The sequence below is a fragment of the Patagioenas fasciata genome, chromosome 17 (genome assembly GCF_037038585.1).
Source record: "Patagioenas fasciata isolate bPatFas1 chromosome 17, bPatFas1.hap1, whole genome shotgun sequence".
Taxonomy (NCBI): Eukaryota; Metazoa; Chordata; class Aves; order Columbiformes; family Columbidae; genus Patagioenas; species Patagioenas fasciata.
Window position 1 is genome coordinate 9,352,541 of NC_092536.1, and position 144,179 is coordinate 9,496,719.

At 41.8% G+C, this 144,179-nt stretch overlaps 4 protein-coding genes across 7 annotated transcripts in view; 1 reads left to right on the top strand and 3 right to left on the bottom strand.

Annotated features, from left to right (window-relative positions):
- Positions 1-291: 291 nt before the first annotated feature.
- Positions 292-95,598, bottom strand: BCR (BCR activator of RhoGEF and GTPase). 2 transcript variants are annotated; one of them, XM_065851198.2, is made up of 23 exons: positions 93,432-95,598; positions 47,570-47,754; positions 37,450-37,554; positions 36,748-36,933; positions 33,021-33,128; positions 31,231-31,291; positions 30,338-30,390; positions 29,907-30,047; positions 20,718-20,839; positions 19,929-20,097; positions 19,617-19,736; positions 18,610-18,685; positions 18,126-18,230; positions 17,228-17,302; positions 15,951-16,048; positions 15,146-15,277; positions 7,619-7,678; positions 7,365-7,474; positions 6,404-6,543; positions 4,792-4,926; positions 4,091-4,196; positions 2,928-3,090; positions 292-2,177 (listed from the first exon to the last, which is right to left on the bottom strand). In XM_065851198.2, the coding sequence occupies exons 1-23, from the start codon at positions 94,942-94,944 to the stop codon at positions 2,088-2,090; spliced, it is 4,053 nt and encodes a 1,350-aa protein (XP_065707270.1). In that variant the 5' UTR covers positions 94,945-95,598; the 3' UTR covers positions 292-2,087. The 2 variants fall into 2 exon arrangements, with proteins under 2 accessions (XP_065707270.1, XP_071672261.1); XM_071816160.1 differs by lacking the exon at positions 93,432-95,598 and adding an exon at positions 72,970-73,058.
- A 2,925-nt stretch (positions 95,599-98,523) lies between these two features.
- RAB36 (RAB36, member RAS oncogene family) lies at positions 98,524-115,492 on the bottom strand. 2 transcript variants are annotated; one of them, XM_065851530.2, is made up of 13 exons: positions 115,309-115,492; positions 114,370-114,476; positions 112,722-112,872; positions 111,909-111,996; positions 110,890-110,978; positions 108,839-108,904; positions 107,766-107,867; positions 106,802-106,866; positions 106,179-106,230; positions 104,697-104,778; positions 102,965-103,055; positions 102,317-102,436; positions 98,524-101,577 (listed from the first exon to the last, which is right to left on the bottom strand). In XM_065851530.2, exons 4-13 carry the CDS (start codon positions 111,987-111,989, stop codon positions 101,513-101,515), a joined length of 813 nt encoding a protein of 270 aa, XP_065707602.1. In that variant the 5' UTR covers positions 111,990-111,996; positions 112,722-112,872; positions 114,370-114,476; positions 115,309-115,492; the 3' UTR covers positions 98,524-101,512. The 2 variants fall into 2 exon arrangements, with proteins under 2 accessions (XP_065707602.1, XP_071672113.1); XM_071816012.1 differs by having other exon boundaries at positions 112,722-114,476.
- A 211-nt stretch (positions 115,493-115,703) lies between these two features.
- The window catches only part of RSPH14 (radial spoke head 14 homolog), a 71,942-nt gene continuing 43,466 nt past the window's right edge, over positions 115,704-144,179 (top strand). The window contains exons 1-3 of the mRNA XM_065851268.2: positions 115,704-116,525; positions 117,538-117,640; positions 117,838-117,956. Coding sequence (XP_065707340.2) covers positions 116,327-116,525; positions 117,538-117,640; positions 117,838-117,956 — 421 coding nt within the window. The 5' untranslated portion in view covers positions 115,704-116,326. The remainder of the gene's footprint in view (positions 116,526-117,537; positions 117,641-117,837; positions 117,957-144,179) is intronic.
- The window catches only part of GNAZ (G protein subunit alpha z), a 44,149-nt gene continuing 24,603 nt past the window's right edge, over positions 124,634-144,179 (bottom strand). For both annotated transcript variants that reach the window (XM_065851780.2, XM_065851781.2), the window contains one exon: positions 124,634-126,705. In XM_065851780.2, the coding sequence (XP_065707852.1) occupies positions 126,361-126,705 (345 nt within the window). In that variant the 3' untranslated portion in view covers positions 124,634-126,360. The remainder of the gene's footprint in view (positions 126,706-144,179) is intronic.

A 144,179-nucleotide genomic window follows, 5' to 3' on the forward strand; every position in this document is an offset into this window, starting at 1 on the left:
ACTATAAAACACTTTTTCTGTCTTAAGGGTTCAGAAGTTGGAATGTAGTGGAAATACACACAAGAGAGAAGGAATTTCTAGTTGTACATTACATTACAAAGAGGTTTGCTCCCCAACCTAAGGAGGGAGGGATACTAAGCAATATTAAATTCCTATAAGAATCCTTACAAAGCATGCAAAATATTGATATACTCACAAAATTTATATTTGTTCCTTTTTGAATTTGCAACTTCACAGTACAATGATTTCTAATATTATGCAGCAGTCATAATTACAGTGACTACAAAATCATTTCCCTTTACTTTTTTTCCCATTTGTTTGAAAGGCTTTGTTGTGTTTTTTTTTCATTGAGAGGTTGCAGATCACCCATCAGAAAATGTGAAATTCAGCATAACAGGGGTTGCTTTCTTTGTCGTGTTTCCCCTCAAATGATGGTGACAACTCTACCAGTCTTCCCAAATCTGTCCCTCCCCCTCTCCCCATGCCGATCCCTTCCCTTGTCTTCAGTCTGTACTGTTCTTCTCGCCAGGATGATGATGGACGGATGCCACTAAATGGATGCTGCATAACTGGCTAGGAAGTAAAGGGGGCTGGAACACTTTATGAAAATGGAATCACACCCACGCCCCTGAGATGTTTGGCACAACTGCTTCAGAGCCAGAACACGCTGCTCTGGATACCAGCAAGCAGGTTTTCTATACTTTGAATTCCCTGGACAAACCCCCTGCCCTTTCCGCCCGTGTAACCCGGCTGGCTGCAGCTGGCCTGGGCAGGGAAGCACCAAGCAGGATGTGGCTCGGCCTTTAGTTCTGCTGTAGGTAGTTCCATAGAAACGTCTTCACTGCTCTTATTTAACAGAGGGCTGGAATTTCTTGAGAACACACAATGCATGCTACTTGCTAGATTGTCCATAAAATACATTCTGACACATATTATCCAAGTATTCATATCTATCAGAAAAAGACTCCGTAGAAGCCATTTACAAAGCCTCCAAAAATTCAAGTATCAAAAAAAAGGTGTTCTGATAAAAGTCTGGAGTAAGCAGCCAGCCAAACTGATAGACATTATTTTTGCAGTGATAACTTCTTTTCTTTGGAGTGCTGGGAATTAACTGTCTTCCAAATTAATTTTCATTAAGTGTGGTGGGGTCTAAGGAATTTAGCAATCCTGCCTAGGTAATATTGCCCCACTTTTATATTCAAACAATGGAATCAGAAACAGAATCGCTGACTCTAATCCTTCCTGCCTCTCTTTGATTTTCTATATTTATTTATTTATAGCGTAACATCATTGGGTCTGGCTCCCTTAAAGCCCCCCAAATAAAACAAAGCCAAACCATCAGAAGTGCAACACAGGCAAGAGTAGGGCATCTCCTTCCCTCGAGCTGGATAAACATTTGCAAGAGAAGGGGTGGGTGAGAGAAAAAACAAAACAAACAACAAACCACCAAACTCCAAACAAACCGACAGTTCTAGTTGTATGCAAAACTGTTTCATTTCTTTAGAACCCTGTTCAAATCAAGACTTCCATTTCTGAGGAGGGAATCCTTAGATCCCAGACCTTTCCCTTCTCTCCTCTTGCAAAGCAATGCTATTTTTGTGGCCTAGAACAGTACTTTAGAAACAGCAGTTATTAAAGACACAGTTGTGATATATCCTTTAACTCCCCCTCACCCAAAAAGGGGTATCCTGTGAAGTGATCCAGTAGAAATCTTGAAGTTTCTTTACGATAAATCCATAAAATGAGGAATACCTTCTGTCACATTCCCAACAAGAATAACAATCCCAACAAGAATAACAGCCACACTCTGTGGTGCATTTGTTGAAGTGTCTATTGCTCCTTCTAGTGGAGATTCTGCACAGCTCCACCTCCACATCAGTTCTGGTCCTACCAAGCAAGAGCAGAGATCTTTCTCCTTTCTCTTCAGGTGGTCTCTGGTTAACAAACAGCAGAAGCACTGAGGGTCATAATCCCCAGGACAAGAACAGGCCAGTAATGTCTGAAGAAACACCAGTTGTCTTTTTTCCTCAGGTGTGGCAGATTTCTGCCAAGAGCAGTTTTTTGAGTCCTGTTGGTATCGCAGGCACCTACACCTCTGTGGAGAAGAGAATGCTTTGCCTCTTGCTGTCTGGGGTAGGGATAGTCTCTAGCTGCAGGAAATACAGAAGAACTTGAACCTGGAAAGAGAAAGGAAAAGGTAACAATGAAGCTCTGATAACTCGTTCTCATCCTGCCTATTGGAGAGTTGGCAGACATGCCCACAGCTCTCTCCACAGGAAGGATCTTGAAGTTGTGTATTTGTTTTAATACAGTGTATAATAGCAGGAATATTAAAACGTGCAGTGCTCCAGAGATGCTCTCTTCAGGTTCCAGGGTATAGCAGTGATGCTGGAGTTCAACTGCGCTGAAAAAATCTGATCTATAATTTGCCATTACTCAGTCAAGAATGTACCAACCAGCGTTATCACCTAACACAGCCTTATGGTCAAATTCTCTGCATCGCCTCCAGAAGGCATCAGTGGCCCAAGAAATCTGAATTTAGCAAAGCATTTTGTTGGACATCAGTGAAGGTGGCTTAAGTGTTGAGGAGCATCACAGAAAACACTAATGGTTCTCTTATCCCAGGCTGGCAATATGGCGCTGTGAGACAGCCCTCAAAACATCTTGCTATGCGCAAACATGAAACATGCAGGATTGCGCGCGTACTGACATCTTCTCATGAAAAGCTGTGTTAGTACAGACGCAAACTGAACTGCCTGAAGATAAACAGTTCTACAAACAGTCTAAAGTATCTGTGGAAGGGTGAAAGTTGTTTATGTTTCTCAAGTCATGAAAACACAGAAGGATGGCTGAACCAGCCTTGCTAGGGGACTGCAGCATCCCAGATGCTCTCTTCAAAAGATTCAACAGCACATTCAGGATTTTACCTGGGACATGACTTCCAGTGACCAACTATCGGTCATTGTGATGGGCTGGGTTGGGTTAGCAGGGATTTTACTGTCCTTCTCTGAAGGTCTGAGCAGTGTTGGTCCAAAAACAGTTGCGAGATTATGCAGGGACATCTTGTTAATGCTTTCCCTCTCTGCAACCCTAGGAGAAGAAACAATGATCTTTATAAATATCTGTGTTTGGAAGCATCCTTAAGTAAGAAACCATATTTATTCATTTTGTAAAAAGTTTTAGATACATTCAATCAACCACTCTCTCCATACACGCCTAAATGAGCTTGTTATATAAGCAACACCTTGATCTGACAAAACCACAGTCTCCAGGTGCTCTACAGACATGGCTTAGACTTGGGAAAGGGACTGCTGCTGACTGTCTGGACAGGCGGAGGTGGGACAGGAATAAAGAAATGTGTTTCATCCCAGTTTCATAAATGAGAAACTGAGACACACGTTTACCCAAGGGCAGAAAAGTCTGCAGCAGAAACACCAGTAAATCTCAGATTTCCTGGATTTTAATCCTCAGTCACAAGATTATCTTTCATCTCACCAGTGACAGTCTCTGGTATGGAGAAACTATGTATGTAAATTAACACACTGTGCATATATTAAGCTTATTGCATTAATATCAAACACACGGAAATACTTTTTCAGTTACAACCATGTTTACAAAGACATAGACAAGATCAGAAAGACTAGTCTAAGCAAGGAACTGACAACTCCAGTTAGCAGAATTGCAAAGCTGGAATTTAAAGAAAATATATAATGTTAGTTTGTAGACACCTTTTGAGACAGGACACCAGTCCTTAAACATGGCCAAAGCTTCACAATCTATGGTAAAACCTTTCCCGATCTTTGTATCCAGATGCAAGTGCAGTTTCGCAGTGATACTGCAGCAGGAATTTGCATTGGCACTAGATAAGCCCTGAGACTTTTGTTTTTCCTTTCCTTCAGTTCTAATCCTTTTGGTATGAGTGGGAATGGAATTCGGGATTTAGTGCCTCACTAAGTGAGTATGAGACAACAGTTATCTGATGGACATTCACAGCAAATCCTTCTTCGTCTGTGTGATTCAGCAGAATTCAAGGAAAAAGCTCCTCTTTTCAAAACACATCCAATCCATGTCTAAAGGATGCACATATTACCTTTTTAAATGGTCCAAAAGGAAAAGGAATGTCACAAGGTTGGGTTCTGGAAGCGATAACAATAGGTTCAACATACAGCTTTCCTTTGCAACAGGATCTGAAAGTGCTACAAGACAGAAAATAACAAGACATCACCATAGGCAGTGAATGAGAATTTGACTGACTGCATAATTCCCCAAACCAACAAATACAGATGGTTCTGAACAGACTGTAATTCCATCATAGGTTGGAGGATCAGAGTTTCACATCAATACCCCACAGCATCTCTTTCCTTTATTTCATAGATATATATGTCCTTTTCTCTCAAGCAGTTCAAGTGCTTTCACACCTTCAACCATTGATGTTTTTCCCCTGCACAGTGTATCCTCCCCACCCCGCAAAGAGGCCTTCCCTGCACGACTGACGGGGCAAACAGCAGGCACAGCCCACACAAGTAGGTTGTCTTGTGTTCTTAACCTGTCCTTCAGAAACCTGGACATTTTTGGCTTACAAAAAGGCATGTTCATTGCCCGTAGTAAAGCTCAGAGGAAGAATATGTCATTCCAGGGCTCATTTCTGAGCTCCACTTCCCTAGCAGCTTGTTCCAGGCTTCTGTCCAACATTATAAATATGTTATTTGTATTGCTTTAGGAGCAGCCTCCTGCAGAACAGCATCTTTAACCCAGACCTGGTTATCAATGGTTACTTCTGCTACTACCTACCAATGCCCTCAGCAAAGTTGGGGTACAGCTCATCTGTAAAGAGGGGTTCAGGCAGCTCTCGGAAGTACAGCTTCAAGGTGCCCGCGATGGCGTTGACATCCATCTCGCTCATCATCACTGACACGTCTTTATTGTCTGAGAGAGGGAAGAGGGGAAGCCGGGTAAGGAAGCTGCTGGCCTTGCATTCATTCTTTTTCTTGTTTTGGCTCTTTGTTTATCCTTTGACCAAATAGCTCAGAGTTTTCCTGTTTACATTTCCCCAGATTAAATGAGCCACCTCCTGACAACTGAAAAGTGCTGCACAAATGACTGCAAACAGTTTGTAGCTTTAAATCAAGTGGAAGCAACCTCACTACCCAGGGTTAGTTATGCTGTGCCAACAACCTCAGCCAGATCTGGCACAAGCCCTGTTTGACTGTATTTATCTGCATTTCAACTTCTGTTAGTGACAACAATTGTTATTCTAATTCCCTGCCTCTAACAGCTGAGAATAAGAGGCTGAGGCTGTCTAACTCCCCACTGAATGCAGCTAAAGTACACAGGCAATTCAGGGCTCACATTTCAGTGTTGTTACTATTGAGAAAAACAAAACCACCCCCTTTTCCTACAACAAACAGACCAACTGGCAGAGCCAGTGCTGGTTTCATGATGTTTAGCATAAAACAGCATTTAACGGAAAGGAGAAAAGTTGTTTTTTAAAACACCCTTACTGGCACCGGTGAAGATTCACAAATCAATTTGTTTGGTAACTTGGGGGAATGAAAATAAAATACAAGGAGGAAGAAATTTCACAAAATAAGTGAGTAAAAAGTGCACGGAGGGTGAATTTGGGCAGCTGGCACAGACCTGGTGACTGCCTGCATCAAAAGAGAGCTCAAGTGTGGCTTGAACAGTTCTTGGACCATCATGTGGAGCTGGAAGTAGGGCAGAATTTCACTTCGTGCACCTCAGCAATTTGGAGGTGTTTCATCTGCCTGATCTTGGATGCCTTTTGGGACATCCATGCCATTCTTTTAAATGCAGAACCAGTAAGGAGCCCTTTTCTGCTCAAGATCAAAGAAAGCTTTACAAAGCTGCTCAAAATTATCTAATTTTATAATCTGCACACAGAGTTAAGACGAGAACTCAGGAGCCCTGACCACCCAACTGGAGTTTTGTAAAAACCTTTTCTGGCCAACCTTAGAAATTTTTTTTTTTTTGCTGGCTTCCTTTTATAAAACATTCTCGATTTCAAGGACTCTATTAATTCAGAGACCTCACAACAGCGAGGAAATTATGGCTTCTGATTGCTGCTGTTTCCCCCGAGGAAGGTGTCTGCCACTTGCAAAGATCTGGCAAGGCAGGTAAACCCACCATTTCCTGACTGCTCGGAAGAACAACAAATACATAATTTGCTATAAGGATCCATCCTGTTGTGTATCTTGGGTTATATCTGCAGCTAAAGAATATTAATGAAACATGCAGCCTGGGTTAAAATGATTCTCCTTGTGAGAGAATCTCTAACTCTTAGTGCTTCTTGAGGAACATGAGGTTAAAAATAGCATAGCCACCTGACAGGGAGCTCCTGCAGGTTCTCCCAGTGCAAAAGAAAACATCAGACACAATTACTTACTGACATCAAAGGCAGCTTTCAAAGCCTGGATATCGGTTGCAACCCCAGAGACACGGTAGATGCCCACCTCCTCCATGCCACGCCGCTCTATCTCCTCCACGCACTGGCGCACTATGTAAGGCACCTTCGATCTCTCTCTCCTTGAAAAAGCCAGACAGAAAAGTTCAGTACAGCCCGTGCCCACAGTGCTTGTTGCCCCAGCCGGGCTGGTTAAAATCACCCCATCATTTTGCTGTGCAAACCTCTTGTGGAGAATGGGGTGGTAGGAAGCCTGAGCAGGCAGTTGAGACTGAGCTACAAAATTCCTTTAAAAACCAGAGAGGCTTTTCTGAGTGTCTCAGCCTGGCCCTGGCTGTGCTGCTGCTGCCCTGAGCACTTGGGCTTCTGGCTGGGTCTCAGTGCCCTCACAGTCTGCGACTTTGTGCAGGTAATCAGTGGATTCCCAAACAGAACTTGGAAACATGGCAACACCATTGCTTTCCAAATAATGCAATTCCATAGGGAGGAAATAACACAATTCCCAAACTATATAACGGAACAAACAGGTTTCTTCTGGCAAAGGATTCATGACAAAAGATCAGGGGTTAAAATAATGCTACAGGATCCAAAGAATTTGGATGTTTCCGATTATGGAAAGGAAACATCACTGCTGAGTGGCTCTGGAAATTTGTGACCAAGTCAGCTAATTACAGAGTGAAGGGGCAAGGGGGATTTCCGGACCTCAGAAGAGTGTTCTGCTGTAGGTAAATACCCTGGCTTTCAAAGCCTGTGTGCATGCTGGTTTTTCTCCTACAAGAAAATGAAGCTTGGAGAATGTACAGCAGCCACAGCCATCTACACTGCTACCCAAGGGCAGCAGACGGGACTGACAGATCCCTCAGTGTGGTAAAGCCCGGGCAGCACCCTCTGGCCAGTTGACTTTGTGAAAAACAACAAGGAGAGATGTGACCCATGAGCTTACTTAGTGACAATAGCGATCTTGACCCCAAACACCCCAGTCTGTTTCCGGGACGGCATCCTTTTCAGGCTAAACTCCCGACTGGTAAACTTCACCGACAGCTTCACTTCAACCTGAATAAAATACAAAGGAGGACAGCTGTTACTTTTCTAACATTTGGCATTGTTTTGTTTTGTTTTAGTGCTGCAATGAATAGCAAAGAAATAAAGCACAAATGAGGCACACAAGCAGTGCTAACTTCTGGCTTCCGTACTTACTCCATTCATTGAGATGACTGTGCGTTGCCAATCTTTGTCCTGCAAAGCTTGTGGGTCCAGCTGAAAAACACAGAAGTTACCCAGGAGTTAGGAACAGATTTCAGAGAAATCAGCTAGCCTGAAAGGCTTCTGCGAGGGAGCAGAGCACTACCACTTCCAACATGGTATTTCTTTTCCATAGGAAAACACACACTCCAAGGTTTCCCTGGTTTCAGGTAGGGGCACACTCAGACTTTGTGTGGTTCTCTAAGCAGGGCTGATGAGGACTCACACACGTGGAAAATCCAGCAATAAATGTGCAGTGTCTGCTCAACAACAAAGGCAACCTCAGTGACCAAAATCAATGTTTAACAGCCAACAACCTCAGCTTTCACAGAGACTGCATTCATTGCTGGAGCACAAGGGGCATGTTAACAGACAAATTTGTCCTGTCTCACAGGGCTAGGAGTCAGAAAAGGGGAGGAGAGATTTCTAAAATGACTGATTTGAAACAGAGGAAGCTGTCTCCCTCTGCAGTTTTCTGAGACAGGTGAGGCTGGATGAGTGTGAAATTACTGCACTGAAATAAAAAGTCAGGCTGGAGTGCTTCATAGCTCTTGGCTATGACGCCAATAGCTTCCAAGGAGGACTACGTTCTGCTTAATTCAAAAGACATAATGACCTTAACAGTGAAATCAAGGCAGAGAAATAAGAAGTGATCCATACAGAGACAGATAACTTTAAACTAACCAAACCTCTCTCAGGATCTGACAGAGGAGAAATGGAGGAAATTAGCCCAGAAATCATGGAAAGTTGTCCTACTTCAACCTGCCTATTCCTTTTCTATTTCAGCTTGAGGATGGAGGCAAGAAGAACACCTGGCCATGCTCTTGCAGGAATTCATTAAGCAGCAACGAGTTCTGACACAAAGCTCTGATCTCCCATTTTCAGCTTTGTTTGATCTCTTTCAGTTGTGAAGCTGGGGAGCTCTGACTGAAGTGCTCAAACATCACCCAGCCACTCCAGTACTGCCCGGGAGAGCCCAAACACACTTGATCCCCTAGATAGTGGCACTCGGCTTGAGCTAGACTGGCGAAAGCGAGAAAAGCCCTGTCTGCACGAGGGCTGCACTCGGCAATCAGAACCTGCCAAGGCAAGCAGACTTCAGCGCCCCTGCAATGGCTTTGCAGCACTTGGCTCGTGAACACCGAGACACAGCAAGGCTGGAAGCGGCAGCCGCACCGGACTCTGTTTTGAGTTGACTGTCCTCAGCAAACCAAAAGACAGTCAGTAACTAGAGCCACTTGTGCAGCACAGCTCCCAGCCCTCACAGAACCCTGTGCAAAAGCAGAGCTCTCTCATGGGCAGAGGTAAACGTTGAAACTACGGCAGCTGTTGTATATTCTGGGAAATTTCAGATGCAACCGTGCTCACACTCTCTTTCAGATCATCCACAAACTAGCCCAATGCTGCTGACAGCTACAGAGCCACGTCCCCCCTGCCCTTCCCCACTCCCTGTTTGCTCACACTGCAGAGACCCCAAGAAGCAACAGCGAAGCAAATCAGGCCAACCTTATCTCTGCGCACTCTGTTACGGACGTGAGCCCACAGTGGGATGCTGCCAGCACACACGTGCTTTCCTGTCGAATTGGACCGGCTCCTGTAGGTGCAACTCTGGCAGAAATTCCTGAAGACCCCTTGTAAGGAATAGTCAGTAACCAGTAGCTCCCACATTTTGGGACTGCACAAAGGTCCAGGAGGCCAATGGGCAGCAGTGCTTAGCTCCAGTGCTTCAGCAAACCCAAATAACAGACCGCTTGCCAAGAGGGTTTGCTTATAACTCTGGTGGAACAGATCCGCCCCCGCCTGCGCGGCTGGCCAAGGTCCCCACAAGTTTGCCAGAATCAAGGCCATTCTTCCCTGCGTTTCCGTGCTGGAAGTTTGGTTTCTTTTAACAACTGCATTCTTTCCCAGAATCAAGAGGAAACCATTTCTGAAGTGTCTGGTTTCCTATCATGAACAACCATGCTCAGTGCTCCTGACAGCTTGATCTCCAGCTACCTCAATAGTCATCTCGTTAAGCTGCCAAAATGGCCCTGCTGATAGACACAGACACAGCGGATCCTACAGCTCCGAAGCAGTTTTCCATATGCTTTTAGAACAGAGTCGCTGAGATGGTATTATTTATAGCAGGGAGAGACTGCTTAAGACTACAGGGGAAAGAGGGTTTTGAATATTTGCCAAAAAAGGTAAAGTCCAACAGGGTCCAGTTACAGTTTATTTAAGCTAACAGGTATTACTGGTTATGCCTCAGTGATGACCAGGGACTCCCACCACTGTACACAATAAAAGCAAGGAAGTAGCTGTGCAAAAGTACGAGCCAAAGTCCACTGTGTCTCAGGAGTGAATATCATTTGGCTGCAAAGGACTGGCAAAAGCAGCGGCTCACAGGGACTGCTCCTTGCTGGGTAACTTCTGGAGCTGAGCCGAGACTGCAAGTGCACCTGCTACCACCTCTTGCTCTCCAGTCTCTGAACTCTTGCAGGGCTGGCGGGATACTGCACCTCCAACCCGCTCTTCTGCTGGAGAACAGCTTATATTGAGCGGAGACAGCTGGGGAGGACAAGGACCAGGGAGTGGGTCTGGCTGACCTGAGCCAACGCTGCATAAATCACTGGCAATAACAACAGCAATTAAAAAAAAAAAAAAAAAACCAAATAAATCACTCCAAGGTGCTTTTTAAATAACAAAGTGAAATGATGGAAGCTAATAAAAGAGCAAAGCTTGAATAAGCTCTCAGCAACACTGAGACAGGAAGATCAGGTCTAACAGTCTGATAAAGTCACAGCAGGAAAAAAGAGTCAACAGGAAATTAAGAACGTTGTTTAGACTTGGAGCAAGCTTTCAGTGCTGGGCCCTACAGATGACTGACCTGAGACCAGTGAGAGCAACACAGGGCAAGGGCAGCTGGAGCACACGGGTTATGGAGCAGACTGGAGACAAAGAGTGAGTGCATGTGATGCTCCAGCACAGAGAGGGCCTGGGACAAATGGGTCATGCTGTCTTGTGGCCTGATTTGGAGATCAATGACCTGGAAGAAGGAGCACTGAGTAGGAAAAGGCGCTGTACAGACAGCACGCCAAAGGAGGCTGCTCCAAGTGAGCGAGCACATAGCGCTGCCTTCGCCAGCTCAAGCAGGGGGAGGCACTGTGAAATGTCTGCTTCTGCATTAATTTGACAATGAAATTTACTGCACCTCTAAACATTTCCTTCAAAGAGGTGCTTGGTTAGAGTGACAAAAGGACCTGTCTCATCTCCACTGAAACTGTGACAAACTGTGTTGTTTCCATGAGCTATGCAAATAGGACAGACCTGCTAAAACCCTCCAAGACTCTATCTCATGGGCTTGTTTGCACAGTCCCCACCAGAAGTGTACACTGCACAGAAAAAACACGAACAAACCAGTTTGTCTTTACTCCCCCAGCACCTCCAGTCCCCTTGTGGCCTGTTGGTTGGCATTTGCAGTGACAAGCTACGGCGCCAAATTCACTGATGAATCAAACAAATGCCTCTCTCTATCCTGCACAAAACACAATAGAACAACGCAGCTCAGCACCACAGGGATTTCTGAGAGCAAGTCTCTGGTCCTCGTGGCAGCCCAGCACTGAATTAAGACAGACAATTAGTGCAGAGCAGTCAGTAGAGCCTGAGTGTGCAGAACACAGAGTGGTGGGGAGCTGGGAAGAAGGTGAACTGGGGATGCTGGTCAATGGCAAATGCGAGCCAGGCACTAAGGGTGTCTGTGCTCTGCCTTAGGAAACCACCACAGAGAATTTGATGATTTCCCCACCCCCCCAGAAAAGATACAGAAAGAGGAAAAACTGAAGAAGCATCAGTGGAAATGAAATGCCTGGGAGCAAGGACTGGAGCAACCTTAAGGTCAGTGTGTTTTATGCTATTTATTCACATCACTTTATTAAATCTCCCCAGCAACTTTACACTTCATCAATTTTTAATTGTAACTGATGTGACATACATGTTGTCAGTCTCACTGCTGCTGGAAACTCCCAGCCCAGCCATAGCCCCGTTCTTCTCAAAGCTCCCCACTGACATGTTAATCTTTCCCACCACCACCCTTCAGACACGACCCATTGCTTTCTTCATTTCCACCCTGTTTCCATTGCTGGGATGCTGTTCTGCATGAGCAAACTGTTTAAATGAACTCAAGTGTGTACAAGGTTTTCTGAGTTGACACTTTAGAGGTCCAACATGTGACAATCTGTTTTACATGGAAAACAACGTAGCTGTCTGAAATAGCCATGTGCACTGCTATGAGACACCCCAGATAATTAAGCAGATAAGAGTGATTATTTTGCATGGTAACAGAGGAACAGTGTTGCGCTGCTACCACAGAACGACTGATCTAAGGTCATATCCTCTCTGATTTTCCAGCACTGCTGGAAAGGAGAAGGAAATTATTTGCCTGAGCTGATCATGGAGAAAAATAAATAACACAGGAAACAGCATTTCTAGGAGGCACCAACCGGAGGAGATGGATCACGGGATGGAGTATCAGTTTACTCATGCAGTCTGGTCCCAAGGCAGAAGCCAGTTTTGCTGACAGATGTACCCACTTAGATACAGAGTCTCAGGGCCAAAAAAAGCCTGCTACACTCAAAGCATGGGGACGTGCCTGCCACATGAAGTGCAAAGGATGCAAGGTAACAACAGAAACAACAAAAAACTAATTCAAAATGAGAGGAGCTGATGCTTACAGCTGAACTAAGCCCTCTGTTTCCTTCACTAAGATGATGTCCATTTCCTCCTTCCCAAGCCCTCCCATAATTTCAGTTTCACCCTGTACCCAGGAATGGCACCTTCTCCCTGTATTGGTCGTGTCCCCAGCCATGTGTGCCACCAAGTTAAACACATCAGTGCTGCCATTCCCAGAAGGTCTGATGAGAACTTCACTTCCACATTTACAGGAGGTTCTCCCATAGTAAAACCTCGTGGGTTTATTTTTCAGGGATAAAACTTGCAGGTTGACAGGCAACAAAGCTCTTGCATGTGGCTATAGAAACAGGTAAATAAAATATTCCATAGGAAAAGAAAATATGAGCAATGGGAGCTATTAAAATTGCTGCCCATTCCTGGAAGCTTCTGTCCACATGGACCAATTTCCAGTCTTCCTTCCTCCAGTGCCCTTACGTAACGGAGAGATTTAATAAATATTTCACAGCCAAAACAGCCCTGGTCTCCTCGATGCATTGTCTTCAGCAGCGCAGCTCAGAGAATTTGGTGAGTCAGAAAGCCCAGTAATGGGAAGCTGCAGATTTACAATAATACATGGCTTAACAATACGTTGTGATTTAGCCAACACAGAAGCGTCCCTGTTTGTATCAGCAGGAGGATGCAGACGCGACTCCTTGTTCCCAGAATTTTTAACTAAAGAGAATTTAGGAAAAAAAAATCCAAAAACCTCATCCAACTTCACAGACGTTGCCTTTACATGACAGACTTTGGCTGAATAATGACAAAGGAACAAGCCCCAGAGATGCTAGCAACTCTAAAGTAAACAAAATTTAATGTAAAAGCACCTGGGAAAATCCTGAAAGAAAACAACTACAAATCCGGTGACTGGGAAAGATGCTGACAGCATTAACACAGCCAACCTTCAGCCACACGTTGCTATTTGATTTTATTGTTGTATTATTATAACTTCTTAATAGAGAAATGGTGTTGGCTTTAAAAATAAAACAAAGTAAAAATCTTTACTAATTCTTATCAACTCTCTTATGACTTCTCTTTGCAGTTATTCAATATGGTTAAATAGTTGTGTGATGGGACAGAAATCACTGACAATTAAGAGGATGTCCTGAAAACCTTTGCATTTGCCTTTTACAAAATAACAGGATGCAACTTTTGCCCATCAATCAAGAACTTTGGTTTCTGGTTGGTGGTTGGGTTTTTTTTGCTTTCCACTGTTTAGGTTTCTCTAAAAGAATCAAGATGCAATTAATTTCAAGTGTCACCAAAGAGTATTTCTGCTTGTTAACTGAAGTATAAAATGTTTTAACAGAACATACAAATTCTGTGCATAAAAATGTGGGGAAAAGAGTTTAAACTTTAAAATATTTTATTATTTTTTTAAAATCATTCTATGTAAAATATTTGAAGAATTTAGAGGGTTAGAGATTTCAGGGTTCTCCATTATGAGCACACAAATCTCCAGGGCATTTCAGGGCTGAAAAGTTACTCTTTTGTAGTTGCTCAGCTCCATGGAAAATCAGCTTTTATTGGCAGAAAGGACACAAAGCTTTCTGGTTAGCCTGAGAGACACATGTAGGAGGCACCCTGTACTGGCAGTTATTGATTTGTACACAAGTTTTCTTTCAAACACCCACCATGTGTTCGGCAACAAAAGCTTTCCCTGAAAACGGCGTGGCAGCCTCAGGGCTGCAGGGAGGGAGGGAGAGGAACAGGCTAATGAAACTCGTTTAGACAGTGAACCCTTCCCAAGTAAAGGTGAGAGACGATCCTGCAGGCTGCCCTCAATCAGAGCTGTTCCCAAAACCCCTCAATGGCCTTGGCCTGTCTGACCATCACTCAAATGGTGGAGAAAGCTGTCATCTGTGGAGTGATGAAGAGTCAAATGTAAATGGAGGAGAACTCCTCCTATTTTTCAGCACGCCAGACATAAAGAGGTATCTGGGCAGGGCCTCTGATCTGTACAACAGCCAGTCCAACACACAAAATGTGAACTCAGAGCAAGCATTGAAACACCCTCCTAAAGCTGTGCACAGACAGTGCAACAAACAGGAAGAAGAGGGGGAACATATGTTCTCCATGTCATGCTCCACCGACTGCCTGATCTCTCCTGCATGGAGCTTTAGCTCTTTATCACACAGCAGCTCCCCAAGAGCAGCATCCGGTTGCAATCATCTCATCACCTCTGCTGTTGTGTTATAAATTTGCCACATAGACAAAGTGTCCCATGCTGAGTCTCAGCAGTGGAAATCTCTCTCGGATGCAGCCTGCTGTCATGGACACTACACTCTGGACATGGCAGTTATCAGGACAATAAGCCTGTCCTCCAAGACCTTGCTATCACATCAATCAACTTCCAGCATGTACAGACATAGCATTTCTTCCACATGATTTACAGAGGGGACAGTATATTCATTGCTTCCTCTTTTGTCACAAATGGAGCACCCTCAACAGTGCCCAAGGCTCAGTGACAATGCAGTTCCTACATACTGTGCTGGGAGTTTTGAAGTTAATATGCAAATCAGGGATCAAAACAAAAGTTTTCATGAAATAGCATCTTTTCTGTAAGGGTGCTGAAACAGGCCTAGGGGACAAGGCAAGAGGGAAGGAGCTGCTGACTTCCCGGCTGTGAATCACACTGTATGCCTCACTGTCTGGAGAAAAATCCCCAGTGCTGAGACAATCAGAACACAGAAAAAACCTTCCTGGTACACTCCAGGATTTGAAAGTCCTGTTAGTTTTGCAGTAAGGGTAGCAGGAATAAGTTAAGCGCAGTCTCACCTGCATCTGTCCTTTCCCCATTATGCGATCCGTGCTCTCTCCATCCTCTTTGGTGAGCTTGGTTTTGTTGTAGCACTTTTCATAGCACAGAATCCGCAGAGTCTGTGAGCCTTCCAGCTCAATCTCAAACTCCTGCAGGGCACCAGGGAAGGAAAGACCAATGAACACATCACAGCAGGACACTAGTTGCTTAATAATCAACACAGTCTCCTTAAAACTCATCAGGAGGGAGCACTTAAGGACTGACCAAAACCTCCTCCCCTTAAGGGACTTGGTCTAGAATCATACTGGAATTGAATTTTGTATATATAAGGTGGTCAAACCAGAAACTAAAATGGCTGACTCCTTAGTCAGGTTTCACTGAGTTTCAGCAAAGAATCAAAGACACTATCTCGCCCACCTTCCTTGTATTTAATTTTGCTCCCCAGCAGGCTTGAGTTGGCTGTAAACAGGCAAAATGTCTTTTAGCTGATTCTTCCCCCTCACAACAAATAAACATGTCCTCCTTCAATGTATTTTCACTTGTGTCTTTAAAAAAATAATCAAACATGCATCTGTTTAAATGATGAAATACTGGGCAAGACTCATTTTTACCAAAATGTTTGTTTAACTGTAGCTAATCCAAGAGAAAATCTTCTGCAAGCCCTGACAGCCAAATAAACCTGGCATGAAAGTGTTTGCTGAGAGGCAGCATATGCAGCACAAGTGCTGAGCATGCAGCACTTCTTCCATTTGTAGGTTTTTGCCCATTGTGCATTGACGTTTGGCACATGGAACAAGTCAAATGAAGAAAAATCCAACCTACCTCATTCCAGTTGGGCTCTGTGGTGTCTCTGTAAACTCTAGTTTTAGCTTTGTTCACGAAATACCCAAATGAATCCACCTCTAATGTGCAGTACAAATCTGAGGAGACAGAGAGAGAAACTTATTACAGATTTAAAGGATCTCCTAACTTGTATTAATCACTTTCAGCGTGTGTCTTCATTTGTATCTTCTCTGTATTAGTACCACTAACACTATCCAGCACAAATCTCATCATACGGACCAGCAGAGTTGCCTTTATGAAGCTGAAGCCGCAGCACAGCTGTATAAATGACCTCAACACAGACAGGCTCCTCACCTCTATCAAGAGTCAGCTGTACACTATTATCCAATATTTCCCAAATCAATCTACAATGAACAAAAGGTGTACACCAGTGAGAAATGAAACTTCTCCAGGTAGATACTGGACCCCACCCACACATCAGAACCCATTTCCCTGAGAACAGCATCAGTATAATATCCCTGATAGTAGGTTAGAGGCCAGTCATCAAAGACTCATTACCTTCACAAAGTGGTTAATTATGTGGTATCAGGTGCTTTTGAAGAGCTACCAAGGAGCCCCTACTGGTAAGCTGTGTTGTAAGCGATGTCAGCCAGTACCTGGGCGGCCAGCGGCTCAGCAGCAGAGGGCTAACAGCAAGCACATCCAGCCCGCTCGCTCTTTTCCTCCCGAGACCGCACACGCAGCTCAGATAAGAACAGGATCACCAGCTGCATGGCTGGGTAAGCTATGCAGCTTCTCCTGGGTTATCCTCACCAATGGCTGAGAAGCATGTTTACTTCTACAGGTGTCCTCTTCATGCTATTTTTCCACCTTTTTTCGATCATTCTGTCAAATCACTTCCCTGATTTTTAACACCTCTTTCTTCACACCAAAAATTTCAGATGTCAGCAAATGCTGCTTCTTTCATTGCAGAACAAAATCCTGAGTTCTTTCAACTGTATAAGTGCTGACTTGCATTTAAAACTGTTGGGTGATTAGCAAACACTGCTTAAAAGAATACCAACAGACTAGGACTAAAAATAATGATGCATGCTTGATCCTGATGTATTTATGAGAGTTACTAGTAGCATTTAAAAATTACATTTCTCTAAATTTATACCAATGCCCCAATTTCAATTTCAGTTGCCCAAATCACCTCTCCTCCTCACCATCATCCCAGATGCTGCAATCCTAAAGCAGTTCATGCCCAGCTGTCACAGCACCTGAATTATCTAACCCCTATCAAAACCTTGGTGTGATCCAGAACTGCAACTCACTTGAACTTTGCTTGAATCCTGTGGCAGAGTGGACAATGACGTTCAGGAATCCATAGAGACCTGGGGATTCATCATCTGTACAAAAGACCAAAGGAAATTCATTATGTTCACAAAGGAGCCAAAGTGAAAGACTGAGTGAGGAGATAGATATTACACAGGTTAATGACCAGAGCGTAAACTGTCCCGAACAAGGTCAGCAGGAGCATGTAATCTCGCCATTTCAGCAAGAGAGGAGACTCTTCTGGGTTCAGTGTTGGTTTCACCTGTAACACCTTCTGGCAATGTGTAGCTTTTACAATGTTATTTCTAGGGTCAGCAAGAGAGCATGGCAGAAATTCAAAGGAGAAGTAGTAAAATACGGAGGCTAATTCTATACCAGCATATTAAATAGCAACTTGGGATAGTCTCTGACATAATTTTGGCCAACTAGTGTTCTTCCAGGGGATTCCCAGGCATAGTTCAGAGTTGTCCCAGGCTAGGACTCCAACAGGTACTCCAATCCCTGGCATAACAGCTGCATTTACAGACCATCTAAGAGTCAATGAATGTATATTGGGGGAGGATGTCCAGGAATATTTTATTAATTTAGATGTAGCCATATAATTCGAAGCTTTTTTTTTCAATTGTTGCACCAAATAACATTGGGATAAACACTTGCTTTTGTTCCTGTTGCTCTCTTTTTGCATACTATCATATACTTCAACTAAACTACACAAGTCAGGTACATCTGGTCTCAGCTTTTGTTTTACAGCAACTCTCAGTTTGTAACTCATTACCAAGTTGAAGACTGTAGCAAGAAAAAACAGCAGGAGCAGTTCTAGGTGAAATGTGGAAAGGGAGGCAGAGGTAGGTTTCCATTGCAGTTGCACCATGTAAAAGCATAAACGAAAGGTCTCACCTTCCTTATTGATAGTGAGGGGAATGTTGTGGACTGTCTGCAGCTTCACACAGGAGTTTGTCAGCATCTGGAGCTCCACTGATGTGAGAGAGAAGCTTTTAAAACCTGACAAGGAGATTCAGAGAGGGAAGAATTAAAATTAAAAGCAGTGGCTGGATGCATGCTCCCTCATTCTGGGCACACGTGGGACAGATCCCAGGGCAATGCTCAGCGACAGTACCGTGGTGCTCAGGTCTGTACTGCTGATGCAGCCCAGCTCTGTTGAGGGCATATTTATTTACTCTTTGGAGCAAAAAGTCTCAGGATGGTTCACAGGAAACAAGGAGGGGGCTCTTATTTTCTTGCAAAGCTAAAAAACACCCATGCCAAAAAAATAAATTAGTTTCTTTGGACAGATAAAAACCCCACACCTCCTGTTCTCTGGCCTCCTGCTCTCTAGTAAATTCATAGTATTTGTACCAATGGCCACCTGAGGGATACTCACATTTCTTCTGCTGTTCCCGGATGTTTTCCCTCCACTCTGCCCTTTCATAGTCTGATGAAATGAGGAATGTGTAACTCTGCCCAGGAAACCACAAGAAAATAGGGTGTGTGTTAGTCTGACTGACCAGTGAGGGCAGGCCCACTTGCCTCCCACCCTCCTCAGTGCAAATTGTTGGATATACCATCCTTCTTGTACTGCTGCCGGTTGCCCGACATCACAGGTCTGTCAGTGACAGGCAGGACTCTGGCAATGGGCTTTCTCAGCAACGTGCCAGCGGTCCAGTGCAGACTCCTGCAGCCAGAGCTTTCACAGAGCTCCACCTTGCAAACAGCAGCTTGGCAGCATGAGGTCCCATGGCAGCTCCATGCTACTCCTCACAGCACTGGCACCAGGAAACCCAAAAGCCTCTCCCACAGGCCTAGACACTGATGCAAGCTGAGGAAGCAGTGACCAGCTTGTGAATTTTCATGGAGTAGTAACAGGATCTTGTGAGAATCCTTTGCCATGTGCATGGAAAGGCCACAGTGACAAGTTACATCACTGCCAGAGCAGGGGACATCCCTGGCACATTGAGCATGCCACAGTGCTAAAGGAGATTGTTCACAACCATTCAGCATCCCTAGTGACAAGTACAGCCTGCAGTCCCAAGGAGACAGCCCTGAGGGTGCTTGAACTTGAGGGGAATCTAGAAGACAGCTGCTGCAGAGCTTTATCATGGGTGACGACAACCGCTGCTATTGCTCTGCCAGGGCAGGTGCTGACATAGGGGATTAATCTCTAATGCTATTTTTTAAATGCCAATGTTGCATACAAATTAGTCATAGTCTTACAAGATGTCATCATGACCTTTGGTGTAGCAAGGGATAGCTGTCTACTGCTTGGAAAGTGCTTCCAGGCCAAGCGGTAGAGGGCATGAAGACCTCCCTGTACAACAGTGCATACAAACGCACGCACCCTTCCCTTGATGTCCATTTTGTGTACTGAGGGAGACCAGAAGCGCCACTCACCTTGCCATTGCGATTGTGTACCCGGAAGGCCATGTTGGGAGACATCAGCAGCAGGAGGGATTCCTGCTCTGAGAGCTTCTTTTTCAATCTCTCAATGACCTTGCTGCCCTTATTGGCCCTCTGAAGGGTTGGGGAGAGAGGACACAGAGAACACATGTTATTTTCCAATGTCTGTCCCCATTTGCACTGACGGACATTTTAAGACCCACAGTCCCTTCCCTCTGTGCAGCTCTGGGGACGCTGCTTCTGTCAGCACCTCATCTCCACAGAGACCGAGTCTGTACTTGGCATGGAATGCTCAAGCCACTTCACCTTTTCACGCTGGATGTCATTCTTGATCTGGGATATCTTGATCTTCATGGCATCCAGCTCCTCATCAGGTACCAGCGGGATATTGGGCACTGCCTCAGACTCATCCACCATTTGGAAACTGAGGTCAGTGAGTGGGATGTACCATTTGCAGTCATATTGCTGGCTTTTTCTGGAAGACAGAAGGTCCAAACTTTTTACTATTATCAGTGTTTTGCTTGAGAAGAGCAAGAAGATATGAGAGGTCTCCCCAAGCAGAACAATTACCAAATGAAGAGAAGCCCTGTTCGAGGCAGGTATGTTGCTGAAGGTTCCTCCCCCTTATTGGTGAAAAATGTCAACAAAACTGTTTGTATAGCTGCACTCTAGGGTGAACATAGTCTGTTTATTGTACATTTTCTATTTTTCTGCAAAACTGTTAACTGGCTGTAGCTGCAAGGCCAAAATTTATAACCTTTCTAACAAAAGAAAGTGAAGAAGGTCACATATTAAAAGAAAGCAGGGGTAGAAAAAGGAACAGCATTTGTGCAGAATACCACCAGCTACAGCACATCCTGTCTTCCTAGGAAGGCTTAGGGCAGGAGGAGTTAATCTTTCCTGAGGGATCAGGACTTGGCCAAGGTCTCATATAACAGACAGTACTACCTTGCTGATCATTCCTCGTCTAACTACATCTTGTGCATTACAGTTACCCAGGTGTCATGTAGTCATAGTCAACTAAAATTACTGGTTGAACCCAGGATTCTGCTGAAGCTGAGGTGCCAACCACATAGTCCAGAAGTAAAACCTCACCCTCCAATCTGCTTCTTGAGCTTGGCACACAGGAACAGATCAGTAAAAAGAAAGACATGACGTAGCTTGCGAGCCCCCTCAACCAGCTCCACCATGAAACTGTCCTTCAGCAGCTGCCGATGCTGGTGAAAAAACAAACAAAAAGTGTTTTAGTTAGTGCAATATGAACCCCAGATTTGGCACTGGGGCAACACATTCCTTAGACATGACTCCCACCAGAGCCAAGTCAGTAAATTGGTCTAATTCAGAAAAAAAAAAAAGAAAAAAGGCTATTAAACACCCCTTGCTGTAAGATCTGCTCCCTGCTGCTGCCCTCTCTCCTAGCAGCAGCAATGGCCATGCGTCTCCTTTATTATCAGGTTCAGGTCAGACTTCAGGCTTCTCTCCATCACCTGTTCCTGAGCCCAAGATGCAGTTTATTGTGAGTCACTGCCCAGCTTCTGTGTACCTAAGGGCCAGAATCACTGACAGCAAATCATTGCCCGGCAGGCCAGCAGAGAGCAGCAAACACCACTTTTCTCAGGAGTCACCCTGCCACCGAATTCAGCTTAATTAAGCTACTCCAGCAGGCAGAAAGAGGACTGAACACCTCCTCTTCCCATTCACAACAGTAGTCTGTCAACATTAAAGAAGCAGCAATGGCATTCAGCTGTTATTACAGGTGCTGTTAAGGGATAATTCCTGAAAAATATGTGTATCTAGCAAACTTCTCAGTAGTCCCTTATCAGCCTGTGTTTAAATAGGACCATCTGGATATTGCCCCCACCCCATGCCTATTTAAATCTCTTTTACATATCATATAAACATTTTCCAAAACTAGAAGATGCAAAGAAGCTGCACAACCCTGATGCTTTTATTCCTGTTTCCAGTTCCAGGGAGCTTTACAACCTCGTTGGAAGGCAGAAGCATCGCTTTCCTAATTCCCTTATGAGGACTCCATAGTTGAAAGCCAAAAAGGCTGGAGCATTGTCTTGGACACAGATGGCTGTGTGCCATTTCTGGTGACCAAGCCAGGAGCTTCAAGTCCTGTTCTATGCTCAGGCCTTCTGCTCTGATGGCAGGATCAACAGGACTGAGCGCACATCTGGCATAGATATCTCCCACTGATTCTCAAACAGAAGTCAGAGGTATTCAACTTGGGGCAAATTTTATTCCACCCATATGTACAGCTGGCAGCGCTACCTTGCTTCATAGCCAGTACAAGCATGAACCATCAGCTTCTTCACACAGGTGTGCTAAGGGACTTTTCTCCGACCCATACTATTCCCTTGCTCTTCCAGGTGAGAAGATGTTCCCCTGACACCAATGAGTGACACGTTACACGTACCATATTTGCCCAGACAGCACCATGGCTGGGGATCGGGAAGATCTGCTCACACTGACCAGTACTAACCAACACCTCCTCCTGCTGTCTCACTGCCACCCTTCTGCAGGCCCTTGGTCGGGACTTGTCAGCACAACCCACTCCTGACCTGCGGTATCTCTGCAATCCCCAGGCTGGGAAACACGTACAGGAAAATTGTTTGTTTCCAAGAGGCAGCTGTGCTCAGCTACACAGCAGTATACAACAGGAAAGCAGTTAACCTGAGCAAGGTCAGGACATCCAAACCAAACCTGATGCCTCAGTTTCTCGTGTTACACTCCATGGGTTCCATTTGCTGCGTGACTTAACAAGCCCTGAACACATTTACTGCAGAGGGTGTGGGAGTGCAAACCCCCCTGCTGCCTCTCCTTCCGCCTATCGCTCTTCCCATCTTGGCTCTCTTAAAATGAAAACAAACCACATCAGTCCTCAGCCCAGCAGGCATCATGGCAAGGAACACATGGCAGAGAAATGCCCTTGCAGACATAATTCTTGTTTTCACAGTCTGTCCTACAGCACCCTAAACTTCCTGACGTGGACTAAGAGTCTGCGTTTTCCTGTCCGCAGCCGCACTAGCAGCACAGCTAGCTGTTAAAGCACACAGAGCCATGTCAGCATCTCAACTTGGTGCTGCCTTCCATTACAGAAAGGTCCTGGAAACCTGTGAGCAGCAGCAGCAGAAGCTGTACCTTTCCCATAAAGCCAGGAAGCAACGCTGCTCCCCAGCAGACTGTAGCACCATCTCTGGGCAGGAGTTTATAGAGATCTTGTATCCAGCAGTGATTCAGGCTCAGAAAGGCCTGTACATATGTTAATGTTTATTTTTAGGTGGGTGTGATCCTCCTGGCTTCTCCTCAGTGGTTTTGGAGAGAGCGCCTGCCTGCATTAATGTTTCTGCTGCTGATGCGCACTTGTGCATGCCTCCCCCTCCTGCCTGGCGAACAAAACCCAGGTAGGAAACCAGAAATGTTGAGCTTTAAAAATAAATAAATAAGGAGGAGGAGGTATGTTGTCAGTAGCAAAAACACTCTCCACAGCTGCAAAGAATCTCATTTGGGAGCAATAATGAAGCAGGGAAAGATATCTTCTGAGCAAGCCAAAACACTGATCTCAGGTTTCTAGATCTGATGCATATTAATTACGCTGCAAATCAGCTCAGCTGCTCTGGGGTAATAAGAATAACTGCTTGATGCCAGCTCAACCTCTACTCATTGTTCGTAGGTGTAAAGATGTTCTCACAGCTCACTCATCTCTGCTACCAAGCAGGATGCAACACTGTCCCTTCCCTACCTGGCAGGGACACAGCACAGTCCTGACCTGGCCTTCTGTCCCACTCTGCCAGGCACTGGCTGTGTGTGAGACTAGCAAAGACCCCAGCCCAGCACCCCACCAGAGTTCCTAGCTGAAAAATACCCCAGGCCAGTCCAGAGCACAGACTAGGTACCCTGTCCTGGGAAGATGTCCCTGATGGCAGAGACAGGTCAACAACATGGCCAGCAATGTTTCTTCACAGGTAATGGAAGGCACAGGCCCATGAGAGCTGTTGGAGTACTGTGAAGAGCTAATGCTCAGCCCTAGATCATCTAGTTCCATCATCTAGACCAGAGCATTTTGAAGACACACGTGTCCTCGAGGGAATGGGAAGCTCTTACAGAGGCAGCAGTGACTGGAAACGTTTATGTCAGGCCTCCACAAAATTAGAAAATAAGAGCCCATCAATAATCCCTGCAGCAAGGCTACAGACCCCCCCACCCTACATGGCCTTTCTGGTCCAACCAGGTCACCCCTTCTCCTGCCCTCTGAAGTTGTACCTAACCTGCCACTGCACAGTCCTTGGCGGTCACCATCTAAGCAAACTTCCCCCAAGCAGCCAGGCTCTCTGCACCACATCTCCCCAAAACCCAAGCAGAAAGCTCAGCCATACGATGCCAAAACAGTGGTGTAATTCAACAGACTTCCTACTTCCAATCTAATAGCCTTCATAATTCCCATCTCAGACTGAGGTACCACTCATTTGCTCTGGGTTTATTTTGGTTAGCAATCCTGGGTACAAAATATCCTGACTGACATGAGGCACAGTGCTACCACAAGGCAGCAAAAAGTCTTTGGCAGCATGATCCCCCAGAAAGAGAGCTGGGTGGGAAGAAGACAAGGCTGCATTTCCTAAGCTTGACTGGAACAGAACTAAAGAGGTGAAAGGGATGTGTTCCAGTCAGCCACTCAGAGGAAAACACTGAGCTTCCCAGATCTTTCATTCTTCATATTTTCTCACTCGTTAACTAGTTGGGAAGGTCTCTCTTCAGCAAGCAGCAGGGGTAAACTGCCACAAAAGCAACCAAGTATCTGGGGAGGAGAGGACGGGAGAAAACATTTGTGGACCAAGTCAGGAAATCTCTCCTCACAGGGGTGTGGAACCTGATACTAGATCTAACTACCAGCTTCTCTTGGAAAACAGGACTTTCATTAAGGCTGGGCACAACAGGCATGCCCCAGGCTGCTCAGCATCAGTGGAGCAGAGAAGCGCTTCCAGCACAGGGTCACAGCCTTCGTTGCAAATGATTCATCTTGCTGGGAGGGTTCAGCAGGTCAGAGGGAAACAATAAAAGGATTTCCCAACTGGCTTACCAGATCCCTGCCAAACCACGCAGTGAGAGCGCAGGGCACCTTCCCGGACCTCCCAACGTGAGTCAGCCCATCCTACCGCACGCTGGGGGAGCCAGCAGCCCCCTCAGACAGGACTCCCATGCCACCTCAGCTCCATGGGCCTTCTCTAGTGGCAGTACAGTGGCAGAATGACCCTCTCTCTTCTACAGAGAGCCCCAAGACTGTCAGGTGTCCAGCACAAGAGCTCAGCTCAGCTAAAGAAAGATGTTCCAGAAGGCCTGGGGGAAAACTTCCTATTTCATATCATAATGGAGTGAATTAGGATCATCTTTAATTTCTCAAACAGGGCCTGGGCTGACTGTTACCTTTAGTGGCTCTTGCAAAGCTCCCATGCTGGTACAGTATAAGTCCCACGTCTCCTTTCCAGGTTCTGCTTTCTTTTGCAAGTTTCCACCTGCTGCTTCTCCCAACCACCTCAGTGCTCTAGACAACAGAGCTCTCCATGGACATCTTCCAGTGCTTGGATATTCTCTTTGCCTGGCGCTATCTTCCCCTTACTTCTGCCAGTGAGTATCTCCCCCTCCTCTGCTACCAACCTCACAACCACCTGTATGCTCATCTATTCATCCTCCAGTGTTTTCGTGCTGTTTGCATATGCTAAATCCTGCTGCTGTCACGTAGTGTTTAACTCCAGGAAGTGTGGCAGAAGACCAGCTTGTCTGAGACACATTACAAAAAAAAAAAAACAACTGAATTTAAAAATCTACTCATTGAGAACCACAGCTGTACAAAAGGCCATCTCCTCACTTGTGTGCCGAGGAAAGAGCTCATCCGATGTGGCGACAGCAGCGGCCTGCAGCATGCGTGGGTGAGAGCCCCAGGAAGGGCTGGAACATGTGTGATACAGGAGGAGGAGGGTAAAAGCAGGAGATGGGTATTGGCATATGTCAGTGAGGAAGAGGTGGTTTGGCTTTTTGCAGAGCGTAGGAAGAAAATGATTCCTCGTGTGTGTGTGTGTGTGTGTGTGTGTGTGTGCGCGTGTTGCAAGACCAGCATTGCAGAATAAAGGGATGTTCTGCCTAGGGAGCTAAACTGGCTGCTCTTTGAGCATTTTAATAGCATTTCTTCTTGCCTTCCAAAGCTTCTGTCACCAGGAGCTCTCAGACTCCAGCTGTAGGACAGAGTGTGAAGCATCCAAGAACATTTTTGATTGCTCTATTGCCAACATCTGCCCAAGGCCTCCAGAAGCAGTAAGCACCAAGCCTCAAGCTGTGCATGGCTGCCTGTGTCTAAGCTTAGCTCCCAGCTTTTCAAAGGCTTTAGCTTGCACTTCTGCTCCTTTGTAAATGCCCTTAGTCCTTTCCCTTCCCTAGCACACTTGGTCTGTACCAAGTTAAACAGGAGCCTAAGGCAATGATACCCAGTCCCCTGACTGCGGTATAAAACCACATTTAGAAGCATGGCAGAGCAGCTTGCCAAGCAGCCTCTTCTCTCCAGGGCAAGGGAAATGGTGCCCAGTAGCCTAAGCTGATCTAACTTGTGACCTAGTAGGCTTGCTCCCAGAAGGAACTGTCAGCCCTCTTGTGTCTGGAGTGGTGCTGATGAGACCAGACTCTAAGCCAACTCAGTCAGCACAGTGATCAAAACTCAAAAACGCTTTATTTTCAGGCAGCTCCATTCCTCCATGCCGCTGTGGGATCACACAAATACCAGCATGAACACTTTAGAGAGGGTGGGACTGCACAGCCGGGGGCAAGGCAGAACAGCACTCAGGTTTGTCTGAACTGCCCTGAAACAACACCCTGCAAAGAATATCAGTGGTTCTTCTCTTGACTGCTGCTCATCTATCTCCCACATGAACTCTGCAATTTTTTGCGGTTTCTTTAATTCCTGCTTTACAAGAATGGGCTGAATTTGCTGCAAACACAAGCCTTTACCTCTGGCTGGGAAGTATGGCACAAGCTTTATAGTTATTTGCATCCAGGCTTGGCTGAGAAAAAACATGCAGTCCCTATAGCTTCTCTGTTAACAAGACTAGAAAAGTTATTACTCCCTTCCTTCTAGCACATAATAGCAGCACATCCTTCACCTCAAAGCATTCATTTTCCTGCTTCCCCACGAGACCACGCCCAGTAAAACCTAAAACCTTAAGCCAAGAGAATAGTGGTGAAGAAGGATCAGCAGTGAGAAGATAAGATGCCTGCTCCACGGTCCTAAGGGGTGGAAGATTCTCCTCCACTCACATTCTGAGTCAGAAGGTACAGTGCTACTAAGATCCTCTTTCCCCCTCCCATGCATTTTTTGGTTATTTAGAGGGTTGGCAAAGTGGATACCTGCAGATAATCTACCAAAAACATCTAAAAAAGTAAAAACACAAAAGTAGAAAGATGGAAAGAAAAGGAAGGAGCAAGAGAATGCAGCAGATCAGGCTTAATGGAAACAGACCAGAAAGTCCAGCTAAGCCCTCCTGACTCCCCTGTGTTGCCAGCCTAGGGCTGGTGCTCTCCTGGCTCCCCTGTACAACAGCCCTCAGCAAACCTCAGAGCAGAGAAGAGCAGCTACAGTCAGCCTGGCAGGCAGCAAGGATCAAGCTATGTCTTCATAGGTTTAACCCACCAGTACTGCTTTCCCTGTTGCAGTCCTTTCTGTTCCTCTGGTGAATGGTTTTACTCCCTTTGCTCCTACCTCCTTGCACTACCTGAAATACTCATTCCGCCCAGCAAATTAAACCAGGTCCACACATCACAGAAAATTTGCAGTTTACATGCATAATTCTAGAATTAGGAAAAAGCCTACTGAGCCAAACAGAACCAAGGGGGTGGTGTGCAGGAAGGACAATGCTCCCGGAGCAGGGAATCACCTTTAGCAAAAAGGAGGAATACTGAGCTGATGAGCCCGTATTCTCTCCTGACCTGCACTCCTCTCCTTAGCAGCCTGTCACTAGGGAGATTAACAACTGGCTGCTTTCCCCAGTTCAAAGCAATCCTGAAAAGAGGAGCTGAAGCACGAGGCTGGCAAAGGAGATTTGACTCCTCCCCACGACACACTCAAAGGCAAAAAATATTGCACATAAAAGGCAAGGACTGGGAAAAAAAGATAACTGAGATCAGCACCTAAGCAATACATGAGGGGAAAGGGCTGTTTTCCCTCCTTCCTTTCCACCAAGGAAATTTCAATGGGAGGAAGACAAATAATGAAAAAAGCCATCAAAGGAAGCTGGTGATTCATTAAAATAAAAAAGGCATTTTGCATTGAGAGCAGTCAATTAAGAGATGCAAACTGCACACTGTCCTGCCACCCTAGGGGAAGCACAAGCAAGGCGAGTGGGAGGAAAGGATAAGTAGAAAAGGAAAGATTTACAAGCATAAACAAAACCCAGCTATGACCCCAAGCTGAGTAGCTTGTAGGATGGAACAGCCATCACTAACCCACACGGAGTGGCTGGGAGCAGACTTGTGCCTCTGGATTACTATGCAGAGAGTGAACATACCTACTCTCTAGACACAGAGCAGTGTCAACTGAGGCATTAGCACATTGAAAAAAGTGGGATATTGCTGCCAAATGACTAAAGAAAGGATCTACCGTCAGATTTCCAGAGTGGAAAACAAACTCTGCAAAGCATCAGAAGCAAGTTCTTTTTTTCCCTGGGCTCAGTGCAAGCTGTGTGCAGTGAGGGAGAGCATAAAGGGTTCCCAGTCCTCTTCAGCACGACCACAGCCCTGTCCCTGGGATATATCCCCTCCTCTCCCTCCCCATATCATACATGGAGTCACTACAGAACCAGTGGAAGTGTGAACAGGTCTGCTGAGCCCAATCCTGACAAGCCTCCTCTTCCTGCTTTTTAAGATGTGACAAATAAACCACTCCAAATGGGGGTCATCAGGATTCATCCTCCTGAGTCTGCCCCTCTGCCTGGGTCTGGTACCTCATTAGGATTCTGCGTGACAACTTTCAAAGCCTGCATCCCTCATTGAGATGCTGACAGACAACCGGAGAACACAAAATGCTCCCTTCCCTGCAAGGGGGCATTTTAGCCTGCGCTTTCTGCCACAACTCAATCAGCATCCACTTTAATGAGGCCATATATCGCTGAGGCCCTGGTGACTGATGTCTGAGCTTCTACCTCAGCCTCCAATTGCTCAGCCCCTCCTTTTCTCAGCTGCAGATTTCCTCAGTTGACAAAATGACACAATGAGCAAGACCTGCAGGACAAAGTGCACCAAATTCCCAGTACTGCGGCTTCTAGCAAATCTTCCATCAGCTGAAAATCAGTTTAACAGCTAAAAGCAAGTATGTTTAGCTAACAGGATTTGGGAATACATCACGAAAGCTCACAGTATCTTAACAATCTCCTAGGCTTTGTAAGAGATGTTTTTGTACAGGGTAATTTGGGTCACTTTTGATCAGCCAGTGTCTCTGGCATGCTGCCACAGTTCCTCTTACACATATACCACCTGAGCTGTGCCTCTCTTTTGTCCAGTCTCCTCCATCCTTCTCTCTTAATTCTTCTGTCAGCCTGGGCCTTCCCTCACCAGGAAGGACTGAATTGCTTTCTAATGAAATTATGAGGCAGATGAATCAAGCCCATTCAAGCATGCAGGACATTACCATTGCGTAGTTCTACGCCCTCCTTGCACAACATTGCACACACGTAAAGGGACTACAACTTTCTGGGTGTAGTCCAGTTTCTAGCAGAGCTAAGATAAGTTATATTAAACTCTTAAGAGTCAATCACCTCCCTTGGCTTTCTCAACACATTCCATTTGTTTTGCTTCCTAGTCCTATTTACAACACTCTTCTTTAGAGATGAGGATGCAAAAAGTAAGTTTTATGGTGAGAACGAAGATTCTGAAAAACAGCTTTTCCTAATCTTTTATAATTTCTGATGTTTCCTCACCTTTTTCTCCTCCCAGGCTTCCTGTTCAGTTTCAGTTTGCAAGTAAAATACAAAGCCATTTAGTGCATAGCAATATGCCTCATAGAAATTATGTATGACAAATCACTATAACAATGTTAAATACAAAACTCCAATTACACCTTTACTCTGGGTTTCCAAACTTTTCCAAGCAGAAAACAGAGCAGAGTTGTATGACATCCTTTAGAGAACAAGGATGCTGCATGAACTGGATCTTAGCAAACAACGAATTAACAGCATAACTTCCTAGTTAAAGGGTACGACCGGTATTTAGAAACTGAGAAATAATGAAAGCAGGAAGACTCACCTCCCCCTTCTTCACAGTCATGGACTGCCGACGAGGAGTGATCTCCTCATTGATGCTGGACAGGAAGTTCTGCGAGATCCGCAGAGCATCCTGCAGGAGTGGATGATCTGGGTGGCTCACTGGAGTGTGTTTGAGCAAATCCTGACACCAGGAGACAAAACAAAGAACAGAACCATGAGCAGCACTGGAAAGCAGAAGGGTCTGAGGGCCCCTAACTAGAGCTGTAGGACAAGATACTCCAGCCTCTTCTTATAGATTAGACTAGGGCTTTATCTCTAGAGAAAGAGGATACTACTCTGCATTTCTTGGTTAACACCACTGAAGCAGGGTCCTACCTATGGACACCTGTCCTGGAGCTCCATGGAAAACCTGAAGGGTAAAGAAAATAGGAAAGGGGCCTAGAGTTTGAAAAGCACCCTTCAGACACTTACATGCAGGACAAGCGTGCTGCGAGTCACTCGATCCACTGGCTTGTACAATAGAGCTGTGGAAAAAAAAAAAAGCAACAGGAAGATAAGGAAGAGGCACCTTAATACAGCCCCTGCAGAGCAACTTGTCCAATGCAACTGCATGTACAGGCACAGGTTTATTAACCAATGAGCTACTGGAAAATTCCCTTCTCTAAGGTTAATGTGCTGCACAGCCAACAAAACACCCATGAACACCCAGAGGAAGTACAGACACTCCACAGCAAACAGATGCCGACTTGTGAGCATGCCCTGCCACAGTGGACGAGGAGCACGCAAGGTCCTACAGAACAAGTGCGCACAGCATGGCGCCCTGCTCGGAATCGGGCCTTGCACTCTTGAAGTTGCCATGGAGGTCCCTGAAAGGTCGGCAGTGCACCCCTTCTTCAGCATGAGGTGCTGAATGCTTCCAAATCCCGGTAACAGGCCAAAAGAGAAAGGGGATTGGCTTTTTTATTAGTGAGTATGGAAGCTTCTTATAACACGGGTTGTCTTCTACTTGTGTTTATAGAGACAAGCACCATGGAACCTGATCTTGACCAGGCTCTATACAAGCTACCGCAGGGCAAAACCTACATAACAATAACTGCTAGGATTGCATTTGTGCTATCACCGGGCAGCAGGCGTTCTCTTAAAATCACAGCAGTCCTTTGGTTGGCCTGTTTTTTCCCATGCATGCATGCAGCTTACTATGCACAAGCTCTGCTATTTAGCTAAAGGGAACTGATTTCTCAGGTAGAGCCAGCAGAGACTCTATAACCTTCCAGCATTTACAAAGGAAAAAGGAGAGTGGAGGTTTGGCAACAGCCACCCCACAGTCCTAAAAAACCACAGTCTCCTCTGCATGGATCACTCACTTTCCAAGGAATTTTTCGTCGTCTGATCTTTAGATTCCTTTGTGCTTCTAGCCTTTAGATTCTATAAGAAAAAGAAAACCCACATAGCAGACAGTCAAACACATTGAAATATCACATGGAAATGTAAGAGACTATCTGCTCCTCCAAGGGAGGGCCTAAGTGTAAATGGAGGACAGTCCTATCACAGTTCAAGTCAGTAAAGCAAAAATATGCTTTTTTTTTCTTGGTAAATCCATCACTTCCATGTCATACATCTCAAAGATAAAGCAATTTTCTTAGGAGTGCATGTCAATTGAGATGTAGTAAAGCAGGGAACCTACTACAGCAACACAGGGATGGTGGTGTTTTTAAGTCATCTGCAGGAGAAAGGCATGTCCATAAGAATGAAGCCATTGTCACAGCACATGTGCACCACCAATAAATAAAGTACAGCACTGGGATTTAATGCCCCCTGGTTATACTTCCTTATACCTGTACTCAGAGCTGGGTGACCTTGGACAAGTCAGCAATCTTTCACGGCAGAAAAGGAACAATACCTGTGACTCGACTCTTTGCACATGGACTGTGAGGCTATATGCATTAATGTGCTGAGCTTGGAAATCCTCACCCAGACACAAAGTCAAAATTACCATCATTCCCAAACCAGTAGATACTAGCATGATTTCAGAATAATCCTCCAGAAAACAGCAAAACCAAGGGGTAGCAATCGCAGAGAGCCCAGGACCCTGGGGCCTTGATCTCTGTCTTCTAGCAACTAGCATAATACTAACTTTACATATTGGTATTAATAAATTGGAAAGTCCATGGAATGCATTTTAGTACTTATAGGAAAGTAAGCACTGGGGAAGCTACTTTGCTAATGAGTTGACACCACTAGAGCACAGAAGTGATCAGGCAAAGGACCAGATCCTGAGGGAAAATCGTCAGAAAACGGAGAGAAAACATTTGTATAGCAGATCCCAAAAGGCAAGCCTTGCTTCACTCATTTCACAGAGGGAACATGTTTTTACTTCTTTGCCATAAAAATACAAAGGAACATGTAATATTCAAAGTGCTCAGGAGTTATTTTCAGAGCAATAAACACCCCCAGTGTTTTTCAGCTCAGATTATTTATCTTTTTCTTTTTAAGGACACACATATGAAGTTCATGTTTTCTTGGCTACTGAGTTCTTCAAGATATAATCACCACAATACAAAGAGTCAATGAGACCATGCACTACAGGCGAAGCTGGTGGCCTGGGAAGCCTGAAAAAGTATTAAAAATGCTTTGACACAAAGTACTACTCTTAAAGACAGGAAATCAGAGTAGCCCTGTAGATAATATTATAGATTACGCTTGACACACTTGCCTTTTTAAATGGAGAGCTACCCTCTCCCCTCCATGCCACTGAAGCGTGCAATTCCACTGACAACCATAATGCGAGCTGTTAAGGATGGCTTTTTACACCACAGCCAGCATCATCATTAGCAAGAGAAATATTTGAGAAGCTCGAATACAGCCTTTCCCTTCTAGAAATGCATGAAGGTGGCACAGAGCTGAAGTTCAAAGCAATGCCAGTTTTTAAAAGATTCCCAGGGTAAGGACAGCACAAAGACTGTTTGTGCGATAACTTCAGTTAGCCCAAAGTATAAATCACTGCAAGAACAAGAGCTGAAGCAGTGAATCTGTGGGAGCTCCCAATTCCTCCAGAAGTCAGGGCTGCAAAGATACTTAGAGGATAGACAGGAGTGACATCGCAGGGTGTTAGTCAGAACCAGACAGCTCGTGTGTCTGAATACCGTGACATTACCTCAGAGATTTCAGCAAACTGAGCATTGGCTTGGCAGCATTTCTCTGCTGTCTCCATAGCAACTTCATAGTTATCCACAAAGGCCCGGTACACTCCCAGCTGGCTGGCCTGCAGGAAGCAAAACAAAACAAAATAAATGCTGGGGAAGAAGACAGTTTGGGATGGCCAGTGTCAGTATCTAACAATCAGGTCATGTTCCTTCACGCCAAAGAATCACAAGGAATGCTGAGCAGGCCCAGAAAGACATCTCTGACCTGCCAGCTCTGGTTAACCAGTGCAGGCGCTCCCATACACTCAGTTCTATCTCTGCTGAACAAGTTGTGAAGGATGTAAAGGCTGTGAGAATGACACATCCTTATTACTGCCATTTATTTTTCCCTTCTGAACTGCCAGATTGATAGCTATTAATATTTTAGCTCACTGATGTAACTGGAGCTGTTGGCTATTTGCCACAAATTATGAATCAGACAGGAATGATTCAGCACAAATGTGACCCCAGTAAGATACTTGTTGACTTTTCATAATGGACACACTAAATCAAACCCAGATATTAACCTGTATCTGCATTACTGAACATCACTATAAGGACAGCAGAGTACTTAAAATACAGAAGAGAGATCTGGAGCACAATCTGTTCGGAGGGCAGTGACTGCAGCACTAGGTGACAGAAACTGGCAGTTTTTGCAGCAGAAGGAATATGCAATTGGTGCAGATGAAGGCCTTGGAGTGCAGTAATAAGCCATTATTATTTCTGAGTCCTAGCACTGACCCTATTTGCTGACATAGGAATTGCAGCCATATTCATGCCAGAGATTGTAAGATCCAGCTCAGGAAACCCTGGGTAGCTTCCAAGCTTGTCTGAATTGCAAAGCTGGTTCTGTGTTGCAGAGCTGCATGAGTGGTGCTGTAAACACCTCGGCTGCTTGAACATGCTTGCAAGTGCATGGTCAGCAGTGAGCCAGCTGCTGGAGTGCTGTAAAATGCCCCACTAAAGGGAAGTTTGTTACCAGAAGAGCCTGAACTTACCTTATTATTTGTGCAACTTCCCTGACACTTCTGCCCAGAAATGCAACAGGCAGAACAGTTAACTTTCCCACAGACAGTGCTCTTTTCCTCTCCTGCTCTCTCATAATCATTGTGTTCCCCATTCTCTATGGAGTTTTGCGCAAGAGATGATGGAAGAGAAAAACCCATTATCAGGAGAACACTCCCTGCACAAATTTATGTAGCTAATGGAGGCTAAGAAACAGCGAGCTATTTCCTAGGGCACACTTTACTGAAAGATTAGGAATCAGTCTCAATCCTCATACAAAATAACAGTTATGACTGAAGCTGAAGGAAACTGTGCTCACGCCAGGGATGATCTGGCCCCAGCAACGTGGAAAGAACAAAATCTGTATTTGCCACTAGGGCACAGTTTTGTGAAGAAGCTGCTGTCAGAGCTACTGATCATTTGCAGGGCTTATGACATTCAGGTTTAGATGATGCCAGCTAACGTGGCAGAGCTTTAAAGTTTCTCCATTCCTGCATGGCTCTTTCATTTCCTGCTACTTCTCAGCAGTCTTTCTAAGCTTTCATTTTTGTCCTCTAAACATGCTTTCACAAAAACATCTTTTTCATTAAAAGCTGAGCTTCCAGTCAAAGCTCACATAGTTTTCATGCTGGTTTGAGCTCTCTTTTTCAATTAAAAAGAACACACTGAAAATCAAACAAGCTTTAGTAGAAATAACTGGCTTTTGGTTAAGATATTTTCCATTCCTGAAAACTATCAGTGATGATATTTGCTAAGTATTTCTTCATTTCTAAAAACAGCTTGAAAGTGTTTCCTTTCTTGTTATAAAAAATATATGCAAAATATTCCCCAAAAATGAGAAGCACATTTCACTCCCACATGCCTGGTGTCTCTTTTTTTCTTTTCCTTAGTTTCAGCAGGAAAAAGGTGGAATAACAGCCACTGATGTTGTAAATGGGTTGTGCTTTGTGCCAGACAGCATAAGATTCTAAAACTCCTTGCATGCACTATCTGTAACTTCAATCTACGGTGCTTTGTTTTGTATGATATTAAAGAAAATTAATATCCTCAGGGACCTCAGGATAATAACAAGGATTCCAGTGTTTATCATCAGATTGCATGACATGACCACAAGTTTGCTCCAAAAGATTTGATGTACATCCTGTATAGATGTCTTGCAATGCCTGACGTTCTTGCCATGTCTCTCATCTAGCTGCTTCCCACAGCCTGCCAAGAATTATTAGCTTTATCTCCTCCAGCAGAGAGTTCACAATTCCCACTGATACTGTACCAAACCACCAGAAACTCAAACTCCTAAGCTAGCTCACAGCTTCCTGCACAAGGGCAATTTGTTCCTTTGCTTCCAACACTAATCCAACAAAATCAGCAGTTCTGTTATAAACACACAAAAGTCTGGGGAACACAAAAACAGCATGCCCGAAGGGCTTCACTCCTGGACCTGTGATCACCACCAGCAAGAAATGGTCTTAACCAAAGGCCTAAGCAGCCATACAATGAGTCAAAGCTTGCTCAATAACCAGCACTGGTAAAGAATACATCCTGGTCGTCTTCAATTAGTGCTGTCTTCATTGCTGCACTACACTTTCCATACAGTTTGTGAAACTTCCACTTTCAGCAGCCTTCTGTATCTTTGCTTCCGCAACCAGCAGCAGGTGGTTTTGTCTTAAACCAGTTGCTCAAGTTCCATACCATGAACTACTCACCAAGACACCAACTTGACCCCTCCTGGCTAAAACATGCTGGCAGTGAAAAGCAGATTCCCATATTTTGATCTTGAGCTGCTGGTGTGCACGGAAAACACCATCTTCCAGGCACATCTCCCCCTGCTCCACATGGGATGGGGCTGGCGCTGGGCTACACAGCTGCTAACAATTGAGTGACCTTGGTAAAGTGCACTCCCCATCCAATAAACCCCTCACTGGAATGTCACTCCTACCCCAAGAATCAGAGGCACCTCAGGAATGCAGAGATTCTTTTCTTTTCTAAAAAGGAAAAAACAGCTTCTTTAATCCTTTGCTCTCTGCACATGCTAGGGGAGAGGCTAAAGGGGCCAAAGGAACCTCGTAGAATGCAAGCAATTTGTCATCTGGCTCAGAAACTCAGCAATTTTAACTCAGCCTCGGGAATATGCTGTAAATGTCCTTGTCCTGTTCTGCACTCAGATTATTTTGTGGAGGTTGCTTGGAAGGTTCTCAGCAGCTGGTTGACTGCATTAGCATAGCAGCAAGGGGAATGTCAATGCCAGGATAGTGGTAGAAAAGCAAAGCCAAAGGTGATAACTGTACATCAGAGAAAATCGGTGCAAGATAGAGCAAAGCACCACAGAGAGAAGGAAGTATGTGTGAGGTAGTTCAGCAGTAATGAGAACTACTTAGATGTCAGTGTTAAAAAGTACCATTTTAATATTGCCATTCTCCCATCTTCCTCTAAAGCAAGGAAGACACCTCAGAGATTTTACATTTCTGTGAAATTTCATTTGAATTAGTAGCATAGCTTGCTTGAGTCTTTAATTAAAGGCTATGAAACAGCCACTTTTGCTGTAGGCCCTTCACTGCAGTGATGCAAAGCCAGAAGCCTCTGATCTAGCCCAGCTATGGGCTTTCATCCCTTCAGTCTAGTCACCAAAGGAAACCGTACCAGCACCTGTGAGACGAATGAGAGGTACAGAAGCTCTGGTGATGGTAGCTGACTCACCAGCTTTTGGAAGAGGTCCCCTACACGTTGCTGGTGACTCCACTGCTGCACTCGGGGAAAGAGCCCATCATAGAATTCTTTGTGGATCTCGTAGAGCTCAGGCACTTTGAAGAATATTGTCTCAATCTGCTGACTAGTCAGCACAGGCTGAGAGGTGGTGGCAGCTGCTTTCAAAGGCTTCATAGGCTGAAATGAGGAATGAAGGAAATCGTTATCATGCAAACCAAGTACATTCACACTTGCCACATTACAACACATCCCTCCAGAGAGTCATTTTTCATCCTATTAATATGTGATATTTGCATTCACACAACTCCTGAAAAGCAGACATTAACAAATTCTCTCATGGGCATCAGCCACCTCTGGTAGGTAGATTTTCCCAGGATATTAATGGTGTGATTAAAATCCCTTTGCACTCCATTTCCTTAATCTCTGTCCAACCGTAGAGCAACGTGTCTAATAATTAGCACAGGATACTGAAAGACAAGGCTTCTGGATACTACCACACTAACAACTCCCTGGTTGTGCCATATCCAGTCCTTTGTTTAAGCCTGTCACTCTCCACTGGAGGAGTAACAGGTACTCCTTTGCACCCAGGAACTTTTAAGTCACGGTATGTGAAGTTCTGGGAAACTTTAGGTGGACACAGCAGTGAAAATTCAAGTACCGTTGTCTGAAATGGCATCTGCCACCAGCGCTTACCAGCAGCAGAGCCTCCAAGTGGCTCAGGTAGGTTTCCTCACTGGCCAGGATTCCTGACAGGACCCATTTTCTCATCTCCAGGCCTTTCTCCAGGTCTGGCTCACTCTACAAAGAAGTTGTTAAGGAGAAAAGTGAAAGAAAAAACAAAGGGAAAAAAAAGGAGGGGGCAAGAAAAAAAAACAAGAATGAGGATGGAGAGCACAAGGTATCATTCAGCTGACTGTAGAATACTCAGGGTTTTTTTGCTTACTTTTAGACTGAAAAAGCAACCAAACAAAAAATCCACTTGTGCTCAGTGTTCTCATTCTAGAAACACGTAAACATAAAACACTAAAGAAATTTTTTATTTACCAGCAACTGATGTCACTCTGACTATTTGCAGGTGTTCGCTTTAGTCATCCCACTTTGGTGCCTAAATTAGGTACCCAGACTTCTTCACAAAATTCAAAACACAGAACTTAAAACTTCAGAATTGATCCTCCTAAACAAACCTTAGGGACCCTTGGTCGTGTGCAGTTCGCTCCCTCCTCCTACAAGAGTTCTCTATGATCTTACCCCATGTTTCTCTAGCAAACAGAATCACTTCCCCTGCATCTACACAGATGTGCATGAATATACAGCAGTTTCAGCCTGACGTTGGCAAGATGGCTGTTCCTTCTCCCACTCTCTACTGTTCACTGAATTATTTTTCAGTGCCAGCTCGCACAATGTCTATTTTTAGTTAGAGGATGGAATAATCAGCACCGCTTGGAACGCACATGCTGATTTTCTTATTGGGATTCCATGAAGGAGTTCTTATCAAAACAGTTGAAGAAAGACAGAAAAAAAAATACATTTATGAGAAAATGTACATATCAAGGGAAGACTAACATCAAGTGTTAAGAGCAGCAGTAATCCCCTCTGTTGAATTTCAATTACCCTTCCTCTCAAAACTGTTACCCGAAAAATATTTAACTTGATAAAGTGAAATTGAATATTTCCATAAACTCTGAAAAAAATGTGGCCAAACAATGAATGTTCTAAATAATGAGAAACACCCTCCTTTTACAGAATCTTATTTCCAGTTCTTTTTATGTCTGTCACTCACAGAAATGGCTTTTTACAATTCTTGCAACCTTTTCATATTGTTAAATGTCTCTAAGAATAAAGTCAGCAGTTGGATCTGAAAGGGTAGATACTTTCCAAGGGCTTTGTGTAGGTTATTCAGGAGTCCATTCTCCTCCTCTTAATATCCAAAGGAATCTTCACCTATTGATTTCAGCAGCAGGAGGGTCAGGAAACATAGCAGTATGCTCCACTCTATTGGCTGAACAGAAAGCCCTTTTACAGCTGTCAAAAAAAGCTACATTTACTTTAGGATCTTATGCTTTGAACCCTGCAGATGTATATATATGAGGTTCATTATGGAGAGAAGGTATCTTGGCTATAGGTAAGCTTACAGTAACTATCACATTCTGAATGTGCCTTTCAGCCCACGCACCACACAAAGAAAGAAACGAATCCTCACGCTCCCAAATATTTCTGGATTCAGCCTCACCAATAACCACCCTGATTTTTGAATGCCTTCATTAAATTCACATGCTATTTTTTAGGCTAACAGACTTTGCAGCAACTACTTCAGAAAAATTTTGTGAGGTGTCAAATACCGCCATCACCTCTTAAAGCGGCAGACAGAAGCTGTTCTAAGGAAATGAGTAAAATTTACAGGCACATCAGGTGCCACGTGGAAAGAAGAAGTTGTCTTTGCAGCCCACCCTTCAGTGAGGTTCAGTAAGAACCACAGTGCCTTTTAAAATCTTGAGAGGGCATCTCAAAGCAGCAAGGAATTTGGAATTCAGCAGCCATGTTCAGAAGATTTCAGAAAAACACCAGCAACAAACTACATGGTAAAATGAATGTTGCAACAGATTCTGTGCACCTACAGAGCAGCCGCGTGATTGCCTGTTACAGCTCAAGCAGAAATGTGCAACATTATGACCATTCCTTATGATTTCTGTACCAGTAGTGCCTTGATGTTTGCCTCATGGCCGATTTTCTAAGGCACGGTACATACATATAATCAAGACAGACAGCCCCGAGGTGTTCAACAAAGATTGCCTTCATCTGAAGGGGCAGCGATGTAGCTGTCTGCGTGAAGCTCCCAGCAGCCCTGATGCAAGAAAAACACAATTCTTCTTGGTTTCCAAAGATTTCTTAAAACACTCACTAAAGAAAAATACAGCTCTACAAAGACGCATTGAGAAAACCTAACAGTGCTCCAAAGTCCCCACTGCTGGGGATGAGGTAACTGGTCAATATTGACACAGTGCTATAATTATCTTTAGCAGGTTCTCTTGGAGGAGCTGAGGATTTAAAAACCAGCTGGGTACGTTTGTAACATCTGTAAAGAGCAGCACACAATGACAAGTTATTTAAATGATTCAAACTTCCCCATCACGACAGTGGCACAACAGTTTTCCTTAGAGCACTGAGAACAGTTTCCCTCTTCACAAATAAAAGCCTTAAGTTACAAGCCAGTTCTTGCTGGGCACCGTCAGCTGACAGAAGCAGCCTTTTCTGCCTGAATGTTAATTTCCTCTCTTTAAAAGAGATGTGCTTTCAGAGAGACAAACATCTCCCAGGACACACCAGAGGCCTTCCGTCCTGGCCATTACCACAAGGTCACTTTGTAAAGTCCATGGTATTGTCCTAACCCTTTTTAACAGGAGCATTTTCAAAACTACAGCCTCAGATGCAACCAGACAGGGCAGGGCCTGGCTGCTTTAAGGTACAGTACAGCAGTTGCTGAAGAAACCCATACGGGAGTTTATCCAATGATCACACAGCACATTACAAGGTTTCCAACGCAGTGCCTCAAATTTACATACAGATTTCTCATATGTCAAAAGACAATCTCCTGCTGCTCTTGCTGCATCAGGGATCAATACGGCACTGTGGTGCTGCTGACTGCATTGTGCTGCCACTCCTGCTTCCTCCTGAGAGCCGGTGCCCTGACAAGAGTTTCCTGCTGAGAGAGGCCTTTTCTGACAATGTCATCTGGGGCCGCACTGAGCCACAGCTCTTGCTGCTAGATGAACATCTGGGAAACAGCCCTGTGCTTCTTCAGCCTCAGGGTGCTTTTTAAGTCACACGTGTTATGAAACTTACTCCGGGACTGAGAAATTCATGGGGAGCTGGTGCCAACATCAGGAAAAAGAGGAGCAAGTTTATTGTTTGGTATTACAAAATCCCTCACTTACAGAATTGGGAATGGGCTCACCTGCTCAACCAAAACAAAAGAGAGCAATTAGCAGGCAGAGATACTGGGAGACTGTCCTTCCCCTCTCCCCTTACAGCACATCGAGATGTGAGGCACTCAGTGCCAAGGGCACTTTCTGCTTTGACATATCTGGCAACAAGGGAAACAAAGAGCAACGCTGTGACCACAATAGCCTCACTGACTGCCCTGCTTCTGCACTCCAGGCAGAAGGGCAGTTAAGAGAGGGAACATCCTGGGTGTAAGTATCCAGCTCCCCACCAGTTCAGGGAGACCTGCCAAGGCTGAGGGCTACTTTCCCTTAGCCTGGTGAGAAATAAGCAGTCAGAAATCTTTGAGCTGCTTGTGGCAAGGGAAGGAGCTGGTACCACGTCTACCAGCACACATTAGCTAGGGAAAAATACACCTATTAACCGAAGTGCAGATGGGAAGCTCCCAGCAGGATGTGGGAGCAGCCTGTATTGGCAAACTCCAGCCACGCAGCAGGGAGTGCCAGGTGGTCAGCAGTCCGCCCCACGCCTCCTACCCAGCTCGGTTAGCCCGTTTTTCACTTGTACAAGCCTGACCAGTATTTCATGTTCTGACTGTCCCTACCTCTGACACCAGCATCTATTTCTAGCCTTTCTCCACTGCCCTTCCATCTTCTGGCTACCTCTCTACCCACACATTTCAGAATAAATCTATCTGACAAGACTATGACGGGGCAGCAGCCTGAGCATTCCTGTCTATCTGCCATGGGAGCTGTGAGGATGCAACACCCAGCCAGTTCTGAACAAGCATGAAATTAGTGCTCCGCTCCCATTCCTCATGAACTACATTAGGAAAAAAAAAAAATGAAGGTGGCAAATGTTTCACAGGTACCCCATGCCTATAAGGTTCCAGTGTTTTCTTCTCAACTGGGTGGTGCTTCTTGCCATTCCAAAGACTTAAAAACCAAAAGACTGAGTCACAGTCCTAACTGCAGTCTTTGCATCCTGAACCAAGGCTAGTCTGAGCGGTTAGAAGCTGTGACATTAGACAGCATGCATACCCTGGCCCTGAGCCATGGATGTTTTGAACGTGTTTACAGCTTATCAGCCTAAGTACTTTAGTTTACTAACCAGGCTGGCATTGCATGTTATATTGAATTACTGCAAGCCTGAGATTCACCAGCTTCAAGGATTAGACATATTCAGCTCTTCCTGACTATTTAAAGAAGCCAGGGCTTTCCTGTTGTTGTTTGAATTATCAGCAATAATTGTTTTCTTGCAAATGTTAGAAGAACACAGATTAAGAATCAAGAAACCACAACACATAAGATTTTGCAAAGCAGTTGCTGTTGGCGCAGCTCTGTAAAGAGAATCAGTGATTCAAAGTGGGCGTATAAAAGGCACTTTAACTCTCAGACCTTCCTTTGGTACAGTGTGTTCATATGCTGCGCAATGAATGTGTTCAAAGGAGAGGCTTCTCGTAAGGACAGCTCAGAATTTCATAGAGAAGCTGACAGCCTACAAAAGAGAAACACTATTCATATCCATTTTTAAAGTGTAAATATCTTTGAAAGCTTCTGCTAAACAGGCTGGAGGTGTCTCATTGTCTTGGTGATATTAAACAGGGCAAATTCTGCAATCAAGCCAATCATGCTTCATGCAGGGAGGGGAAGGCACAGGGAGAGGAGCCAACATTATTTATAACGTCAGCCTTGGTGTGCCAGCTCTCCTCAGAAAGGGCTGCACATCCAGGCAGAGCCCTTAAGCAGCAGAGTTGGAGAAGAAAAAGGAAAAGTTGCATTCGTTGGGGGTGGCGAGGGGAAAGTGACAATAAAACAAAGCAAACAAACAAACCCAAATACTGAGAGGAAGAAAGGAAAAGAATTTGGAAATGCTGGAGAGGGAAGGACGAGATAGCAAAAGTAGTACCAAGCAGAGCAGTAATCTCATTTATTGATGTAGCTCTGGAGGTCAACTTTTCTGGATCCCCTTGGGACCAAGCTAGTAGAAAAGTCCACAACCTGCTCTGCCACAGCCTGCTTTCCACACCGCCAGCAGACAGTGGTAACAAAAGAACTTGGTCTGAGGACTGGCAATGGCTGCCAGTGCTGTGCAACCATGGACTGCACAGCAGAAAAGGGAAGAAAAATTCAAACTGGATATCTCTAAGTACCATCCAGCTTCCCCTCCAAAGAGAACAGAAGGTAGGAGATAGTTGCTCAGCTTCAGCACTCTTGCATCCCTGGGCATGATACACACAAGAATTGCAGAGCTCTACTTCAGGAAAAAACTCATTCTCGAGAAGTGACTCTCCGCGTTTCCTGGGGGAGGTGGACCCAGCCTTGCCTTTCCCTCAGCTGCCCTGCACCCACCCCCGCAGACACCCCTCTCCCCATCTTTGAGCCTGGCTTTGTTGTCCAGCAGATCTTGAAAAGCCTTTCTTATTTCTATACTCTTCCCATCACTGTAATCTCTCCCCACGTGAGCAGCAGCAATAGGATCACGATGACAGAAGCTTCCCATCCCCTCTGAGACTCTTTAGCCTCCAAGCTGCCAGCTACTCACTCCAAAACCCTTGGTAATAACTCTTGTAGTGAAGGGTATCAGTCACTAACTTTTCTGGCTGACCCAACACTTCCCTGTGCTCCAAGAATAGCGTAGCAAGCTCTGCCTCTGTCCTCCTCTAACCCTACTCAGGTATCTTCTCCACTTTTCACCCGAGCTGCCTGGGGAAGACAGACACGTTCTCTCTCTTTCTGGGAGTGAATTATCACTATCCATTACAAATACTGCCTGACGCCTTCTGAAGCTACTAGCATTGTCTTATTTGGCAAACATTTAAGCTGATATTTTCCAAGACGGGTTTCCAGAATTTGTGGAAAGTTCAATCACAACAGTTCAACTGTTACAGAAAGTAAGGTTCAGGAAAACTAAATCACTTCTCAAGTTAGATAAACAAACAACTTACGCATAAGTGGAACCTATTACTCCTTTTTTGTCTTTGTCTCGTAGTAGGCTTGCTTCAGAGCAACCGTCAAAGTTTGGCAAAAGCATTGGCTTTATGCCAGGACACGCATCAGCAGCTCAGCACAAGATTGTGGAAGAGCCAGAAGAGGGGGTACAACCAAGCTTGCTCAATGCAAACATTTGGTAAGGCCTCCTTACCACAAGAGTGAGAAGTCAGGCGATGCTGAGATCCACACTACAAATGCCCATGTTGATTATGTCCTCTCTGGGTCACAGGAAAAACTAATACTGAGTGCACCTCTTGTCACCCACATAGCTGGTGGAATATGAATACCTAAGAGTGGCTGAAGTGGTACAGTTTGAAGCCAGACCAATGAGCATCATTCTGTTTGCTTATATGCTGCAGGTGGTAGGGATGCTTGAAAAACGGATCCCAAACGACAAGGTGCAGAACACCACAAACCTTTTGGAAGTCAGCTGTGGCCCTCACTTCCTGGAACACAGAAGAGGAGGTGCTGGAAGTTGCTTACCCTACATGCTGAGAAACAACATGAAGCTCCCTGGCAGGTAGCCCAGGAGATATCCCTTCCTTCTCCTTTAGAAACAGACACTGCTTTTGCCACTCTGCACTTTCCCTGTGGTGGCTGGATAGAGCAGGTGGAATGCTGATGCACTATCCAAGCAAAGGCTATAGCTGTTCTAAGGAGATGGAAGGGCTTAGTCAAACATTTGGCAGAAAAATACAAAGCCCTGAGCAAGCCCACAAAATAAGTCAAAGCAAAATGCCATCAATAAACGTCCAGATAGCAACAACTCAGTCTCCTAAAGGAAGGCTGGTCTCTTGGATAAGGCAGATGAACATCACAGCAGAATGCTGCTGTGACTATGTGATGCTAAGCAAATTACTTAGGAAAAACAAATAATTGTTTCCAATGTTTTCCATTTTCTGGCGTGCCTGATTGGACTGCTGTTAACTTCTGGTTGCAAGTGAAATTGAAGGGATTTTACTTTAAATGTGAGGAAAACCATACTGAAAGTTAGAACCTGGTTTGCAGAACATCATGCATCTCACTTTAAGCACCTAGAATTAGCATATGCTTTTCCTATAATCTATCTGCCTTGATTACCTGTGGTTAGTGAACATACCATCCTCTTATCTCACAGGAAGATTACAAGGATAATTAAGACTTGAGTAGCATTCCAACTGTAGTTGGAGTTAATGGTCACGCCGAAAGGAAATGAGCAGTTTTGTACTTGGAGCAGTTTGCACAGTGTCCTGTAAATCAGGTGTACATACAGCTCTACAGCTAAAATATTGAATCCAGTATCATTCACTGTATACACTGAACAATGCAGGAGCTCCATAGACAAAATAGGACATGATTGCATAATTGGAAGTTATCATAAAGATTCAAGACAACGCTACAGGCATAAGGCAAGGCGGGATAACCGCAGTCCTTTCTTCTGAATGACTTCACAATCTTAATAATCTGTCAAAGTGCTGTATATAGCACACGTGTTGTGCTGTTACGTACAATTAACTGTTGATTTCTAGAATCTGCTCATAAAGATAATCTAAACTTTTCAAAAGTAATTGCAGGCACCTAAGAAAGAAGTGAAAGGGCAAGGAGACAACTATAAAAGCAAACACATGTAAACAGAAAATGTTTTCTGCTAATTAAGTGTAGTAAAAAAGAAAATAGAAAAGACATACATCCTGCTTTTTCTGGTCCAACACATTTTATGTGCTTGGCTTAGCACTTAATTTTGTTACTGATGTCTTTTCCACTACAGCTGAAAACATAACTACAGTGAACACCATCTAACAAATTGAGATGACAGAAAGTTTAACTTGTTGGGAAATACTGCAACCATATAAAAATCGGTCTCTTCTTCCTTGTCACGGACCATCTTTCATGAGTGGCATCGTTATTTGTGGACTCATTACAGACAGGATCAATTGAAGCGGTTAAGGTTCACGATTAAAAGTCTAATCTGTATCAGGATACCTCTGCCTTTTGGAAGCCATAAAACATCTTTTTGTAGTCAGAGAGAAGAAAGCAGCCATTTATCTTAAAAATTATTTTTAAGAAGGCGGTCTTCTAGCATTATTAAGGTAACTTTGAAATTAACTACTGTTAAATGATTAGGAGGTAATATTTAAACAAATAAAGAACAAGATTAAATATTAGACAGTGTGCATTCCAGGCCTCCAGTCACAGGCACAAAGACAACTGGCTCTTTGAAGATAACTCTCAGCCATATGTAGTCACATAGCATTTTCCATTCATTCTGAGAAACATAACCTGCAAATCAAGCTAATATTAAAATGTTCTTGGACCTTTTGAATTTACTAATGATCATTTCTGCATTCAAAAGCCTCTTACAGATCACAAGAATTCTCATCTTGAGAAATAAAAAAGCATCTCAGAATTAACAGACTAAAGCATAAGCAGCTAACTAGATGTCATACTTCACAGACAAATAAAATAGAGCAAACATCAACAACTTGTTAATGCTTTAAGAGATCTTGACAATGCATTTTTATAAACAAGAAGAAAAAGAACACTGTCTCAAGTAGGCTGCTTTACCTAACATTCATCTAGAAAAAGTAAGAAAACATATCACATGGCACTAACCAATAGAGAGTGACAGAAGGATGTATAAAATGAATGCTAAGTTGCAATCGTTTATGGAACTTGTCAGACTCTTGAAATCATTTTGATGCAAGATAAATAAAACTGATAAAGGTGATGATGTTCATTTACATGTATACTGATACCTATAAAACATCCATCCCTCTCTAGGACAGAACAATATAAAGCAAACACATAAGTTAAACCACTTAAATGACAGATTTTCAAGTGTCATTTACAATGTGGGAATTCAAGATTGTTTGGCTACATTTTCTTAGAAATACAGTAGGAAGGAAGTGACAGTTGTCTTTGTGCTATTAAGCATTTTTATGAATGACTTGGGGAAACCAAAAGCTTACAGATGACAAAGATATTCAGGGAAACAGCAACTTGGAACTGAAGTGCTCTACAATCTAGGAAGGGAAAAGATAAAGAGAAACAAAGGCTGAAAGTCACACAGATAATACAAACTGAAACCAAGACATTTTTGACTGCGAAAACAGCAGAATCAATAGTTATTTACCAGGGCAAGCAGCAGACTCTCTACCAAGACTATTGCAAAAACGAAAATAGAAATTTCCCTTAAGTTCCAAGCTGTGGCCATGCTACTCAACCTGAAGCAAAAATAAAGCAAGATAGCCTGAAAGTCCAAATCAAACCACAGGTCAGGCTGAGTGGTCCCTTATGAGCTTTTTATCATAGCTGATTATACAAATAGCTATTTAGGGAATAGTCAAATTCATTATAAGAAGTGGCCATCTCCCACCCAAAGTAACCGTACTTCAGAGCTGGCATTTTTAAATCCTCTTATTGCATTTTCACAGGGTGAAGGAAACAGATCTTATTATATATTCTAGATGCTTTATAAAAAACTTTAACCTACCTGAAAATAACTCTTATTTTCCTTGGGAAAAGCAACAACAACCCACATGCACAGATGTATGAACATCATAATGTAGCATGTTTTGTTCCAGAGTCTTTTTTCCAAAACATCTGTTATTTAGAGACCCTCTCAACAGCAATTAATCACCAGTTCTCTCCACTCAAATTCACAAAGGGTGAAAAACTGAAGCTTAAAAGACACAACACTCACCCCTGAAGTTTAAGCTTAGCATCAGCTAGAAGCATCAATTTAGCTTTAAATACATAAGATCAATCAGACACTGTTATATTATGTCACGTAATCTGTCCTATGGTGCTGGTAATAACTGTCTTTCTCCCTGTTAAACCAGTCTACCCCCTTACAAACCCACAAAGCTGTGCTGACTCCAAAAAGGCAGGAAAGGACTCACTGATTTTGTAGATTCCAGAGACCCTGAAGAGAGAGTGTCCCGGCTGCCTCGACTCTTGGAACTGAGATGGGGTGAGGATGATGGCGAGTCATCAATATAGGGCATCATATCATGATGTCGCCTCTGTTCTTCAGCACGGTCTGCATCATACGCATAGCTAGGTGGTGTGCCACTGAATGAAGCATCTGTAAAACACAGGAGAAACATCTGTTTGGTCAGAGTCAAGCTGGACAGAAGACAGGCTGGTCAGCCAAGGCACTGCCTGCCTCCCAGCTATCATGATCACTTATCAATAAACCCAGAGTCAGTGATAGTTAAATATAGATCAAGTGGAGGTGTAAATTTAATTAAACTCATGTTGTCACCAAATGTTCACTCACTCTAAGTCCTAAAAGGTAAAGTTCTTTCTAATATCTAACATTGATGTTCATTTAATTACAGCTCCTTCCCTCAAGTTTTCTTTCAAAAGCATTAGCATCAAAATAAATCTTTTTGCAGGCTCCATGAAAGTTACGCAGTCTTGGTTTAGGAATGAAGTGGGTTAGGGTAACAGACCCTGTTTTTTCTGTAGAACAAGAACAGATGATGCCCCTGCCAGTTTAGCAACCATAGATAATACACACAGCTCAGGGGAGAACCATAACTCTTTCCAGATCTCTCAGGAACAAGAGGACTAGGAGAGAAAGGTCAAGTGAACCGGCCTGCTGCCAAAAGAAAATCCTAAGAGATCTTCTATTGGCTGCCCCTCCTCCTCAATTTTGAGACTAACTCCTTAAACAAATGAATAAACCACCACCTTGTTCCCTCCTACCCCTGCGCCCCCACAAAACCCAACCAAAAAGGGATGGTGGCATGAAGAGTCAAATTAACCGTTATTGCATGAGGTATTGGTAAACTTCTGCAGGAAAGATGACTAGTAAAATAGGTTCTGGTATCTCTAGTAGCTGTGTACAGAGACTGTTTCTGCAAAAAACCTATATTATGAACGCACACTGAGCAGCTCCCTCTAGCATAGCTTAAAAGGTCTTTTACCTCTCTGCACAAATCATTATACACAGAGGACCAAAATTTGCCTTCTGTACAGTGGCACCACATCACACACATCTTGCCTGGGAGAACCTGGAGACAACTTCACATACAAGTTACACAGGCCTGTGAAGCACTCTCCCCTAACACTGCCCAGAAGTGTCCTGTGAGAACAGTAATAGCTGCGCTTGGGCCACTCAACACAAAATCAGAAAGTTCCTCCTCCTCTTTCAGTTACAAGTCACAAAATACCACTGTCTCCCAAAACTGAAAAATAGTCACAGGGAGATAAGCTAGATCCACTTCTACAGTAGCAGGTGATCCTTAAGGAAGACAAAGCCACCAAAAATTAAGAAAAAGAGCTTTTTTGTCCTACAAGTTTAAAACTATTCACACTTCAATTCACACCTGAACACAAGTAGAACTGTTTTTCACTTGTTTTCACAAATAGCCAGGTTCTGTGAAAATAATAATAAGCAGCAGCTGCCAGGCATACTAATAATCCTCTTATACATCACTAAGGCAGGGTGGAGGAGTAACATTTTAGAGCCCATTTTCCTCCCTCACAGTAAACTCAGTTAAAGCATGACTCATTCCAGTAAAGGATGTGAACTTTGTGTGGAACAGAATAAAACTTGATCCATTTGGCTTATTCAGGAGGGAGAGCTGGTCTAGGGAATTTACGCAAACAATATACTGAAAATCCAACAATAAACTCACTGTAGAAGTGAGCCGCAGTCCTGGTTCATACCAAATACCACCCAGCTAAATAACAGCTGTATATGAGGCCTTTAGGCTGCTGAAGGACCATGGCAATATTACTTTAACAAGCTCGATCAGTTAAGTCACCCACCTGCTCACGGTATTACCTTGTGCTCAACCTCCCAAAGTTCCTCAAACGGCTCATTAGATTCTGCAAGACCACAAGAATGGAGGGGGGGAAAAAAAAGGGTAGTACATGTCCTCTGCAAGGGACTTTTGTCCGGATGTTTTTTCTAGAGCTCCCCAACCGCTCAGAAGACATCCTACTGCATTGATTAGGGAGAAGGAGGCTTGAAAGGGAGTTGCTGAAATAAGGGTGCTCAGTCACAAATGAAAGAGATTTTCAGGTATCCCCAAGTTGGATTATGTCTACAACACCTGCAAGCCAAACAAATCTCATGCTGGAGTTTTCCAAAGCTTTTTGGCTATAAGAATGGAGAAGACACCAGCATTGCACTACCCCATCTTGCACTACCCAAACAGGCAAAGAAACACTGAAAAGAAGAAGTAAGAATACCCTCTCCGCACACAAGATGGATGCTCAGAAGGTTAAGGGACTGTTTTAACTCCAGAATCCAGAATTATAAATAGGAAGAAGGATGGGTGTCTCCTTGCATCTCTGCACTATTATGCCATAAACAAACAAACAAACCTAAGACCTTATAACTCCAGTGGAGGAGTGCAGATATCTGTTTTCCATTCAGCTGTCCCTTGTACAACTCTCTAACCCAAGAAACCTGCAAGGTATTGCTGCCAATTCAATACTTGCGTTATCCAAGGAAGAACATCAGTACTGGGCGCTTACACAGGCTTCATGCCCTTGATCAAGTAAGAGTTCTTTTTCCTTCAGAAGTTTCTTCAAACTTCTCTTATCCAAACCAGTTTCTCCTGCACACATGTAGTAACAAGACCATGTTACTGTGCAGAAATTAACGCAGGAATATTTCTTTCACTCTCAATGCTCACATTCAAAGTTTATATTTTGCTCCACTTCTGTTAATGAGGGAGTGAATGCAGACTGATATATTAGCAGGAAGGCTTGCAGTGAATCACAGTATCTGCACTTTTCACACTTTCTCCAGCTAAAAACCAAGCTGCACACTTCTACCTTCCGTAACATGTTCTGTCTCCTACTGCACAGGGAAACCTTTATCTGAACCTGTAGGAAAGGGCAGGTGGAGGACTTGGGCTCAGAAGAGGAGGTTTATTCCCAGCTTTGCAACAAGATTCAGTCTACCTTTGAATCACTTTGTCTTCCCTATTCAGAAAAATGAAAATAACACATCTCACCAAGGCATGAATTTATCAGTGTCACAGCCTGCCATGAGAACTGTGCACAGAAATCTCCACACAGAATTTCAAACTTTATTTCTGTATCCTCCAGGGATACTTCACACATTAAAAAGCTTAGAGGTAGTTCTAATCCCTCTTCTTTCTATCATTGCTGCATAAAGCACTGAAATCCACCTACTGAGATTTTAATTATCTTGAAGGCAGAAGGACTTTCTTGCTTTTATTCTACCATTTTTCCAACAGAAGCAAAGTATCACTGTAGCTAGATCCATTACGCAAGTCTTAACGCTAATAGCAGAGGTCGGCTTGTATCTCTGTGATTAAAGAGACCACTGTTGCTAGGGAAACTAAGTTATTCAGATCTAAACCCAGCACAACGCTGCACAGGCTGTTCAGGCTCTACCTGGGCACAAAAAAATGAGAGTAAGGAGATGAGAGCCAGGAGTTCACCTGCTCAGACACTTCCAGCTGCTCTGGGTGCTCCTCTTGTAGATGGCAAGTGGAGACAGCAGCTGGGCCCAAGCAAGGGCACTTGGTTTCTTAGCCAGTGACTCAGGCAGGGTGGGCATTAAGAGGGTTCTTATTCTCCTTTTAGCGCCATCCAGTAAGTGATCAGAAACTGAGCTGTCAAAGCCAGAGAAAGATTAAACATGGGAACAACAGACAATTGCTGACAAGGGACAACTAAGGAGAAAGGGTATGCACATGAGGACAATGGGCTCAAATATGTTGAATTGAGAGAGCACCAGAGAGGGTTAGTAGGGACACTACCTCATATGTGTCATGCTCCTCTCAGCTCACCAGCAGCATCCCTATCTCCTTCTCTTCAGGTAACCTGCAAGAGTCCCATCCCATAGAGAAGAGCAGCAGCTATGACTTACAGAAACAAGCCTCTCAGCACTCGGAGTAGCTATTTCTACCACTGGCACTCTGACATTCTCCTACAGTTCCCCTCTCCTGCACTAGCATGATCTTCAGGTGCAATGAACTACCTGGGGCTACATAAACTCAAACAATTAACACATTCTGCTAAAAAACTCAATCATTTACTTACATCTTTCGTTCTGACAGCAATGGCCTCCCTGGCCTTGCTGTTCTCCAGCTTTTATGAGTCTGTTCTACCACTCCTCTCCTCAGTTACTGCTTCCATCCTCTCACCTTTCTGAACTCTATCCCCTTTTATTTTTTTTTTTTCCCAAAAACTTAATATTCCTTTTCTTAATTTTCCTGTTCTTCCCCTCTTCTAAACTGCTCCTCTCCCTCACTGCCTTAAATGTCACCTGGTTGGGGGGTTAGAAAGAATCTAACACATTTACAGTTAGTCACAAATTCACTGGCACTCAGAGACAGCACAGCAACACTGTTCCCTTGTCCTGTTGCCTACACCCTTCCTGCTGAGTGCCACACTCATTCTTTGGGAATATGAAATCAAGTCATAGACCTAACTTGAAAGCAGCAAGGGAAAAAGAAATTAACTTCTAAGAAAAAAAGAAAGATTAGCTGCATCTAATCCAGGGCCACACAATGATTCAAATGCATGTGTCATACTTTCACAGCATCACAACATCCATCGCTGCTTGAGAGCTTTAACAGCAGTGTGCAGAGAGACTTCCAAGCTAGCTGTGCTCCAGGTAATCCTGCTGAAAGAGCACAGAAGCCACAGCAGCTCAGACCTGCCTGCCTAAGTAAATACCTTGAATCCTGGAGGAGGAGGGGGAGTTGCAGCTCATACCAAAGCCCCACATCACTGTGGCTTCATTGTAAGTGGTACCAAGGCTAGCACAACTTTGCAATGTCTATACTCACTCCAAAAACATTCCCACAGTTGCAGAGCAGAATAGAGCTAAGGCAGTTTGCATCCTCTGACTCTATGTTTCTATGCCAGGGAATGTGTGAGGCCATGGTTTGACAATGCAACTTGGCAGCAATAGCAGTTTAAGGTTTCCCCCACCAAGTCATAAACCACTGCATGGCCCTTTCCCCTCTTATCCCCTTTGTTTTGCAACCCCACAGACATCTATGGTCCAGATAAAGAACTCAGCCAGCTCAAAGAAAAATACCTTTGACTCTTCCCTTCTAAGCTGGATCAGTGCTCTGATCTAGTTTGTGGCACATATATCCAAACCAAAAGGATACATGCATGGTAGTTCTGGGGCAGGTATACTGGAAAGCTGGTACTCTAGCTGAAGACATCGTATTAGCAGAACACTGCTCCAGTTTCCTTTAGGCTGAAGCTTAGTCAGTTCCCAGGTTTTACATGTGGCTGTTTGGGGATAAGTTACCAGAATGCCACACTTTTTCTTTTTTTTTTTTGTAACCTTTAACTTACTAATATGTCTTACTGACCTCAGCTCGAATTTTTACATGCTACTGTTTGCTTGGTGATAAACAATACAGAAACATGGCATTTTATTTCCTAGTGTTGGCCAGGCTGCTTGGAGAAGGATCAGGGACTGGGGCCCAGTGCTGAGCACACGTAGAAGTGCATCAGTGCGGATGGGCTGTGAATGCGGTTGCCTAGGAAATACATCAGGACTTACTAAAAAAATAGAAGAGTTGAACTACGGAAAACTAAGCATCTTGCTTGTTTCCTTGATACCTTCTGAATCATCCCCAAACCAAGGAAACAGTACACTCAATACTCTGTACGCTTTTGCACAAAACTGAGATCTACAAACAATAATTATGCTGTCCACACCTATATCAGAAGTGTGTCCCAGAAAGATCTAGGTACCAAAGGAAAAAAATTAGACATGTTTGCCATGTTACATCCCTATGGCTTTATTCTTCTCAGACTGATAAAGAAAAGGCTCTGCTACAATGCTGAACAGATTCAAAACAATCTCTCTCCTGGATGCTTTGTATCTGTATGTAAAGACAGTACATCTACATGTAAAGATGTGTAGTAAAACCTGAAGCCCCTGCTCAATACAAAGCCAATTCACTTAGCAACAAAAAAAATCCCATTAGTTTGCAAATTCATTCTTTGCTATTAGATGAGCCTGAAAACAGAAAGGCAAAGAGCAACAAAAGCTAGCTCCAAGCCTGCCTATGGCCTCAAGCTGTATTTCTCCATTAAGCGCATGAAGAGAATCCAACTATCGGTGCTGATAGACTCCTACAAGGCACTACATCATTCGCCCTACAAGAATGTCCACAGAAGATGATCTTGCTTATCACCACTGAACAAGCTGTTTGTGAACACGGGCTGCAGAAGCAGAATTGCAGTGAAATACGCAACACAGCCCACCCGCAGGAAACGCCCATCAGCACACAAAACCAAGGCAGAGTTAAACAAGTGGTTTTGGACAATGCAGCCAAGCTGCAGTTTCGCTTCTGCAGGCAGACACGAAGTGGGCTCTGAAAGCATGCTGTGTGTTGACACTGCGCAAAGAAACTCTCTTTAGGGAATTAGAGAAAAGGGGAACAGTACCCCAGCAAAGGAAGTTTCTAAATACATAGCTGGACACTGGAATGACCACTACAGCTTGTACAGCAACCAAAAAAGGAGTTATGCTAATCCAAAACTTCAGAAGATTTTCTGAAATCACCATATCCATTTCAGGTTTGCATCTTCCCCCCTCCCATTGTAATAGGTCATCTTTCTGCGGCATGTTAAAAGGCTGCACAAAAAGGTATCTGTCACATGTAAATCTTACCCAGTGATTACTTTTCTTTTATGGGTGAGGGTGTGTATGTGTGCATGTAGAGACTAAGAACTGCATCTTACTTTTGAGACAGAAGACTAAGAAAGTACCTTGCCTATGGAAACAGCAAGACAGCTGATGGTTCTCTCCACCCTCCACCCCCTGGGGGGATCTCAGGCCATAGACATTAACCAGCCTCCGAGAAACTTCTGTCTCTACCACAGCTGAGCTTTATCCTTGTAACAGGCAGCGCCCTTAAGTCTTTGGATAAATTAACTGCAGTCCACTTTTAATCTTTTAGGTGTGTCAAACTCAGATCATTAAACACCTAAAAAAGATTCAGAGTTCTTTAATCTGCCCATATATTCCATGAAGATTTCATGCAGAGACTAGAGGACAGGTCAGATCTGTTTGCAGCAGTCTGTTACTGAGACATGCTGTTGCCTTTTGCTCTGATTGGCATTTTCCTGGGGAGAGTTTAACATTCATACAGATCAAATACCCATGCAGACTGAAATTCCATAAACCAGCCATGATGTGAAAGCTGGCACTACTGAGATCATTCTCCACCTCAGGTAGTCTAAAGCATCCTCACACAGGACAAAGAACTGCTCACCAAGGCTACTGTGAGCGTCATTATCGTGAGAGAAAAATTCAGGAAGCTAACCTGATCATCCAGGAGAGCCCAGCTTTTACCAGGCAACACTGCACTGTAGCATGCACATTCCAAAGATTTCCCTTCTGCCAACCAGCACAACCTCCCTGCTGCTCATCTCTGCTTCAGACAACTCCGGCTTAGCAGCCCTGGAGTGCTAGATGCCAAGGAGCGTAGCCCAAGCTGTCATGCACACATGACATTCAGCCAGGCTTTGACACAGTGCGTGCCACAGAGGTCGGCAAGGGAAGAGAAGCAGAGGTGTAAATTCCCATCTCTGTCAGACATCTGGCACTTGGATCGGTTTCAACCAAACTGAAATACTGGGAGGGAAGCACAACCATTGCACACCACAAACTCAACAGAGGAGTCCAGCTGATGATAACAGTTTGATTAAGAGGAAGACAGGTTACATGGTTAGAAGATGTGGCCTTTCCAACACAGGTATCTCCACACAATTATTAAATTTTAGGATATATTACAAGCATGCTGTATGTAACTAATATTAGAAAAGTTACCTGTAGTTACTGCAGAAGGCAAGATTTGAACATTTCTCTATGCTGGCTGATCATGCCTAAGTCCTACTGGCTGCTACACGCCCTCCAAGGCACTTCAAAGGTTTAATTGCCATCACTTAGAGCCCTAAACATCAGTGAGTAAAGCACATGCATATATGAATGAGGTATGTTCTCGTTATGACTGGCTGCAAATATGCTGGCAACAGGTAAAGGCAGAGAAATTCCAGTCAGGACTGAATTGCACAGGTACCATTCACTCAAGGAAGAGTGTGATAATACTTAACTCACAGGTCCCAAACCAGTGAAACCCCTATTGCCCTTCTTTTTTTTCTTTTTTTTTTTCTTTATTGTTTCTCCTAAATGTTTACCACTAAGTCATATGGCACATCCCATAACATGGATAAATACCTCTCAGACTTGTGCCTTGGAGGGAGCAGAAAGTGACTCCATCCAGGGTCTATGTCTTTAGATTCCTCTCCTGTTCTATGTTTTCCCAGGCAGGATGGAAAGGTTTAAATTTTCAGTTCATGTTGGCAGTCAGGCCACTGGATGTTCTTGGCAAAGTAAATCCTGGAGCAAACTGGAACGTCTTTCCAGCTTTCTTTTCCATTCCTTACTCAGGATTGTTCACCAAGTTTAGCTGTTCTCATTCACTGCAAGTCTAACAGGCAGAAAGTAAATTTTAGGCCTGGTTGTTCAGAATTAAAGACATTTTTCAGTACAAAAAACCACAGACAGGTAGATACATCCATAAGTACATGCGGCTTTGCACCAAAGGCACCACAAGCTTTAGCACTGACTGGATCGGAGGTCCAAGCTGACTGAAATACAGAAAAGATTTCCATGAAAAATAAGGTTAAAAAAACCTAAACAAACAACAATGAACCACACACAGCCATCAGGAGAAAATCCTACAAGTCAGACTATTTCTCAGCAAAAGCAGGGGCTGCATTAGGAGAGGTAAAGTTGTAGGATTTAAGCAATTTCCACTATCTTTGTAGGTTCCTGCCCGTGTCTCCCCCACTGTCCTGTAACAGACATGTTTGCAGGGAGCACAAACCACAGCAGGAGCTGGCTAAGCTAAAAATAACCAGCAAAAGTGTTATTTTATGAGCCAGAGCAGCTCCCTGTTCCATTTCACTGATCTTCTCCACACAATGCATCAGCATAACTGAGCACAGAGGTGGGATGGAACAAATGTGACTGTTCAGGTCAGCCCCACTGCTGTGCTCAAACTACAGCCTTGGTTTCATTTCTAAAAAGAAATCTAGTAACAAAGCCTAAAAGGAAAATGCATGTGCTAACTACATCGAGGTGGCTGCTTCTCACATACCTAATATGGCTCTATCATTTGTCAGGTGAGTGGATGAAAATTCCACCCATGACCAGCATGCTATTTACTATTCAAAAAATGTTTGGCAACAGGAATCTCCAGAGGGGTAGGAGAGATTAGAAAATTAATAGAAACAAAATGGACCAGTTGCCACAGCATGATCTGTTAACTAAAAACCCCACGCTGTATATATTCCATTTCCTGTATTTAACTAGAGCAGACCCAAAGTCCTGCCACGCAGAGAGGAAAGCGCCTGTTAAAACAAGAGTTTAACTGAACTGACAGTCTGTGAGAAGGGAAGGGAGGACCAGCCCCAGGTAGCAGGGGGTGTTAAAGTCTATTAAAAAAAGAACAGTAAATGTTTCTAAATCTTCAACCTCTTTCAGGATGAGTTGCTTTGGCCTTTTTTTAAACATTGTTTTGCTTTCTCACTAGCACTGACAGGACATTCAGAAGCCAATAAAGCTAGCCACCATTTTCCTGTTTACACTGTTAATCTAGCCATTGACATCTTACTTGTTACACTGCAAAAAAATAAGCTATTGATTTACCATCTTGGCCTGGAACAAGCAAGCCAAGCTAAATGCCTTGCTAGGCAGATGGCTCTGCCTACACCACTAACAACCTTTTCTGAACACAGCTGCTGCCCGAGCTCAGTGTCTTCCTGTCATCTGGCTGGAGAAGCAAAAACAAGTTTTGTGTCATTCATAACCATGGCAAGGTAGTTACAGAAACTTTTTTTTTTCTTAATTAAAGATGTGGAAGAACACAGCTCCTTACCAGCATTAATAAACACCATCTACTCCCCATCTCTTTTTCCTTGAAACTACTAGATAAGATGAAGGTAGTTGAGGTCACATGTCAAGGTTTGTTCTGGGCCAGTAAGTTCTCGCCTCACATGCCATCCTACCTTTCCTCCCAAACTCATGCTTCTTTTGCAGAATCTGCTTTTAGAAGTGGCATCCTCCCTTAATTATTTTGATTGTGAAGAATAAATTTAGAAAAACATGATTCAAGAACAAGTTGCACATTGGTGTCAGCCAGAGCTCTCAGGGAAGCTGAAGAGCAGGTAAGAGGCAAGATCTCTGTCTGAGCTCATGGTGTGCTCCCTCAGACAGCGACAATGCTGGTTTACACTGCAGTATCACTGACTGATTCATTGCTGGACAAATTTTATTAAAATATGGAATAAGAGGGAGCTTATTCTGGTAACACAGATGTGTTGCAAAACCATTGCATTAAGGCCTGCCATCCCACAGCATGAATAAGCCAACAAGTGATTTTGAAGCTATGCCAAGGGAAAGCACTAAAATGCCAATGAAATTCATGCACAGGAAAAAAGGACCACACCAGCCCCAACTAAGATGCAGCAACCTATGTAGGTGATGGTGTCCCCTAAAAGCTTTCTTCTGTAACCAAACCCGTATATACAGAGCTCCTGCTCTGACAGTAGCTCTCAAAGCAAAAGATTAGAGGTCCGCATGCTCAGAGAGTCACAAAGTAGTTTCAAACATAACTTTGCACCAAGGCCAAGAACTGTGCTCTTGTGGCTCCCTAATGCTTCCAGAAAAGCTGTGGATATGCAGAGGCACACAAAGCCAGGCAGGGGTGGAGCCCGGCTGCCCGTGCAGACATGTGTGACTGCCACACACACACGTCAAGGGCACTCAGAGGCTGTAATTCAGATCAGCTGGTGCAGGAGAAGGGGGCAAAGCAGAAGGAATTAATTGTAAAAGCAGCTCTCTGCTCTAGGCCCTAGAGAAGCCTTTGCGTTACTGCTGCACTGCACATGGTGTCGCTAAGGACGGTCAACAGTGAGGACTCGTACCCATCAAGTCACAAAATTAACACATTTTCAGGTGGGGTGTGTCCCCACACCTCACTTTCCTGCACAAGGCTTTCGCTAGTGGGGAAGGAAGCTTCTTAGGGAAACACTCTGGACACAAAGTGTCAAGAAACACAAAATGTAGATGCTAAAGTGTGCGTACATACACATATACATACACACACATCCCCACAACAGATGATTGATTAGTTGTCCCAGCTATCTGGGAACAGGATTTGGCAGTGCCAAAATAAAGGCTGAACCTAAGGAATCCACACCAGACTCCTACTGAGCAGTCCACACAGCACGGTAAGAGTTTAAAAGATTAATCAGGACAGCATGGACACTCACACAGAGCAGACACAGCCGGTGATGGTGCTGTTAACACTCTCATTTCCAAATTCCATGGCTTAATAAAAGCAGGTAAAGAGAGAGTCTGAGCAGCTCGTCCAGAGCGTAACACAAGGCAGAAACAGATCTAGAGAATAATTTTATTCCAGAGGAGCTAGTTCATAGCAAGAAAACTTTAAAAGCAATATAGCAGCAAAAGAAACACTTTCTCCTTGTGGCTTTAGAGTTACTTTCTGCTTTTATTTCCAGTGGCATCCCCCTCCCAAGAGCCAGGCAGCCATTCCCCAAGATGAAGCACTGAAATTCCAGGACTGATAATCACAGTGGTATGATACCAGTACTGAAGGCCTGCTTCTGATTTCAAGTCTGGAAAAAAAAAAATAATCAATTATTTACCAGAATTACGACCTACTTAGCAGATAATAGCCTCGATCTTCTCCCTCCCTCCTTACAAGCAACATTTTGCTAGAGAACAAAGCATTTAAAAGGCAAGTAAGTGAAGTAGCTGCCTTGCATGAGCTATCAACAGCAGCACAGCTGGATCAGCTGCGTGAGCAGCCCTGGGAAGCCCCCAGCAGGCAGGTGGTGATCGGAACCGGCTGCCCTCGTGTCAGGGACCACTGAGCCGCTCATCCCTTTGGTCACTGCAGCATTCAAGCTGGGGGCTTAAAAGCATCTTGTGCTCAGCCAAAGCAATGAGCAGGCCAGAATGCCTGCGACTGGCATCTGAACAGTGGCCGTGGAAACCCTGGCTCTAAGATACCGTGCATGAATTCACACTGAAATGTGTATTTTCACAAGAAAAATAATCTACAAGTTCAAGAACCACTAAGAGGAGCCCTAAGGAAGACCACTTAGAGCTACAAAGAGAAAAACCTCACATTTTTGAGACAACCCCCAAAATCTTCAAGCCAGACACAGCTTCCAAAAGCCCCTTCTGTGCAGCAAGAGAGAACAAAACTTTGTGTCCAAATGCATTATAAGTACACATACAGTCTCAGCATCTTGACCAGTCACCTCAGGAAAAAATAGAGACCTGAATAATTCTTTGTCGTCATTCAGTTAAAGTTAACAGAGATGGGGAAATACAAATTCACATCAAATTGTGTTGCACTGGAAGCTGGTTTCACCCCACTTACCCACAAAGAACAGATTTAGGAATGGTGTCAACCTAAACTCCTTATGTAGTCCGGAGGTATGTCCGGAAGCATACAAAAATCTGAGACGGGATAAACTGCTTACTGCAAGGGGATCAATCGCTTGACGACGGAAGAAATCCTCACAGTTACGCTCCCCCCATCTGAGGGTAAGAATCCAGGCCATGGGTTTTGACTTGACTGGACCATTTTGGAAGGGAAAAAGATTAGCCAGGCACAGATGCTTACTCTCAACTGCGTAAACTGTACGTACAGCTAAGCTTTGTACCAGTAGAAGAGCACACACCCAGAAGGATGGCTCTGCCTCTCCATACAGCACAGCTGTGCGCTGCTGGCTGCTCTAAAGCTTAGCAGCCTCATATCTTCCTTCCTTTTATGGGAAATGTATTTATTTTAATGTCTTGTTCTTCATATCACGTTGTAGGCAGTCAATTTTTTTGAGTAAAAACTTCAGAGAAAACCCTAAGCTGCTTCACATAGAATAAACGTACAAAACAGAAGCAAGTAAAACACAACGGGAAGAATAACAGAACATTTGCACATCAGCACTATATTTAGATACTGCTTTACTAGGACTTTTACAGAAACTTGGAAGACGTGTTGAGTTGATGCTTGGTCCAGCCCTAAAAAGCTTCAAGCAATTTGACACAGCCCTGAAATAGAAGTTCTGACGTTTCAGACTACAAGCTGCACAGAGCAGATACTGTTTAACAGTACAGTAACTGTTTTCTACAAAACCTCTGCACGCCACTGTTTCCTGGATTAATGCTTCACTTTAATTTTCAGCAGTATTTTTAAACAACAACTACACTGTCTGACAGACTCGTGCACTTCGATAGGCTTGAGATAACTGAAAAATTAATGGGACAAGACAAGATTCCTGTCAATATTACTACAGCAGAAAGACAGAAATGCTACTTGTGAGGTGCAACATGGGACAGCTATCTGATGTGCCAAGCGGGATATGCACTCGCATAAAGCGGAAAGCTGGTTCCTGCCCCAAGAGTTGGATTGACCAGAATGGAAGACAGACCAAAACCACCCCTCAACCTGGGATTTTACTTCCTCAAGAGTGGTGCATGCCAGTACAGATTTAACATAGTTCATAAAATACACCCACCCAGCACTGTGGGCATATATATATTACTACAAACCTGTATGTGGCAACAGACATCCTTTTTAGAACATCACTATCACAAAACAAGAACAATCACCTTCAAGAGGCTCCTTTTCTCACACAAAGACTCATTTGTCCTCCTAAAACCCCAAATATTAAAAACAGAGAAGAAGGAAGGTATCTTGGGAAGGTGAATTAAAAGGCGAGTACTGGTACAGGACATAGGGTTGAATTTTTAGGACCACACTGGTACCTCATCAGCCCAAGTAATTAATGAAAATACAACTTTGACCCAAGCTACTTGAGCACATTTTAGCCTAGATCCTTGGCCAAGAAGCTTTCAATCAAGAATGTAGACAATTAAAACGGCAGGTGTTAAAGATGCCACAGAGAATGACATCAAGTAGTAATGGAAGAAATACAGTTCACACAGAAGAGATGACAAATATCCTCAGGCACTTTCCTCCTCTCAATTCACAACCGTTTGAGTTGTTAGTTTCACTTCAGCAACTTGGGGCTTGTGGACCGCAAGTGGCAACACACAAAGGAGCTACAGGAAGTGAAACTTGCCTCTTCTGTTCTAAAATAAAAAAGGGCTGGAGCTCAGTACCAACTGATCATTTTATAAAGGGCAAGTTGCCTTTTAACAGCAGCCTAGAGGAGATGAAAAATGATGGAATAACCTCACTTCTGTTTATAGGTTTGTTTTTAACAGATGGGAATGACAGAAGAGAAACTAAACAAACATCACTCATTCGTTTTGCATATGATTCCTGAATGTAACAGGCAAGAAAACACGTGAAGTTTCATAAGCACCTGCACTGATGTTCCATGTGTATTAGCGAGTCTTAACACAAACCTTTCATTAAACTGAAGGCTGAATTCTGTCAGCAAGGTGAGAACTTCCTAGATGAAGCCAGTGTACCCTTGTGCCTACCAACTACCTCTCAAAGATTCAAGTACTCAGTCCTCAATTTTATGTCAAGCAGATGGGGTCTCTTGCCTTTGATTAAACCCCCCTCTTCAACAGGAGCAGGAGGATCCACACTCTGTCCAACTCTAGTGCAAGATTAGGTACATCTTCTCACTTGCCTACGATTAGGACCTGATGTTGACAAATGGGAGGGGACAAGAAGGGAAAAAAAAGCCACTGATTCTTGTCAGAGGGTGGCAGTACAATGGCTTGGACATCACACAAACTGGATGTTAACCAAAGGACTTGGCTGTTCGACCTCAGCCACTATGGTTATTCTCTGCAAGTCCCCATGGGACCTTACAACTGCCAGGTCCCTCTTCCAAAGCCTGGAGATTTAATCATAAACCAAACCTGGAGTTAACTTTGAGTCATGCATAGCAGCTGTTCTGCCTCAAAGAGGCACAAAGGGTCACAGGAGCAAAGGCAGTGAGAGTCTCAGGACCTGAAGTGCTCATACAAGGGACTATTTTAATAGAGTACCACAAAGTATTCCTGCTGCTATTGAGTCTTAGTTATGAGGACTTGAGCCTACCATGTGAGCCTCCTTCCACAGCTGCTTCCCTCCCTCCAGGAAGGATGGGCACTGATGGACAGGTTCCTAGCAAAGGGCAGCCACTATTCCTTTTGTCTATCTGCCTCTTGGAAACCAAGTTCCCCATGGGACCTGGCAAAAAGCCAAGGGTGAAATGCAAAATTTACTAACAGCAGAATCTGCAGCACAGCAGTCTCGCAGCGCATGCTTTTCTAAAGGGATTACTGGCTATCAGCCACTCTCAGAAGGGGCTCTTTCCATGAGGTTGGCACTTCTCCCAGCAGTGTTGGGGGATGACACAGACACTAGGTAACAGAGGCATAACAACCCAGCATGCACTCGCTAGGGATGAACACCCTTGGAGAATCAGGGAAAAGCAGTTACTGCAACAGGGGGTCTTGCTGGATGACAGTATTAACTCTACAGCAACTAGCAGTGCACCAAATGGTGCTTAACCCCAGAGCACCCCTTAAACACAGGAGCTTAGGTCCCCCTCCTCCACACCAAGGCAGGCAAATTGGCACAAGAGGAACCAGTGTTTACCAGAAACCATCACATCTTGGCATCTCATGAACTAGTCTCACAAGGACATCACTGATGGATGCTATTTCTCACCAGGTGCATATAAACAACCAGCAGATACTAGTGGTACATGGGAGCGCAGGCAATCATACTGTGCCTTATATAGGGAATGCAGAGAGATATGCGTTAGCAGGCATTAAGAAAGCTTGTGCATTCAAAAGACAGGTGTTTAAAATGCACTTCTCAGCAAAAACTTGGATGACCATATTGCAAAATGAGCTCCCCTCTGGATATGCAATTTCTTATTCAAGCCCAGACTCACCTTTCAGGCATATAAATAGTCCAGAATTAAAATGTCCCTCTCAGCAGAAGAATTTTCTCTCTAATCTGCCTGCTAGATACAACAGGCTTGCCTCTCCCTCTTGCTTCTCTCTGACCAGAATGTAAAACTCCTTCTTGCCTGGTATCTTCCAAGAACCTCAGACTTCTCTTGCTTAGAACACAATCTGCCAAGAAGCCAAGGTTGGAGAAGTTTTTGTATGTGAATATTCCCATTTCACTGTCACATGCATTTTCATAAAGGAAGAAGAATGCTACACCCTATAGATGTACAGATGCCAGGACACGGGGCCTGCAACACCACAGGTTGTCCTATGCAGCTTCCTAAGAAATTTTGTAGAGGACACATCCAGTAAGGATTCTCAACTTTATGGAATTGTTAATAACCCACTTTTCCTATTGAATGATGTCCATACATTACTGAGATCCTAAGAATGCGACAGCGTGGGTCATGTACGCAGCCCTGCACATCTGGACGCCTGCAAACAACGGGAGGCCAAGGCTGCCTCGTGCCAGGAAGTTTTAGGCACCATGCAATCAGCTCAGCTAGTTTTGTGGTTTAGTACCTAGCCTCAAACCACCACATTCCCATTTTGAACCTACTAAAAAAAGCATAACTAATAGGCCGAAATGCTGTGTATAAAACATAAATTTAAGGGAAGCAAGAAGGCGGTGGGGGAAAGAAGCCATGAATAGAAGCCTTTATGCCAGAAGTTATTCCTTAGCTAGTTTTGGGGTATTTTAAATCTCCCCCTCTCCACTGCCCACGGTTATTGAGTTCAGTAAAAGAGGAGGGAACAACCTTGGATAAGCCACTCCTGCTTAGTTTCTTTAAATGCTTATAGGTTCCCATTCAGTTCCACCACATGTAACTGAAAACTAGCATAATCCACTACTGTGGTTACTTATTTTATATATTTAACAATTTACAACAACAGGTCTAGTCAAACCTATTTCCCTGTTCCTAGTGCTAGTCTTTCCCTCTGTTCTCATGCTGGATATTATACACAACAGTATCCAGTGCCAAAAACTCTTCCAATCTTTAACCAGCTGAGCCCATGAGAGTGGTCCAACGCAGCAAGGCCCTCAATCACAGATGAAAAGAGCTTGCAGGTGGAAAAATAAGTGGTATTTCTTGGGATGTCATTACTTGCAAGAAACCGAGCACAGACATCCTGCAGCACTGTCCAGAACAAATGGAAGAAAAGATTGAAGAAAAGGTTTGAAATAGAAGATATAAAAAAGCAGCTGCTTTAAACAGAAACCCATCAAACAACATTTTTTTGCATAAGCAGACAATCCCAATAATTTCCGAGCGCTCCTTCAGTATTCCATCCAAAGGGTCAGGAATTCCTAGCTACAGAGAATTTTACTGCATTAGAGGAATTGAAACGTTTTTTCCTCCTTACATAGGCACACATCTAACGCTGGCTGCATAATAGGTTATACATGCACACGCATTAATGCCTCTCCTGCCAGTAGTTAATGGAAGATCCCAGAAACTAAGAATCGTATCAAAATTCTACCACAAAGGACAAAATTAACTTACAGGGAAACAGGTTTGCACTGAGTGAGCTAGAGCTGCAAAATAGGAGGAATAAAGCTTAATTTAGGCAAGCATCTCTCTGCAAGGGTAAGAACAAAAATTTAAACTGAGGAGAAAAAGAAGAGGAGAAAAGCTGGTGACAGACAGAGAATTCAATGCAAAGAGACAGGATGGCAAAGAGAAGGTGGCTTCTCGGAGCATGACAGCTGGAGAAAGGAAGTCCTGGCACGCATGAAATCCAGGGCAGAATGCACTTTCCACGCCTCCAGGACTGCTGGAAATTAGGAGCATTCCAGTAACTTAAATTCAATTGCTGAAAACATTACAGCTTTCTAAATGCAATCAGACTCCTCCGGAAAGTGGCAAAACCTATCACTGCTTCCAGTATTACTTGGGCAGTTCATTATTCATGAGAAGTGGCACAAACAACTTGTACTTCTCTGTATCTTGCATATGTACAAAGTCTGACTGAAAAAAAATAATCAGAGTCAGTGGTTCAGAGCAATCACTGGAAAAGTGTCCAGGAAACTCTTTTGCAAGGTTTGACAGTGTGGCACCGTGGTTACTAAGACAACACAAGGCACAAAAATTGTGCTGTATATCTAATCCCTTTATGTTTAACCATTTGGGACAGCAATTCCTTTCATGTAATAGGGATGAGCCCAAGTATTTTAGAAATGTGGCAGTTTGTCCAATGACCAAGTTTTTCCATTACTTTTTATCTTTCTGAAATGTACAGACATGCTAAATCTATTATTTTATTCATTACTATCAGGACATGGGACAGAAAGACAACAGATAAGGAGACCAGCATATTTTGTTCAGCAAGTGTACAGTTATTAAGACTCTAGGAAGAACCAGATTCATATCCAGCAATGCCTTGACTTCATCCACTCTTAAACTGAGAAAATATCTACTTATGCTTGGAACTTTAACATAGAAGTTAAAAAATAAAAAAAGGGAGATCTTTGGGCAAAAGTGAAGTTAATGTTACCTGCAATAGCTAACTCCTCTTAGGCTAGCCGCTTGCCAGAATGTACATACTCAACAAATCAATTTTCATAGCGGGGAGCGTTTGGTGAGTTAAGATAGCCTACATAGCTAAGGACCAGATTATTCAGTTAGAAAGAAGGGAAATTCCAAAGCATCGTTCAGGAACAGCCTTCTGAGACAAGGAAAATTGGACACCTCTAAGTCACTATAGAAACAAGTAAAACACACTGCAACACACAACAGCAGAATTTCAGAATTACATAAATCCAAGATCCCCAAAATCTTACCTATTTCCCCATCATCACTAAGCTGTAATGCGCTATTTTACAATCAAGCTCTTTTGGATGCCATGCTTTACTCCTGTTTTCCTTTTCCTATTACCAATCCTTTTATCAAAGCTTCTGCAAGGGCATGGAGAAAAAACTGCAGTCATAAATTCATAATGCTTATAGTTTTTACCCCTGTGCACTCCCTCGTGGATGCCTGTCCCAGCAGACAGTCTACAGACAAGCTTATACAGTAATTGACTTGGCATCTTCTTCGACGCTTACGCATGATTATTTTGAGAGCTTACAGGTAGGAAGGTCATTGTATGAGGGCATCCCTCTCTCACACACCCTCCACTTGTCTTAAAAATCATACTCTGAAATACAACATCACATCCACTGTCAAGGTACTGCAACATGAGGAAGCTTAACAAAGACAAAGATTAAGCCAGGTCCTGTAGGTCCCACCACCATCCCTCCGCTCACACACACAGGCTGTACAAGGACAATCTGGAGTCTCACTGTCTACACTGAGGTGAAACCTGCTATGCATGCTTCTACAGAATGACATTTCAATAAATAAAAATAAATCTGTAGGATGATGCTCTTTGACCTCCAGCACAAATGACCAGACTGCTGGTTCAGCCTGAGCGGTTTCTGCTGCTCCAGCAGCTCAGCATTTGCAGCGGGAAGGCAGCTGGGTCACTGCCCTACCTCAGCAGACCACAAATATAGCTTCAGCCACTTGACACCAATCCCAATTATTTGGTGTCTTTTTTTGTTGTCTCCAATCAATCATGCCCTTTAAGTCAAATTCTGGTTTTTCCTGTTGTTAAGAACTGGGATTCACTGCTTCAGCCTGGCTTCCTCTAGGCCACATGGGGAGGATAGATAAGCCCTCCCTTTCAGTCAGTGCTGACCACAGATAAGCACAGGGGCTTTATTATTTTCCACCTGGTCTCTACCAGCAGAACACAAGCAAGGATAATCTGAACACTTGACAGGCTGAAGAGTGGAAGATGCAAATGCTCTTCAGCAAGTCTCAGCTTACTAACAGGGCATGTTATTTTAGGCTCAAGAAGTAACCAAATCTTATAATTCCGCAGGAAAGAAACTAGTTCTCCCTAGCAAAACTGAGGGCAAATAGCTGATGTGCATCACCATTCTTTGGAGAGCAACACATACTGGCAAAGCTTTTTAAACCAGCCATAGCCACACTAATTCTCTTTAACACAAAGGAATTTGAAGGCCACATTCTGACAGATGAGAAAGCTTTGCCACCTCATCCTTTGCAGGGAGGCATTGGTAGCAACACTTCAAACTGTCAGAGTGGGCACCGAGTAAAAAAGAAGAGGTGAGGATTTAAAAATATACTGTAGTTCTAGCACTTCAACAAATGCCAGGAAATTACAAAGTCCTGCCTCTTATTTCGTCCCAAAATACAATGGTATGATTTAAGAATGGTGTGTGAAAAGTTATTTGGTGCACCTTAACTGCATATGTTGTTGTCCACATGCAAAGAAACTGCACAGCAACATAAAGTCTTGATTTGTTATCATCTCAAGCTATATTGGAACAGATGCACTTTTAAAATTTGCGTTTGTTTTATATCTTGTACCCATGTCACCCTGCAGATCATGCTACAGAAAAACTTGCCCCTGGAATAAAAAGAGACAGCATTTTGAGAAATACACAAAGAGATTAACTGAATTCCTAAACCCATTTCTGCAACTGTGCTCATTTATGCTCATGCGCTGCATTCTCCAATGCTTTAAGTTGTTGACACATTCCTGAAGGCAGCTATCAGCATGGCAACTGCCATTATTAAACTGGAGTTCCATCTTTAGACTTCAGATGAAATAAGGTCTCAGAAATGAGATACAAGGAAACAAGCCTGTACTATCAAACATTTGGAAATTCTTCGTCAAACAGCTGAGACAATGTTTCCGCACTGGAAGAATGTGCTCTGTTCATCAAAATGCTGCCTAGTACTTCATGTACATTTTCTCTACACTACCACTTCCAAGCTGCTTTTTCCTCTTAAATGAAATCCTATGAGGATGCTAGTCGCACTGATCTTCAGCAGATAATCTACATTTCAGAGACATTCCTAATCTGGAATCCCAAGGTGATCCCAACACGTAATGCACTGAAATATTTACTGCAGGCTTCAAAATTCACAAGTCTGGTCTCTCCCTCTCTCAGAAACTGTTCTTTTTTCACAATGAAAAGTTTGAGATATTTGTGAGCCTGGACAAAGAAATACAGAAGAGATTGTTACTAAAAAAATATTATTGTAATTAATTCAAGAAAATTCTTTTTACTGAAGCCAGTGGGGCTATATGTCAGAACATACAGTTAGAAGAAACACTAAAAACAGTAGAAGAAACGATAAAAAGTCAAATACTCCAGTGCTTTGGAGCACGTGCTCCTTAATAGACAAGAAAGTCATTTGCAAAATAATCCAATTTAAAACACAACAAAACCAGTCCTCCAGAAACACCAACAACGAGATGCTCTCAGTACGTACAAGCAGGCACAGCGAGGGTCTGCAGATCATTTGACCTGGTTTGATTCTTTATAATGTTTCTGTAAAATAAGGTGCTTATAAGCAAATCCAAATATTTTGTTTCATCAGTGCCCCCTGAACAGTGTGCTACAAGGCTGCCTGTCAAATTAGAAAAAAATAAAAGATACTGTATTTTACTTAATATGGAATGAAGGAACACTTGTAATTAAAATAAGCAGGAAAATACCTCTCAGTGAGGAAAAGGGAGTAACCCTGGGGCAAGTCATTGAAAACTGGTTCAGATTTGACAAGTTACACAGTGTGCTCGGGGGCTGTTCAAGCAGTACACTGCGGGCAGCATACACAGATAAGGAAGACCACACTGCACACAAAGCAATGGATAACCTACACCATGCAATTAAATATTTAGGGAAATGAGGGCCCACATAAAGCTTTGTGGGAGCCCTTGCCTCCTTCCACTGACTAGGGAAGAGAAGGTTTGCATTAGCCTTTGCACAGCCTGCCCTGAGTAAGGATAACTTTTGCCTTCACAAAATCATTTGCAGTAGTTGTGGCAGAGGAAGATGTGATGCTCCAGGTGACCCAACTGCTCCACACGAGTCTTGCACACTTAGCAAGTAGGAAAAAGCTATGTGGTCCCAAAGACTCACAGGATTAGAGCTCTTATGCTTGACTAAACAAACAGATTTACCTTACATGCATATGGACAATACTGGATGCCAAAACATCAGCATGTCAATAAATCAGATTGTTTATCTTTTCCTGAAACAAGAGTTTCAAAGGAACTCACACGATATGCACCACACGAAAGTGAGGCGAAAACAACTTACTACTGAACCACAAAATATTCTACATATTGTGATGCAGAAAAAAACCCACACACACTCTGTAAGACATTTTAAACACTTGATAACATATGCACAGCAAACTGTAACATCAGAACTACATCTTTTATAGCATATGTAAAGGAGTGAATCTATCTTGTTTTCAGAACATTATAAAACCAGATTTCCCAGAGAAGGAGCCTCTCAACGTTGCTACAGTAGAGCAAGATCAGACTGCAACAGCTACCCATAAGAACACAGATAAGGACATCATGCATGCACAAAAATGCTATCAGCCACTAACTTGTATATGCATTTGTCTGCAATTATAGCTTATTACAGCTGCAGTCATAACACAGTTATTCAACAAATTCTGAAAACATCAGCCTCCTGGAGAGTACTAAGTAGTTTTTCACCACCAGAAGAACCAGCTGCCTGACAATTACTGCAATGATAAAAACCTCTTTCCCTCTACATCACCTTACAGTGACAACAAGGGCACCAAGCTGAAGGGACAATGAACAAGCCACGAGTCTGTTTAAGTAGACATCTATAGAGTGGGAGGGCAGCAAAGAGATGGCTCTCAAAACGATTACCCCAGAGGCAACACAGACCAAAAAGGATGAACGCCAGCTCAAATGAAGAACCCTGTGTGACGACAGATCCATGCATATTCACAGCTCACAAATCGCTACAGGGAAAAAAGTGACAACATTACATGCTTTGTATGCTGCTTGTCTGACGTGTGGAAATACAAAATTCCCTGGGTATTTCTACAGCCTTAGTTCCAAGCACAGCAGAACTGCATTCCCAGAGGACTGGACACCAAAAGGCAGGAAGGAGCAGCTCCTGGCAGGAGAGGTCACAGCTCACCAGTCCAGCTGGCCCGGGCAGCAGGAACATCACTGCTGTACCAGCACAGTCCGGCCGCTTGCTCAGAGACAAATCATATTACTGAGGCCTTCTCAAAGTCAATTCCTTTAATAAATCATCCTTGTCTCATACCAGTTTTCAGCTCCAGGATGAAGCCTGACCTTGATTAGGCTGTAAGATTTGACCAACAAAAAAAATGCTACCGAAAAGTAAATCAAAAGATGCAGATTTTCCATCAAGCTATTCCCTTCCATTTCATTTATAAATGCAGCTTTGCAGCTAAAAGAGGACACAGTCTCCCATGAAAATGGTATCCCTAATTAGCCATCATCACAAGGGAACATACTGATTTAGTTGTGACAATTCAGATTTAAAACATTAAACATTAACATTTAAAACAGAGCAAGAGTTGATTTCTGTTACATTCACATGCACAAATCAACACACAAACAGGATTTCAGAACTGGTATTACAAGGCTTTTCTAAATCACCAAGTTTCACACCTACAATGCTTCAAATATGCCAGACAGAACTTTTTTCTCTTTCAGGATTTCATAGGTGTACGTGACATATTTAGATTTTTGAGGTTAGAGCACATTCTCAGATACTTCAACTCACGCGGGAAAACCACACAAATTCATTGGCACTTTCTGGCCAGTATTTCAGCAGTTAACGAATTCTGAATGGAAAGCGTGCTGGGGCTTGAACTCTGGGTGTGGTTACCACTCAGCTGAAGGAAAGAAGCCAATGCAAGAACCACCTCATGTTTTACAAGGGAGATAGAACAACATTACATTAAAACCAGAAGACTGTGGTAACAGATATTAACTGTCATCCTGAGTGGCACTGACTTCAGATGCACAAAAGTGACAGAATTGACTGTGCACCTGAGAACAGGCAGCCATCTGACTGCTCCTGTTGATCAGTAATTTCTCTGCAGATGATGCATGAAGCTTATCAACAAAATCATAATAAAATAAAATTTTGGGTTTATTTCATCTTCAGAGCTTTCAATGAATGTCTATCCAAACAGAAATTTTCTCAAGCTTCATAAATCCAAACTATACTCTCGTAATAACAGTGACAGTTTTCTTCTTAAAACACAAGCAGAAAATTCTGTGACGCTTAATGCTATCCTTAGTTCACCCCTGTGTAACTGGAGATAGCACACTCTGCAGTGCGGAAATACAACGTCTATAGACAAAAAGTCGTTCTATTATTAAAGATGATTTGCTCTTTTACCTCAGCCTTTACACAAAGAACTTCTTGGCATCTCTATCACAGTCAAAAATAGTATTCTCTCTTCCATACTCCTCTCTACTTCTTTTCACTACCCTCCAGCCTTCCCTATCTACACAAATAACGGAAGAACAAAGTTTGCTGGTACACTTTAATTTACAACAGATTCCAAACTGATCCAAGTGGCTGTTAATCAAAGCTGAACTTGCAGCCTCCAAGTCATTTTCTGTCTTGGAAGAAATAGAGTTTCTTGTGTAGAAGAATTTGCAGTGGTGTTGTTCAGAATGCGTAATTAAAAATACATATATTTCTATGGTAGGTTTCTCATGAAAGGCTCAGAAGTACCTTCACAAATCCTTTGAAGGTGAAGAATATTTACAAGTGACAGAGTACCACTGGGACAACGCACAGATCTTCTGAAAAGCAAACCAGACCCCAAAAGCCTCCCCACCTGCACAACCTTGACAAAGGCACCTGTACTCTAAAAAGCAATCTACAGTTCTCTCACAAACAGATCTGCATAGCTGGCAGATGAAACACCATCTTGCTACATTGGGCAGAAAAGGGCTGGAGATACAAATGCTCCGTAATGTGCATGTTGCAGGTGGAACCCTTCCTGTTGCTCCTCACTGCAGCAGATAAAAATTCAGGAATTCCCCCCATTTTCCAATAAAACAGCACCAGGGTGTTCACTCCCATCAACTCCCTTCCCTCCCCAGCACCTGGAGCAGAGCATAAGCTCCTAAAGCACTGCTGAGCCATCAGCTGTGCCCAAGAAGGGAGCAGACAGACCTCTTTTGTGTCTCTCCCCTTTGGCAGCTGCAGGGGAGAGCTGTGGGGGCTGGGAGGAGGGTGTTCTCCCCTAACATGCCCAGGGGAGAGCACCAGCAAGCATGGAAAAAAAGGACTCAAGAAAATGGGGGAGACACTGGGACAAGCACACAGATGCCCATGTATTGACGCCCTTTCCTTTCAGCTTGCAGTTATTTATTCTGAGGGCTAATTTTTAACGTTGGGGAAATTTAAAGTCCACCTAAGGCAGGAGAATTTAAAAAATAAGAAAAATGAAGCCTTACCTTCCTGCAGCCTTTCTAGGATTAGAAGAGGAGAAAAGCCTGTCTGACAAAGCATCTTAGTTAGCCACGGTAACTCACAGCTTCCACCAGCCAGCCTTTGGCAAGGTCCAGGTGACTAAGGACTAGAACAACCCAGAAGTGCCACCCAGCGCTACACGAGCGGTGACATGCTGCCGGAGAACCTCTGTCCTGCCCCACAGCCAGCACGCAGATACCAACCCGGGGCGTGCAACAAGCTCCATAGCACAGGCAACAGATGCACCAGAACAAGTGGCAAGTGAAAAAGCCACAGAAGGGGTGCAGCAGCTGAACAGGTGAAAACTCTCAGCAGATCCCAGCTGGAACCAAATGCAGCAAGCTAGGGGGGTGGTGGCAGCAGCAAGTGAATCTAAGCAGCAGGAAAAGCTGCAGTTTTCCTCAGAGCCAAGTCCTCCAATTTCAGACCTTAGAATGTAAGGGAAAATCGTAAGCAAAGCTAGCATAGTAATTGTGGGAGGGACAACAGGAGAATCAATATAACGTGTTCAGGTGACATTTACAATGTGTGGTCCCTTTTTGTAATTTATCTGCACCTTCCTCTCGTTCTCTCTGGTCCTCTGGTTAAACAATCACTGCCCCTCTAAAACTCAAGCAAACAGTGAAACTCAAATGTAGACATACCACACTCCTCTCAGGCTCTGGTCCATCCTGCAATTTTAAATCTAAGTCACACTTTACAGCACAATTCCATTAATTAGCACCAGCTCAGCTTTGACGGCACCTTCTGGTTTTTTTTAATGCTGTCAGCTGGTCTACCAGCTGTTTTCTGCATGTACCCTTGCAAATTTAAGAGGCAGGCAGCAGAAGTTTGAGCACTAAACTCTTGGATTAACAGGGGTTAGATAGGGCAAACACATAAGCAGCAGCAGTCTGAAGAAGAACAGAAGCAGAGCTGCACAGAGGCCAGAACTGAAGAGCCACCCAAATGGTGTTTCTCAAACTCTTACACTGTTTACAAACATATAAGTAATGGCTGACATAGGCTGAAACTCCCTGAAAGTATACACAGGTAAATTTCTCTGACGCTGACTTAATTACAGTTAAATAAACACTGCTATATATCCTTATTCCACTAACAGAAGTCATAAGAAAACGGGAAATAAACAGGGAAGTAATCCAATTTTTCACCTACCCTTCTTGTATCACTTTATCAAGCCCATACTCTGCAGCATTCAAGTCACTGTTACATTCCATACAACTACCAACCACCAGACTTCATGCTTGCAGGCATGAGGCCACTTCTTCCACGAACACGGGCTTCACTTTGGAACAAAAGGCTCAAAGTATAACTTATTTTCTCCCTCTAGCTATAACAGAGAATATATTACAGAGCAGCTGGAGGTCCTTTATCCATACAAATTGGGAAAAAAAAAAAAAAGCCACATCCAGCGTGGTTCAGGAAAGGTGTCCAAACCAAAAGTGAGTGGAACAAGCAAAGCCACAAGAGCTCTGTGGTGCTGCTGGCCATCCCCAATAAGAGCTGCTGTGGGGCGGAGCTCAGACACACCCACAGCCACATCTGGATGGATTTGGTCTTCCTTTGCGTTAAGTAAAGCTCAAACCAATTTACAAAGGAAACCATCACCTTCCACAAGATGATAGAAGTGCAGAGAGGCAAAGCACACTCCCCCTCAACAGTCCCACTTTCTTCCATTGTATCGTGCCATACTAACGGGATCCCATTCAATTCAGGCTTTCTTGTGTTACAGTGCAACAGGTCTCTGTTCTGTCAGAAGACAAATTGTGTTTAACTGACCCCAGTAACATGATCAGCGGGAGCTGAAGTGGGCAGGACTGAAGCATGCTTTAGAAGAACCTTCTTTACCAGTTCTAGTTAAGCACACCTCACTGCTCCAACAGCTACTCATCTAGTATTATGGTAACCTTGGCCCTTCAAGCTTGCCACCCAGCAACACGATGCCTCCTAAAACGTTCAACAGGCAGAGAGTCTTTCGTTGTGTCTTATAACTCTTTCTGTCCACTCTCCAGCAAACCGTAACTCCGCTGATGTGCGACAAAACTGTGAGTCTCTCATCCCCTTTTATGTAGTAGCAATCAATGAGCAGGGCCCAGAGGCAGCAAAGTGAGAAAAGTAGTGTGAGGCAAAACAGCTCCTGCTGAGCAGCCCCACTGCTCTAAATGGCTCTCTCCCTATGCAGATACAGCTGATGCAGTCACCTCCCCTCCACCCTGTCTGCTCTCAAAGGACTGAATGACAATACAGAAGCAATGCCTGCTTCTCACAGCCAGAGAAAACTGAGGGCCTCTGCAGCCTGTAAACTGTGTGAATCTAGATGACATCCCATCCAAAACTCACACTGTAGTCAAGGCAAGTTCAGGGCCTCTGCAGCCTATTAACAGTGTGCAAATATAGATTATATCCCATCCAAAACTCACACTGTAGTCAAGGCAAGTTCTAAACCTTCTTTTAAATAAGAAACAAAGACAAAACAAACAACAAAACCAACACGGGACAGACGACACAGCTCCCCTAATTTAGGCCTTCCTCTCCCTGCCCAGAGTTCACGACAACCCCCTGGTAACCTCAGAGAATAGCAGCTCCTTCTCCTTGACAAGCCACTAGCTGCTCTGTGAGGCTGCCCCATGAAAGCAGGGGTTCCTTTATTTACAGTTTCTTCCCTCCCTTTCCCACCAGTTATTTTTGAGGGATTATGTTTCCTGTTTTCACTGCTCTGCCTCCATTTGTCATTCATCACAGCCATTAAAGTAGGAGGGAAGCACATGGGAGCCGACCAACACAAAGCAAACCCTTACGGTTCAGCAAGCAAGGGATTAAATGTCACCTCTTCACCCCCCTCAACCTCACCTCTCTCTCGCACACCCTCCAAGATGTTATGCAAATATGGCTTATCCTCCAGCATATACCCAGACTCTGACAGCTTTGACAGCTCAGACATTGCAGGATGGATCAGACAGGCAACGTATTCATCCTGGTTTGTGACAGCTATGTACCCTCCCCCTGGCTGGTCCATTTTGGATCACACACAACTTGTTCTGGAAAACCCCTGCCTGTATCTTGTAGCTAGAAATGGTGCTACAGCAGTTTTTAGAGATGAAAGCAGAGCAATATAATCCAGATACTCTTTCTAGTTATGCTGTGGTGCCCAATTTTCAGAAAAACAAAGTCAAAAAGGGGGAGAAAAAAAAAAAAAAAAAAAAAAAGAGTCCTGACAACAATTTAGAAGCATGCAATCCACAGGAACTACTGCCCTTTCCTTAAGCATTTTCTTGTACATTCCCTGGCAGCAGTCTCACAAACCTTCCTGATGAAGGTTGTACTTACTGAGTAACTCGGATGCAGCATAACTGCAACTCTTCTGCAACTCCTAGAAGTACAGTGACACCTGGGGACAATACGTACATGGGATACCAAAGGTTAACAAAACAACTGGCTTTGAGTAGATAAAGGACAGTTTTACTGGTTTAACACCTTTTCAGGTATCTCAAGCTATTTGCTCTCCCTTCATACATTCTTCTTTACTACAGCCTGACTCCCATCAGTCACCTGAGACTCTCAAGCACATGTACTATCTATGAATGAGCAACAATAACCATTTTAGCATAAGTGGAGCTAGAAGCATCCCCGGCGAAGTCCATTAGCCCCCACCAACAGTGCACAGGCTCCTATTCACATGATGCACAGCTTCCCCAAGGCTGCTGCTCCAGTTGCAAGCTTCCCACCATCCTCCCTCCCAGTCACATTCAGCGCTGCCTCAAGGGTGACAATGTATTGTACAGGCAGCAGATGATGGCTGGGGGATGGAGGAAAGACTAAAAAGCAAAACGTTGAGACAGGGACACAAAGACTCAGAAATAAAATGCATTCTGTTTTTGAAGACAGCTGAGGGTATAGTTCAATTATGTAGCTAAGCTAGTTTAACAAGCAAGTGTGGGTTCTTACAGCAGCAAATCATACGCAGAAAGGATTCTTACCCAGGTATCAGAAAGCAATTAGGGCTTAATTATGCTCAGGATAGAGAGATCAACACCAAAGAGGAAAATAATCACATGTGAAACTGAACCAGGGATGGCATGTACAGACAGATCAGGAGACTGGAATGGTAAAGGCACTGAGAAGGGAGAAAAACATCAGCACACAAAAAAATAATTAAAACAATAATCTGTCACCAAAGAGGGAAGTCAGCAGTCAGCATCTGAGATGATTGCAGCTGCTGCTGAGGAAGATACATTTCTGGTCCCAGGCACAGGGCAGAAGTAATCTTAACTTTATGGGACTGCAAAAATGAACATATCTCAGTGGTCAAGAAAAGAGCAACTAACATCATAGCAAAGGATCAGGAGACAGACAAGGCTCAATATCTGACAGCTCAGATTGTGCAGCTGGACTAAAGGGAGAATAACTCTGAAGATAAAAGCAATTTCCCAGTGCAGAAATCAAGTGCTCCCTTCCACTGCATTAGGAAGGGCAGGAATCCTACCAACAGTAGCTCAAAATAGGAGTCTAGTCCTCTCCAACAAACTGTGGCACTGTGGGGGTCTATCACACCGATGCCTGTGCAGAGTGCACTCTGATGATTAAAGGCCTGTGCTGAGGAATGGCTGGTGCATACACAGGAGGGCTTAACAGCACAGGGTTACCCACAAGAGCGTCAAGAGAGCTGTGTAGGTGCTGTTCCACTCCGATGCTACATTCCCTGAGGGCCGGGTAACTCTGTTTCCTACAACTGTATTCCTTAATACTAGTGTAAACAGACTCGCCACAAAGACTGGTTTAGGAAACTGCTGATTCAGAGCATTAGCAACTTCAGACTTTAAGGTTCTCCTTAAGAGAACTTTGCACAAGCACAGGTCTCAGTAAAGGAGCTTTGGAAATACTAATATTAGAAAAACAAACAAAAAAAGGTACAAGGAGTATAAACAGACCACCACACAGTGAATGCCTGGGCAAAGCTGCTGCAAGGAAAATACTGGAAGTTTCCAGGCTTTGCTAGTACACCACAGTCACAATACAGTTGCATTCCTTTGCTCAGTAACTACACCAGCCTCTCTTACCAATCTTACAACACAATGTTAATGAGACCTACCTGGAAGGCTTTAAAATTTAGGGGGAGTTCTGTTCTGGTAGGAACTTACTGATTAGTGAGTCAGTCTGAAACACAAATGACCTTTACTGTAAATGCGCCTTTTCCAAGCAGCTAAAAACCAAACACACCAGTAAAGAAGAAAAATCCAAACCAAACATCAACCCACCCCTCCATAAAATCCCAACATTCAGATCTGGCTTTGGAGAAGTGTAAATAAGAAAAGCCAGTTAGTCTAGAAGTCAATCCAGGAAACTGGATTTTATTTTATTATTTTTTAATTCCTGTCTCCTTTGTTGTTGCCAGCTAGAGGCTGGGTTGATTTCTTAAGCAAACTGAGGGAGAGAATAGACTGGACTTCCTTGAAATGTTCTCCTGCCACATAACTTCTGTATTACAAAGTATCATTCAATTAACAACAGTTCTGGGCAAAAGACTGTCGCTTGCACTGTAGTAAGGGAACAAAAGTCAAAATCCTGGATTCTAGTGTGCTAAATGTCATAGAAACATTTGGAGAGAGAAACAAAGACAGAAGAGCTTCCTAGTAAGGAGTCAGGTAATGAGACACTATAGTTTCAGTCCACTTACATGCATTAGTAATTAAAAAATAGCTGTTTGGTTGGTTACATAACAGAAGCTGTGGTCACCAATATTGTTCTTTATCATTCAAGTAACTGTGGAATAAGCCAACAAAAAGGCAGTAATAATGGAAAGCCAAGATGGTTATATGGATTTAACTAACTTTTCCCTTTAGGCTCTATCAGAAATGGTGAAAACAGAGGCTAAACCATACCTGTCTAACCACCACAGACAGAGATGAGCCAGGATAAACCTTATTTAGCATCAATGTCACCAACTCACTTCACAGAGGAGTCATATGTAGTAGAGACTGTCTTAGAGGTTAAGGTCTAGAACTGAGAACAAAAGTTTAGGGTTAAGATCCCAGAGCTGTTATCTGTAGACGATCTTGGACACTTTATTTGGGATTCTCAGAGCCTCAGTTTCCCTGGATGAACGGGCTATTGATAGTTTAACTTATCCATGTTTCTGAAACACCTGCAGATCCCAGCAGTAGATAAGCCCATACCATTAAAACAGTGCAAGAGATTTGGAAAGAAAAATCCAGTTTTAATAGCGCGCATCCTTCCTCTTTTGTGCAGAAAATCTTAGACTGAGTTTTCTTCTCCTGCCTCCTGAGACACATATAGGATCCTTATATACATTTTTTTAAGGAACCTTCAAAACAGTACCTTGTAATGTGAGAATGACAAGTTATCCTTTTAAAAGTAAATAACTGACTCTACTCCCAAGTTCCCCACAGACTTAACTATAATTAAAACTATATTTCACTATACTTAAAACAAACCCCAAGATTTTTTAAAGACAGGACTCCCAACAACTTAAACATTACTCCTTTCTACAGGCCTATTTCTCTGAAAAACATTCACCCACCCAATTTTTGCCTTATCAGGAACCTGCTACATTCCAAAGGGCTGTGCTCAAGGTTGTAACATTCTTTTCCAGGCATTTTGCTGACTATTTCACTGCTAAATATGGCCCTTTGCAGGATACACTCGTTTGCAGGAATACAAAACTTGAGACATTACAACAGGGCTGCACAGAACGCTGACGACAAGCAGCAGACTGCTGTTTACTTCAATCAAAGGGAAAAAATGTGTCACTTTGTGTATTTTTAAAGCCAAGAATTAGTAATTGGCATTTGCCTTCACACAGTCCTTTGATCCCAAAGCAAAACAACCTAAAGGGATACATACAGTAGCACAGCTGCCGCTGGGGTGAGCCCCTAGACAACTGCAAACTGTTTAAAGTGGAGAAGAACAAGCAGAAGAACATGAGTTTGCCCTTGTAGCAGGGAAACAGCTTCTTCCGAACCCTTGCAGAGCAACTAGACTTCTGAGTATTATCTGAGAGACCAAGTTGTAGACAGCATGATGGTTAAACAGCATAAGTGCTTTGCTACTCCTAGGTTTCCCCTATAAATAGCAGCCCCTCCCTGCTGCCTACGGCACTGCCTGACATCTCCCAGGCACACTTGGTATGCGTACAGAGATACGACAGAATTTGACAGCAGCAGGTTTCATTTTGAACCATCTTCAAGGACATATTAAACGATGCAGTTAAATCCACTTAAATACCCAACAGAGTATCAGAATGAACCTGTTAAAAGAATTATTCTACATACTAGTTGATTTCTACAACAGTTTTGTTTGTTGCAAAAGCCCTTTAAATGAACATAAGATAAGGAAATCACCTCGGGGCTGAGGCCTGGTAGAGCACAGAGACAAGACTCGTGGGCCTAAGAGAAGAAACCAGCTCTTTTAAAAAGAGGTTTGGCAGAAGACAACCAGACCCATGTCTGTTGAGTTGTTCAAACTGCCTCAGATATTAATCCTATTTCAGGAATATAGGGAGTGCTCGGGCACAATGAGTCAGCAGGGTGGGGCATTTTGTTCCATGTTCGTGGACTGAGCAGGAACAGAAAGCGCATAAGGAGCTGGAAGCCACAATTCCAGCACCTGGCTGCTATACAGGCAGGAATTCAGAGCTAAGTCAGAAGAGCTCACACATCTGTGCAAAGGCAGCACTTGGAGGTAAAAATAGAAGTCTTATCTGGGAGTCAAGTAAACATCCTAAATAAAATTTAGAAGAGAAACTGTAAAAATGTTTCAATGCTCTAAGCTACTTATATTTTCTCCTGTTGACCCTTGTTCTAGACTAAGCTTTTTAGACAAATCATACTATTTGACACAAGTCTTAGTTGCACTACTAGGCCAGGACAATGATATTTTATATTTCAAAGCAAACAAGTATAAAAGGCCTAGCAATAACCTCTGAAACTCCCCCAAAAACACTCAAGGGAAAATATTCACATACTACACAGTTGTAAGATGTAATACTGCAGATGTCTCGTAATAGTAATTACATCATAACAAATATTACGAAATCTTAGCCCATGAACACTCCCATATAGATTCTTGTAAACCAAATGCAAGTTACTTAAGATGATCCACTCTTCTCTAAAAACTGTGCTGACCTGACATCCATGTAGATGATTTATGACCTAAACCATCTTTTAGCAAAAGTTAGACACTTTTTTTACTCTTAGTGAAAAGGAATAATTGCATCATCTTCTCCATTTTCTCCTGGCCATAAAGAGTCAATGTATTTGCTGATGTATTAATTAAAAACATGAAGTACTTACATAGGCAACTGAAAGGCGAATCAGTCACATGGGCTAGGATCTTATCTGGTCTGGCTCACAAACAATACTAACTGTAAATATATCTTTTCTTATATTTAGTCTACAAAACAGACACTATTTCAAACATCAGCAAGCCCTTAGGCTGCCTTTTCTCCCCTCTCACCCTAGCAGCAAAAACAAAGCATCTGACTAGGGAAGAGGATACCCCAAACCTCTCTGTGAAATCCCAGAGCAGCTGGCTGATCAGAAGTGAAACTGCTGAAGTTAAACATGACTTCTCAGCATTAATATTCCCATTGTTATCTGAATTAACAACCTCAGAGTCTCAGGAGACTGGGGGTTTAAGCATACGTTGTCTACCATGGCATTATACTCTCTCCCCTCCAACACCAACTAATCAGTTGCTGCTCCAACACAAGCATTTGTGGGGAGGATGGATGGCATCCACAGTTAGAGGGGGGTTGTGTTTTGGATTGGGGAGTTTTCTGATTTTTGGTTTTGGCTTGGAGGAAAGAAAGAAAGAAAGAAAAAAAAAAAGCCTACAAATAAATTCCCTGATCCAGTTGTCAGCATGAGCCTACAAATGAACAGTTTTTGGCACAACTGACAGGGCAGCATGCCACAGCATGAAGCATTATCACCAAAGACAATTTAAATCAAGACTTAGCCTCAAGGGGCATAATATGAAAATACTGGAAGACATATACAAATACATGTTGTAAGACGAGGCAGCCTTTGCTTCACATTTTAAACAAATTAACAAAAAAGTGGAAAATTGAAAAAAAAACAAAGATCAACACACAAGCAGAACCAGTGACAGCCATAGGTAGACAAATGCAATCCAGATTTTGCACTTAATTCTTCAGAGGGGAAACTGAACAAGCTAATAAAAACACAGAATTAAGACACAAGAAAGAAGGGGTGGAAGAAAGTATATGATCTGTAGAAATCAGTGAAGGGGCAAGCCTCCAGCAACGGAACTGAGGTTTTTTGGTCATGTTTTGTTTTTTCTTTTATTTTTTTTATAGTATTTTCCTTTAGAAGTTATATATAGATATAAACTCATTTCTAAACAGGTACATATAAAGGAAGTTAATGCATTTGCCAGCTAGGAGTGTGGTCTGGGAGAAACACATCAGATTGGATTCCAGGACACTAGGGCTCACCAAAATTCAGCTAGAAGACCACAAAACAACCAACTATCAAATACTATGAAACAAGCCTATTTGCAATGTGCCTCCGTCCTACATGGCAAATGCCCATTGATGAGAAGAACAGCTGGTGGAACTTTATACGGGTGCTTATATCTTGCAACAGTGCATATTTGCACATAGGTTGAAACCAGCCTGAAACACCTACATATGGAATAAAAGATTTCAGTTAAAAACTCTTCCTCTTAAGATTTTTCTTGTGAACGCATATATTCAGAACAGATTTACATAACGGATAATCAAGCCTCCTTCCTTTCTTTAAGTAGAAATACTGAGATCTCATACAAGTACTGAAATGGAGGAGAAGCAGTAACTGTGGAAAGATGCATAACCCTTTATCTGTGGTATGAATTTTATTACGTTTACGTATCGAGCACAAAACAAAGCAGTGCTTAGATCACATTAGTATGTATTTTAGTTTGACCAGACGGTGAGACCACAACAAATTATGTATAGGTCAGTGCTCAAGCCTGAATAAATTTGGGGTAGTCAAGGTCAGGGCTCGGGCATGTTTGCTGAACACAAACATGGCAGGTGGGTCACATGCAAACAGCCAAGATCAGCCCATGGTGTAACAGAACTTCAGCTTGTTGCAGACAACAGGAAGGCATCTTCTTCTGTTCCTTCAGATACTCAAAAACCACAATAAACATATTTTTCTCTCCACACATACTAAAAAAACTGTACATAACCAAAATTCATTTTGACAGTGTCCTATCTCAGAGGACTGGCCAAACTGAAAAACTCGTATCTGATGTTTTGATGTAAACACTATTTTATCACTTCCTGTTGCCTTTTTGCCTCTTAAGATGGCAGAGTGGCACTAAAAGAATTATTAAATAAAGTAAAAATGCTTTCCAAACTGTATTAGCGTTTCCATAGCACCCATCCAGGAGACATGGCAGATGCATATGGACAGCTAACACAGTTCTCCAAAAGGTAAGAGAAACTTCGGAACAGAAAGCGGAAAATAATTTTCTTCAATATGCCCCCATCTAAATTCATAAAATACAAGAGCTCCTGAACTCACATGAAGCAGAACCCAGCCCTCATCTGAATGACAAGACCACCAGACCATGTAAACAATCTCAAATTGCAATCAGCCTCTCATTGCTGCCATTCAGTACAGATAATTCACAAAGGTAGCCATGTCTGTAGCTCAATATTCCACCTGAAATACCAAAGGAAAATCAGGGAAATTCCTTGGTCCCTTATCATCAGAAAAGAACATGTGGACCATCAGCCAGGTCTGCCAAAGGCCCTTGTGCTGGAAAAAAAATGAACTGTTGCCTAAGTGAAATATAGCAAGTGTTTCCCAGGCTCCCTGTTGAGGGGAGCACACACTGGCTCTTCCGAAGATACTGGATGACTAAACAGAGTATCCCCTTTCTCCCACACCAGCCCCCTCCATCTGATCACATACACACCCATCATGCAGTTCTGTTAGCAACATCTGCCTTTTGGTCTCATTACAATCACAGGTCTCCCAGGATCGAGGGCGACAGCAGACCATGGAGCACCCAAACTGGTGACATCATTCTCAGCATATTTCATTCCTATGGGTAAGTTCCTTAGGAAAGAACTAGTGGGGAAAAGGCTGAACAAGAGGTTTACCTGAACAACTATTCAGGTGATTGTTATCCCCAACATATTGCTTGTGTTAAGTCTACTAGTTTTCTGTCATAGTTAGAAGGCAGCTCTTGAAGGCCTTTGAGGGGCATGCTTATGTGAGCAGAGAAGTTCTTGTTCAGCCAAGTTAGGAAACCAAGAGCACCTTTGAGACAATACTCTGCACTTGGCTAAAGCATTCTCTTCCTGAAACCCCTCTACCCCATACCATGAGCTATAGATGATCCATATTAGGCTAGAGAAGTGGTGCATGTCCCAAGGCTGCAGCTTGCCAGATTTTTTTCCTCTCTGCAATTCAGATTTCACTCCTCAGCTTTTCATTAAAGGAAAACAAGCAAAGTAAAATGAGGAACAGACTGTAAGATGTGCTCCTCTTCACTGCAGTCCCTGATGTGCAGGCTGCACACCACCCATACAAAGCAACTTTAATCACAGCTAGGCACTGGGCTTGGTATCCACCACAAACAGGCTTGGATAGGAGAACTTAACAGTAGTTTACAACAGGATGTTATCTGTTGGCTAATCTACAAATTCAAGTAAGTAATCAGTACAACTAGCAAAGTCATTCATCCAAATACCATTATTTCCTCAAAGACAATGATAGAACACTGCCAGATTGAGGCATTACTATGTTTTGTTAGAGTGATGACAGTGATTTCATCCCTATCAGACTGAAAGGTCCAGTGACTATCTCAGGAGAATGTAAAGCAAGACATATACAAGACACAGGGAAGGGAACTCCCACACTCAAACATTCCACCTAGAAGAATTCAAACAAAGGAGACAAACTGCAGAAGACGTGAAGGACAACAACAGGGGAACACACAGAACACACAGAATTCTTCCAACAGTGATCAACTCACTTTCTCAGCATATTATTTTCTGAAATTTCATGTGGTAATGTCAGTGCTGACCATTATTAAAAAAAATTGTTTATATATATATATATATATATATATATATATATAAAATCAGGAACAGAACTAGGTTAGCAGGAAGCAAAAATGAATATTGCTATGAACTGAGGCAGCTGGATGCTAACAGCCACAGAAACATGCTCTTCTGTGCCTTGGCTCATACTAAGCACCATAATCTAATCTCTTTTGGGAAGCCCTGAGCCCAGCCAGGCTGACAGGCCATTACTGTCTTCCTGAGCAAAAATCATACTGTGCTGTGTAATTGTAGACTGCAGCAGATACAGTTCTCTGTGTTTGTATGTCACACCTCCCTAGTGACAATAAACCAATCACATTTACTTTTGAGCAGCTCAGACACGTCTGAAGCCTGATGCTCCAGGGAATGAGGTATTTTTCTTCAGAACAGATTATTCTAGGAAGCTGCTGGCCCATTTTAAAAGAACACACAGATGTGACTTTAGGTAACAGAGGGGTTTGTTGGAATTTTTGTTGCTTTTTTGTGTACATTGGGGTGGGTTTTTTTTGGGGGGTGGTGTTTTTTGTTGGTTTTGGTTGTGTTTGGTTGTTTGGTTTTTTAAACCACTCTAACAATGAGAGCCTGCTCCAGCCTCGCCCATATTGTGGGTTCAAAATGGGCACTTGTTACTTAGCTTTGCAGCCAAGGGAGTATATAATTTCTGATAACATAATAGCTGGCACACATCCCATCGGAGAAGTAGCTGCATTTCAGTGTTGAGCATAGAATATTCTGAAGTCCCTAAGTAGTAAACATAGTGAGCCAAGGCTGCATAGTGCACTTCTCCACACATCAAGGACAGGTCACAAACACAGAAGAGCTGCCAAGTCCAAACACAAAAGTTGCTCACTATTAACTAACTACCGGCTTCTTAGATTTCAGATAATACTGTGTGATCCACAGTTGTTGCAATCCTAGTGTCATAGACCTGAAGGTAATTTGGGGCTTCTGGATACTTCAGAGTGAGACCTAACCTATGCAGATGCTGCAAAAGAGGATTTTAAAAACATATATACATATATATACGTTTTTAAAGAAGGAAGGTTGTGGTGGATTTACTCTCCCTAGGAAAGAATTTCCCCCCCTCCACAAAATAAATTAGAAACAAACAAACAACAACAAAAAACCGAGAAGCAACAAGGATTGGTGACATGACTACAAATAACAAAATAATAAAAGATAACAACTAGGCAAAGGACCTGCAATACCAAAGGCACAATTCAGTAGTGTAAACCAACAGACTGAACTTTACTAATTCACTTTTCCTATGGGGCAATCATTGTAGATTCACACACATATATTCCTTATGTATTCATGTAGCCATAAGCAACTAACAGCCCCAGCTGCCACATTTGGGTAGAGCTTTCTATGAAACAGAGATTCCAATTACATTTGCAGTAATCTGATTACTACATCAGCCGTAACCTGGTTAAGAAAGGGTCTGGGAGATACCATTTTGGCAGCTGGAAGACAAAAGGGAAACATGCTTTTGTTATTTTAGTAACAGGAAGGTTTGCAAACTACAGCCACATTTGTGACAGAAATACACCCTGCTGATCCTATGTGGGACAGTTTTACTGTTTAAAACACACATTACAAATCAAAACAAGTTTAGAAAAGTTACGGATTTGTAAAATTGCCTCAGCAGTAAGAAAGACCAACATGCAAAGATTTACTTACAGTTTATGGTTATTTTCACATCACATGTAATTTTAAGATATGATCAGGAAAGTAATCCACTGTGTTATCAGTGAGCTGGCCAAAACCTGCTTTGTAACTTAAGACACTCAAATTGTTGTTTTGGAAGTACTGCATTCACATGCAGTTCACCCAAACTAATCCAAGCCAGCATTTCTGTTGTCACTTGCAGTCTGTCCCTATATACAGCAAAATTGCCACCCAACCTGTACCAGAACACCATTCCTTTTCCTACATGTGCCAGCAAGAGATTACTAAAGTCAATGACATTTCACAAGGGAAAGAACAGGATCAGGTCCTTATTGTTCTTTCTATGCTTATCTGACTGTGCAGAACAAATCAAAGAGGAGACAGTCAAAAAAACCTGCTAGTCTTGGTTTCTCTGGGGGAAAGCAAGCTCCAGATAAGCTGTGCCTCCAATCAACAGTCTGATTTTCATGAACAGCAATATGCTTCCCTATGGTAATTGAAATGGAGCAATTCTCCTCAGACAGCTTGCCAAGTCTCACCCCATTAACCTTTATGGACTGACCTCCAAAATTCCTTGAGGCTGAAATACAGGTCCCCCTCGCCTCTGCACAATAACTGTTTATCCCTAAGAGGCTGGGAAGAAAGGGAGGGCATCAGAGAGAGAACTGCCAAACACGCTAGAACTGAAAGATAGAGACCCGTTTCTAGGCTGTTACTGGGGCCCAGATCTTCACAGGCTCCTTTCCTGGCCCATCTTTCAGATAAGCCTGCAAAGTCCAACATGGATTACGAATCACTCTCCTCTCCCCCAACGCTTCCTTTAAGAGTCAGTATCATTAGCTATAGTGTGCTATCCAGTATTCAAATAAGCATTTCCTAACCCACACTTGAAGGTCTGGCAAATTTTCTAATTAAACCTTACTGCCCCTGCCCAAGTTGGTTACTCAGATGCCTTCTCTCCATTCCACCCAACTCATTTTACTACCTTTGCTCACACCTCAGTGAAAATTTCTGGCAGCAGTGAAAAGCAAACTGTCAATAAAGGACTGACTGAACACAGTCCTTAGCAGTTTATACAAATATCCAAACCAGAGATATTAGACAAATTGAAGCACTTAGGAGAGGTGGTACAGAAATTAATTCTGCACATTAGTAGACACCTAGTTTTCTCTGTCTCCATGTTAGCCTCAGAGAGCATAACTGCAAGAATCAAAAGTAAAATGTTCCAGTTTTGTACCTCTCGAAGTCAGTATGTAGGATCATGTACACTTATACTAAACACTGAAAATCTTCAAGGTTAAAACCACACACGTGTGCAACTGTTTTGCCAGAGATGAGAAAACAGAGTAGGCCAAAACACCTCATTCCTCAATGTATTTTGCTGCTTAATAGTCCATCACCTACATGCACAAGCAAATCACTTCATAAGCCATGGTCAGCTTGTACCATCAAAAGACAGACCCATCTTCTCCCCGTGTTTGCTTATTTCTCCACACAGTAATTAGTTTCACTGTACCAGCACAATTCCTTCATTAGTTCCAAACCCTAAACAGTTCTACCATGCTCATCCCCATCCTGACCTCTTTGCTCCCTTGCTCACCTTTGGTTCTGAAAGGGAAAAACAGCTGAAAAGATTTTTAATCCAGAAAAGGCATCCAGTGCAAAAAAGTACCAAGACATCAGGTTCTTCTACTCCTCCTTTCTCTTCTTTTCCCTTCAGCCACCTAGAAAGAAGCCTCCATCTGAGAGGAGGTAGTGCACTGGAGCAGGCGGTAAGCCCATGATGCTCCTAACTCTCTCTGCCACTTCTCAGGGCAAGACCAGAATTTTGTACAAAACAACAACCTCTCTGTGTTTTTCCTCTAAAAGCATTCAGACAGAGACTGACAACTGTGAAGCAGAATGGATGCACAGTTCATACACGTCAGTTCAGCTGCTTTGGCCATAAACCAGTGCTTTTTCAGTACTTTGAACAGAGCCAGCAAGGACCATAGAAACAGTTCACTGAGCCACAGACTTAATATTGTGGTTCCACTTGCCTACACATTTCCTGCTCAAATGAAAGGCATTAGCATCTTCTGTGGCATTCACGGCAATGCTTTGGGACTCTAGCCCCTGGCTCTGTGAAATCACCATGCTGAAATCACCTAGCTGCAATTGTTTTGGCATACAGAACAGCATCCTAGTCTGTGGTCATCCAAATACAGATGCTGCATGGATATCCATATGGCTCTGTTGCAGCTTGGTCCTAGACGTGAGTTCCTACACCATTCCCAAACTGTAAGTGTGCACTGCTATCATACTTCACCTGCCCAGCCACAGGTCACTGCCTGCTTCGAAGGCCCTCACACAGCCATGGCAGCTGCACAAAGCAGGCTCATCCCTACTGCCAGACAGATCACTTTTAAATTGTTGGTAATTATGCAGGGATGACAGCAGCTTTCTACCTAACCTATTACTCGCAGAAGTCATAGCTCTCTCTCTGCTTACTCCACACGAAAGCGAGTCCCACTTCAATATCTCTGTCATGGACCACAAAAATGAGCTTCACACAGAAAGATCAGATGACATCAGCACTCTACAGCTTCCCAGTATCAGGCAGCTACTATCTGGGTTGGTTTACACTCTCATTTCAAAGGCAGGTGCTTTGTGATTGCAGAACCACCTGAATGCTGGGGTGGGAGAAACTCCATGATCTATGGTGAACCTAAGAAAAGCAAAAATAAAATGTATCTGCATGCCACTACTAACGGTAGGCCTGAGGTAAAGGTTGGCAACTGTTTGTGGAAGAAAGTAAAAAGCCAAACGAAGAAACAAGGCTGCAGAGTCCACTATAGTCATTAGGGACATAAAGCAGAAGCTCCATAGATTCCACTAAACTGAACTAGAGGGAAAGAGAAATCTAGCAGAGAAAAAGAGGGAGCTCTTCAATCCCCCAGACTAAGAAGAGGGGAGTGGTAGCACAAGCAGCTTGATAATCTCAAAAGCCACTAAATCTCTGGAAAGCAAAGAGGGGGGTATTTAAACAGCATCTTGTCATCAGTGCTCCTAGGAAATCCACTGATCATCACAGCAAAGGATTAAAACATGTTTTAAAAGTATTTGCAAAATGAACTAAACAAGTGTCAGAGAAAAGGCAAACCTCATTCCTGACCCAAGGTAAGACATAGACTGACAGTGAGACCTCTGGCCAGCAGCCCTTAAAATTAACAAGTGAGCTGCATATTATGAAAGTTCCTACATTTCAGATCCTCAGAAGGAAGAATCACTACACAGTGGACTGAAACCCACCTCAGTTGCTCAAAGGAAAGTTGTGTTTCTGAACAGCAGCAACGGCACTGGCATGTTCCCTCATGAGTCGTTTTGTACTGCTGAAACATTGCAAAGCACTTTTCTGACTACATCTTGTAAAATCCACAGAATACAATAGTGGGTGGGAAAAGTGCAGAATTAAGAAACTTGTCCAAGATCTCAGAACACGCGAGTAACTCAGGAACAGACCCTTTCAGAAACTGGTACAGAACAATGTACTTCCACGACAATGTATTACATGTTTTCTTGGGGTTTTAAAATTAAGTAGTATGAAGAATTACCTTAAAAGCAGGTAATTCAGATGCTTGCCTATCTGGTCAGGCATTTAAGGCATACACAAAATGAAGAATCCACAGCTATAAGTAAGTACGTGCTTTAAAATGGCATCCTGCTCAGCTGAGATAGCAGGAATTTTGAGTCTTGCAGTTTACAAGCATAGGTAAATTCCAGCACTCTTTCCTCTGTCTACCTCAAACTCACTAAATACATAGAGAATGCCCCATGCTCTTCAGAAAGGGATATTCAGCATTTCCACACTTAGTAGAGGCTACAGTTTCTTTCTGTTCCCACTACAGGAAATCAGTGATGCATAATTCATCCTAACATAAATATCTTTGCCCAGGGTCCATTAAGTACATTTAATAGAAAGTACAACTATTACCAAATCTCAGCCCTGAAGCTCTCATTCTGCTCCTTGGAAAAAACTGGAAGCCTGCTACCTTGGACTGATTTAAGGGTTTTGATAACCCATCTCCAAGAACCCAGATTGAAATTTTGGCTTGGAGCCCATTCACTTGAGTTAGGTGACCTCCTTCTAGTCCTTTTTTTGGAATACAAAAGTAGAAAATTATCACTCGCCTGTGAACTCGAGAAGGAATTTGGACAAAACAGCACGTGTCCGCTGGCCAAACTCAAGATGCACTGGGATGGCAGAAAGTTCACACTGCACCTGTCCACACCACAATCAGCATTGTTATGGACAGAGTCATGAAAAGCAAAGCCAGCAAGCATACAAAAATCTGAACATACAAAGAAGCCAAACACTATTGAACAAATCCCGCTTGATGCTAATTAACATTAAGGCTGGCCAGAACCTGCTGTGATTCAAACTTGCGCTCTCTGTTCAAACAAAACTTCAGGGAAGCCTGGCAGAACCAGTGAGTGAACCACAGGTGCAGGAAAAGCTGGCTGGATCTGTGAACTGCTTTCGTAACACGTGGTGGCACAGTCCACATCAGAGCATGATAGTTGGGAATGGTAGCCAGCCAGCTAATCACAGAGTGATCTCTCATGCCTTTTGTTTGTTTTATGAAAAAGAGGTTCTGCCAACTGGTTTCAGATGAAAATTCTTCCTAATCAGGAAAGAAAGAAAATTTATATAAAATTATGCTCAGTAGGAGTTGATCAGAAACACAATCCTCCTGAAGGCATAAGCCTTTTTGGTTAAGTAAAAAGTTGCCACCAGCTAATGTGCAAGACAGTAATGATTAGCCATCTGGTGAAGGTTCCTGCTAAGCTTGCCATATTACCCCCTATGCAGAGGAAAGCAGAAGGTGGATCAGTTACATTCTGTCCCTGCCTGCAATTGTGTGGCCATCCTTAAGAACAAGACACAAAGCTTTCCAGTGCAATCGGGGATTGTAACTGCTCCAACTTTTCACCAGCCTTTTTTTTTTTTTTTTTAAATCACTGTATCCCAGCTAAATTATTTGAAGTAAAAATTATCTATTGCCTTTCTGAAAGCTGAATTTATCCTCAAGCTTTATCAACCTTTGTTATTTTTGCCCCTTTGTTTTCTTCTGCAAAAATTGCAAGTGCCAGGAGGCTTCCCAGTCATCTAAAGAGCATCAGTAAACAAGAGCAGAGACAGATGGCTGCAGCTCAGTTTAAACCAGCACAAGATCCAGCCTCTCCCCTGCATTGCAAGTACTACCCTTAAGACACAAACATATGCATAAAACCGAACAAGAATGCAGCAGTCCCAGATAGAAAACAAGACTGTATATACAATCTGATCAGGAAGAAGTCCCTGCAAGGACAGGGCACTGAGGCTTCATGTACAGTGAACATCCATTACAACCATACAGCCTTCCAATAGCACAACAATGGGATGTCAGGATGGCGGGGGGGGCAGGGAAGAGTTCTCCCTCTATTGTTGCTCCCCGAAGTATTGCTGGCAAAAAAAATAATCAGCAGGGCAAGGAAAAGCAGGCATCTCCTTCCAGCAAAGTTACTCTTCTGAGAAGAAATACACTGAACTCCTACAACCTGAGAAAGTGACACCTCTGATAGGCCTCGCAATTCACCTGCTACTTCAACAATTCGCTCACATTGACAAAGATGACATTAACGCTTTATTAAAAATGATAGATTCAAAGAAGCAAAGAAAATCCACAGGATAATTCACAGATCTAGAAAGACCAAAGTCTAGCAAAACAATCATACTGCTTGTTTTTCATTCCTGGATTTGATTGTTTTTCATTTACTGCATAGAAGACTACTGGTGTTAGCACAAGATACTATTTACATTCTATGCCTTGCCAAATAGATTCAGATGTCCACATACATTCAGTACATTCTTCTGAATCGACATAGTACACCGTTTGCCTCTTCCACCAACTATAAATCCACTGCCATTCCAGACACACCTGAATGCCTGAGTGAGTTACACAAGAACGGGTTCAAACATTGCCCATTCTCCCCAGACAAAAATTTTGATTCCGCTGAAATTAAATTAACAGTTCTCCCTCTGGGCTTCCTGATATTCCAAGTTCTTCCTTCACTTATTGACAGCAGAAAGCTTGAAGAACAGGGTTGTACAATCATCACCTCCAATCAGTTCTAATTGAAGGATGACACGAGACAGAACGAGAAACTAGCACTCCAATTAACACAGACAGGAAAAAACAAGATTGTAGGAGCAGCATCATTATTGGTAAAGCTCCAGCAAAATGCTCAGGTTGTAGCATGTTGGCTTACTACCAGCAGAGTTTAACTACTCCTCAGCACAAGAACATGAGGGAGGGAACAATCTAGTGGTGATTACTGAACAGTTCTGGCCCCCTTTTACCTCAGTGTTCACACTGAAACTTTAAGAACTGATTAACACAGGACTCTGTTGATCCTCTCAAGAGAATCCTGGATCAACCCTTCTGGTAGTTCTGGGAATCAAATCTGTATTCCTAAAATGCAGTCTGATGTATACTTCTGCAGGACCTTCCTAAACCAGGAAAACTACAAAATAAACATAGACATCTCATATTAAACAGTTGCCCCCTTAGAGCAGTTCACCCAGGGTCACCTAGAAAACCTCTCCCATTCATTTCCATGATGCTGTTTCCTGCTCTATATATTTAAAAGACTAAACAAAAAGCTAGTACACACCTGTATCCCCATGGAAGCAGCTGTCCTGGTGACATCTCCCAGAAGGCAAATCTCCATCACTTGGCCAGATCTGTCCTGTTTTTCGTACACCCACAATAGTAGCCTCAGACACAATGACCTGCTGCTGCCTGTGCCGTTTTTGAGACTGGGGGGTGGGTGGACTGCTGCTGTCAAAGGACTGCTGAGAGTTCTGGGAGGGAGAACGGCTTTTATCCCGATACATGCGGTAAGTGGTGGGGCTGGGGGAGACATGGCTGGACTGCCCTGAAGAGAAGTCTTCCTCACTGGAGGTAAGGTTCTCATTAGAGCTGCAATCAGGAGTATATCCTCCTCCAATATCTTCAAAACTCCTGGGGGAATAAGATCTCCTGGGCCATGTGAGATGTTTTTCCTGCTCAGTTGTGCCCTGATTTCGGAGGATAGGTCCTTTCCCTTCTCCTTCCATCATTCCACCAACATAGATACTTTGATAGGGTTGAAAGTCCATGGGCTGCCAAGGTGAGCGGTTGCTGCCGTTGGCATTAATCAAGTTATCTTTGAGAAACCTGGGGTTCAGTTCAGCATCCTCATATTCTCCATCATAGCCAAAGCTGCTCTCTGAGGACCTTCCTCTGTAAGCAGGCCTCTGGAACTCACTGAGGCTGGGTACCATGTTAGAAGGAAGGGAGTGCAAAGACTTTTTGCGTTCCATTTGCATGGCTTGGCTACCAAGGGAGCTTATTTTATCGGAAACTTCTTTATCATTGACCTTTACCAGACCCTTCTCATGATGATACTCCATGTTGACATAAAAGGGCTTTTCAACAACATCCTTATTATCTCCAGAAGAATGTGAATTAACCTTTTTAATCCTCTCAAAATTGGACCTTAGGGCTGCCACACTGGTGCTGTTGCCTCTCTCCTTAGAAATCGGTTCAAATGATCCCTCCTTCTCAGCAGATCCCACTAGCCTGCGAGTAGAAGATGATCTGTGTTTTGAAGGAGATCCATCTGTATCACAGCGACTCTCCATATCTTCTACGACTCTCTTCAGTTTCTCGTCACCATAGTACTTACACCTGTCCTGTTCTCCTTCTCCATGATGGGGGCTATCCAAAGGCGACAGGTCTGACCCATCACTCTGGGTAGACAGCTTCCGCAGAGAGGGTATCCGGGGTTTGAACTTTTCCTCCCCATGGTGTGACTTGGTTTTTTCATATTCGTCTTGGTCAGCAGACTGGGGATGATGCAGGTCTTGGTTCTGCTGCTCTGCACCCCCTTCAGGCAACTGAGAAACACGTTTAAAACCCCATCTCTGTCTATCATAGCTTTTTTTCTCCTTTGCCAGAAGAGTCTGCAAGTAAATCATGCGGAACCTTTCCTTGTTGACCTCCATCTCCAGTCTCCGGATAGATGCTTTGCACATCTCCAGCTCCTGTTCAATGTCTCCCACAGATTTCAGCTCCATTTTAGGAGGCTCAGAGTCTGCAAACTGTGCTTTCCAAGCCTCCACAAACCCCACAGGGTCCACCATTTTGCATACAGGAGTAAGTGGAGAATACGGGAAGGAGGCTGGAGAGAGATAGGTGGAGAGAACAAACCAACCGGATCTCACATGTAGAATCAGACACAGCTCCGGCAGGGTCAACTCAACGCGTCTCTTTCACGGTCCATGCAGGGAAACTGGGAGGCAAACAGCAATCCTCGGAACAATCTCTCCTCCCCGTCTCCTTCAGGTTTTGCCGGCCCCAGCCCCCCGTACACTCGCTACTGTCTCCCCGGCATGACTGATATTTTGCTAGCGAACAACAGTGCTCCCACCCCGGCGATCTCAAAGCACTTAAAAGTGGGTGGACAAAGGAGCAGGCTCGGGGCGGGGGAGAGAAGGTAAATATCGCCCCCACCCACCCACCCACCTCCTGTCGGTGCCGTCCCAGGCACGGTCCTCAGTGCAGCCACGCTCAGGAGTCCTCCGCTCGCCAGCCCCCGTGTTGTGCTTTCTCTTTCTCTCTCTCTCTCCTCTCCCCCTGCCCCTCTCCCTGTCTCCTCCTCCCGGCTATTGTGCTGTCGGCCGGGCGCACACGCTCTCCAGAGCCTCGGCACAGAGCAGCGAGGCGGCGGCGCGTCCCGCGGCCAGTCCCGCCGCTACCCCCGGCTGCCCGAGCGCCCCGCGGCCCCGCCGGAGCCCCCTCGGCGCGGCGGCAGCGCCTGCCCGCGCCTGCCCATCGCGGCCCGGCTCTGGCGGCGGCGCCCGAATCGCAGCGCTGCGGAAGGGGAGGAGAGGGAAAAAACCAGGCGCGGCGATTGACACGGCGCTGGGGCCTCTTAAAGGGCCAGCCCGGGCCGGCGGCGGGAGGCCGTGCCCGCCGGAGCCGCGGGGCTCGGGGGGGCCTGGCCCCGCGCCCTCGGAGGCGGCTGCCGGTGAGACAAAGGCAGAGATTTGCAAACTCGTGTACGTTCGCATCTACTCACGCTGGCACCCACAGGCCTGGACATCACCATAAATAGACATGACTATACCTAAACCTGGGCAAAGAACATATCGCACACACATACGTGCACAGGGAGGTATCCATTCTTGTCCATACATCTACGCCCTCATATATTATGTATAAACACCAGCATGTCTCTCTACTCTGTCTTGTGTTCACAGCAACACTCTCCCCTCAGGCACTGATACAGTTCACCTTCAAAGGTCACGTTTTCCCTCACTAATGCAAGTGCTGTTTAGCAGTAGGCTTGTCATTCACTCTATCCTTCCTGCCTTGCCAATAAATAACAAGCTGGATTCCTGAGATGGGCAACCGGTACTGCAAAAGCACTAGGATGTTAACCATAAAGGTTGCTTTGTTCAGGCATCAGTCTCACTTTTGTCCTGTATATTATCCTAGCCACAATAACTCTGAGCTCCACACCTCAGCTCTGGGTGAAGGGTGGCAAATGATTCAAACAAATCTGGGTATTGCTCCTTCTGAAATCTCATGATCTTGCTTAAACCCTGTATCCTTTCCATGTACTAATTCAACCTCTGAAAAAGTGCTAACAAATACACCTGAAATACCATCTTGCCTGTTTGGATGATAGGAAAAAGTGAGATACGTACATCTCACATGCCCCATAAATGTGCTTCTTTCATGTCTGCAGCGAGGTACATCTTTTCTGGTATGTGTTACTAGAAAAGAAGGTGGAATATAGCCCCAACAAGAATTAATAAAATCCGGTAAGAATGAAAAGCACGAGTCCACAGGAGTGGCTCTCCTACCTTTGAAATAGGCAATATTTCATAATCCATTAAACACTTTTCATGCTTTTTCGTGTGCCAAACAAAATGGTTTGGGGTATTTTCAGGCATATCACAAGTGGCTAATCACGCATTCAGCTTTGCATAGTTCATCTCTCTTGCTTTTTGTTTCCTGGCTTTAACCTCTTTTCCTGCACTTGTTTCCTCAGCTTTTAAAACACAACAGGCATTGGATGACCTATATGGAAAACAGATTATAATCTAAGTCATAATCAAATATGAACGTTTAGTAAATACCTCTATAAATCTTTCAAGAAATAAAATAAATTGGCTTCTCACCATTGATACTTTTGCTATTTGTTTGCCTTGGTGCCAGTTTGAATGACAGAATTATGACATGCTGTATAGTTCTAGTAATATGAAGTTTAAGATTGTACCAGCATGGTTATTATTATAACATGTATATTGCAACATAGGGATATATTCTGAATTCATACATTACCTTTACTGAAGTCTCACAGTTCTGATTTTTTATATCTAGAGGTTTTGTGGGTTTTTTTTCTGCTCAGGGTCACTTTTCTGTCATTTGTGCCCTTTCTGAAAGGAGCAGGAATTCTAACAAGTCAGACAAGGGATTTCTGTGAGCACATTTAACTTCTAGTGAATAGCACTATTAAACAACTGCACATTCTTTACCTATTGAGGTACCACAACATCAAAAATTCCAGCGGGAATTGAAGGAATCTCTGATTTTTTGGCTGATATTTTATGCATTCATCAGAATATTATTTTAATAGGATTAAAATTTTCCTTAAGGCTATAGTGGCAGATACATATCTATGATTTGAGACTGAGAATCCTGTGATGAGGGGGCTAAACTACAGACCGACAGTCCAGCACACACCTCTGCTGGCCTACAAGAGATTGCAAAGCCCGTCTCGGTTGAACCAGAACGAATGCTACAGTGGCCATGGAGCTCCCTCTTGTGGGAAGTGGAGCCATGCGGTTTAGGCTCAAAAACTTCGGCGCTGTCACTTGGGAACAGTTCATTCAGCATGAGTCCACACAAGAGAATCAGAGGTTTTGTAAAAACAAAACAAAACCCACAGAAAAACAACAAAAATACCACCACACCAAAAGACAAAAAAAAAAAACACCACACAAAAAACCAAATCACACAACACAGTAGCACATGAGCAAAGTCTTTTTAAATACAAATAAAACACGATTTCTCATTAACCTGTGGCTGAAACTAAGAAACCATACTATTGTAGCACAAAGCTGCACTCTGTGGTAGAGTTTAACAAGGCCAGTAAGTCTTCAGAAGTCCCATCCACTCTAAATCATTGTATGAACCCAGAAGAATGGGAACTCCCCTTCTTAACATTCAGAGAGTGGCAATGTCTTTCTGTGAGCACAAGCTTCTGGCCAAAAATGCAAGAAACTGATCAACTATCTCCACTACCAAATGCAGATTCTGCTACACCTTCCACTTACCAAATGCTTCATTTTAACTCACATGCTCAGATGGAGCGATACAGAAAGTTTATAGCACTCACCAGTGCATTATATTGTACTCCCTACAATAACCCCTAACTATTGATGAAAACCTGAAAAAGACACAGAAGGGGACAGATTTCTTCCTGAAGAATAGATTCCAGTTGTACCACAATAACATGAGCCTGAGCTGGGAACCAACAGAAATATCTGAATCACATGACCTGTAAGAACAGAAATAATAATATCCTAAGTGTCAAATAATCGCTCAAAAGGCTGAAACGACACCACAAATTAAAAGGCTTTTATAGTAAGAAATAAACTTTGCCTGTCAAGTTGACTATTTCTTGAACAGTTTTTGATCCATCACCAGTTGTTTTGCCCAAAGAGATATGCATATTTATTTAAACAGGAACTCATTTACACATTACCTTTTACTTAATAATACAAGAAACAGCATAATATCAGTACTTCTTCGAAATTGATTTTTACAATTGCTCTTTAACTTTGCTTTGGATTCCCTCTTAATTTCACTTCTCCAGTTGATTACTGTGAGGCCTTTAACTGGTATAAAAATAATGGTTTAACCTATTCGTGTTTGGAGTTCATACAGTTGTTCCAACACTGTTTTCCACAATATTAAGGCTTCTTCCAAGCCAATTAAGTTGCTGATAGAACGGATTAACATGCATAGGTAAAACATAGACCAGATAGAAACATTTAGGAACTTGCACATTTATGTTTATTTTTCCACCAAAGTTAGTTTCCTTTGTGCTTTCCTAAGCAATTCATTATTTTCAAAATGATCCAAGATTCATTTTAGATGATCAATCATTAATACTGAGTTCTTTGCAAGAGAAGTCTCAACAGGGCTAAAAAACACCTGCAAAACCAATGAACCAACAAAAAAAACCAAACCATTCTCAAAGCATTCATCATAAAATAGAGTCAGACCCTTGACAAGTGATAGTTAATGACTGACAGAGTATTACATTTGTACATGAAGTTTTTGGAGCTCCAGAAGATACAAACCAGTAATGATATCAAGCAACGTACTGAATCACTAGAAAAAACTGTCCCAGTTGATTTCCAAGCAACATGATTGTATTGCTGAAGAGATTGTATCTCCGTGATTTTGTACAATAATTGAGCTCAGCAACAACAACAACAAAAACCCACTTAGGAGATATATTTTTTCAGGGAAAAGACCAAACCTGGAATCCTGATCCTTTCTTAGATTTGTTACTGAGTCATTTTGTACCTGTAAGCACTAACAACAGGTCTGTACTGAAACCCAGCACCTGGCCTAGACAACATGACCTGCTGCAGTAGAATGAACCAGGTTTTCTACTCAGACTCAGTAAACATGAAGACCATGGCTATGCAGCCCACTTGGTGCAGCACATGGTAAAAGTGGAGGGTATATTCATCATCCTTGTGAAACAGATTTGGGAGATGAACAAATACATAGATCATCATAAGGTCAAAATATTACACATTTGGATAAATAACTTCTTACATACCCACACATATTCATTTTCTTCACCAAATGCTACATTTGCGTCTTTGCCAACAGAATTGGTACACTTGCCACGGTGAAGATTGTCTGATAAAAAAAAAGGACACAGAGTTCCTAAATCTGTATTCCTCATATTCTATGAAGCTGTTCTAACTTACACCATAATAAACTAAAAGTAATAAAAAGGATGTTGTCCTCGTTTTGGCCAGGGTGGAGTAAATTTTATTCCTAGTAGCTGGGACAGTGCTGTGTTTTGGATTTAGAAAGAGAATGAGGCTGTAAATACTTTAAATACTGTAAATATTTCAGTTGTTCTTAAGCAGTCAAGGACTTTTTAGCTTCTCACACCATGCCAGGTGCACAAGAGGCTGGGAGGGCTGGGAGAGCTGACCCCAACTGGCCAACGGGATCTTCCATATCATGTTCAGTATATATTTTGGGGAAAGAAAGAGGAAGGGAGGGACATCCAGAGCTATGGATTTTCTGTTCCCAGTCACCATTATGCGTGATGGAGCCCTGCTTTCCTGGAGATGGCCAAACACCTGCCTGCCAATGTGAAGTAGTGAATTAATTCCTTGTTTAGCTTTGCTTGTCTGTGAAGCTTTTGCTTTACTTAAACTGTCTTTATCTCAGCACATATTTTTTCTTACTTTTCTGATTATATCTAAATCTACACACACTTGCAAGTCTTTTCACAAAATGGCAAAACTATTTCTCTACTATTACTGTTTCTATTAAGTAGTAGAGCAAATTTCTCCCAGCATCTAGTGATCAAATCATCCTTGTCCAGTAAAAGCAGGTAGAGTGACTAAGAGTTTAGCAGCCATATTGAAACTAACCTTACCAGCTCAGAGTTCCTATCACACACAGGGATGAACAAATTCCTGACTGAGACTGTGTATGGTTCCAGAATCATGTTACTTTACTACAAACAAAACCACCCATTTTGAATAAAACGAAAGTGTCATTACTCTTAGCAACAAAGTAGAACTGCAATGTAGACAATATTCATGAAGATCAACCCAGAGAAGGATTCTGCATTCTCTTTGAAAGATGGAATGCATTAAATCTAATTTTTCTACGCCATGCAACTATGTGGTCATGCTTTCTTAGTCAAGAGAGTCGAAAAGAATAGAATTCTTATCTGGTAACATTTTTCAAAAGATTAGACAGCTGGGATAAAACAAACAAGATCCTACCTGGACTTTACCTAGGCTTGGAAATATTTAAATACTGGGCTCTGATTCTCAAGTGGAAAATGAAAAATAATACAGATTTTTCCTGGATGGAGAAAGCACAGTGAAAACTATGCAGTCTGCATTAGCATACTTGCATACCTGTTATTCAAAAATATTTTCCTTGGAACAGTTTTTAAATATCTGGAATGCATAAAAGCAAGTCAGAGTTATTTTATACTATGATCTTAAAAGGCAAAAACATATATATTGCACCCTTTATTCTGAAAGGTCATTTGTTTTCCGCTCCCATGAGAATGTGACTTCACTGAGACTTCTAGAGAATTATCAAAGAACATCACACTGAAATTACATAACTTTTGACGACAAGTGTTTCTGGCAGACAGGTGAGCACATGGCACTGGTAATGTCTTCCTGCATTAAGATAAGGATGTCATGTTTCCACTACACAGAGATAGGTTTGTGTAACTACTGTACCATCCTGCAAAGTGTGCCTGCAGCAGCAATAGAACCCTCAGAAAGAAAATTTGGATAAGTTTTTCTTCCCTCATTTCCAAAAATAAAACTTTCTATTTCTGGTTTGAGAGCTTTCGTTGTTGCAGGTGCTCTGTGCTGGACTACAGAGAAGCATGGTGAAAACAGCTGACAGTTAGCAGCAACCCAGGCTGATTTGAGTGTTGCCTTCTGGGATTTCCATTACATTCTTTTCCAGTTCTGTAGAAGCAAAAAAGTTATAAAATCAATTCACAAGAAATTACAACATCCAAGATGAAGGATAACAAAAGCTGAATGCAGGTCCAGTCACACCTATATAAGTCAAGTAGCCACTGACATGACCTGCAGTGCTGCATCCAGCTCTGGAGCCCTCAGCACAGGACAGACATGGACCTGTTGGAGAGGGGCCAGAGGAGCCACAGAAATGATCCGAGGGCTGGAAAAGCTCTCCTATGAGGAAACACTGAGAGAGTTGGGTTGTTCAGCCTGGAGAAGAGAAGGCTCCAGGGAGACCTTATTGCAGCCTTTCTTTACTTAAAAGAAACCTTAAAGAGGGATGGGGACAGACTTTTTTAGCAGGGCCTGTTGCAACAGGACAAGGGGTGATGGTTTTAAACTAAAGGAGGGGAGATTCAGGCCAGACATGAGTAAGAAATTTTTTATGATGAGAAACACTGGGCCAGGATGCCCAGAGAGGTGGTGGATGCGCCATCCCTGGAGACATCCCAGGCCAGGCTGGACGGGGCTTTGAGCAACCAGAACTGGTTGAAGATGTCCCTGCTCATTGCACGGGAGTTGGACTGGATGAGCTTTGAAGGTCCCTTCCAACCCAAACTGTTCTATGATTCTATGACTACACTGGTAGGTGTTTGAAATGGGCTTTAATGCTTGAAAAACCTCCCTAATCCTTCAGACTGTAAACAAGGAAAATACACACAACAAGCAAAACTTAACATACTGATGAGGTTTCCTGTTCCAATTTGGGCCATGTGACCAGCAGAATTCTCCAGCTCTTTTATCACGGACTGTTCAAAGGCCAAGGCAGCAACTCGGGAAAAGAACTGTTTGACATTTTCACCTAGGAAACAGGACAGAAAGAATGTGTTTTTACAACTGCACATCAACACATGATCAAGAATAGCAAGCACGTCTGTGAACAGACCACTGCTCAATACTGGAACAGAACAGGCCTCTCCAGCAATCTGTCCTCCATTGTGATCACTGAAGAGAAAATTCCTCATTTTCTTACTCTGCAATACTGTACCCCGTACTGTACCTTTATTTTTATTCAGCAACAGAGACAATTTAGCTTGTGGTATAATCTTTTCTTCACTGCTAATGTTGAGTAGCAGTGTACAAAAGTAATTACGTAACTATGTATGAATTAAACATGCTCAGACATTGCACAGCAGCTCAAGTACTCTTTTCTGTAAACATGACAGTACAAATTAATCAACCACTAATAAACCTGAAGTTTACAATAGCAACAAAGTGCATGAACAAAAAATCTGCATAGAAATGGGGGGATAAGGAACTTTTAACTTCCTTCGACTGTAACATAAGCCTTTGTGGTTATGCTGGTTTTACATCCTTTGCAGTTACTTACCTGTTTTGGCTGAAACCGACCAGTATTCTGCCTGCATCTCATTGGCAAAGCGGATGGCATCTAGCTCGGTCCTTTCACACACAGCATCTGACTGAGTAAACAACATGGGATAACTTTAACATGTGAAGCATATCTGGGCTGGTAAGAACAGAAAGGTACTGCTGGCACCTATACTGTGATGCTTCCAGTTTTCACAGTGGCTTTTCTGGCCTTGCCTTAGAACTTGTACAATTAGACATGATTGCAAGAACACTCAGTACTTAGGACTGCTTTTAAAATACAAGTCCACATTCACCTCCCACAGCATTGAAACAAAGCAACAGTTAACAAGTGTGACCATTGTATGTAATTATATAGTGTGGTATGTTAGCTATAAAAACAACCCAGTTACTGGTCTTCAAGTTCTTGTCAGCCCATCATCCTCAGCAAAAGAGTTGCAGGACTGACTAATCGCAATGGTTCTTTGTGTTTAATCTTTCTTGTCACTGTCTTGGATCCTTTTTTCTACTTCATCTGTTTTCACTATAGTGTAAGACAATGGCCTTCCCCCCTTTTTATGTTTACTCTTTCTACCTGTTCTCAAGACAAAAATTTCTTGCCCCTTAAATGGATTTTGCACTCTTGCACTTAAGTTTTCAGGTTTTTTTCCCCCTCTCATCTGTTTTCTGTGATCAACCATATCAGTATGTTGCTATTTGCTTTCAATCTTTAGCCCATTTGTGATAAATGATACCAGTCTTGCTGGTTTGTACAGTTTTCCGTGCATTATCTTAGAATGGGGAACCCCTGCACAATTGAGAAGAATTCTAAATGTTTGGAAAGGATGATGTGACATCAGGAAGAGAAGTTGAGTGACTTAATCCTGGAGTCATACCTAAACCCCACAATCCTTTGCTTCACTCTTGTCTTCCCTTCAGTTGAAAGTACTATCATCCTAAAAACCAAAACTAACTTACAATAAGGAATTCTAGCTTAGACAAGACTTCAGATCTGTGTCCTCAGAGGTCTGGCACATTTAGCTTTTACAGCATAAGCAACACAAAGTACCAAAAAAACCTGACAGACGTGCAGCTTTCTGCGAGTTATTTTCTGTGAAGCATAAGAAACAAACAGCTTAAGTGACACTGTAGCACCTGGAGAGGAGGAATAATAATTAAAAAAAAAAAATCAACTAAACAGCAAGTTTCTTTTTAAGTCTTTAAGAATTAAGTAATGATAGCTAGAGAAAGACAAACAGAAGACTCTGAACGGTATAGGGTGAGTGCATTATATCCTGTTCTTTTGAAAATGATGTCACATTCAATTAAGGAAGAATTCTTCCCTGTTTCTGAATAATGAATGCGCTGTCTCAAAAAGCAAACAAAACCAAGCAAAACAAAACCAACCAAACACACACACACACAACCAAACAACAAAACCATCAAGATCATTAGGTACTCTGTTCTTTTGTGCATCCAACTTTTCTCTGCCTTTGCAATTGTTGGTGTGTGCTTGGAAAATGTTGTGCAAGGAATGGAACTAGGTATATTTCACTAACTACCCATTTCTTCAGAAAGTGTCTTCATCAGTTGGCTCCAAGTGTGCTGTTCTATTTACCTGTGATGTTCTTTCTATCTGTTTAGGTTTTTCCCTCAAGGTCTTTATCTCAACAACATTGTGTACAACCAGTAAGGAAAATCACTTGAGGAACTAGTGGAAATCTGATTTCCTTATCTGCATTCAATTTACTTACCACCAAATCTTTTTTTGTTCCAACCAGAAAGACGAAGCTGGAATCTGGCTCGTTCTCCTTCAATGCATCTTCTAGCCACTGCCTGAAGTACAAAAGAGAAATGACAGAATCAGTCAGAGGGACTGAGGAATATGGGAGAAAGTGACAGATAATAGGGTCACAAGAAAAGTGAGAGAATGAACTTATGTGAGAGTATCAAAAGACTTTTCTTCTAGACAGAAGGAGACCAGGAGCTGTTACTGAATTCCTTGCAGTACATGCCTTCCACTAATGAAAAGTTCAAACATGCCCACTGCAGAGTGCAAATTCAACAATGATTGTAGCATCCAGAGACGGTATTTATCAGTACAAGGGGGCGGACGAAGTTTTGATTGAGATAAGGAATAACAGAAGCAGAGGAAAAAATAAGAACAACATAGCAGATAAGATATAAATGGGATAAAGAAGGGCAAAATAAACCATTTGGCATTATAAAAGAGCTCCCTATGAAGGCTGCATGATTCTTGTCTCAGAAGCTTTTATATTTTTGTTATTCTAGCAAGCAAGTTCCTCTTGAGTCGTCCAACATAAGTCAAGGAGGGAAGGGGTGGGGGGAGAGGTTCACAGGCTTCAATTATTTTCAGTCAAACAGGGACACTAATATATATATTATTTTACAAAGTCCTATGTAAATGAGCTAAGTATCACAGCCGTACTCTAAGGAAATAGTCTAACAGACATTAATATAAGACAGAGTACAGGTTGTAAAGAAACATGTACCTGCATTACAGTCACAACAGTATGTTAGAAATACATATGCTCTAAGCTGACAACAACAATGTGGATCATAGAACCATGTAGCGTTTTGCAGCCTGCACTAAAGGCAAAACAAGTTTATTCATAACAATTAGTGTGCTGTTGTAATCAAACCATTACAAGTATCTGAAACAGTAAGTTATCCCTACATATACTCTGAGTTTTTAATTTTCTCTCTTCTTTTTGACAGTCTGTTTCCCAACAGAATCAGTACAGAAACCAGAGAAAGAAAATAATTTCAGGCTAGCAGTGCACCTAAAATTTTGAGGCTCTTGAGAGATTATGCATGAGTTGTATCTCATCAATTTCACCATTTACATAAAATTCCAGCCTGTTATTCTGTTTATAGCAAAGGGAGAAAAAAAAAAGAGTAAAGGATGCTTTTGAGGTGCACTTCATCTCTTCCTGCATGCCTAGTTTTGGAAGGATCAAGCTCTTACTCAAGTGCCTTTTTCTCTCCACTGACTATAAGGTAAGTCAAGAGTAAGGAGTTCAAATTTATGCTCTGCATTTTCTTCAGAAAAATCTCATCCTATGTAATTCAACCAAGTGACTGTCATGCTTAATTTCTTAGCTCAATAGAAAATACACTCACAATCCAGCATGTTCTCAGCAACTAAAGGCTACACAGAGCCATTAAACCTGCTGTAAAAGCTCCAAAGGCTAAGCCAAAATACAGAAACTTACTTGGTGTGATCCAAAGTTCGGATATCAGCCAGATCAAACACTGTTATTATAACTGCAGGAACAGACAAGAACATGAAAAAAAAAAAAAGTAAGCTAGAAAGTGTATCAGGAGGCTCTCCAACTCATCTTGTTATACAGAGAGGACATTTACACGTTAAGTGCAAGAGCAGATTTCACACAGAGGAGATGGAAGACTACCCATTTGCTCATTCCTCTTCCTTCTCTAGCACCCAGTAAGACTCAGTCTTCAACCTTATCTAGTCTTCACCTGTCCATAGTGCTACTACTCCTTTTATTTTGGGACCACTTAAATTCCTATAGATATTGTCTCTAACCAAAGGGAATGCTAGAAGCATTCACTTCTAACTTCAGGAACAATCTTACCCAAAGCCCTTAGACACAAGTGCAAATTTTTATCACTGCATCATCAGAACATTCAGAGTTTGCAGGTGTGACAATACAACAATTAATGAGCTTTTTAGTCTCCTCTTCTCTCCAATAATGGACAATCCATTCCACCACATTGTCTACAGGTATCTTTCCAAGGAGCACATATGCATATATGTTTCTGCATGAAGCATAGCCTCCTGTCACAGCCAGGATCAAATTAATATTGTTCTCACCCTCTGCTCCTCGGTAGTAAGCAGATGCAATGCACTTGAACTTTTCCTGACCTGCTGTGTCCCATCTGTGCAATGGGGGACAAAAAGAAATTTCAGGTTAATGAAAGCCAACGTAATCTGAGTAAACATGCTAATGAAGCAGCAGACTGGTACAAGTTAGAGAAGAATGTGATATCAGAGAAGTGCTACCATCTGGAACATGTTCTTCATTAACTACTGATAGAAATACAGTAATGCTCTATTATTTAATGAAGACATGTGAACTCTGGTTTTAGCTTTTTTTCTTTCCTCTTTTAATACTGGTCATTTTGGAGACACAATTCAAATATTCATATTCTGCATGGTAATATCCTTTTCTTAAAAGATTTTTCCTCTTGTATGTCATTTGCATGTATCTCTAGGGCAATCTAATTTTGAAAAATTCCTGTGCTAATACTAGCTAAATCAGATACTAGCCCATATTAGAATCTTGGAACTGCTACATGTATCTGTCCATACACTACAAATTAGAGACCTACAGCTCAGTCCACCAGGTACTAATCAAGAAAGTGCTTCATATTAATGAATATGATACGCAGTCTTCTCTGCTACTACTGGCACTATAGACGTTTGGGGTTTTTTATAGCCTCCTACTGGCAGTCATAGATACTTGCCAATTCATCTTGTATGGAAATCCCTCAGCAAGAGGGGACACTAATGCTCATCATATGGAAATGATCTACCCAGGCACTGAAGATTCTGCAGACAATGCAATCTGATGTTTAGTGGCTCATGAAATCCAAAAAAGAGTAAAGAGTAAGAGTAAAACTGCAAGTCTAGGTACAGAACTTGGTTTTGAGATATCATTCTTTGTGCATTTTTATTATTAAAAAATATAAATCATTATTCCACCAGAGCCTGCAGCAATTCAAGCTGTGCTGAGATTGTACACTGTGCAGTACTTAAGCGCTCTGTTTCAACTTACATCTGGAGATTGTATGGTACTCCAATTATTTCAAAACGCTCAATTTCAAAATCCACTCCAATGGTTGCCTTGTAGTCTCGGTCAAAATTATCTTTACAAAATCTGCAATTAGAAAAAATGATGATATACTAGTAACACCCAGCACAAACAACTGCAAAACTAACACTATCTAGAATAAATTATGAAGAAAATAATTAACTAACTGTGGAGTAGCTATACATTGCAGAAACATATAAAAAACCACCAAGAAACTAACTAAAAAAGGGAGATACTGGATAACAAAATAGAAAGCATATATATCTAGTAAGCTCTTGAGATGAGAATCAGAATAAAATGGGTTTGGACTGTCAAGGAAGATACAGTGTATTATAGTTTTAGTTACATGGGAATATATTTGGGGTCATAAATAACGACCCATATGTTTAATCAATGAGATAAAAATCTTACATATCTACTTAAGAATGTGGAATGATAATAATAATAAAACACAAACATAGACAGAAATCTGTCACAGTGACCATAAGCTACAGACATTCAGTGATCTGTTCGCTGGACTTAGATACAAAAAAGCACAAGAGCTGTTTTTAACATCTGGTAAAGCATCAAATAACTATTCTTTAAGGCATTCTGCATTTTATCTGCCTTATTTTATAAGCTATCGAAAAACTCGAGCTTCCCCTACAGTCTTGCAGCTGTAGAAATCAGTAAAGGTACCCACACAAGGATGCCTTAAGAATGTTTCAGTGAACAACCCTACAAGTAAGGAGAAACCAAGACTCAGACAATGGAAAGATTTTTCTTTTGTACTTTGCCTTTAGACCAGACTTCTTAAGGAACCACTGTATCATATTTGACTGGATAAAAATAGTTCAGAATATAACATATACTGATAGAAGTGCCAGATCATTACCTTCTGTGTTTGTATATCAAGCCTGTTTTATCTTTTATTTAATAACAAAACCATGGTTCAAAACAGAATCACAAACTACTACTCTGAACGGACAAGAATGGAAACATTATATCATTTATTTGAAAAAGAGCAGAAACAAACCATCTGCTGAGAGACACTGTACCTGTTGATAAGGCTGGTTTTCCCAACATACAGGTCTCCTACCACAACCACTTTGGATATTTTCAGCCTGTTATAAATATTTGAAAACATTACATATTTTTAGAAGCAATTTTAACATTCTCTAAAAACTCTGATCTATATCTTTAAATTGCAAGTGATGATCATATGTACCGCTGACTCCAATTTACCTAAATGCCACGGTGCTGCAGCATCAGTCTTAAATGGTAAGAAAAAGGTCACTAAAAAAATCACAGAAACTCTGGAACAGAAATAGTCTATTTCTTAGTCTGCATATTTTTTTTTAAATACAATCCAGTGGGACATAAATTCTATTCTACTAAAATTGCTTTGACTACAAGTATATACATTTGGCAGTTTGCACATAAGACCATAAAGTATCTGTATCCTTTTCATTAAAATCAATCACAAGTTTCTCATTGACCTTAATAGTACAAATCAAGTCCTAAGTTCAGAAACAAGACCCTGCTGATAATGAAATAACTCACGGCAGAATTTGTCTCTGGGCAGGGGGGAAAAACAAATCACATGATTAGAGTCAAGACATTTTCTGGTTATCTGAAATAAGATTAATCTGAAGTTGGCTTCATGCAAATAATCCTCTTTGCTCTGGGTCCTCCCAGAGTATAAAGTTGATGGGCTTTAGGTGACAAAGCCTACATTCTCAAAGCTGAAACGTAGAGCACCTTTTAGGAGATACAGCTGGATAAGTGAATGTAGATGTATTTGTTGACCTAAACTTGGATAAACATCTCCTGTGCACATACTACAAAAATGGCTGAAGAGGTTTAAGGTTCTTCTGTATCAAGGAATGGCTTTTTAAACAAAGGAATTAATCTTCTATTGAATATTATTTCTTGTTTTGTCAAGCTTCCATGCAATGCTGATTCCAAGTTATCTATTCTAAATAGTCCAAATTTTGACTGCCCACCTGCGTGACTAGTATTTCAGAAAAAAATAAGGCATTTTGTGTGCCAGTAAACACCAACTGGGTGGCCACACTTGTAACAAACTAATGTGAAAGTAAGATAGTGACTGTGCTTCTAAAAGGCAACGAACTCACTGGTGTCTCTCGGAGAAATGTATTTTGGCTTCAATATATTTTAGCAAGACTCCCTAGTGAAATGAATAAAAAGTTCCATTTAAAGATGGATTCCATGACAAGTCGCATGGTAATCAACAACTCTAGATTTGAAAGAATAGTGAGCTAATTGTCAGTATTCATAGAAGCTCCACTTTACGAAAGATCTTTCACACTGGAACACAGAAGCATTTATCACTAAAACATACAGCTATTTATTTTAACTGAATAGTGATGATTTCTAAGAGAGTTGAGCTTTCTTGCTTTTCTTCAGGAATTAAATCTGTACAAGTAACAGTTCTGGGTGAAAGAAGATGTAAAAAAAACCCAAAGAATATGACAAGGGTATAAACCACTTTATTTGGATTTCTTTAATGCTACACATATAGCAGAATTTTGCTCCAGTTTCAACAAAACATTCAGGACAATTTCTTAGCATGTATAACTCTAAAAGACTAAAGCTAGATTCTTACGTGTTTTAAGCAACCTAGAACTGCTCTATGTTTATACCCCCCCGCCCCCAAGTCTTTATTAAATGTTCTTTTGGAACACCAACAGAGAATACAGCAAGGTTAGATCTGCCCTATTCCTTATAACGTCTCTAGAATTTGGTTGCCATACTGACTTGCATGTGCAAAAGTCAACACTAATTTTAAACCGTCAATCTTTTGAACTCAGAGTTTAGTTCAAAGTTTCTAAACTACTTGTTGTGATTTTTTCAGTGCTATTTATGCCAGCAGAAAAAGTATCTGTCACTTATGGAAAGAAGGGGCTCTTTATTAATTTACTGTCAAACAGGTCAGACAACTGCCACATGCACAGGCTTAGCTACCTTGAAACATGGTGGACTGAGGAAGATGAGGAATGAGGAAGGAAAAGCCTATGAAGGAATCAGGCTATAAAAAAGCTTAAAATACTTTCTTCATTTCATACTTGGTTTATTACAAACTTACCCAAGTGTTCCAGTGCTCCACTGACAAGCAGTCCTGACCTGCGCATGGAAGTGCTCTTTGAACTGCAGACAGGCCTCAGGTGTGTACCACTGAAAACAGGAGAGAACAGCTACTGGGATAAACTGTGTGATGTCTACTTTGCAAGAAGCCAGATCAGCAAGGAAATGAAAAAAGATAAGAAGGTTAATTGAAAGAATTTGTATAGCAGAGAGATACCCTGTCATAAGAAAAGAGGCAGCTTGGGTTAGAAGGCAGTAAGGCTTCACCACAGTCATGTTTGTAAAAACTCCTTTGGATAGCACCATCATTAAACCACCTTTCTGAGTGTCAGCATCTGAGTACTAGCTAAACTTCCAGTCACACACTTGCTTATCATTTGGTACAATAGCAAGTACCTTAAATTATCCCAGAAATCTAAGACACACAAGACAAACATAGATGGGAGCATACTACCAGCAAGTCATTATCACTATGAAGTCTTTTAGATCTCTTATATGTGTGAAGCACTATTTCTGTTACTAGTTTTTAAATAGGTATTAGTTAAAAATGAGGAAAACTTATTTTACCTTATATTTGCTGTGGTAGTTATCATAAAATTAAAAGCAAAGTATGTGGCTGAGATCAAGCACAGAAAAAATGCTAACCCTCTTAAAAGGATTTTTTGAACAAATGAAAAAACAGAATGGTAATTCCCTGTCCTTCCCTGTCCTTAACTCTTCTATTCTACTTTGAGTAAATAACTCTTTGGGGACATCAATGATCTTTTCTGTCTGTGTTTCTACAGTGCCTGCTACATTTGATCTGTAAAGGTTAAAAGAAGAAATGAGGATTATTATTAAATACATCAGCATTGAGTGGAAACATGGGGTCACATTCATCTTTGAAAGAAATTCTTAAACAATTTGTAATTTTAGCAGAATACAATTGTACATTAAATTAAAATACTATTAGCACAAGGGAAAGATAGCTCAGTGTGGCAGGTACTACATACTGTGATCAGAGGGATAAAGAATGCTTACCTTAGGAAACTGGGAGATTATTCTGTCCCTACTCACTGGGGGAACCAAATGCATTAGGTTGGACTTCATCCTCCAGTTCATTTAATTTCTATGAGACGGGCAATACGTAAAGAGAAACATGGCATTCAGGAATTGACTCAATACAGGGAAAACATGATTAAAAAAAACCAATTAACAGTTCTTACAGACTCATCATCATTTTTCTTTTCAGTACAACTTGTAGTTCTTTGACTTTATTTGCTCTAAAGAAACCCATTTTTTATGTAAAAGGGACCACTCCAGTACATAGCTGTGGTAGCAAACAGTGGCTTTCTGAAACTGGATGGCACCAACTCTAATTCCACAGGAGGGCAGAGAATTGTTCACTTACTTCAACGTAAGTGCTTGCAGTTTAGCCCTCAAAGGACTTTACAGTGTTTAGTTTAAAAATCTCACACAACATTGTTTGAAATGCCTCTGCACTAAGCACATCAATAAATGTTAGAGGATACCAGATTTCATTTGGTCAGAAGAAGAAAAGAGGAAAGATGAAGCTGCCACATTTTGTGGCACAACATCAAACTTTCATCCACGATCAGCTCAGAAGAATGAAATCAGTAGATAGCCTGACATGGGAAAAGAATATTGTTCACATGAAAATCACAAATGCATTTAGATATCCCACTTGAGACATATCAATTTGGTTATGCAATGAAACCTCGTGGGTTGTTGGGGGAGGGCACCCTTGATAGGGCACCGATTTCTTCCTGGCACAAAAAAGAACATTTCTAATAAGAACACTCATCATGTAGCAAAGTGTAAGGAAGGACTCACCGTGTAGCAGCTGATGCAGCAGGATCCCAGCCACACGAACAGCTCAGCTGCTGCATGCCCATAGCAACAGGCCTGCAACAGTTCCCTTCCTCCCCTTCCACAGAGCGAGGAGGGAAGGCGGAGTTTGAGTAATTTAACTATGCAGAGGGCCCTAGTTTTAAAAGAACAAATTGGCTTTAGGGGCCACACAGATTCCTTTGATCAAAAGCTACTCCTTAATAAACCAAATGGTCCCCTAATCCTGTATAAGAAAATAGTTCTATTTTCCTCAGAGACAGTTGTATATATGGATACAATGATCAGGATTAACCCAGAAGACAAGGAACTAAAGAAGTGGGCAAGTATTACATAGCTAATATTAAGTACAGCAGCAATTATAAAGAAACTCCTGAGGGATTTTTTCAGAATTTCAACTTGATTTCATCTCAGCTTTACAATCAGGATGTGCATGCCACCAATGAGACATTCAGAATTATATAAATGTCTTTCTAGTCATTAGTAATCGTGTTTTCTAATGTACCAAACACTAAAGACAAGGCATAAGAAAGCACACAGCTCTTTTGTATTGCTTAAGTATTGTTAATCAGCTCATTAGTTTGGATAGCATTTGGTATGCTAGACCATAATTTAGGATGCTAAAAGATCTTGCTATTTATTTCCCTAGGATTTAAATTTCCAAATTTCAGAAAAAAAGAAAGCTCTCACATTCTATGAGTCGGATTTTGATAATACTGGAATGGTCTTAGATCTCTTAACATCCAGGAGACAAGCCTCTCCCACTGCTGCAGAATGTTAAAGGGCAAATTGATGTGGACAAGTAATTTTAACCAACAAGTAAGTATATAACAAAAAAAACTACAGTCGTGTTTTACAACCCTACACAAAGTATTATGCTTGACAAAATTTGTAGTAGAATTAATGTTTTATTCTCTTTTGTGAAGAATTACTTTTCAATCGCCTCATGTGATCGCAACCATACTGAAACACCCACTTCCCCTCAAAGAATCCAGATTTGCAGCTGATGTGTTATTTACAAAAGTAAATATTACAGTATTTATTTATCACCATATGCAGAATTCTGTTTATCATGCTACTTGTGACCCTATAAATCTAGAGAGATCTAGACCCTTTTTATGGTGTGCTCCTGCCCTTTTGGCAGGTTTGAATGATATGATGGCAATGTTAATGTCTGAAAATAACAGTTCTGAAGACAAAACCAAAAAACCTGCTAGTTAGTAACACTTTCACAAACTAACTTGCATTCTCCATATTCTCCTACTTCTGGTTCAACATATCCTAAGCATGGAAGAATGTCACGTGTACATAGGCTGACTCACTGCTCATCTCCTAGAGCTATTTCACAAACTAAACGACAATAAAAGTAAATAAATAAATAAATATCAGTGAATGCAAAGCACAGGACGGACCAAGGCAACCAAACGGAAATATTTTAAAAATGAGAGGCCATCTTCACTTACATTTAGTGCATTTAAGCTCAATCTCTCTCACACACATAAATATATCCTAATTTAACAAAACAACAAATTAGCCACACCAGTAGAGGAAAAAGATAAGTGATTTAAGAAATACAAAGCTGATAGAAATACTGAGAACGATGAGTACTGAGATCCAGATTTTCTCTCCTTACAGAGCTGAAGGGGATCCAGTCACCAGGGAGAACCAGGAATACAGTGTCTCCATGGCATCACAACCCTCCTTGCATCAGTGTTGCAGGAACAGTATCACCAGCAGACTCTGTGGACAGACAAAGGATTTGAGGAAGGTATTCAGAAGCTGTACATAAAATATGTTAACATCACAACCGCTAATGAAAAAAATCAGTATTTCAACCTATGGTGAAAGACAAAACAACTTGTTAACAACGAAGGACGGGAGAAGTCTCTGATCATTTCCTGCTCTTTCTATATTGGGAAAAGTTTACATTCTTCCTATTGAAATTGGGTGAAACTTTACAAATATATAGTTATTGGAAGTCTAATCTAATTCAGGAAAGTAACTTGCAGTTTAAATGATGTTTTAAAATGTTGCAGGAAAATTAATCCTTTCTGGAAAATACCTTTTAAACTAGTAATTTTTCTTTTATGGATTTTGAAGATCAACAAACCAAACTATATCTCTGTGTTTTATTTTAATCTGGCTGACCTGAGTGACTTTGGCTTTGTAATTCCAGTTTAAGAACTTTGATTATTGTAATTGTTACTCAAATATAATGAAAAACATCACAAAGACTTCTCTCTTTGCAGAGAGAACCTTTTATAGCACAAGCTGTTCAGAGTTGTTTTTTTTTCCTGATGCCAGATCACATCTGACAATCCAGAGCACCCTTAAATTGTGGTAGCAACACTGCAATGATACATTCATCACGTACCATCCTGAAACACTATGTTTTAGCAGAATTATGATGAAAAAAATGACTAAGTCTTGAATGCAGTTATGTGAAACTTCTTAATGATAATGGAACCCCCTGCTGCACAACCTAGCTGCTTATAGCCGCCTTGTAGAGAGGCCTACGAAAGAAAACCTAGTCCACAGCTGTTCAGATTCCTTCAAGCCTCAAGGCACCCACCTGCTGTATCTCTGCCATTAACTCGGTCACCATTTTGTTCAATCAGATTTTTTTTTCACTTTTGTTCAAGTGAAATTACTTTAAAAACAAGGGGCGAGGAGAGAGCAGTGAAGGGAGGTAAAACAGCCCCTACACTGCGACCCCGCCGCGCCGTGCCTCCATTTCCTCACACGCTCCCTCCCTGAGCGGCCGCGCCTCAGCCCGACTGCGCGCCGCCCTAGGAGCCCTGCGCTAGCAGCGGCCCCGGCTCCAATTCTCCAACTGCGCCGTTGACGCTACTCTATCACAACAGCCACCGTCAAACGCGTTACTTACGCTGTTGACGCAAGACCAGACTCAGTGTTCTAGGCTGCGTAGTTGCTATTCGCGGAGCGGTGCGTACGCAAAGAGCCGGATGCTGTGGCAACCAGCGCACGCGAAGCGGGGACGGGTCGAGACGGCTGGTGGGACGGGGCGCCGTTGGTTATTTAGTCTATTTATGTTGTCTTGAAGAGAGAAATGCAGTTGTTTTAGCTTTGCGGCTGTTTTGTTGTTGTTGTTGAGAAGTTTTTTATCTTGGAGGTTGTATGCTTCTGCCAGCTGAGCTGTTTTCTTCACTGAGAGAGGCGGGAGGTCAGCATCACCGATTCTTTCAAACCTCAGTGGATTCTGAGGGCGGACTTAAACTAGGCTCATTTCTCAAAAAATGCTCTTTTGAAATCTGGCATTTTGTTTGTGTCTCCTTTAGCTGTTTGAAAAACATTCCCTCCCTTGCAATTTTAAGCTCTCTTTTTTTGCCTTTTTTTCTTTTTTCTCCGGTGTTCAGTGGAGACATTAATGCTGATGACCACAAACCATTCCAGCCTCTTCTTTCACAGCTTTCTAACAATGAGCGTGTGCTAAAATAGCTCATCTGGGACACAGAGCACTGGTTAAAGTCAGCAGTTGTCTTTTTGGTACATTAACTGTCTAGTGACCAGGTACAGTCATTTTGGAGCATTTTTAGGAATAGGAAGAATCCTTCCCAGGAAAATTTGGGATGGCACATGCTCGTATCTCGGCCAACCTCCCCCCTAATATCGATCCCACAAAAGCTCCCATTGCATTTGGGAGGAGGGCCCTTCCTAAACTGAATGAGGAGTTGCAGTCACATGAGCTGCTGACTCAGCAGCGGGCATTGATGGCGCTCTGCGATTTGGTCCATGACCCAGAAAAAATCTACCAGGCGGTAGAATTAGGTAAGTGATCTGCTGCCATAGGGTTTGACACTATGGGAGGACAAAAAAAATCCCACTTTTTTGCATTATTTTTTTCCTTGCAACATCTTTGAAGAAACAAAATGTCCATTAAGCATTTTTGGTTTTAATGTCTACTCATGTTACCTTAAAAAGGTATAGAACATAATAATGTCATATACATGACAGTTATTTTAAGACTATCCTCCCTTTAAGATTTATCAATGGCTTACTATACATGTTATCAACACCTAAATACAAAAGTAGTGCAGAATCTTTTTTTCTTTTGTTTATTCTGAATTTTACTAAATTCCTTACATAGGCTAATTTAAAAAAAAAATTCAAGTTTATATTCACAATTTTTAGCGGTCTGTTTTGTATCTACATAGGTCCTTATGTGACACTGGAGAAATCCTCAAGTTTACCACTGCCTTTTTCTCCATTTACTTCCTTCACATTTTTTCCTCATAAGAGATACCAATAATCATGTTCAAAATTTATCAAGTTATTATTTGATTAACAGTAACTGTTGAAGCAATGAGAGATTGTTTGGTTTTAGTCAGTGCTATGTGTGTATACACATAATCATTAATGGTTCACCCATTTTATTTCTATGTGTAAAAAGCAACACTGTGTGCTTTTACGTAGCGCACACTACACTTAAAGAAAGTTTAAAAAAATGTGGGCATCAATCCTGCAAACATGTGCTTTTCTAAAAACATCAATGGCTCCACTGACTTGAGTTGTTTTTAGAGTTATGTCACCTCATAAATATTTGCAAGATTAGGATTTTATTTAGTACAGAAGTCAGCAGGCTGTTTGTAGCATGGCATTTTTGGCAGTAGGCCTTGAAACTTTAAAGTTTCTTCCCTACGACAATGAGAATTTCACTGTCACATCACAAGATGAAAATTCTGATTGTTTGCACTTCAAATTGTGAGATAAAAATGACTATTCCTATTTTAAATTGATACCAAAGGTAAGAAATGTTAAAATGAACTGTTGTGTCTCACAGGTTTCTTGGATAATTTGAAGACTTTGCTGCGACATCATGATAATACAGTCCGACAAAAAACAACAGAAGTCCTTTATATAATGGCTACGCATAGCGTTGGCAGGTAGGTCTAATTCCAGAGTATACTGAATGGTATTGGAAGCAATAAAGATATTTCAGAGAGAAATAAGAACAGACTTTCTAAGTTTTGGCAAGATAGGTACAATGTAAATAAAAGTATTTAGTTAAGATTAAGCATGTTGCAGATTTATCTGAGCTATATTATGCTTAATTAAATCTGTCCTCCAATGTTGTTTATAGGCAAGGGTTGATACAAAATGGAGTAATTTCTGCCCTCGCTGAGCTCTTGGATGATCCAGTAGATATCTGTCGGAAGAACACACATCAGACTTTTGAAATGATGGCCAAATTACCTGAAGGTAGGGATTCTTTCAGTATTTAAGGATTCAAATAGGCAAAGCAGGTAGATGAATTTACCTGATCCCTAAATAATATCCCCCAAATTTATTCTATTTTCCTTGAAAATCATTTTTAAAATCACTATTTTTTTTCCAATTTTTACAGTTTGTTTTCCTATGAGAATTTATTCTTTGGGTTCTATCAGAAAAAGTATGACTGTCATCTTTTTTACTGGTGGAGACAACAATGTTTCTTAGGGCTGTTTTTGCACTTCTAAAAATTTTCGAATTGTGTAATAATAGTGAGAATACTTAACGAAAATCTAGAAAATGCTTTGCATCAATAACAAGTGAAATGCCTTGTGTGAAGAGTCCTGTCCTCTCTATATGCTGGGGTGGCTGATCCTGCTAGATCTGTTAATTTTCTTAGGTCTTATGTAAATTAAAGCTACCTGTTCAATATGCAGGTTGTGTGGACTCCACACTTAAATTTGTATTTCAGAATCTTGGATCTGAATTTCACTTTGTCCTCTTCTGTTCAAAATGATGATCAGCTGTTCATCATGATGCACTAATTTCACAGTACACAGGGTTTGTAGGAAGTTTTTCTAGTGTCAGGAGGTACAAATCTCATGAAATTTGCCTTATGCCTTCACTGCTCTTTGCAAGCACTGGTGTATGAGGAGATAAATGAGCAGGTAAGGGCACCATCCATTTCATTGTATATTCCACAGTTTGCCTATTAACCTGCCTTTGGCTTGAGGCTCATAGGCACTGTTTCTTAAATGTACGCTTTGACATTACTTGGTGAATTTAAAAAACAAAAACAAAAAACAGGAAAACAAAACACACACAAAAAAAAAAAAAAAACAACAACAACGAAAAAACCCTGAGGGTGACGGAAGGAAGAATGAAATAGTTTGCTTTTTCTGATATTTTATGCAAATATTGTTTACCCTTAAGTAAAATTGTTGAATGGACTTGGTTAGATATGAAGTTAAAAATGTGATAAATTATATCTAACTTCAGATGTCAAATTTTGCTAGTCATCCTACCCTCCCTTTATAGCAGGAGAAAAATCAGTATCTCCAGGGGCAAAAAGTGTGACGTATCGTAGGTGCTTAGATTAAGACGAGATGAGTTCTGCTCTGGTGATGTCCATTTATCTCCAGTGAGATAAACAGAAGCTGGGTTGATTACATCAGAGTCAGGCATCTGGCTTTTAAATGTTTCAGTCTAAATAGAGGAATCCAAGATGAGAATTTGTCCTTGGCTTGCGAGAAGAATAGGTCATTGTACCCTGTATGTGCTGTCTTTATATTTATGTGTACATATAGTTTTCTAAATCTTTTATACACTAAGGGAACTTATGCTGATCTGTTACTTTTATTTCCAGGTTAATAGTAATTTGAATAGTTTTCTAATCTGAACATGAGTCTTAACCTCTACTCTTCCAGTTGACGAAAATTATAATTTTAAAATTAAAATTTTAGTAGATAGAAGTTATCAATTAAAAAGCAATACTATTTAAATTCATGGGAAGGTATCTTGTCTGAGGAATTCTATTACATTACTAGTGCTTAAAAAATAATTAAATGAATGCTTAAAGCCTTGTGGAGTGAGCATACATGAATTCTGAAAATATAAAGATGTATTTTTACATGTATGCAATCTTTTAAAAGTCCTAAATAACTGAATCCATATGAAGGATATTAATATGGTGGGCAAAACAACTTTGTGAACGTCACTACAGAAAATCAGATTTTCTGTCAATTTAATTTCACCAGTGGTTTTACAGATTTTCAAATCAAATGAGACTGGGAGTTGGCTTAAGTAGATTTTAACCTGTTTAGGTCATTGCTGGACCACTCTCCATCTTTGCCAAATCTTGGGAAACGGGAGAGGTGCCTGAGGACTGGAGGAAAACAAATGTCACTCCAGTCTTCAAAAAGGGCAAGAAGGAGGACCCGGGTAACTATAGACCGGTCAGCCTCACCTCCATCCCTGGGAAACTGATGGAATGACTTATCCTTGGTGCCATCTCAAGGCATATCAGGGATAAGAGGGTCATTAGGGGCAGTCACCATGGCTTCACCAAGGGGAAGTCATGCTGGACCAACCTCATTGACTTTTATGAGGACATAACAAGATGGATGGATGATGGCAGAGCGGTGGACATGATCTATCTTGACTTGAGTAAGGCATTTGACACAGTCTCTCACAGCATCCTCACAGCTAAACTGAGGAAGTGCGGTCTGGATGACCGGGTAGTGAGGTGGACTGCGAACTGGCTGAAGGGAAGAAGTGTTCCTGCTCTGGCAGGGGGATTGGACTAGGTGATCTTTTGAGGTCCCTTCCAATCCCTAACATTCTCTGATTCTGTGTCTGCCTTTAAAGAATTCCATCCCTTACCTGTTTAGACAGATAGATGCCACCCTGTGAATATGTGGATCATAATAGAAACATGGGAGAAGAAAACAGAATATATAAGTGTTGCTAAATTTTTGCAATTCACTGTTAATCATTAACCATTCATCCCTACTAGCTAAGGCCTTCTTCTTAGCCCTTTTGCAACAGCCTAATTCAGTAATAAGACTTGCTGTTCAGTCGCTGCTGTATTGAACTGTGTTATTAACTCCACTCTTCAGATGTGGCTAGATCTCTAGCAGGCTAATGTGGGAGATTACCACTTGTTTCCTTTTGCTGATGGAATTTTCAGATGTTTGCATGATGCACAACTTAGCTGAAAAGGTTTCAGTTCAAACACGGGAACTGCTTCAGGGTTTGATGGCTGCTGCACTTACAATTTTAGATATGAATTTGAAACTTACAGATGTAAACTACAGCCTGCTTTTAGATTCTGTCTCCCAAAACTCAGAGCATTTGCTAAGTAGGCTGAAAGTTTAGCTGCGTAAGCGGAAACATTCACTGGAGGATGAATAAAAGTTCTAGGGGGTGGGGAGAAAAAACCAAACAACCCACCCTATCCATGTGGCCCTGAGAGGAAACGAGGGTGGGTTTTTTTTCGGTGTTTGCAGTTAGACACTTTCTAAAAAGCAGGAACTAAACCTAAGGGTTATAAGGAGAACATCTTATTACAACTGTCATTTAGAGACTTACTGTAGTAGTAAACAATGTTAGCACTTGGTGGTGCCAAACATAAACCACTGCTTGTTATGAATTCCACATAAATCAAAATACATTGCCCAAAGCTGAGGACATGTAGTGGCGCACCATACTGCCACTCAGTTCTACTCCCATTGTTCCGTCTGTCCCTGCAGGCATCTGACTGTATCATTTTAGGTCAGGAGCCACTGATTGGAACTGTCACAACTATAAACCCAGTTTGGTGATAATCAGGAAATGTGAAATTATACTATACAAGGATAAATTAAACTGCCTTCTGGAGTACCAAGATTATCCAACTACTGCTGAGCTGAGAACTCAGCAAGAACTAAGAGCCAGCTGTAGCAGTGTCTCTCCTCAAAACCTTGCCTTTGATTGAAGGCAAAGGATTCACAGAAGCTCTGAAGTGAACAGAAAATATGGTTATCTTGAACACTGAGACTTGTTTCAAGGAATGGTTCTGGAGTTTTGTCTTCAAAAAGCAAAAAAGGGTAATTAGTAGTATGAAAAGAAGTCATGTAAAGAATTGCAAAACTAGTTATTTGGTAAATTCTATGCATCAGCACCTTCATTGCAATTTGCTTTTAAATATAAGTAAGGAGAGTTATTTCATTTATTTATTAGAAGCCTGATATTTATGTCTGTTTTGAATATTTTTTTTTTCTGTGCATGAATGTATCTCTCTCTCTGAGTTATTACCCTTGGAAAAAAGTGTTGTTCTGAGCCATATATTCTTTTTATTTAGATAAAAATATAAAATACATACATAAGTGTACATGCCTGTATTTAAGGCTTGGATGATAACTCCTGGAGCAGAATTTTTTTACTGTAGAACAGACTTACATACAGATGTCTGCCTTCCTCTCTGCATTTACTTCTACACCTCACATCCAGATAATGTGATAGGATGTACCTGTATCAGCTGGAGGAAGTCAGTAACTAAAAAAAACATTCTCCAGCTAGAATTCTGATGTTTTCTACAGCAGAGGTAATTTACAGGGCCCATAAGGCAATATGTGCCATATGAAACAAAAGGAACATATGGCTGTACATGTATTTGGAATGCAGTGTAGTTGGTTTTGTTCACTTGAAGTCATCAGTGACTCCAGTTAGCTCCATGCCAGGCCACCTGGACTTTCTCCAAATGGGAGTAATTTAGAAAAATGTGGTTATTTTAAGCAAATCCGCTTGCAGACTCTTTTTGATTCCTAAATTTAAGGATGTATACCAGTATCCACCAGGAGGAGTGGGATCATTAACAACTGAAAGGTGGGAAATTGCACAAAGATTGGGACAACACTGAGGGGTAACATTGCCAGAAGAAAACAACTTAGTGGCAAGAATTAATAAGCAGAAGACAAAAATTAGATAGATAAATGTATTCAGTAGAGAACAGAAGAGGGAGAAGAGTCAGCATCAGGAGAAAACTGAGAATATTGGAAAAATTAATAGCAAAACTTTCATTCTTTGTGAAAGTCATTAGTTGACACACACAATACTTGACAATGTTAGTGAAAGGATGTTATGCAATGATAAATGACCTGGGCGATAACAACTGCAAAAGTAGTTCTAGAAAAAAAACCAAACTCTCTCATTAAAATATGGCTAATACTGGAAAAATTTAATAATTCTTACCTGTTACCTATCCTGTTTTTTATGGATACTTAATCCTTTTAGACAAAGATTGAGGTGGATCAGATGAGGCAATGGATTTTTAAGCTTGACAGAACCTCTATTTGAGAAGAGTCCAAGAGACAATGTTTCTCCTACTTTATTTACCCTCAGTGTCTCCACTATTGCACCCTTGGAAAATCATAGCCAGTTGGATCTGTGGATAATGACTGTTTAAGAATACTTTTATGCCTTCAAAACCTGTTTTGCTGTATGGACTGCAAATGATAGAAGGACAGATGGCATTCTTACTGCAGCAGATGGAACACCTCTGCTGTGAATGTCGTTGTTGCCCAGGTGAAGTGAAATCCCAGCTGTATTAATGCAGTTCTTTCAAGTGGCAGTGAGCTGCATCACTGATAAACCTGAGAAAATAGATGCAAATTTAATTGCATGATTTATCCAGGTGGACTACTAGGAGTCAAGGGATTTAATTTCAGCACCTATTTTGGCCTGGACTTTTGAGTTTTAACTTCCCTGTTCCTCAGTTTTCTTATACAATCAGAAAATTTTTTTTTTTTTACTTCTGTGTAAAACAGAATTTATTTTAAAATCTTGAATTCTTCAGATAGAAAACAGAGTAACCATGATTTACTCAGAGTACTAGGATCAAAAACATCATAGGAATTAAATGATTAGGGAGTTAATCGCAAGGAAGTGCTATTCAGAGAACATGATTATGTAAATTGATTATTTAAACTTAATTATTTACTGCTTTATTTCTCCCCATGCCTATGCTTTTCTTAAGTAGGAACACATGGCAGTGCTTCAGTTTCTTTTCTCCTTCCCAAGATAGCAGTCACTCAATGAAAAAAGTTACTGACTTATTTTTCTTAGAAATACCCCTAGGGCTTTGTTAAAATATCCCAGGTTCTCCACTTCTGTTGTAGGTAGCCCATAATAATTATGTTGGAAGGACCTTCTTAGTTGAATAAAGATTTATTTTATTAATTCAAAATGTCTCTTACCCTCCTCATAATTGACTACTTACCTTGCAGCTATGCTCCAATGAATGCCAGCATCTTCTTGTCAATTCTTTCGCTAGTCTGAAATGGCCGCAGTACTACAAAAACCAGAGATGAAGGAGGCATGCCATCTAATAGTCCATTTGTTGGACAAGGAAGCCCTGACTGATTTTATAACTTTTTCACAATTTAGCTGGGTAATAATAGGATATTACACTATAGAAAGCAATTTAGATTAGAAATATTGTGCACTTTCTCAGGTAAATGATAGCACTTTGATGATAAATGAAGTACAGAGGATCCTGCACTAGCAATTATCATATATAGCTTTTAGTAAAGCCAAGTCAAGCCACTTGACTGCAAACATCACAAGCAGGCAATAGTGTTTTCCCATTACTTGTAAGACCTAAATACTCCGTGTGGCATGACAAACCTTTTATACCTTCAAGGTGTAGCATCATTGGCTCTTTTGCCTCTAGCCTTCACGTGTAACAGTTTACAGGGAATGCTTAAAGGGGCCCTTGTCTTCAGTACAGGGATAAAATACCTAATTCAAAATTAGACAGATTTTTCTCCATTTTGTATCTTGCAGATACCATGGAAGTTTCTTTCTTGGTAGTTACTGTAGATCTTGATCTATAACTTCTTTCCTAAGATTGCTACTATTCATAGCTCCAGAAAATATAAAAATAACATGCATTCAAAACTTGCGAAGATATTAAATGGAGCACATCCCTTAAATCTTACTGAGTTGCTCAAACACAGTTGCTTAAGATTGAAATTGCTGAACGTTGGTGAATAAACTGAGGAGGAAGGTCTGGAGCAAATAAACAAAACTCAGCAGTCTGTCTTAAAGGAAAGAAAACTTCACAAACATTATCCAAATTAAGTAACTGTCACAACACTGATTAATGAACACACTATAGACACGTTCAGTATCATTTGAACGATTTATTTTAAGTGGACATTTTAAATGTTGATGTTATTAATAATTTTGTTTTAAATTTCTTAGAGCCCTTGGCTGAGATTTCTTGCACTAATCATAGAACATAGGGGGAACAAAAGTAGGTGGTTATTTCCCAGTGTGCATGTGTGTCTGTGTCTCTGTGTATGTATGTGCTTTACAATTATCAAACATATATTTACACACCAACTTTACATTGAAGTCTTTAAGAAGTCTTTTCTATGGCAGGGGAAAGAATCAATTGACCAAAGACTTAGGTCTATATGATCCATTTGAGATTTTCCAGTATAGTCCCACAGAGCTTCTTATGTATTCAAACTTTTGCCGGAATGTTACTCCATCCAGTAGTGTTTCTTTATGAGATGAAACCTGGAGGTGAAGAATGCATCTCTTCAGTTTCCTTAACCTCACTAAACTGTAAATAATTTAAATTATTAAATTGAAATATCAAGACATTTAGTTATTGTTCTTATCGCTCATCTTTAACCTTCTAATAATACATCACATTTTTAAAATAATTTAAAAACCAACAAAAAAAATACTCCGGAGGCTATATACTACACAATCTCCATGGCTCCTGCTTCTTAGGAAATCTGTTACAATATTACAATTCCCAGAATGTATTTGGAACAGTGGAACAGAATTGTCCATTGGCAACTTTCACATTCAGCAATCCAGACACTACAACAATAATTTAAAAAATTGCCTTGTGAGTTTTAAATCTGTATTAAAAAAGGAACACTAACCTACTTCTTAAATATAGTTTGGGGGTTTTTTTTTGTGAAACACCACAAGATTTGGCAAAAAAAGAGGTAAAAGACGACTGTTTCGATGTATAAAACTCCTTACCGGTAAAAGAAACACTGACCTTAATTTGGCCTATTCATAGATTCATTTAATGTAGTTTTGCTGCATATTTGAAGCCTTAAAGAGCAGAAAGAGCTGCTAGTCAGTTTGAAAATCACAGAACAGTTGTGCACCAACAATTCCTTTAACAGGCAAGGTGTCCATGATAAACAGTAAAGTAAAGCAGAAGTGTTTACATAGTATATGCTGTGAGTCATGTGCATGTGCGTACATGATGTATGTATATATACTATGTGGTTGTGTGTACCAGTATTGTGGGTGCATGCCCATTCTCTACAACTTTAAGTAGTACTTTGCTTAAGCTCTCCTGTTCTGTAGCTTCTGGTTTGAACTATCTTTTCTCCACAACACAACCATTCTGCTTCACAGCCTGGACATGAGTTCATCTGTCACTCACCAGCTTTGTATCTTCATGTGAGTAAAATTTTAGGACAACTGGATGAAGAATTATTTCTTACATAGAACATGATAACACTCCCACTGTAGGAAATGGAATGAAACAAATGGAATAAAAGTGCAGTGACTGTGGTGAAAACATCTCCACAGAGTTAGGCCTCAATCTCTGTTTTTGTTTGGGGTTTTTGAGTTGTTGGGGTTTTTTCACAGGGTCAGGGGGTCTTATGTAATTTTTGGAGAGGAGGTTTTCACTCTCTAGAACATATATTTGTGAAAAATTATGTTAAGGGGGCATAAGAGGAACTGTGTACATACATCAGATTTCCCCTTTTCTCTCCTTGGGCTACCAAGCATTGCCTCATTTTTTTCCACTAGAAGTGGAAGTGGTTAGCCCCTTTTTTATCACTTCTGGAAAACAGCTTAAGCCCAAGGATTCTTAACAGAGGCCAATATATTTGAGATTGTTCTGAATTATGACATCTGTCACTGCATCAAAGACAAATTGGATGTTACTGGTGTCAGTGGCACAGGTGAAGTGTGAGTAGATCTCCTTGGTCTCCTTGTTGCGATTCAAGTCCTCAAACTGGCGTTGGATGTAGACTGCTGCCTCCTCATAAGTGTTTTGACCTTTGTATTCAGGAAAGCAGACTGTTAAGGGGATGCGTCGGATTTTTTCTGCCAGCAGATCTTTCTTATTCAAAAAAAGGATGAGGGAAGTGTTGATAAACCAATTGTTGTTGCAGATGGAATCAAAGAGACGCAAACTTTCTGCCATTCGACTCTGTAGGAGAGGAAATAACAGAGTCAACAATAGTGTTTCAGCATAACTGTGGAAAGCACGCAAAATATTTTATTATGTCTGTCAATGAGCAAAGTCTGCTTTTAGAAATAATTTTTGTTTTATTTGGTAGCTGCCCATCTTACCTGAATATGAAATTTCAGGGATCTTAATTCACTTTTAATACACTTTAATACATTTCACCACAGACTACCTCTCTCCTTTATTTTTTAAAATATTTGGCAATTATGGAGGAAAGTCTAAAACTGAAGATTTAGAAATGATAGGTGTAATTTGGGAAAACATGCTTGTGTTCAAACTTAGGCTAGCCCCATAAGCAATTTTTTTAAATAGAAGGGTTGACTAATTTCTAAGGAATTCACACTACAGAAATGTTCTGCTGTTGAAGTTTTTTTAATAAGACTGAACTACTACAGGACAATTGTAACATTGCATCATTAGATGTGTAGTTTAGCACAGCATACGTACTCAGAAATTTTCCTTGCCTTACTTCTCCCCACTGTCTAGTGGTAAGCTTGAAAGAATACAAAAAACCACAGTCTGCTCTGATGGGACAACTTATAGATTTCTAGGTGAAAGCTGAGTTTAGCCACATCTGTTTTAACCTCTTCCTTCCTGCTGCCCTGAGTAGACAAATGGCATTTATGAACAATTTAGGATGACCACCACAGTTATATATTTGTAAATAACAATGCAGTGCTGCTATAAACTAACAACAGACAGGTCTGTTAGAAATCAACGGTCATCTTGAACATCCTCGTGTTGCTGCTGTGACACCCGTGAGGCAGCTGGAGCTGTCCATGGTACCAACCGCTCCAGGAAGGCTGAGTTTATTGATCCATTTACACCTATAAATAGGTGTAAACAAATGTAATGTTTTGAATAGAAAATATTCAAGAAACAACAGGTACTGCAATAATTGATTCCTTTGGTTTCTTCTAATGTTAACCTGTAATGAATTTACTGTTTTGAACACTATTAGCTGCATTTCCTGTATAGATTATTCTGCAGGTATTGCACTCCTCTGCATATGCAGTGGTTTAGGTTTCCAAAAACCTCATGCGTACATCAACAGTCACCTCAGTGGTCCAGAGTAAGTCAATAGAAGGGATTTGGGATATCAAGAAAAGCGTATATGTTGTTTACAAGATTATTTGCAAATATTCATGTGTTCCGTTTGTGTGGCTTGTGCTTAGAGGGGATGAAAATAGTCTAAAGTCTGAGTATTTTTATTGTTGTTTGACTATGAAGTATTCTGGACAGTGGAGGTGAGAGGATGATTTTGGCTTTTAATAGAAGTAACAGTACTTTGGGCCTAATTCAATATCGTAAAACTACTGTACATATTATAGGAGAAGTACACTTGAGAGAAGTATGGCTTATAATAATAAAAAAGTTGAATACATTATTGTACAACTCCCAAAGGAGTTATAAAAATTTTCTGTTAATGTGGAGGAAAAGTAAAGGTAGGAAAAGGCATTCTTCTTCCCTGCAGTAGCTCTTCCAGTTTAGGAATCCTGAGGGTGTAGCTAGCCAGGTGGTTAGAAGAAATGTGCTGCTGTAATTTCATAATTATACACAAGCTGGGGTATAAGCAAGATAATGCCAATGCCTTATCCAGATGGCCTTGTTGGGGGCTAATTGCAAATTCTTCTCTGAGCATGGGAACAAGGAATTGGTTGCTTAAGGGAAAGAACATGCTAAGGAACAGATGGCTGCTTCTCTTCATCCAATAATTTGCAAACACACAAACATCCCTGGTCATCCTCTGGGACAGCGGAGGTGTGCTTAGCACCAGCGAGTTCCGGAACGACTAAGTTTTCAAAAGGGAAGACCCTGTTATCAAGATAGCAAGTAACTAGAAAAATCATTTGGTAAATGGAACCTAATTGGAATGTAGTGTCAGCTCACAGCTTTCACATTAAAGCTTCTGGTTGCAGTTGTGAGAGCTTAGAACTTAAAAATGAAAAATTATGAAGAGAGAGACTGTCACAAATAAGGGAATTAACTGCCAATTTTGCCATATACTTAAGAACTTTATCTTTCAATCATTATTTCTCTTTCATCACTATTTTAAAATTGGTAAGCATCTGAGGACTCTGAAAACTTTAACTAAGCCAAATGCAATTTATCTTGTGTAAACTGTAAACAGTGATGTGTTACAGTTTAAAGCAAGGCGGCAATAAACTGTGGCAGACACTCCCCCTTTACCTCCCGCCACCCCTTCCTTTAGATCAGAAAGATGATAAGGAAGATAAGGGGAGAGGAAGAGAGACTTAGACTTCAAGTTGCAGAATTTTAAGGGGTTTTACTAATGCTACTAATAGAGAATATATATACAAAATACACAAAACCAATCACAAGTGCTCGATGTGGAGTTGTTGTCACTCCAGAAGTGGCGGAGCTGGGTGTGCGGAGCTGGCGGCTCCAGCGGGTGCCAAGAGTCATGGTCAATGGGGCAGAGTCCAGTTGGAGGCCTGTGTCCAGTGCAGTGCCTCAGGGGTCAGTACTGGGGCCTGTATTGTTCAATATATTCATCAATGATTTGGATGAGGGAGTAGAGTGTACTATTAGCAAGTTTGCTGATGACATGAAGCTGGGAGGAGTGGCTGACACACCAGAAGGCTGTGCTGCCATCCAGAGACCTGGTCAGGCTGGAGAGTTGGGCAGGGTAAAATGTAATGAAATATAACAAGGGCAAGTGTAGAGTCTTGCATCTGGGTAGGAACAACCCCAGGTTCCAGTATAAGTTGGGGAATGAACTATTAGAGAGCAGTGTAGGGGAAAGGGACCTGGGGGTCCTGGTGAACAGCAGAATGAGTTATATATATGGTAGTAGAGGCCAGAACTTTTATTCCTGGTAACATACTTCGATCAATTTCAATTGCCACCCTGCAGCAAATGGTGACACTTGCTCATTGTTTTCAAGTGGGTTGGTCTTTTTGTTTTTCTTTCAGGCCTTTAGACTATTTGCTTAGGTTGAGGGCAAAAGGAGCATTTCAAGTATGTATTCAACATAGACAAAGTGTTGCATAGGTTTACACATGAAGTCATCCAAGACTGTCCAGTGGTCCAGCTGTCCTCATTTGAGATCTTTAAGCTTAGTATCAGCCTTCTGTGTCTAGGTAATAAGTAACTTAATGCTGCAGTGACCTACAAGGAGAGGCTGAGGGAACTGGGCTTGTTTGGGCTGGCAAAGAGGAGGCTAAAGGGTGATCCAATAACAGCCAACAATTACTTGAAACATAGTTACAAAGATGATGAAGCTAAACTCTTCCCAGCAGTATCAGGTGAAAGAGCAAGTGTAAATGAATACTAATTGCAGCTTGGGAGGTTCAGATTAGATGTCAAGAAAAAAATTTTCACTAGAAGACTAACATAGCACTGAAACAATTTGCCTAGAAATGTTGTGAAATCTCCCTCCATAGAGGTTTTCATCACTTGACTGGATAAAGCCATAGCTGGCCTGATTTACTGTTGGCAATAGTCCAGCTTCAGCTGTGACGATAGGATAAGTGACCTTCAGAGATCACATCCAGGCTACACTTCTATAATTCCCTGAACTGTAAAAACATATTTATGGTTGAATCCATAAATGAGAAGTCAATTTTATGCATGCAGTTCGGACCAGATCTCAAGGCAAAGTCAAGCATAAGGGCTATCCTTTTAATGGAAAGAATTATACTATATTGTCACTACTCTGTTGGTGAGGCAGAATGAAAAGTTCAAAGAATGGAGTTGTTGTCTTTATGGAATACCCATTTGTTATTTTTTTCTGTTCTTTCAAGTTCCTGGGACCTTAGAGTAGCCCCTAAGCTATTAAAATGCCGCAGAAATCTGCATGTGATCTACATGAGAATATGCAAGTAAAAAGAAAAACATTTATTTGCTGTTGCAGACTCTTGGCTAACCTACCTTTTGTATAGTTTATGCATGAACCAAGCTCTGGCTGGTAGATTATGTGTAAAGAAACAATGCTTTTCATTGCACCTTCTTTGAAATGCGCATTTTTTTAATACATTGGGGGGACAGGGAAAGGTGATAACAGTGTCAGTGTTGGTTCACGTCACCCAGACAATTTTTGCCTTAATTGAAGTGAAATAATATACTGCATACATAAAATATATTTTTTTTCATTAAAGAACTGCATTACTTTTTGCCACTAGTATGCCACCAGAATGCACTAGGAAGCTTAATAACTTTGTGTAACAGAATAACAGTGGGGAGAGATTACAAAATCCAGTGCCTGTGGATGTCCTTTCTCTGGATTAAAAACACTTGAAACCCAAAACATCAATGAAAAGAGTCCAGCCTTGTAAACTATGATATAAATAAAAGAGGACTTCTCAAGTAAGTAGGTTTTCATTTCAACACAATCAAGCCCAGCTTTAAAACAGGACTCTCTGGATATTTATGAAAGCTAGTAAATATAGGCGAGATGAAGAATCATTGGTAACAGTAGCATTAGAATTGCTCAACCCCCCATCTTTCAATCCCAGTTGGAAAAATCTGCAGTATTTTCTGCTTTTAACACTGACTGAACAGTAAACACTAATCAAGGTCCAGATTCATCTTCAGTGTTGTGAGATTATTTATCAGAGTATGAAATGAACCTCCCAGGAACTAGTGACCACCACAAAACAGAAATATACAGAAATATATAATATGCCATGTAGAGAAAATGAAACAAAATTAATTATATGCAGCATATATCACTGATACTTCTTAAGGTATTTCTAAAAATAATTACAGTTTCAGTAAAGACCTATTTACAGGAATGTACTCTGGAATGTAACACAAAAAGGATTGCAAACTTAAATGATCAAGTGTCAAATGCTGAAATCATAATTGCCGATACAGTGTTACTCACATAAATCTCATGTTACGTGAACACAGTTTTTCTTCATCGAACCCTCTCTCATATTGCAAGGTGGACAATGTAATGTTCCAGTCAATATTTTTCTTTATTGTCACAACTCAATTTATAGACTCAAGCTTTACTACACACTTACTATTTATGAGCTGCTCAAAGGAAATTACTAGTTTCTTCTCAAGCTTATAATTATTGTATCTGAATATTTCATTGGCTACATTTGTTTTCACAGCATGTTGTCAGATCAAGAGGTACTGTTAAAAGGAATTTATAAATACGGAATGATACAATCTATACAATGAGAAATTATAGTTAGAAGGAACCTGGTAATTCTAGACACCCAACCTAATTTTCAGCACATGTATTTATTTATTTAACAAAGTTTAATAGGTTTTTCAAGCTGTCATTGATATCTGTTGTAGCTCTGAGTAATAAGACCTACTACAAATCAAATCACAGGATTTCAAATTCGGTCCCTTTGAGAAGGGAAGGGATTACCTATGAAAGTTTTCATTTAAGACACTGGTTTGGAACCAAAAAGGTATGTGGATCTATGCCAAGATCTATACAGTTATTCAGAGTAGCAGTTAGCTGCTTTAGCCCTATGAACTTCCTCTGTTTTCCTATAATCCTATGTTCTATTCATTTCTTATTTTCCTCCCTCTGCCTCAGATGATGGTAGTGTTCCTACAGTTGACAGTCTTATTTATCGCATAAGCCCTCATTAATCGTAAAAAAAAGTGATATTCATTGAATGAGGCAGAAAATCCATGGAAAAAAACATAATCACTAGAAAGCCTCAATCAAAATATACAGGAACAAGACGTTCAAAATAACGTTACACCAACAATATTCTCCCGTTTACTAACTCTTGATTATTTGATTTCACCAGATCACTTAAACCTGGCTCCACCTCCTCCTCTACCCGCACCGCTTCACAATCTCAGTTTACTCTCAACCTTCTCACTCTTTCAGTTTCTTCCTTAGACTTGTATATTCCAGATGAGAAACAGTGCTTATATAATTCTGTACTATTAGAAGCTGATCAGATCTTCCTAATGATGACCTTTATCATTCATATCACCACAGGAATTTGCACAGTTCAAATAAATTCAAGCTTGCAAACGAATAAGAAAAATAAAAATAACCCTATATGTGAGACAAGGGCTGTGCCAAATATTAAGGAGGTCTTTTTTAAATTATCAGGTTTTTATAATTTTTCTTTTGTAATAATGGGTGAAAATATTTTCCCTTGCAAATGGATAACTTTTAAAGAAAAATTCAGCATACATTATATGATTTGCAGAAGGGCAGAATAGGTGTCTTTTCTCCCCAGCTCTAAAGTGATACAATAAGACTCCTTAGTAATTTGTGTGTGTGTGTATCGACATCTGATGAAGGATCCTGGCTTTACCTACTTCTGAATTGATCCTACTGTAATATTCTAGAAGTCCTTCTCTCCTACACTGGGGGAAAGTTCTGCTGGCACTTTACACTAATCCTGGTATTTGCAGTGCTAGAAGCTAAGGCTGTCCATTTGTACATCCGTTCCCAAATTTTATCAGCCATTATATATGTTAATTTTATGTAGTCTGAATATTTTTTTTCCAAAACTACAGGATTTTGTACATGTCCAAATATACCACATTACTTATTTTTCTTTGCCTTCTAATAATTCAAACTGAAATTGGTAACTGAGATCAAGAGAGACGTCAGATGCCCCGAGGCTGATCGAGTTCGACACAGTGAGGTCCTGTTCTCAAGGAGTGTCTCATGGGTCTCTCTTGCTCTCAGGAGACAAGAAAAACAGTGCTGTTAGCTTATTTCAAAGAAATTATCCTGTTGCTTGGATTGTTCCTTGAGGAATCACAAGAGGAATTATGGTCATATCACAGGAAGTGCTGGAAAAGTAATGACAATTAGGGTAAAAAATAGCATAGAGGAATAGCAGAAACAAAAAGGAAGCTGTTTGAGCTTCTGATCTCTGCTGTTGTTACAGATTTACAAGTCATGCTAACTTACTCAATGCTAATAACAATGCAGTGGCCCAAGCAACCCGCCTGATGTCTTTTTCAACAAGTTAACTTTTAGTGTTGTCTCTGTAAAACAACTGCTGTCTGGTTGGTGAGCTCTTAATGGATCTTGGACTGAATCAAGAGACATTCTGAGAATGAGTTATACCAGAGGAAAACTAACAAAGTTACTAGCTTCTGCAATCTTGAAGGGACTTAAATTATTTGCATGGCTGCCTATCACTTGTCCATTTCATTGATTTTTTTAAAATGCAGAATGATTTACTGTTCAATCCATTGAAAGGGAGAAGCTTATATTTTGATTTTGGTTTGTGTGCCACTTCTGTTTTCAACTTGGTGTTTGTACAGTAGGTCAGAGAATAATGTTGGCCCAGTGAGTCCTGCACTTAGCCTAAGCACAGAATCACAGAATGTCAAGGATTGGAAGGGATCTCGAAAGATCACCTAGTCCAATCCCCCTGCTGGAGCAGGAACACCCAGCTGAGGTTCCACAGGAAGGTGTCCAGGCGGGTTTGAATGTCTGCAGAGAAAGAGACTCCACAACCTCCCTGGGCAGCCTGGTCTAGTGTTCTGTCAACCCTTCTGAGAAGAAGCTTCTTCTCAAATTTAAGTGGAACCTCTTGTGTTCCAGTTTGAACCCATTACCCCTTGTCCTATCAGTGGTTGTCACGGAGAAGAGCCTGGCTCCATCCTCCTGACACTCACCCTTTATATATCTGTAAACATTAATAAGGTCACCCATCAGTCTCCTCTTCTCCAAGCTCCAGAGCCCCAGCTCCCTCAGCCTTTCCTCACACGGGAGATGCTCCACTCCCTTCAGCATCTTTGTTGCCCTGCGCTGGACTCTCTCCAGCAGTTCCTTGTCCTTCTGGAACTGAGGGGCCCAGAACTGGACACAATGTTCCAGGTGTGGTCTCACCAGGGCAGAGTAGAGGGGAAGGAGAACCTCCCTCAACCTACTGACCACCCCCCTTCTAATCCACCCCAGGATGCCATTAGCCTTCTTGGCCACAAGGGCCCAGTGCTGGCTCATGGTCATCCTGCTGTCCCCAGGACCCCCAGGTCCCTTTCCCCTACACTGATCTATAATAGGTCGTTCCCCAACTTATACTGGAACCTGGGGTTGTTCCTACCCAGATGCAAGACCCTATACTTGCCATTGTTATATTTCATTAAATCTTTCCCTGCCCAACTCTCCAGCTTGTCCAGGTCTCTGGATGGTGGCACAGCCTTCTGGCGTGTCAGCCACTCCTCCCAGCTTCGTGTCATCAGCAAACTTGCTGACAGTCACTCTATTCCCTCATCCAAATCATTGATGAATATATTGAAAAATATAGGCCCCAGTACTGACCCCTGAGGCACTGCACTAGATACAGGCCTCCAAACTGGACTCCGCTCCATTAACCACAACTCTCTGGCTTCTTCCCTTCAGCCAGTTCACAGTCCACTTCACTACCTGGTCATCCAGACAGCACTCCCTCAGTTTCGCTGTAAGGATGCTGTGGGAGACTGTGTCAAATGCCTTACTCAAGTCGAGATAGATCACGTCCACCGCTCTGCCATCATCCATCCATCTTGTTATGTCCTCATGAAAGTCAATGAGGTTGGTCCAGCACGACTTCCCCTTGGTGAAGCCATGGTGACTGCCCCTAATGACCCTCTTATCCCTGATATGCCTTGAGATGGCACCAAGGATAAGTGGTTCCATCAGTTTCCCAGGGATGGAGGTGAGGCTGACCGGTCTATAGTTACCCCGATCCTCCATCTTGCCCTTTTTGAAGACTGGAGTGACATTTGTTTTCCTCCAGTCCTCAGGCACCTCTCCCGTTTCCCAAGACTTGACAAAGATGATGGAGAGCGGCCCAGCAACGACCTCAGCCAGCTCTCTCAGCACCCGTGGGTGCATCCCATCCAGACCCATGGATTTATGGATGTTCAGATTGCCTAACTGCTCCCTAACCCAGTCCTCATCAACCGAGGCAAACTCCTCCATTGTCCTGCCTTCCTCTGGGGCCTCAGCGGTACTGGGCTCTTCAGGACAGCCTCCGGCAGAGTAGACAAAGAAGGCATTCAGTTGCTCTGCCTTCTCTGTATCTTCTGCCACCAGTTCTCACAGAGTGAGAACTCAAGATGCCTTCTCCTCCAACCTCTGTTTTCCATTGCATTTGTTTTAAGTTCCTCTTCAGGTTTCCATGGAAATGACAGAAAAGTGTGCTTATATTCTTGGCATTAAAATATTCCAATAAAGAGATAAGGAGATGGTTTATATGATAGATGCTGTATTGCTGAAGCAGGCAGTCAAAAACTAGACTCCTTGTATGTAAATGATCATATGCATAACTGAATGCATTCTGCACAGGGAGAGAAGGAGGAATAGAAGTATAAATGTGACCTGCAGACAAACCAGGTATTTCTGTCTGAAATACAAGACTTCCCAGAACAATGTAAAATAAAATGCTGCTAAGATTTCATCATTAAAAGTAAAATCTTTCTCAAGGGAACAGAAGATGATTGAAACTTGCTAGAGAGGCACATGTTGTACTAATGATCACATATTTTAACCAAAATGTCTTCTCTAGTAAAAAATGGTATGTTTCTTGAAAAAGAAATTCTTGGGTTGCTATCACCAGCCAATATATTAAAGTCTTTAAAGCCAAAGTAAAATCTGTCTTCTTCATAGGGAAAATCATTTTATAAACCTGATGTTTGAGCAGACTCATGAAAATCACATTAAGAGCATTTCAGATTTTCCAATTTAAAATGCCAAGAAACAACTAATTGCATTTCTTTAAAAACAGAAAGAAGCAGACTTTGATTTAAAAAGTGCATCTAGTTGTCCTAGTAGTTGTACTATATGCACTAGAAAGGCAGTGAACTATACAGTGAATATAGGACTGATTCCTCTCTGAAATCTAAACACATTAACTACTCATCATAGATGCAAGCCCACACTTACACATCAGGACAAAGAGTAAACCATGGGCCATGCCAGAAGGATGTCTTTACTATCTCTGAATGCAGAACCATGCATTCACTTTCTTCATGATAGATGCAGTAGGCTGGATGAGTCTGCCATTCAGCCCATGTGCCCTTGCAGTGCATTACACAGGTAACAGGAAAAGTCTGTCTTAAGCCTCGCCTGGGTGATTTCCAGCACTGCCACAAGGCCAGATGAGATTTACAGCAGGAGTCTGAGCACATACAGCTGGACTAAAGAGATTTCAATCTGCTTATTGGCAAGGGCTCTTAAATATGATGTAGACTGTCATTATCGTCATGTCTCAGCAGTCCTGACTCACTAGTATCTAATGGAATCGTGAGAAATGCTCCAAGACATCACCTATTCTTTTAGGTATGGAAAAAAAAAATACTACATTTTTCAACGTCAAATCTTGCTGCAATACTGCACGTGTGTAACTAATTGTTGGAATGTGCAGGCATTGCAAATATAACTGCATGACACTCAAATCTGAGAATTTTTTTATAATTATATCACCAAATGCAGTTAAAAATCCTTGATGAATGGAATACTGTAAAGAAAGTTTAGCACATAAATCTATGCAATGCCAGTCACGTCAGCACACGTACTTCAGAATTCCACATGTTGAGAACTCTATCTTGAAATTCAAACTGCATCTATATCTAGTAGGTTTTACACACACCTATATATATATATATATATATATACACGCACACACAAGTTTATTTCTTTATGTACTGAAAAAGAACTTCAGCAGTAACTACTTTGACAGTGGATAGGAGAAATGAAGGAGAAGTTCAAGAAGGACAGGGAACTGCTGGAGAGAGTCCAGCACAGGGCAACAAAGATGCTGAAGGGAGTGGAGCATCTCCCGTGTGAGGAAAGGCTGAGGGAGCTGGGGCTCTGGAGCTTGGAGAAGAGGAGACTGAGGGGTGACCTCATTAATGTTTACAGATATATAAAGGGTGAGTGTCACAAAGATGGAGCCAGGCTCTTCTTGGTGACAACCAACGATAGGACAAGGGGCAATGGGTTCAAACTGGAACACAAGAGGTTCCACTTAAATTTGAGAAGAAACAACTTCTCAGTGAGGGTGACAGAGCCTGGCCCAGGCTGCCCAGGGGTTGGTTGTGGAGTCTCCTACCCTGCAGACATTCAAAACCCGCCTGGACACCTTCCTGTGGAACCTCAGCTGGGTGTTCCTGCTCCGGCAGAGGGATTGGACTGGATGAGCTTTCAGGGTCCCTTCCAATCCCTGACATTCTGGAATTCTGTGAGAAGAACTTAGAAAAAAATTAAGGGAAGTAATTTTCTTTTGCTGTAATATTCAGGGAATAGTATATGAAATGTAATTTCAACAGAAAGCAGCATGAATTTTTGAAGGTGATAATACAACTAAGTAGCAGATGATAAAAATTATTAGATTTGTAGTGGTGCTAAGGGTAGCCAAGATTACTGTGTTATGATGAATCGGTATAGTGTATTTATCATGTCTTATAAGGCATGGAATTCCTCACAGAGTTTTCAAAGAATATTCATTTTTTCAGTTTTAGTGTTTAAGAACTCACATAGGCAGTTTTAAAAATCCAGTTTAAACTACCAATCATTAGAAAATATAATTTATGTCACTACCTTTTACCATGTATGTTATTTAAAAATTCTTGTTCAGGAAGTGAAGGAAGTGTGTGCCTTAGGCACATACCATAATTTATCTAGGTATCATGGAAGACTCAACAGTAAAGGTTTCTAATATGTGTCTATTTTATGTTCTATTTTCTGTTACTCATCTTTAAAAGCTTCTAGAAAAGCACTGACACTCCTTGTGATCCTTGATTCCAGATAAATGGTTGCAGGAAAGCTTATAATCAGTCTGTCTCCAGAGATGGCAGAGGTACAAGAACATCCCTGGATATTTCATTAGGAAAAAAAAAGAAACACTCCTGTTTTTTTTCATCTTGTATCATAGAGAAGACCAGTCACTTCACTGGTGAAGTGGACCTCATGGGATGAGCAATTATTTGCATCTAGATTTGAAATACACTTCAGGATAGCAATTTTACAATCTTTGTTTAGTTAGAACTAAGCTCCATTGCCACCAGCCAGGCTCTGAAGACCAAGATTTTTATAGGATATTTGGTGAGTTGGGTTTTTAAGTAAAATGTAAGGGTACTTGTCAAAAAATTTATTTCCTTGAGTGCTCTCTTCACTTATTCACATCAGCGTTTTTTGTCAACGTACTTTTCTATTTTAAATATTCATGTTTTGAAGAAGAAATTGAATTATTTGAGTACAGAATGGCTTTTGTATTCTCAGAACGCGGTGACATTTCTTTGACTCACTCTAGCCTTTCTGTTTTAAATGTCGTCTTGAGCAGAGTAGCAGTGGTAACATTTTAGAAAAGCTGCATCACTCCTTTTTACTCAGGACACCTCCGCCTAACTTCAAGTGTCACTTTCTTACAACTATCACTGATCCCTGTGTGGCTGAAACACTGTCTCAGGCTGGATGACTGGATATTTTGTGGAATTTAATGTCTGAATGGGAAACACCCACTTTGGACACCGAGTTCCATGGATTAGCCAATTTAGCGAACAGTATCAAGAGGAAGCTATAGTAATGTCTACGTCCTAGTCTGCTACAATTATGGTGTCTATTTTTGGTGGTTTATGTTGTTTTTTTAGTTTTTCAATCGATCCCTATTTTTTGCATCAATATTGAGGAGAGGGGAGGGGCTGGTACACAATGGTTACTGAAGTACAGAGTTTATTTTGTGACCGTGTAGTTTGGAACCATGAACACTCAGTAACCTGCAGTTTCTCTTCTTCCTCTACTAGCAGACAGAAGGTATAATTACACTCAGGGTAGTAATAGCTTCGGTCTTGACTGCTGATTAAAACAGCAAGAGTTATTTAAACAAGATAACAGGATGAAGGGGAAAATATAATTTAAGACTCTAATATTGTAATAAAATAGAATTTTTCAACTTGACTGAGAAAAGACCATATTATTTTTTCCTTGGTGTACTACATTTCATTTTGCTATTAAAACTTCGTACACCATTTTCTCTCTTAGAAATGCAGAGATGTATTAACCCAATCTACAGCTAAACATCCCTGGAAACAAACATACCTCCTCTATTTCCATGTCTCATTCATAAACCAGTATTTCAAATTTCAAAATTTTTATTCTGCGATCTTGTACTTCATTTTATATGTTTGGAGATTAAATCTATCACCATAACATGTGGAAATACAGATACATGACATTCAACTTCTCAATGCCTTTCTCTTGTAGCTACAATCAGAGCTGCTCCATGTCAAGGATACATGGCTTTGATTCAACAACCCTGTTTTCCTAGAATGCTAATAATTCATCTTGTATTGCAAGGGTACTGGAAGAGTTCTTTGGGTCTATGTTTGCTGTGAGAATGGCTGCTGACCGGTGACAAATTCTAACGCCGCAGCATTAGGCTGTAGCTCCCTGGTAAGCTGACCTTGACAGTGAAGCTGGAAAAGGAATTACCCCACTCCTACAGCACAGTGGAATGTCCCTCTGTTATGCTATCACATCTGTTTGGGAGGTCACACTGTAAATGCAATCAATAGAACTCATCCAGCAAAAAATAGCTCAGTTTGGAGAATGTGAGTGAGCAGCACAGGAAAAAAGAAGGTTTGGAACTCTAAATTGGACTTGTTGCCAGGGCTATGGTAACATCAGGCTACTTCTAAGCAATACATGAAACAGACCAATACAATATAGGATTAAAATGAGGTCTCTGCTCTGTTTGTACAATGTAGTGGTAACTGTATTGTGTAAATAGTCATCAAAGAGCACAGAAAAAAAAAATCTCACCTCTCCTCGGTTTCACCCACACAACCAACAGGATTTCTTTATGCTTCTGAAAATAATATCTGGGGGACAAACAGCCTGTATTCCTACTTTACCTTACACCAATAGAAAGGATCTATTTAAAATATAAATGTGGTTTGCTGAGATCATCCAGCAGTGGTTGTGTATGTTGGCTGGCAGGGCCATGCTGCTCCCTTCCCCCGCCTACCTCCTGCCTTCAACATCTCTCAAGTCTGTACAATGGGTCCTATGACAACAGCAAGATTTTGTCTCCTCCTTTACCTTTTAATAATTCTGTTACAATATTTGGCAGCAGTTATGGAATAACTGTACACTTCAGTGCTTAGGCAAAAGAAACAGGCTTAGGACAAGATGAAAAAATACAAAATTTAAAGTACTTATAGAATTATCTTTTGTAACTGAAAAACATATTTCACAACTCTAAACTATTTAGTTTTGAAGTCTCACCTGTATAAAACTTCCAATTCCTTTCACTTATTGCAAATAGAGCATCTGATATAAAATGCAATTAAAATTTCACCCTTGCAAAAAGACTCTCATACATTTTAACTCTGAGTACATTTAATGTTCTAAAATAGCCATAAAACCTTAACATTCTTTTAATCATATATAATCTAACTGGAAGCAGGAAATGTACTGACTTGCCTATATTTTTATTCACGACTCTTATTTGGAGTAACTATTTTGGTTATTTTATTAATGGCAGAGATTTGAATCCTGAGCATTACTGAATTATCCTAATAGTATAAGCTAGCATTTATATCCTCGATGGTCAGTTTTTATGATTAAAAATATAAGCTTCCGTTCTTAAAAGAGCATTGCATGGGCATACTCCACTATAGTATCTTCACCCTTGAGGAGACTGGAACACAGTATGTAATACAAAGACAATCCCTAAATTGGCTAATCCAATCCCTAACATTCTGTGATTCTGTGATTTAGCCGGAATACATTATTTAATTTATAAAATAAAAAGGCTCTAAAATTTGGACTTTTATTTTATCTCTATATAAGTAAATATTAAACTGGGAGTATCATGGTTCATTGAGTCTTTTGGTCTAACTTCCATTGATCAGAACTATGGTCATTTCCATCTATTGGGTTTTCCCCATCCTAAGCCTAGTCATTTGTAGCTGGCAATGGCTGTCTGACTAAACTCTATCAGCAAAGCTGGTTATGTCTCCTTCCTAAAAAAACCCAAAATTTGGAGGGGAAAAAAAAAAAAGTCTATTTCAAGTTGGTATTTACCTGACCTAACTTGTAGCCATTTTTTTCTTATATTGCCCTCTCCATTAAATTATGTATTTCGCTAAGTATCGAGCATTTTTTACTCCTTCAGGTACTTACACACTAAGCAGGTACTAAGCCATCTTTTTAGCTAAACAACACAAATTAACCTTTTGAAACCTTTTAAAATGCTCCAAGTCTCAGTGTGGATTTCTGGATGGCAATGACAGGCAGATGCTCTGCAGAACGCTGCCTCCAGGACATTCTAGGCACAGCCACATTGCGTTTAGTTTTGTCAGCCTTTTTTTTTTTTTTACATATCTTTAACCTCGTTTATTAACCTCTCACATTTCCAATTCATGTTGATTGTTCTGCCGTGGATGGGTTATTGGTGGCTTATTTATTTCTTTCTAATTATTGCTTTCATTTGATCTATGAAGAACAGCAAAGGCACAATACAAGCTGCTATTAGAATCATCCCTTTCTGTATCACTGCCAGGAGAAATCATACTATTGAACTATACCTAATACTAAAAAGCATTATAAAAATATCTGAGAAGTCCAATGACATCCCCAGGCAGTATTATCAGGGCACCACTGCATAAATATTTACACCAGTGGCATTCCAGCTGACGCCGGCAAATACTAATGGTAAGAAACTCTCCTTGCTGTGTCACAGTAGCAGTGAAAGGGCTCGGATTGCTGGAAACACTGCTGGCTCTGGCAGGACACCGCTGAAGCGGAGCTCAGTGTCAACTGATACAACACTCTGCCATGCCATGTTGCCAGGGAAACAGCAGAAGAGGAGAACATACGGTTGTTAAACTGGAGGGGTTCTAAAAACGAACTAAATAAATGTAGCATACGTATGACATACAATCGTATTATTCAGTAACATTAGTTTAGTCATAAGCTTTCTCCCCAGAACTGGTGGACTGAAGGATTCTTGCTTCTAAAGATGGGACTTCCATTACATGGATTTTTTATGCTAAATTGTGTTAAACTATTATCAATATTTTATTTCTACTGATGATAAATGTTTGGGGGTTGGTTCCTATTTGTAAAAATAGAAAAAATATGACCAATCAGTAAATAACGGGGAAAAGTACGCAGAGAATGACTACACTGTTTATTTTGAAAGCAAGTTTTTCAATCGGTTTAATAATGTAAAGAAAGGACAGTATCAGAATTAAACATCTAAAAAAGAAGTGACAGGAGTTATAGAACTGAATTAATTGAAGTAGAAGAGTTATTCATCGTCTGCTAATTTTCAAGTATAATCAGGGGACACTGTCATTGGTTGACAGGTTCAAAATTTAACTAAGCCTATTAATAGCTTTAAAAATGCATTTTGATACTCAAAAATACATCCCAAGAATCAGGCTGAAGTATTCAGTCTTGGCAGCACACAATCAAAAAAAAAAAGATAAAAGAAAATCCATGGCACATCACACATCTCATCCATTACTTTTTGTAAGAAAAACAAACAAAAAACCACAAATAAAAATACCCAAAGAAAAAACCCACCACCACAGCCATCCGAGACAAAGATCCATCTTACCCCAAATCCCATGTCTTACACTTGCTAATAACAGATAATTTAGGGAGGGGAAGAAAATTAAGATCTGGGGAAACACAAATACTTCGCTAGTATTTTATCCCTACTTCTCAAGATCTGAACTCAGAACTTCCAAGACGAAAGCACTATCTTAACATTTAATATGTCTTCAGATATTTTCCTTTATACATTTTTCTATTTCATTCTAAACTCTTTCAGAGCTTTGGTGCCACAACATACTCAGGCAAAAAGCTCCATAATTTCACTCTACATTGTGCAGTGCTGCGCTGCCTTTACCTTGTTCAGAACATCTTAGCGACTAATATCATTCCATTTTCTTGGTTCTTAGAGAGACAATAGCTAATGATTAGAAATCAATTTTCTGTATGCCAGGGGAAAAAGCGCCCATCTATTAAGTGTTATTTTTACTGAAAATATTCTGTACTTTAGGTCATGCTTGCTCTAGTTCTAACATATTTTCCTCATAATGGGAGAACAATAACGTAACATCCTAAAAAAAGATATGCTTTGCATTTTATACTGATTCTTTCTGTAGTGCTTTCCTAACATTGCTTGCTTTTTGACCGCTATTGAACATCAAATTGATATTTCATAGATCAAGCTGTTACAACTCTAAAATCTCTTTCTGCTATGTGCACTATATGAGTCAACAAGATACTGAAGTGGCTAACAGTATCTCCAAAGGAATTCAAGTTCCTGCAAAAGCCTTGTCACACTGCCAAAGAAATGGCAGGTACCTAAGTTTTCAGTATTAGATGCCATTATTTTTAGTTTAAAAACTGCTGGAATAGCAACACCGTGATTTGTCTTCCTAGCAGCCAACTTCTGCTCGAAAGAACCTACTCTTGAAAAGCCCATGTAGAAATACCACATACATCAAACAAAAAAGGTGAT

Coding starts and splice junctions, on each gene's coding strand:
- BCR (XM_065851198.2), bottom strand. CDS start 94,944: ATGGTGGACCCTGTGGGGTTTGTGGAGGCTTGGAAAGCACAGTTTGCA. Junction 36,934..37,449: donor ACTTGGAGGCTCTGCTGCTG/GTAAGCGCTGGT, acceptor TCCTCATTTCAG/CCTATGAAGCCTTTGAAAGC. Junction 30,048..30,337: donor GCAGCACGCTTGTCCTGCAT/GTAAGTGTCTGA, acceptor TCCTGGTGTCAG/GATTTGCTCAAACACACTCC.
- RAB36 (XM_065851530.2), bottom strand. CDS start 111,989: ATGAACTGGAGGATGAAGTCCAACCTAATGCATTTGGTTCCCCCAGTG. Junction 107,868..108,838: donor AAAACCAGCCTTATCAACAG/GTACAGTGTCTC, acceptor TTCTAATTGCAG/ATTTTGTAAAGATAATTTTG. Junction 106,231..106,801: donor TTACTACCGAGGAGCAGAGG/GTGAGAACAATA, acceptor CTGTTCCTGCAG/TTATAATAACAGTGTTTGAT.